This window comes from Oncorhynchus gorbuscha, unplaced genomic scaffold (genome assembly GCF_021184085.1).
Source record: "Oncorhynchus gorbuscha isolate QuinsamMale2020 ecotype Even-year unplaced genomic scaffold, OgorEven_v1.0 Un_scaffold_615, whole genome shotgun sequence".
In the NCBI taxonomy this organism is placed as follows: Eukaryota; Metazoa; Chordata; class Actinopteri; order Salmoniformes; family Salmonidae; genus Oncorhynchus; species Oncorhynchus gorbuscha.
In genome coordinates this window covers 115,055-240,993 of record NW_025745737.1, presented here as the reverse complement: position 1 = coordinate 240,993, position 125,939 = coordinate 115,055, and the positions used below count along the sequence as shown (strand labels likewise).

Below are 125,939 nucleotides of genomic sequence, written 5' to 3'. Positions count from 1 at the left end.
TAACCTCCTAGGTATCCCCATTAGAGAGGGGTGGAGGGGTAGATACAGCCGTAACCTCCTAGGTATCCCCATTAGAGAGGGGTGGAGGGGTAGATACAGCCGTAACCTCCTAGGTATCCCCATTAGAGAGGGGGTGGAGGGTAGATACAGTCATATCCTCCTAGGTATCCCCATTAGAGAGGGGGTGGAGGGGTAGATACAGCCGTAACCTCCTAGGTATCCCCCATTAGGAGAGGGGGTGGAGGGGTAGATACAGCCGTAACACTCCCTAGGTATCCCCATTAGAGAGGGGGTGGAGGGGGTGGAGGGAGTGACAGCCAATACAGTCGTAACCTCCTAGGTATCCCCATTAGAGATGGAGGGTAGATACAGCCGTAACCTCCTCAGGTATCCCCATTAGAGATGGAGGGGGTAGATACCTCCTCCCAGGTATCCCATTAGAGATGGAGGGTAGATCCAGCCGTGGCCTCCTAGGTATCCCCATTAGAGATGGGAGGGAAGGGATACAGCCGTAACCTCCTAGGTGTCCCCATTAGAGATGGAGGGTAGATACAGCCGTAACCTCCTAGGTATCCCCATTAGAGATGGAGGGTGGATACAGCCGTAACCTCCTAGGTATCCCCATTAGAGATGGAGGGTAGACACAGCCATAACCTCCTAGGTATCCCCATTAGAGATGGAGGGGCAGATACAGCCGTAACCTCCTAGGTATCCCTATTAGAGATGGAGGTAGACAACAGCCGTAACCTCCTAGGTATCCCCCATTAGAGGGGTGGAGGGGTGATACAGCCATAACTCCTAGGTATCCCCATTAGAGACGGAGGTGGAGATGTAGATACAGCCATAACCTCCAGGTATTTCCATTAGAGAGGGTGGAGGGGTAGATACAGCCATAACCTCCTAGGTATCCCCATTAGAGAGGGTAGAGGGGTAGATACAGCAATAACCTCCCAGGCATCCCTATAGAGGGTGGAGAGGGGCAGATGGCAGCCATAACCTCCAGGTATCCCCATTAGACAGGGGTGGAGGGGTAGATACAGCCATAACCTCTAGTATCCCCATTAGAGAGGGGGTGAGGGTAGATACAGCCATAACCTCCCTAGGTATCCCCATTAGAGAGGTGGAGGGGCAGATACAGCCATAACCTCCCACAGGTATCCCCATTAGAGAGGGGGCGGAGGTAGATACAGCCATAACCTCTAGGTATCCCCATTAGAGAGGCAGAGGGGTAGATGCAGCCATAACCTCTAGGTATCCCCATTAGAGAGGGGGGTAGAGGAAGATACAGCCACAACTCTAGGTATCCCCATTAGAGGGGTGGAGGGTAGATACACAAATGTGTACAGCGCCTCACTTCACCACATCTTTCCCAAACATGACTTTTCTGGACCCCTCCTTCAATGATTTTTCAGCTTTTCTCCTTATTGAATTAAACTCTGACATTGTCCATTTTGGATCAATGTGAACTCTTTTTCTGTCCTTTTTACAAAGTGTTAGCTTACACGCACAATCACCTATCTGGAAAAAGTCCAGTTTGGGCTAGCTGAGGCGTATACACTAATGCCATGCTTGAAAATAATGACAGAAACACATCCATGTAGCATATAGATATCAATAGTAAAAACGATACATTTGTGATTTCTTCTCAGTGTTTTGTTTGCTCTTTAGTCAACCCGAATTTGACACCCACCTGCCTTCATCTCACAATATTTTATATTTTAAACCCAACGTCAAGGATATAACCATTTTAATAACTCACGCTAATAACCATATGTTGTCCCTTTCTAATTCCATGCACACCGCTCAGAGGAGCCGGTGCTGAATTCAACGAGAGTGGAACGTGAAACAAAGTACCCAGGAGTGAAGTTGGTCAAAACATTCGTGCAAATGGAGAGGCAGCAACAGAGAGAGAATGAAGACAGAGTGAGCTAAAATTGAATCATTTATGAGCTCCAGTTTTCTCTGTGTATCTGACCGCTAGACCACTTCCAGTTTCTTCATGTATCTGACCGCTGCATCACTCTCCAAGCCATGGCGACCGTCAGACCACTTCTCCAAAGCCTTCTATGATCTGACCGCCAGACCACTTCTCTGGAGTTTCTCTGGTGTATCTGACCGTCAGACCACTTCTCCAGTTTCTTTCTATGTATCTGACCGCCAGACCACTCTCCAGTTTCTCTATGTATTCGGACCAGCCAGACCACCCTCCAGTTTCTTCGGCGTATCTGACCGCTGACCACTTCCGCTTATGTATCTGATTTCGCAGACCACTTCTCCAGTTTCTCTAAGTATTGACCGCTGCATCACTTCCAGTTTCTCTATGTATCTGACCGTCAGACCACTCTCCAGTTTCTCTATGCATCTGACCGCTGACCACTCTTTCTCAGTATCTGACCGTCCAGACCACTCTCGGATTTCTCTATGCATCTGACCCGTCAGACCACTCCCAGTTTCTCTATGTATCTGACCGTCAGACCACTCTCCAGTTTCTATGCATGACCACTCTCCAGTTTCTCCTATGTATCTGACCGTCAGACCACTCTCCAGTTTCTCTATGTATCTGACCGTGCATCACCACCTCCAGTTTCTCTGTATCTGACCGCCAGACCACTCTCCACTCTATGCATCAGTTTCTTTCTCTATGTATCTGACCGTCAGACCACTCTCCAGTTTCTCTATGTATCTGACCGCTCAGACCACTTCCAGTTTCTCTATGTATATGACCGTCAGACCACTCTCCAGTTTCTCTATGTATCTGACCGTCAGACCACTCTGTAAATCTGACCGTCAGTTTTTCTCTATGTATCTGACCGTCCAGACCACTTCTCCAGTTTCTCTATGTATCTGACCGTCAGACCACTCTCCAGTTTCTCTATGTATCTGACCGCAGACCACTCTCCAGTTTCTCTATGTATCTGACCGTCAGACCACTCCAGTTTCCAGTTTCTCTCCAGTTTCTATGTATATGACCGTTTCTCTAGACCAGACCACTCTCCAGTTTCTCTATGTATCTGACCGTCAGACCACTCTCCAGTTTCTCTATGTATCTGACCGTCAGACCACTCTCCAGTTTCTCTATGTATCTGACCGTCAGACCACTCTCAGTTTCTCTATGTATCTGATCAGACCACTCTCAGTTTCTCTACTGACGTCAGACCACTCTCCAGTTTCTCTATGTATCTGACCGTCAGACCACTCTCCAGTTTCTCTATGTATCTGACCGTCAGACCACTCTCCAGTTTCTCTATGTATCTGACCGTCAGACCACTCTCCAGTTTCTCTATGTATCTGACCGTCAGACCACTCTCCAGTTTCTCTATGTATCTGACCGTCAGACCACTCTCCAGTTTCTCTATGTATCTGACCGTCAGACCACTCTCCAGTTTCTCTATGTATCTGACCGTCAGACCACTCTCCAGTTTCTCTATGTATCTGACCGTCAGACCACTCTCCAGTTTCTCTATGTATCTGACCGTCAGACCACTCTCCAGTTTCTCTATGTATCTGACCGTCAGACCACTCTCCAGTTTCTCTATGTATCTGACCGTCAGACCACTCTGACCACTCTCCAGTTTCTCTATGTATCTGACCGTCAGACCACTCTCCAGTTTCTCTATGTATCTGACCGTCAGACCACTCTCCAGTTTCTCTATGTATCTGACCGTCAGACCACTCTCCAGTTTCTCTATGTATCTGACCGTCAGACCACTCTCCAGTTTCTCTATGTATCTGACCGTCAGACCACTCTCCAGTTTCTCTATGTATCTGACCGTCAGACCACTCTCCAGTTTCTCTATGTATCTGACCGTCAGACCACTCTCCAGTTTCTCTATGTATCTGACCGTCAGACCACTCTCCAGTTTATGTATCTGACCATCAGACCACTCTCAGTTTCTCTATGTATCTGACCGTCAGACCACTCTCCAGTTTCTCTATGTATCTGACCGTGAATGACGTAGTGTTCATTCCCTCAGGTAGATGATCAACTCAGCCCCTTGCTGCCAGCCGACACAGAGCATAACCACGTTACAATAACATTTGATTTGATCATGTTCATCCTGCTAATAGGGCCTTCAGAAAACATTTATACCTTGACTTATTTCACAGTTTGTTGTGTTACAGCCTGAATTCAACATGGATTCAATTCATCTCACCCAATACCCCAGAATGACAAAGTGAAAACATGTTTTTGGAAATTTTTGCAAATTCATTCAAAATTAAATACAGAAATCCATATTTACATAAGCATTTTACACCCTTGAGTCAATACTTGGAGAAGCACCTTTGGCAGAGATTACATTGACTGAGTAAATCTCAGAGCTTTCCACTCCTGGATTGTGCAATATTTGCCCATTTTGTCAAATTAGTTGTTGATCATCGCTAGACTGCCATTTTTCAAGTCTTGCCATAGCTCGGCTACTCAAGAACATCCATGGTCTTCTTGGTAAGCAACTCCAGTGTAGATCTGGCCTTGCATTTTAGGTTGTTTTCCTGCTGACAGGTGAATTAAATCTCCCAGTGTCTGGTAGAAAGCAGACTACCAGTTTTTCAGTGCTTAGCTCAATTCCATTTATTTTTTATCCTGTAAACCTACAGGTCCTTACAAAGCATAACCATAACGTGATGCAGCCACAACTATGCATGAAATTATGGAAAGTGGTACTCCATGATGTGTTGTATTTGCGCCAAACAAAACACCACAGGACAAAAGTGAATTGCGTCAGTTTTTTGCAGTTTTACTTAGCTTGTTGCAGACAGGATGCATGTTTTGTAATATATTTTTATTCTGTACAGGCTTCCTTTTCACTCCCATGTAGGTTAGTAGTGTGGAGTAACTACAACGTTGTTGATCCATCCTCAGTTCTATCACAGCCATTAAACTAACTGTTTTAAAGTCACCATTGGTCTAAGTGAAATCCCTGAGCGGTTTCCTTCCTCTTCGGCAACTGACTAAGGAAGGACGCCTGTATCTTGTAGTGACTGGGGGTATTGATACACTAGCCAAAGTGTAATTAATAACTTCACTTAAAGAGACATTCAATATATTTTTTTCCTGTTTTACCCATCTACCAATAGGTGCCCTTCTTTGTGAGGCATTGGAAATCCTCGCTGGTCTTTTTTGTTGAATCTGTGTTGAAATTTACTGCTCAACTGAGGGACCTTGCAGATAATTGTGTGTGGGGGTACAGAGATGAGGTAGTCATTCAAAAATTATGTTAAATACTATTATTGCCAACTGAGTGAGTCCATACTTGTTAAGTATGACTTGTTCAGCACATTTTTACTCCTGAACCTATTTAGGCCATAACGAAAGGGTTGAATACTTATTGACACGAGGCATTTCATTATTTATGAATTCAACGATACGCCATCCCATCTGGTTTGCCCTAGTGGGACTATCATTTGATTTTCAACAGGACACGACCCAACACACAACCAGGCTGTGTAAGGGCTATTTTACCAAGAAGAAGAGTGCTGCATCAGATGACCTGGCCTCCACAATCACCTGACTTCAACCCAATTGAGATGGTTTATGATGAGTTGGAGCGCAGATTGAAGGAAAAGCAGCCAACAAGTGCTCAGCATATGTGGGAACTCCTTCAACACATTTGGAAAAGCACTCCTCCTGGTTGAGAAAATGCCAATATTGTGCAATGTTGTCATCAAGGGAAAGGGTGGCTACTTTGAAGAATCTCAAATTATAAAATACATTGTTTAACACTTTTTTGGTTACTAAATGATTCAATGTGTTATGTCATAGTAAAATAATAATGAAGACATCAAAGCTATGTAGAAAATTGTAAAACTAATGAATAACCCTGGAATGAGTAGGTGTCCAAACTTTGAACTGGTACTTTAACTATTTGGACCCTTTACTATGAGACTCGCAATACAGCTCAGGTGCATCCTGTTTCATTGATCATCCTTGAGATGTTTCTCCAACCTGGAGTCCACCTGTGGTAAATTCAATTGATTGGACATGATTTGGAAAAGCACACAGCTGTCTATATAAGGTCCAACAGTTGGCAGTGCATGTCAGAGCAAAATCCAAGTCATGAGGTTGAAGGAATTGTCCGTAGAGCGCAGTGACCGGATTGTGTCGAGGCACAAATCCGGGGGAATGCTACCAAAAAAAAGTCTGCAGCGTTGAAGGTCCCGAAGAACAGTGGCCTCCATCATTCTGAAATGGAAGAAGTTTGGAAACACCAAGACTCGTCCTAGAGCTGGCCTCCCAGCCAAACTGCACAATCGGGGGAGAATGGCCTTGGTCAGGGAGGTGACCAAGAACCCGATGGTCACTCTGACAGAGCACCAGAGGTCCTCTGTGGAGATGTGAGAACCTTCCAGAAGGACGACCATCTCTGCAGCACTCCACCAAACATGTCTTTATAGTAGTGGCCAGACACAAGACACAAGCCACTCAATAGAAAGGCATGACCGCCCGCTAGGAGTTGGCCAAAAGGCACCTAAAGGACAGACCATGAGAAACAAGATTCTCTGGTCTGATGAAAGCAAGATGGAACTCTTTGGCCTGAATGCCAAGCATCACATCTGGAGGAAACCTGGCACTATCCTTACGGTGAAGCATGGTGGTGGCAGAATTATGCCGTGGGGATGTTTTTCAGCCGCAGGGAGACATGTCAGAATCGAGGGAAAGATGAACGACGCAAAGTACAGAGATCCTTGATGAAAACCTGCTCCAGAGCGCTCAGGACCTCAGACTGGGGCAAAGGTTCACCTTCCAACTGGACAACAACCCTAAGCACACAGCCAAGACAACGCAGGAGTGGCTTCGGGACAAGTTTCAATGTCCTTGAGTGGCCCAGCCAGAACCCGGACTTGAACCTGATTGAACATCTCTGGAGATAGCTGAAAATAGCTGTGCAGCGACGCACCCCATCCAATCTGACAGAGCTTGATAGAATCTGCAGAGAAGAATGGGAGACTCTCTCCAAATACAGGTGTGCCAAGCTTGTAGAGTCATACCCAATAAGACTCGAGGCTGAAATTGCTGACGAAAATACTTCAACAAAGTACTGAGAAAAAGGGTATGATAAGTTATGTAAATTTGATATTTCCTTTAGTTTTTTTACTAAAGAAACAGTGTCATTATGGGTTATTGTGCGTAAATTGATGAAGGGGAAAACTACTCCATTTTAGAACAAGACTGTAACTTAACAAAATGTGGAAAAAGTCAAGGGGTCTGAATACTTTCCGAATGCACTGAATGTGGGGTCCTTCCTTAACACTCCTCCCTGTTCAACTACCTAATCTGACTACCAAAATAGCTCCAAGCTCAACGTGGTTTAATCACGGTCTACTGGAGCTGTGCTGGGTGAGTAATGCCTTTTTCTGCTTGTCGCTTTGAAACTCCTCTTTTGGAAGTTCGGCACGTAGCGTCAGCTGGCATAGTGACGGGAGCTTCAAAGGGACCCTGGGAGACTGTTTGTCTAACACAACGGATGAGTGTCAGGAAACACTTAAAGAAAAGCATGCGGTTTGTGCGTCATGCGCACGTTGGTCTCCTGCAGACATTAAGGAATAAATCATTAGACTCATCGTGGCCAACAATCTTAATGTGTTTGATAGATTTCCTGGGAGGGAAAAGAGCCTTTGGTTACTCCGTCGGGTTGGACAGTCTTAGACATACCAGTCAAAAGTTGTTGAAACTCAAAGCCGATCAGGAGTCATTCAAACACAAGGGCCACAAAATACAAATAGTGATTCTTGGGAACAGAGTGTAGTGTGGTTACTTGCATTGTCCTGTCATTAACAAAGCCAGGCACCACTGACTTAACTGAATGGTGATGAATAACAGAGCAAGATGTCCATCGTCAACAAAGGCAGAGCTTAAAACTGTCCTTAACGCTATTCCGAACTGTCACTCCAACTGTGTCGATTAACATGTCGACAGTCGGCACGGAAATCGGGATAATCAAAATCCCACCTTCATGTCAACAGTCAAAGCGAGGAGGGGTAAGGGGAGAAGAAAATGCTTCTGTGTTTCCAATGGCCTTGAGTCAGACACACGTCTTCTTTGATGTGCTGCTGCCTCTCATACAGTGGGAATGAATGCATTACTTAGCTCACTGAACATTGAATGGGAGGGAAACACACAGAGGAGTCAGGGGAGTAGCAAATCATTATGCGCAATCGCAGTCCAAACAGTCTCTGGCTTCTCCTCGGCTGCAGAGAGAGAGTCCATCGCAGTCCAAACAGTCTCTGGCTTCCTCCTGCAGAGAGAGAGTTATGACCATCGCAGTCCAAACAGAGAGAGAGAGAGAGTTATGACCATCGCAGTCCAAACAGTCTCTGGCTTCTCCTCGGCTGCAGAGAGAGAGAGAGAGAGTTATGGCCATCGCAGTCCAAACAGTCTCTGGCTTCTCCTCGGCTGCAGAGAGAGAGAGAGTTATGACCATCGCAGTCCAAACAGTCTCTGGCTTCTCCTCGGCTGCAGAGAGAGAGAGAGTTATGACCATCGCAGTCCAAACAGTCTCTGGCTTCTCCTCGGCTGCAGAGAGAGAGAGTTATGACCATCGCAGTCCAAACAGTCTCTGGCTTCTCCTCGGCTGCAGAGAGAGAGAGTTATGACCATCGCAGTCCAAACAGTCTCTGGCTTCTCCTCGGCTGCAGAGAGAGAGAGAGTTATGACCATCGCAGTCCAAACAGTCTCTGCTTCTCCTCGGCTGCAGAGAGAGAGAGAGTTATGACCATCGCAGTCCAAACAGTCTCTGGCTTCTCCTCGGCTGCAGAGAGAGAGAGTTATGACCATCGCAGTCCAAACAGTCTCTGGCTTCTCCTCGGCTGCAGAGAGAGAGAGTTATGACCATCGCAGTCCAAACAGTCTCTGGCTTCTCCTCGGCTGCAGAGAGAGAGAGAGTTATGACCATCGCAGTCCAAACAGTCTCTTCTCCTCGGCTTCTCCTCGTCTCTGCTGCAGAGAGAGAGAGTTATGACCATCGCAGTCCAAACAGTCTCTGGCTTCTCCTCGGCTGCAGAGAGAGAGAGTTATGACCATCGCAGTCCAAACAGTCTCTGGCTTCTCCTCGGCTGCAGAGAGAGAGAGAGTTAAACAGTGGCCATCGCTGCAGTCCAAAACAGTCTCTGGCTTCTCCTCGGCTGCAGAGAGAGAGAGAGTTATGACCATGCAGAGTCTCTGGCTTCTCCTCGGCTGCAGAGAGAGAGTTATGACCATCGCAGTCCAAACAGTCTCTGGCTTCTCCTCGGCTGCAGAGAGGAGTTATGACCATCGCAGTCCAAACAGTCTCTGGCTTCTCCTCGGCTGCAGAGAGAGAGTTATGACCATCGCAGTCCAAACAGTCTCTGGCTTCTCCTCGGCTGCAGAGAGAGAGAGTTATGACCATCGCAGTCCAAACAGTCTCTGGCTTCTCCTCGGCTGCAGAGAGAGAGAGTTATGACCATCGCAGTCCAAACAGTCTCTGGCTTCTCCTCGGCTGCAGAGAGAGAGAGAGATCGATGACCATCCATCGCAGTCCAAACAGTCTCTGGCTTCTCCTCGGCTGCAGAGAGAGAGAGTTATGACCATCGCAGTCCAAACAAACAGTCTCTGGCAGAGAGAGAGAGTTCTCCAGTCCAAACAGGCTGCAGAGAGAGAGAGAGAGTTATGACCATCGCAGTCCAAACAGTCTCTGGCTTCTCCTCGGCTGCAGAGAGAGAGAGTTATGGCCATCGCAGTCCAAACAGTCTCTGGCTTCTCCTCGGCTGCAGAGAGAGAGAGTTATGACCATCGCAGTCCAAACAGTCTCTGGCTTCTCCTCGGCTGCAAACAGTCTCTGGCTTCTCCTCGGCTGCAGAGAGAGAGTTATGACCATCGCAGTCCAAACAGTCTCTGGCTTCTCCTCGGCTGCAGAGAGAGAGAGTTATGCAGTCCAAACAGTCTCTGGCTTCTCCTCGGCTGCAGTCCAAACAGTCTCTGGCTTCTCCTCGGCTGCAGAGAGAGAGAGATCGAGTTATGGCCATCGCAGTCCAAACAGTCTCTGGCTTCTTCTCCTGCAGGCTGCAGAGTCCAAGAGTCTCTGGCTTCTCCTCGGCTGCAGAGAGAGAGAGAGTTATGACCATCGCAGTCCAAACAGTCTCTGGCTTCTCCTCGGCTGCAGAGAGAGAGTTATGACCATCGCAGTCCAAACAGTCTCTGGCTTCTCCTCGGCTGCAGAGAGAGAGAGTTATGACCATCGCAGTCCAAACAGTCTCTGGCTTCTCCTCGGCTGCAGAGAGAGAGAGTTATGACCATCGCAGTCCAAACAGTCTCTGGCTTCTCCTCGGCTGCAGAGAGAGAGAGTTATGACCATCGCAGTCCAAACAGTCTCTGGCTTCTCCTCGGCTGCAGAGAGAGAGAGAGTTATGACCATCGCAGTCCAAACAGTCTCTGGCTTCTCCTCGGCTGCAGAGAGAGAGAGAGTTATGGCCATCGCAGTCCAAACAGTCTCTGGCTTCTCCTCGGCTGCAGAGAGAGAGAGTTATGACCATCGCAGTCCAAACAGTCTCTGGCTTCTCCTCGGCTGCAGAGAGAGAGAGTTATGACCATCGCAGTCCAAACAGTCTCTGGCTTCTCCTCGGCTGCAGAGAGAGAGAGTTATGACCATCGCAGTCCAAACAGTCTCTGGCTTCTCCTCGGCTGCAGAGAGAGAGAGTTAAACAGTCTCTGAGAGAGAGAGAGAGAGTTATGACCATCGCAGTCCAAACAGTCTCTGGCTTCTCCTCGGCTGCAGAGAGAGTTATGAGCAGTCCAAACAGTGAGAGAGAGAGAGTTATGACCATCGCAGTCCAAACAGTCTCTGGCTTCTCTCGGCTGCAGAGAGAGAGAGAGTTATGACCATCGCAGTCCAAACAGTCTCTGGCTTCTCCTCGGCTGCAGAGAGAGAGTTATGACCATCGCAGTCCAAACAGTCTCTGGCTTCTCCTCGGCTGCAGAGAGAGAGAGTCATGACCATCGCAGTCCAAACAGTCTCTGGCTTCTCCTCGGCTGCAGTGTTGGAGTCTCTGGGTTCTCCTCGGCTGCAGAGAGAGTTATGACCATCGCAGTCCAAACAGTCTCTGGCTTCTCCTCGGCTGCAGAGAGAGAGTTGACCATCGCAGTCCAAACAGTCTCTGGCTTCTCCTCGGCTGCAGAGAGAGTCTTCATCCGCCGACAGTCAATTATAGGTTTCATTACTTTGAAATGGAAAATTGGCCTCGCATGTAGAACTATCACAAAATCAAAATGGCTCCATCGAATTAATTTGTTTAACGGCTGAGACACACAGGGGTTCAGTCAATTTGGTTATTTTCATCGTAACAATGGAGAGACAAGTGTTCTCAAACAAATGAGAATATTTAAAATTGCACGTCATGACACCATCTTCAAACGCTTATGGACTGTTGGAGTGTTGGAGTGTTGGAGTGTTGGACTGTTGGACTGTTGGACTGTTGGACTGTTGGACTGTTGGACTGTTGGAGTGTTGGAGTGTTGGAGTGTTGGAGTGTTGGAGTGTTGGAGTGTTGGAGTGTTGGAGTGTTGCCTGATAATCTTGTGTAGGCTGTTTTCAAGTTGACAAACTGGACAGGCCTATTTGCTATCTGCATCTAAAGCTGTATAAAGTCCATCTTAACCTTTCAGTACAATAACATTGGTAGTGAAGGATCACTAGTGTTTGATAGGCACACTTGTTGTAACCAGCAGTTTGTTTCAGGGTTGCCCCCTAAGTCCCGGTGCAGGTTCAGCAGACATAATGCTGTCAGTCAGGTTGCTGTGGCAACTTGCCCTCTGACCACATCCACGATTTTAACAGTGACAATAAGACAGTCCAGCACGTAAATACAGAACAGGCGTTGTTTTAAGATGTCACTTACCACCTACAAGACTGTGGAGCTCTATGTTAAATGAATGGGTCACATGCATCTCTTATGACACAACATGCATTGAATTAGCATGAATACATTAGCAGTGTTGAAATGCCCATGTTTTACCTTCGTGTTCCAGAGTGGTGATAGCAGACATTCAGCGTTGTTTTTCAGACTACATAATGTGTGCAGATTCAAATTAAGTCTGAGCAGGTGAACCAAAATGCAGAGCACGCCTGCGCCACCACAGACAAGCAGCACGCCTGCGCCACCACAGACAAGCAGCACGCCTGCGCCACCACAGGCAAGCAGCACGCCTGCGCCACCACAGGCAAGCAGCACGCCTGCGCCACCACAGGCAAGCAGCACGCCTGCGCCACCACAGGCAAGCAGCACGCCTGCGCCACCACAGGCAAGCAGCACGCCTGCGCCACCACAGGCAAGCACACGCGGGCAGGCAGGCACACGCGGGCAGGCAGGCACACGCGGGCAGGCAGGCGCACACGCGGGCAGGCAGGCGCACACGCGGGCAGGCAGGCGCACACGCGGGCAGGCAGGCACACACGCGGGCAGGCAGGCACACACGCAGGCAGGCAGGCACACACGCAGGCAGGCAGGCACACACGCAGGCAGGCAGGCACACACGCAGGCAGGCAGGCACGCAGGCAGGCAGGCAGGCACGCACGCAGGCAGGCAGGCAGGCACACACGCAGGCAGGCAGGCAGGCACACACGCAGGCAGGCAGGCAGGCAGGCACAGGCACACACGCAGGCAGGCAGGCAGGCAGGCAGGCACACACGCAGGCAGGCAGGCAGGCACACACGCAGGCAGGCAGGCAGGCAGGCACACGCAGGCAGGCAGGCAGGCAGGCACACACACGCAGGCAGGCACACACGCAGGCAGGCACAGGCAGGCAGGCAGGCAGGCAGGCACACGCAGGCAGGCACACACGCAGGCAGGCAGCAGGCAGGCAGGCACACGCAGGCAGGCAGGCAGGCACACACGCAGGCAGGCAGGCACACACAGCAGGCAGGCAGGCACAGGCAGTCAGGCAGGCACACGAGTCAGGCAGTCAGGCAGGCACACACACAGTCAGGCAGTCAGGCAGGCACACACAGAGTCAGGCAGTCAGGCAGGCACACACACAGTCAGGCAGTCAGGCAGGCACACACACAGTCAGGCAGTCAGGCAGGCACACACACAGTCAGGCAGTCAGGCAGGCACACACACAGTCAGGCAGTCAGGCAGGCACACACACAGTCAGGCACACACACGGTCAGGCAGTCAGGCAGGCACACACAGTCAGGCAGGCACACACAGAGTCAGGCACACACACAGGCAGTGTAATTGTGCCTGGTGTCTGGACAGCAGAGATACAGCAGTAACTCAGTCAGCCACTCCACAGGGCCAGAGGACCCAATCAGTCAGTGGATGGGAAGAAAATAGAGGCTGTCATGTCCATCCTGAATAAATCCAGTCCTGAAACTTCCTCCCATCTCTTCCTTCTTCCCTGTCCGTCTGTCTCTCGCCGGGTCCTACTCCTACCGCCGCCGGGTCCTACTCTACCGCCGCCGGGTCCTACTCTACCGCCGCCGGGTCCTACTCTACCGCCGGGTCCTACTCTACCGCCGCCGGTCCTACTCTACCGCCGCCGGGTCCTACTCTACCGCCGCCGGGTCCTACTCTACCGCCGCCGGGTCCTACTCTACCGCCGCCGGGTCCTACTCTACCGCCGCCGGGTCCTACTCTACCGCCGCCGGGTCCTACTCTACCGCCGCCGGGTCCTACTCTACCGCCGCCGGGTCCTACTCTACCGCCGCCGGGTCCTACTCTACCGCCGCCGGGTCCTACTCTGAATTCATATCTAACACTAACTCTGGTACACTAGCTCATCGGTGTCAGAGGAGAATTGGTGTAATATAAGGTTGATGTGACCCTGAACTGGTTTCCAGGTCGGAGCCATTTGTCATGACGACGACCTCGGCATCAGTCCAACCAATCAGCGGCAGCACGTGGGCAATCATTAAAGCTACAATGTGGAACTTTTCGGCGATACGATTCACATAGAAATGTGAGTTATAGATCTTTCATTCCCGTTGAAAGCAAGTCTAAGAAGCGGTAGATGTGTTCTGTGTGTGCTATTTCTATGCTTCCCGTTCTGAAGTTTCGTTTTTTGCATCTTTTACATTCGGTTTTGTACACCAGGTTCAAACAGCTGAAAATACAATATATATTTGGTTATGAAAAATATACTTCACAGCGGTTTAGATGGTACAATGACTACACAATGAATGCTCGTTTATTAACAAACTGAAAGTAGCCAAACTACTAGAACTTTAGCAACCAGGAAATGGAGTGATTTCTGCATAGAGCATCTTTAAGGAGGAGTGTGGGATTTCAGTGGTGGTTCATATTCTGAATCCTTAGTGACTTGATAACAACTAGAGGAAAACGGAATAGAGGACACGGCTGGTGCGTTTCACTGGGGGCTGCAGTAGTGATGGGGACGATTCACCACTGTTTGTTTATTGTGTTTGATGACAGTCTCTGTGGAACTGTGAAATGGGGCTGTGTGAGGCAGCTACGATGTGTTGCTCCCAAATTGAGTGAGTGAGTGAGTGAGTGAGTGAGTGAGTGAGTGAGTGAGTGGTGAGTGAGTGAGTGAGTGAGTGAGTGAGTGAGTGAGTGAGTGAGTGAGTGAGTGAGTGAGTGAGTGAGAGAGTGAGAGAGTGAGAGAGTGAGAGAGTGAGTGAGAGAGTGAGAGAGTGAGAGAGTGAGAGAGAGAGGAAAAGCTGATTGATTGAGAGGGAGGGATGTAGACAGCTCAGGGAATAGCTCAGACCCCTCCGAGATGGCAGGTCACTGGTATGAGAGTAGAGGGAGATATGTGTGTGTATAATTGCCTGTCCTAGTTGAACACTAAAGAAGCTTCCAGCAATACAAGTATTACCTTCGTTGGCCACCATTTTGGAAGTGCCACCCCCCAGGGACAGACAAGGGATTCAAAGAAATACCTGCACAAGACCCCCCTAAATCATTACATTTTTTCCTAAATCTATTCAAATCTGCGAGCTCACTAAATGTGTAATAAATGACAGAAATGACAGTCCTGTTTTTATACCTTCCAGCTTCTACTCCTGTAGGGGGTGGCAACCATCTGTAGCAACCATCTGTAGGGGTGGCAACCATCTGTAGGGGTGGCAACCATCTGTAGGGGTGGCCATCTGTAGGGGTGGCAACCATCTGTAGGGGGTGGCAACCATCTGTAGGGGTGGTAACCATCTGTAGGGGGTGGTAACCATCTGTAGGGGGTGGTAACCATCTGTAGGGGGTGGTAACCATCTGTAGGGGGTGGTAACCATCTGTAGGGGGTGGTAACCATCTGTAGGGGTATGGTAACCATCTGTAACCATCTGTACATCTGTACCATCTGTAGGGGGTGGTAACCATCTGTACTGTCCATCTTTGGTAACCATCTCTAAGGCAGAGAGGATGTTGAACAACACTGACAAGTGGCTCTGACTGTCCCTTTGAATCTCATGTAACTAACTAAGAGTGATCATTCCATTTTCTGGGACGACCAAGAAGGGGTAGAAAAAAATACAAATAAATCGACAAGAGAGGGAAGGTGGACCGGGACAGAGAGATTAGGTCTCCTTTCGGGGTTCCCCCGTTGTTCTGTGGTGGGGTGCGGCTGAGCGGCTCACCTAAAGCCGTCTCAAGGGGATGAGTTCAAAGAGAGTCTGGCATTGTGGCGGAGAGCAGGGAGGATGTGTGGGAGCGGACTAGGCAGGGCGAGAAGGGATTCTCATTACTGCAGTCTCGCACCCCGCCTTATTGCCTCTCCCTCCTCCCCTCGCCCTCCCTCCTGTAGGCGGAATACATGACGCTGCCTAGCCAAGGGACGCTATAATCCACCCCCATCTGTGTGTGTGGCTACGACACACACACACACACACACACACACACACACACACACACACACACACACACACACACACACACACACACACACACGAGAACAGGGGCGGCAGACAGCCTAGTGGTTAGAGCTTTGGGCCAGTAACCGAAAGGTTGCTGTATCGAATCCCCGAGCTGACAAGGTAAAAATCTGTTGTTCTGCCCCTGAACAAGGCAGTTAACCCACTGTACCGGCCATCAATGTAAATAAGAATTTGTTCTAAACTGACATGCCTAGTTTAATAAAGGTTACATTGTTTAAATTTTGGGAAAACAAAAGAAGGATGGTGGAGGAGAGGGATGGGAATGATGAAAGCTAGAATGGTGTGTGGGGTAGAGTGAGAGACAGAATGGTGTGTGGGGTAGAGTGAGAGACAGAATGGTGTGAGGGGACAGAATGGTGTGAGAGTGAGAGACAGAATGGTGTGAGGGGTAGAGTGAGAGACAGAATGGTGTGAGGGGTAGAGTGAGAGAGAATGGTGTGAGGGGTAGAGTGAGAATGGTGTGAGGGGTAGAGTGAGAGACAGAATGGTGTGAGGGGTAGAGTGAGAGACAGAATGGTGTGAGGGGTAGAGTGAGAGACAGAATGGTGTGAGGGGTAGAGTGAGAGAGAATGGTGTGAGGGGTAGAGTGAGAGACACTGCTGCTACTCTGTTAATTATCCATGAACAGTCACTTCAATAATTCTACCTACATGCACATATTACCTCAATTACCTCGACTAACCGGTGCCCCCACACATCGACTCTGTACTGGTACCCCCTGTTTATAGCCTCGCTATTGCTATTTTACTACTGCTCTTTCATTATTTGTTCTTAAAACTATTGTTGGTTAAGGGCTTGAAGTAAGCATTTCCCAGTGAGGTCTACACCTGTTGCAGTCGGAGCTTGTGACAAACAACATTTAATTTGATTTAATAGAGTCATCTCTCTCTACTCTCCATGCAGCTTTCCACACAGACCTTCCACCTTCCGTCACTCAAGGAGAGCATTTGTTGTTCCTCTACCAGGAGACACTTGAGTTCAGTCTGCATGGTCAATGCAGCACATGCAACAATGATGAAAACAATGCTGTTTTCACTTTGCTTCTTAATATAAATCCACTAGCGTTCTGTAATGACACTATTAGTTTGTTTCTTACATCTGCAAACAGCTAGTTTGTCTTTTCTTAGAAAGTTGGGCCTAAAGTTGGGCATTTATTAATGTACTGAGTCAGTATAATTTTCTATACAGCCTGATAATACCAGTGATGCATAGACCTAAATCAGCATGTTGTTTGTGCAATAGTATCTTCTAAATAAAAGAGGAATACGTTAGCTACATGAAGCAGCTAAGAGAAAACATTCAATGTAGCCCTCTAGTTAACATTTATCAACACTTTGGTTCCTACCCGGTGACAATAACTCCTCCCTGGCATTTTTCATTTTCATGTCAAACCACACTAGTTAAAGTGCCCACTATTATATTTTAACTATAGAATTAGAATAATCATTCCATTTCCATGATTCCAACAGTTCACCCAAGTGTTTAGCTCTAAATTGCAAGTCAAATCGCAATTGCGACATTTGGTTAAAAATAATGTCTAGTCTGCCCATATCGTGCAGCCCTACATGGCAGTGTAGATGTTGTGTCAAATGAGTGCAGGAAATGCAGAAATGCATGATAATACTGAAAATGATTTTGGGTTGAGTTGAACAATATAAAACAATCAGAATGGACAAAGAGTCATTGAAATCACTTGCCACCCTAGTGTCGCTCACTACTCAAAGCAAATGTACAACTTTTATTATTCAAAAACAAAAGTCAAATACCGTCCTTTTTTAAAAATACAGTGATCTATTTTGGCCATATCGCCCAGCCCTAAACTAGAGCGGGAGAGATGAGAGAGGAAAGACAGACAGAACAGACAGGAGGGGGGTGGGGTATTGAAGCAAAGACTTCTCTAGAGAGGGATCAGGGAATGACATGCCTTCCTCCCATCAATCACTGATATTACTCCCTGCATTTGTCAGCGTGCTATGCCCGCTATCGCCATTACATCTCAGAGGTCGCACCCACGGCCCCATTTCCAGGCCGTTCTCCACTGTAATGGCTTGCTCCCGCCACATCGCAATTAACCTTTCTATTGCCAACCTGACAGCCAGCTGGAGACTGATCATTGGGCGATGTGGGCAGGATGTGTGTCTGCATGCAAGCCAAAAATGTGGATGCAACCAAGATTACAGATAATAACGATGAGTGAGAACGTTAGACGCACAAATATCATGCCCCACAAAAATGCTAACCTCCCCTGTTATTGTAATGGTGAGAGGGTAGCATGTCTTGGGGGTATGATGGTAAAATGTCTAACCTCCCCTGTTATTGTAATGGTGAGAGGGTAGCATGTCTTGGGGGTATGATGTAAAATGCTAACCTCCCCTGTTATTGTAATGGTGAGAGGGTAGCATGTCTTGGGGGTATGATGTAAAATGCTAACCTCCCCTGTTATTGTAATGGTGAGAGGGTAGCATGTCTTGGGGGTATGATATAAAATGCTAACCTCCCCTGTTATTGTAATGGTGAGAGGGTAGCATGTCTTGGGGGTATGATATAAAATGCTAACCTCCCCTGTTATTGTAATGGTGAGAGGGTAGCATGTCTTGGGGGTATGATATAAAATGCTAACCTCCCCTGTTATTGTAATGGTGAGAGGGTAGCATGTCTTGGGGGTATGATATAAAATGCTAACCTCCCCTGTTATTGTAATGGTGAGAGGGTAGCATGTCTTGGGGTGAGAGGGTATGATATAAAATGCTAACCTCCCCTGTTATTGTAATGGTGAGAGGGTAGCATGTCTTGGGGGTATGATATAAAATGCTAACCTCCCCTGTTATTGTAATGGTGAGAGGGTAGCATGTCTTGGGGGTATGATATAAAATGCTAACCTCCCCTGTTATTGTAATGGTGAGAGGGTAGCATGTCTTGGGGGTATGATGTAAAATGCTAACCTCCCTGTTATTGTAATGGTGAGAGGGTAGCATGTCTTGGGGGTATGATGTAAAATGCTAACCTCCCCTGTTATTGTAATGGTGAGAGGGTAGCATGTCTTGGGGTATGATGTAAAATGCTAACCTCCCCTGTTATTGTAATGGTGAGAGGGTAGCATGTCTTGGGGTATGATATAAAATGCTAACCTCCCCTGTTATTGTAATGGTGAGAGGGTAGCATGTCTTGGGGGTATGATATAAAATGCTAACCTCCCCTGTTATTGTAATGGTGAGAGGGTAGCATGTCTTGGGGGTATGATATAAAATGCTAACCTCCCTGTTATTGTAATGGTGAGAGGGTAGCATGTCTTGGGGGTATGATATAAAATGCTAACCTCCCCTGTTATTGTAATGGTGAGAGGGTAGCATGTCTTGGGGGTATGATATAAAATGCTAACCTCCCCTGTTATTGTAATGGTGAGAGGGTAGCATGTCTTGGGGTATGATATAAAATGCTAACCTCCCCTGTTATTGTAATGGTGAGAGGGTAGCATGTCTTGGGGGTATGATATAAAATGCTAACCTCCCCTGTTATTGTAATGGTGAGAGGGTAGCATGTCTTGGGGTATGATATAAAATGCTAACCTCCCCTGTTATTGTAATGGTGAGAGGGTAGCATGTCTTGGGGGTATGATATAAAATGCTAACCTCCCTGTTATTGTAATGGTGAGAGGGTAGCATGTCTTGGGGTATGATATAAAATGCTAACCTCCCCTGTTATTGTAATGGTGAGAGGGTAGCATGTCTTGGGGGTATGATATAAAATGCTAACCTCCCCTGTTATTGTAATGGTGAGAGGGTAGCATGTCTTGGGGTATGATATAAAATGCTAACCTCCCTGTTATTGTAATGGTGAGAGGGTAGCATGTCTTGGGGGTATGATATAAAATGCTAACCTCCCCTGTTATTGTAATGGTGAGAGGGTAGCATGTCTTGGGGGCCATGATATAAAATGCTAACCTCCCTGTTATTGTAATGGTGAGAGGGTAGCATGTCTTGGGGCTAACCTCCCTGTTATGTATGGTGATAAAATGTCTAATATAAAATGCCTCCCTGTTATTGTAATGGTGAGAGGGTAGCATGTCTTGGGGTATGATATAAAATGCTAACCTCCCTGTTATTGTAATGGTGATGAGGGTAGCATGTCTTGGAGGGTAAGTATATTTGTGCGTCCATCTTTCTCGCTCATCATTATTCACGATTCATTCAGGATTATCCGTAATCATGGTAGTATCCACATTAATGTTTACAATTTTAAAAATGACAATACATTATTTACAATTCATTTCTACTGGGCACCAAATCATCTGAAACAACCAAAACCAGCAAATGATCCAACAGGTGTGGAGTCACAAGCTGGATGTCGTCACTGCATGATATGAATATGGGGCCAAATACAACATTTTTACTACTTTAATACACATAAGTGAATTTGTCCCAATACTTTTAGACTCCCTATAAATGTGGGGACTGTGTACAAAATGTTGGAAAGTGTCCTCTCTAAACAGTTCACCTGACATGGATGGAAAAACTGTCAAATTAAAGCTGACAGTCTGCACTTGAACTTCATAGCCATTGATTTTAATTCCAAAGTTCTGGATTATAGAGTCCAAAATGCCTCATCTGTGCTAATAATTACAGCAGGCACTGTATGTGGGATAAGTAGAGATGTAGCCCAGCTCTATGCCCCTGTAAGGACAAGTAGGAGATGTAGCCCAGCTCTATGCCTCTGTAAGGACAAGTAGAGATGTAGCCCAGCTCTATGCCTCTGTAAGGACAAGTAGAGATGTAGCCCAGCTCTATGCCTCTGTAAGGACAAGTAGGAGATGTAGCCCAGCTCTATGCCTCTGTAAGGACAAGTAGGAGATGTAGCCCAGCTCTATGCCTCTGTAAGGACAAGTAGGAGATGTAGCCCAGCTCTATGCCTCTGTAAGGACAAGTAGGAGATGTAGCCCAGCTCTATGCCTCTGTAAGGACAAGTAGGAGATGTAGCCCAGCTCTATGCCTCTGTAAGGACAAGTAGGAGATGTAGCCCAGCTCTATGCCTCTGTAAGGACAAGTAGGAGATGTAGCCCAGCTCTATGCCTCTGTAAGGACAAGTAGAGATGTAGCCCAGCTCTATGCCTCTGTAAGGACAAGTGGAGATGTAGCCCAGCTCTATGCCTCTGTAAGGACAAGTAGGAGATGTAGCCCAGCTCTATGCCTCTGTAAGGACAAGTAGGAGATTTAAAAACAAACTGTAAGGACAAGTACCCAGCTCTATGCCTCAGTAAGAACAAGTAGGAAATGTAGCTCAGCTCTATGCCTCTGTAAGGACAAGTAGGAGATGTATCTCAGCTCTATGCCTCTGCAAGGACAAGTAGCAAATGTAGCCCAGCTCTATGCAAGGACAAGTAGAAGATGTAGCCCAGCTCTATGCCTCTAAGAAACAAGCAGGAGGTGTAGCCCAGGTCTATGCCTCTGTAAAAATGAATTTAAATCCCATAACAGTTGACCCGGGTGAATCTCATTGACTCTGTGGTTGTATCGTTTTATAGCAGGACCTGATCCTAGGCCCTTTCCCTCAGAGTGCTGCTGTCTACATAAAACATGTACTGACCACACTGACACAGATTGATGGATGGCTGTACAGAGTCATACTCTACCAGATACCATGAAGCCACACACACACACACACACACACACACACACACACACACACACACACACACACACACACACACACACACACACACACACACACACACACACACACACACACACACACACACACACACACACACACACACACACACACACACACGCTCTCTTGAGGTTGATTATTTTGATGCGGCAGTGTGACCTGATAGGTCAGGAGATTTCCCATGATGATAGTGTCTGGTCAGTCCATGTGATCGAGTGGAGTGGGGGATAGCTGTGGACACACACACACACTCCCGCGGGCTGCAAACAATGTCAAGTCATCTGACGCCATCGTTTATTCAGTGTCCCATCGCAACACAGTGTTAACATTGAAAGGCCTAAAGACAATGACATATCATGTCAAGAACGTGTCATTGGATTACAGCGGCAATTCTATAGGCTAAAACCATCACGGAATGAATGCTTTCAGGGAGCCTCTTTTCAGCAGTATAGATTAGAAAGCAACCTTTGACCGACACTAGGTAGACCAGACACTAGGTAAAACAGTCTTCACTGTGATAAAAACAGTCTTCACTGTGATAAAAACAGTCTTCACTGTGATAAAAACAGTCTTCACTGTGATAAAAACAGTCTTCACTGTGATAAAAACAGTCTTCACTGTGATAAAAACAGTCTTCACTGTGATAAAAACAGTCTTCACTGTGATAAAAACAGTCTTCACTGTGATAAAAACAGTCTTCACTGTGATAAAAACAGTCTTCACTGATAAAAACAGTCTTCACTGTGATAAAAACAGTCTTCACTGTGATAAAACAGTGATAAAAACAGTCTTCACTGTGATAAAAACAGTCTTCACTGAAATGTTCCACATGGAATGATGGGTAATGTAGTACAGTGGTTCAATCTTTTTCGGTTACTGTAGCACCAACTGAATTCTGCTCTGCCTAGATTACCCCCTGTGGATAGGCCAGGTACATCCAGGGGTCCTAGTAGCCCCTGAGGCTAAACCAGGCACCCCCAGGGGTCCTAGTAGCCCCTGAGGCTAAACCAGGCACCCCCAGGGGTCCTAGTAGCCCCTGAGGCTAAACCAGGCACCCCCAGGTGTCCTAGTAGCCCCTGTGGATAGGCCAGGTACACCCCAAGCGCCCTAGTACCCCCTGTGGATTGGACAGGTAGCCCCTGTGGATAGGGCAGGTAACCCCAGGGGTCCTAGTAGCCCCTTTCGATTGGACAGGTAGCCCCTGTGGATAGGACCGGTAACCCCAGGGGTCCAAGTACCCCCTGTGGATTGGACAGGTAGCCCCTGTGGATTGGACCGGTACCCCCAGGGGTCCTAGTACCCCCTGTAGATGGCCAGGCAGCCCTGGTTGGGAAACACTGCTGTAGTAGACACGTTTTTCTACCGTCCAATGGTCGTCCGCTCTCCTCAACGAAGTCGAGCTCATTAGCTCCAAAGGTTATGATAACACATGCAGTCAGAGATCGACCGTGAGAGTGACTTCACACCCACACCTGAGAAGGCTACTCTGGCAGAGTCGAAGATGAAGGCCCTCTGCAGTCGTCCACACCCCCCTCTCCAACATAACAGGGCTGAGGGAGAACATAATTGCATTCCTGCGCTCCTCCGCCTGCAAATTGAATTTCGGGGCAAGACCCAGCTCAAACACCTAATAATCCCTGCTGCTCTGCTCGGCTCTCTCACCTAAATGAAACAAGGTCACATTGTACAGCCCTGCAGCTTGCAGAGCCCACAGCGACGTCACAACCAGACCCCCCCTCATGTTTGAGACAGTGCAGCAACATATATTGAAAATATACTGAAAATAAGCACCAATACCACAGTTGGACAACAGAGTTTCACAACAGAGGCCTTTTCTCAGTGCTGTGTTCTTAGGACCGGTAATGTGGTCAGCCTGGATCAATTAGTGCACACTTTTAATTTACACTGTATGCCTGTCCCTCTTCTCTTTCCTCTTCTTCAATCTCTTCCTCACTCATTACATACATAATTTATTGCTGCCTTTCAACTCCCTCTCTCCCTCCTCGGTCTTACCCAGAGAATGACATAGAACCCAGTATGATATGTTCTGTGTATGGGTCCTACCTGCCACGGTGAGGCGGGCGGTGCGGCTGGCGATGGTTCCCAGGCTGTCGATGGTGGCCACACACTGGTACGTGCCCTCGTCGGGCTTGTTGTGCTTGGAGTGCACCACGCTAGAGATGAGCAGCGAGCCGTCGGGCAGAACACGCCGCCGCCCGTCGTCTGGCGCCAGGCTCAGGAAGGTTCCATCCTTCTTCCACTCCACACGGGCCTGGGGCGCAGTGGGCTCCGAGGCAGGGTCCCCGCTGTGTGCTGAGCAGTTGAGCAGTGCTGGGGCACCTCTCACAGCCAGTGTGTCCCACGGCTCCACCGAGAACCAGAAGGGGCTGAAGGGCCGCGCCGCCGTGCCTGGAGAGGAAGAGGGGTTGAAGTTAGTTCGCTGTAATTAAATAATGGCAGTACGTTCTTGTTGACTTGAACAGCCTTTGCAGGAAGCAAAACGATATGGGCCCTAGAACAGTAACTCATGTATTTTCATTTAGATTCAGGCTGTGACCTCTGTTCACCTGCTATTCCACTTCAATCAATCACTAAGTCACATTTCAAAACCACCAACGACTCACACAAAACACAATTACTGACTCATACATTCTATATTCATAACTAAAGCTTAAAACAGACGGTACAAAACAGATCTGAACACAAACTAATCAATGTCAAATTCAGTACAACATGTCTTCCTGCTAGTTCACGACAACCCACAGCCAAAACCAGCCCACAAGAATTCACTGGCAAGAGGCAAGGCAGAGACTAATCTTATCCCGTTCCCAAGTCCCCTCCCTACACAAGTGCTTTAATGAGAAGGGAAAGGAAGGTGTTGGAAGGCTTTCTTCCAGCCATTTATCCCTGCGTAATGGTAAACCTCACTGACAACAATTGCTCTGCATTTGCCCTCATAAATAATTCAGACATTCACCCTGAGTCACACAGTGGTATTGTTTAGATAAATACCCACAATTATCAGTTCTGCAGGGGTGAGAAACAGAATAATTAAAGGATTCTGAAACCAGTTTTAACGCAACGAACAGCATTAAAATAAGTGGATGCATGTTGAATGTAGTTTAAATTCTGCCGTTATGTTCCAAGGAGGTGACATCTCAGGAGATGAGGAACGGAGGGAGAGTTACCAGGTCTGTGGCATGACCACAGCATCAGTTCTGACATTTATCTTCTGGGGGTCATTTATCTATCTCAGTTGCACCGTCGCGTTCCCATGGAGAAGTTATACATGCTATTCATTAGGCAATATGGCCACTGCACTGCAGCCAGGTAACCCTAAACTAAAACAAATCGTTTCTTCTGTTGACTTGAGTTTATTTTTACAGGGACAGTGCACATTAAATCAACGTTTCAGTAAAAAAGTGACTGTTTTAGCCAGCCGGATCATTTTCAACAGCAAGTCCCTGGGCAGGTTATTAAAAACTATTACAATAACAGCACAGACAAACAATGTCCAGTGAGGGCCTCCCGAGTGGCGCTGGAGTCTGAGGCACTCCAACGTAGTGCTAGCTGTGTCACTACAGATCCTGGTTCGATCCCAGGCTGTGTTGCAGCCGGAAGACCCATGAGGTGGCGCACAATTGGCCCAGCGTCGACCTGGGTTTGGGGAGGGTTTGGCCCAGCGTCGCCTGGGTTAGGGGAGGGTTTGGCCCATCGCGCACTAGCAACTCCTGTGGCAGGTCGGACACAATGCACGCTGACACGGTCGCCAGGTGTACAGTGTTTCCTCCAAAACATTGGTATGGCTGGCTACCGGGTTAAGCAGGCATTGTGTCAAGAAGTAGTGCAACTTGGCGGGTCGTGTTTTGGAGGACGCAAGACTAACTACCAATATCAAGTTGGGGAGAAAAAGGGGTAAATCATTTTTAACAATGAGCAGTGGACACATGCAGAGCAACATAGGACAAGCAACACGTAGCACGCAGACAGACCGAGCAACACGTAGACAGACAGACCGAGCAACACGTAGCACGCAGACAGACCGAGCAACATGCAGACAGACCGAGCAACACGTAGCACGCAGACAGACCGAGCAACACGCAGACAGACCGAGCAACACGCAGACAGACCGAGCAACACGTAGCACGCAGACAGACCGAGCAACACGCAGACAGACCGAGCAACACGCAGACAGACCGAGCAACACGTAGCACGCAGACAGACCGAGCAACACGCAGACAGACCGAGCAACACGTAGACAGACCTTAGCAACACGCAGACAGACCTTAGCAACACGCAGACAGACCTTAGCAACACGCAGACAGACCTTAGCAACACGTAGCACGCAGACAGACCTTAGCAACACATAGCACGCAGACAGACCTTAGCAACACATAGCACGCAGACAGACCTTAGCAACACGTAGCACGCAGACAGACCTTAGCAACACGTAGCACGCAGACAGACCTTAGCAACACGTAGCACGCAGACAGACCTTAGCAACACGTAGCACGCAGACAGACCGAGCAACACGTAGCACGCAGACAGACCTTAGCAACTCGTAGCACGCAGACAGACCGAGCAACAGGTAGCACGCAGACAGACCTTAGCAACTCGTAGCACGCAGACAGACCGAGCAACAGGTAGCACGCAGACAGACCTTAGCAACTCGTAGCACGCAGACAGACCTTAGCAACTCGTAGCACGCAGACAGACCGAGCAACAGGTAGCACGCAGACAGACCGAGCAACAGGTAGCACGCAGACAGACCGAGCAACAGGTAGCACGCAGACAGACCGAGCAACACGTAGCACGCAGACAGACCGAGCAACACGTAGCACGCAGACAGACCAAGCAACACGTAGCTCACAGAGCAACATAGGACAAGCAACACAAAGAGCAATTTCCACACCTCACAAGCTACAGACAACAGATAAGATGAGACTGGCTCAGTCTTTCCCTCTTGCTCTCTCTTTTCCATTTATTCTAAGTGTTAAGACAGAATCTCTTCGCTTAGAAAGACCATTGGGGAGAAACTATGGAAAGCAAAATAGTAAACTTCCTGAAAGGAGCTACACATGTTCCGTCATAACATATATATGGAGACAGTGGTCTTAAAAGCTCCTTAAACTGTAGCAAGAGGTTGATCACACCACATCAATAGATCTAACGGACCTGTGTGTCTATAATGGGCAGGCCTGTGACTGTGGCACAACAGCAGGCTGTGTATTTATATGTAGGCTTGTGAGACAGATGGAGAGAGACCTGTGTGGAGCTACTGCATTGGGACTTGTCCTCTCCAGCAGGCCTCGAGCACCATCACACGCTTAATCATCTCCGTCTTCAGCTGCTGTTGGAACAGTTGGGGAAGCTGGGCTCTGGGGGTCCAAATCACACCGTTTGAGACAAAATGACCGCCTTTAGCAGTTTAGGAGCAGTGGAAGAGAGAGGCTCTGCCGAGGCTTATTCTAAGGGCGATGGTGTCAAATTGGCTGACCATATGCTTTAAAGCACAGACACACAACATCCCTAGTCAGCAGAGCAAAGTGACTGGAGTGGGGCTGGACCACAAGCTGCCTCTTTTCTTTGACACACTCAATCCATCAGAAAATAGCCCACCCAATTTACTTACCTCATCCCCATACTGTTTTTATTTATTTACTTTTCTGCTCTTTTGCACACCAGTATCTCTCCCTGCACATGACCATCTGATCATTTATCACTCCAGTGTTAATCTGCAAAATTGTAATTATCCACCTACCTCCTCATGCGTTTTGCACACAATGTATATAGCCTTTTTTCCCACTGTGTTATTGACTTGTTTACTCCATGTGTAACTCTGTGTTGTCTGTTCACACTGCTATGCTTTATCTTGGCCAGGTCGCAGTTGTAAATGAGAACTTGTTCTCAACTAGCCACCTGGTTAACTAAAGGTGAAATAAATAAAATAAATAAAAATCCAGGGTCATTCATCTCGTGGCCAACGCTCTGCTGATGCAGAGGCTTGAGCAATACAGCAGCCACAAACATCATCACTGCTCTGTGGCCAGCTCGCTACACAACAGCGCCCTGCTCTGTGGCCAGCTCGCTACACAACAGCGCCCTGCTCTGTGGCCAGCTCGCTACACAACAGCGCCCTGCTCTGTGGCCAGCTCGCTACACAACAGCGCCCTGCTCTGTGGCCAGCTCGCTACACAACAGCGCCCTGCTCTGTGGCCAGCTCGCTACACAACAGCGCCCTGCTCTGTGGCCAGCTCGCTACACAACAGCGCCCTGCTCTGTGGCCAGCTCGCTACACAACAGCGCCCTGCTCTGTGGCCAGCTCGCTACACAACAGCGCCCTGCTCTGTGGCCAGCTCGCTACACAACAGCGCCCTGCTCTGTGGCCAGCTCGCTACACAACAGCGCCCTGCTCTGTGGCCAGCTCGCTACACAACAGCGCCCTGCTCTGTGGCCAGCTCGCTACACAACAGCGCCCTGCTCTGTGGCCAGCTCGCTACACAACAGCGCCCTGCTCTGTGGCCAGCTCGCTACACAATATCAAATCAAATGTATTTATATAGCCCTTCTTACATCAGCTGATATCTCAATGTGCTGTACAGAAACCTTGTGTAAAACACCAAACAGCAAGCAATGCAGGTGTAGAAGCCCGGTAACGGCCAAAACCTAGGAAGAAACCAGGCTATGAGGGGTGGCCAGTCCTCTTCTGGCTGTACCAGGTGGAGATTATAACAGAACATGGCCAAGATGTTCAAATGTTCATAAATGACCAGCATGGTCAAATAATAATAATCACAGTACTTGTCGAGGGTGCAACAGGTCAGCACCTCAGGAGTAAATGTCAGTTGGCTTTTCGTTGCCGATCATTGAGAGTATCTCTACCGTTCCTGCTGTCTCTAGAGAGTTGAAAACAGCAGGTCTGGCAGTGGTGGGTGGAGAGCGGTGGATGCGCCCTGCTCTGTGGCTAGCCTGGCAGCGGTGGATGGAGAGCGGTGGATGAGCCCTGCTCTGTGGTTAGCCTGGCAGCGGTGGATGGAGAGCGGTGGATGGAGAGCGGTGGATGAGCCCTGCTCTGTGGCTAGCCTGGCAGCGGTGGATGGAGAGCAGTGGATGGAGAGCGGTGGATGGAGAGCGGTGGATGTGCCCTGCTCTGTGGCTAGCCTGGCAGCGGTGGATGGAGAGCGGTGGATGGAGAGCGGTGGGTGGAGAGCGGTGGATGTGCCCTGCTCTGTGGCTAGCCTGGCAGCGGTGGATGGAGAGCGGTGGATGAGCCCTGCTCTGTGGTTAGCCTGGCAGCGGTGGATGGAGAGCGGTGGATGAGCCCTGCTCTGTGGTTAGCCTGGCAGCGGTGGATGGAGAGCGGTGGATGAGCCCTGCTCTGTGGCTAGCCTCGCAGAGGTGGATGGAGAGCGGTGGATGGAGAGCGGTGGATGGAGAGCGGTGGATGGAGAGCGGTGGATGGAGAGCGGTGGATGGAGAGCGGTGGATGGAGAGCGGTGGATGGAGAGCGGTGGATGGAGAGCGGTGGATGGAGAGCGGTGGATGTGCCCTGCTCTGTGGCTAGCCTGGCAGCGGTGAATGGAGAGCGGTGGATGGAGAGCGGTGGATGTGCCCTGCTCTGTGGCTAGCCTGGCAGCGGTGAATGGAGATAGGTGGATGGAGAGCGGTGGATGGAGAGCGGTGGATGCGCCCTGCTCTGTGGCTAGCCTGGCAGTGGTGGATGGACGTGTAGGCCTATCAGTGGATCACGTGGCTGGCTTGAAGAGAGGTAAGTCCAGGTGATGAAAATAGTCTTCATAGTAGCATCTGCACCAAGATGATATTTGCAGGGCAGCTTATCACAGAGTGTGAAGACACTGAGCGCTTCACTATAAACAAAATACATAAACCAGGTTTGGAAACATCATAGGAATTCCATCAGCCCCCCATTATAAACACCCCCCCAGTATAAACATCATGAATCTTCTTATATCTCCTGTTGGTTTACAACGTGTGTATGTTCAGTGCTATTACCACAGTGCTCAGGGTGAACAACATTTTACAACTGTCTACAGTACACCCTTACTGAGACCCATAGGGATTACAACACAGCACAAAGCCATGAGACGGGAATAGACTTGAGCCGTAAGCATTTTTTCAAACAACTTTTAAAATCCTATTTACAGTGCAGCCAGAATTTCAGTGTTTTTTGGTTATCATTAAAGGTTAATGAGCAAATGTTTGAGAAACAACATTACAAATCCAAACACAGCAGATAAAAGATGAAACCAGGCCAATTCTAATCTCCCAATGAATAGCAGAGTAGACAACAGCAGTTTCACATTTTGAAAGTGCAACAAATACGGAGTGGATGAATGTTTTAGTGATAATATAGACACCTTATTTGTCCAACAAAACCCGGGAGGCCGTGCAGTCTACAGCCAGAGGACAGAGTGGTTAAGAAGCAGCTGGATGTAGGAGAGGGGAGGACGACCCTGTGGGGTTAAGGAGAGAAAGAAGAGACTGGAGGACATGATCATCTCAGCCAGAGGACAGTGGTTCAGAAGCAGCTGGATGTAGGAGAGGGGAGGACGACCCTGTGGGGTTAAGGAGAGAAAGAAGAAGAGACTGGAGGACATGATCATCTCAGCCAGAGGACAGAGTGGTTCAGAAGCAGCTGGATGTAGGAGAGGGGAGGACGACCCTGTGGGGTTAAGGAGAGAAAGAAGAGACTGGAGGACATGATCATCTCAGCCAGAGGACAGAGTGGTTCAGAAGCAGCTGGATGTAGGAGAGGGGAGGACGACCCTGTGGGGTTAAGGAGAGAAAGAAGAAGAGACTGGAGGACATGATCATCTCAGCCAGAGGACAGAGTGGTTCAGAAGCAGCTGGATGTAGGAGAGGGGAGGACGACCCTGTGGGGTTAAGGAGAGAAAGAAGAAGAGACTGGAGGACATGATCATCTCAGCCAGAGGACAGAGTGGTTCAGAAGCAGCTGGATGTAGGAGAGGGGAGGACGACCCTGTGGGGTTAAGGAGAGAAAGAAGAAGAGACTGGAGGACAGGATCATCTCAGCCAGGAAGAGAGCTCTACCAACAACGAGGCAAACAAACTACATTTGAAACTACACAAAAAGGCACCTCTACCATCAAAACTTCTACAAGAGAAAAGTCTGAATCTTTGACAACCGGAGGCAAACTTAACTTTGGCTTTCATAACTGCATCCCAAAGGAATACCTGGGAAAAGAAGAGTTGCACACACTACTGAACTTGTTGTTGCCAAAAAGATGCAACACTTTCCTCATGTTTGAGTTGCAAACAAAGTCAGAGAATGTGTTTCTTCCAGTGAAGAGAGTTGTTATTTTAATCCACAGATATCAAGATATCTGCAGGGCCACAGACTATTCCTCCATTGTTTACTTGAGAACACAGAGAGAAGCTAGTGAACAACAAACGTATACACTCTTCCAATGCCTATGGACTACAACCAATCGTTATGCCAGGGCTTCATTGGGCCCTGAAATCGTTCTGTGCTGAAATAGTTTCATTTCACACAGCTGTGGAGTTACAGGTGTTATGGGCAGAGATGGGAGGTGTCAGAAGGAAACCGTATTACAGGCAGCAAGGTTTAATCTATTCTGCCCTGCGTTGTGGGGCCCACCGTTCGTCTTGAAAACATGGACTGTCTGCAGCCCTGGACAAGCCGGGAGCAGAGGGGAGAAAATGAGGTTGTCTGCTTGATAAGTATGGGCTGTTACCTCGGTCCCGCCGCTTCCCAAATCCACTTTACTCAGCAGTCAGAAAGGGTTTGGGATTGGAAGCGCGGCTTACGGCAGTGTCCTGATAGGAACCCCTTTCTCCCCGAGCCGGGTGAATGGGAGAGGAGTGGATTCACACCGATGGATGTGCTACATCACTAGGCCCGTGTGCCGATGCTGAAAAATGTTTGAATGCTGCTGTTTGAGAAATGCTTTCAGGGACATTACAAGGCTGGGAAGGTGTGTGTGTGTGTGTGTGTGTGTGTGTGTGTGTGTGTGTGTGTGTGTGTGTGTGTGTGTGTGTGTGTGTGTGTGTGTGTGTGTGTGTGTGTGTGTGTGTGTGTGTGTGTGTGTGTGTGTGTGTGTGTGGTGTTCACAGGATAATATTTGCTTATAAGTGCACTTCTCACTCAGAGTAGTGTTTAGGTTGGGCTTTTACAAGGTAACTGAAGGACCTTGATGGCACAGTCACGTCAGTTAAAAAGTGACACACTAATCAGCTCAAGGATGAGGAATCTACGTCGAGGCTATTTAACATGGAGGAGATGTGCTCATATCAACGGTGGGCTTATTCGCATCAAACAGCATCAATGCCTGGTTTAATCATGAAAAATGGAATATAATATAATATAATAATAATAATATATGCCATTTAGCAGACGCTTTTATCCAAAGCGACTTACAGTCATGTGTGCATACATTCTACGTATGGGTGGTCCCGGGGATCGAACCCACTACCCTGGCGTTACAAGAGCCATGCTCTACCAACTGAGCTACAGAAGAACCACATATAGGCCTCTGATAAATTCTTGACAGAACAGATAACGTTTCATACTTAGCAGCTACCAAGGTGAACCTCTCAAAGTCATGTTGAAATCCAGAGAGAAAACCAGAGGGTCTCTAACCCACCACACAAAGACCCCCTGACCCCCCCAGCAGGAAGCCTCCTTCCCCCACCCCTCCAACTGCTGGAGATATATTGAACAGACCACTAACAGCAACATCCTTGAGCCTGAACAGACCGTTCCCTTTCATACTTCAACTACTTACCTGCTCATTGTTACAACACTGTAAATAGCCAATAATATAACATTTGAAATGTCTACACTCAAAAGTTTTAAAAGAATATAATGTTAATTAATGTTTCCCTTTTACAATTCCCTTTTGTTCATGGTCTATTCCATTTTCTTGGGAAATGTAAACATATATTTACGAATAAAGCCCTTTGAATTGAATTTCCTGAGAGACAGAGGGCGAGAGACAGAGGGCGAGAGACAGAGGGCGAGAGACAGAGGGCGAGAGACAGAGGGCGAGAGACAGAGGGCGAGAGACAGAGGGCGAGAGACAGAGGGCGAGAGACAGAGGGCGAGAGACAGAGGGCGAGAGACAGAGGGCGAGAGACAGAGGGCGAGAGACAGAGGGCGAGAGACAGAGGGCGAGAGACAGAGGGCGAGGACAGAGGGCGAGAGACAGAGGGCGAGAGACAGAGGGCGAGAGACAGAGGGCGAGAGACAGAGGCGAGAGACAGAGGGCGAGAGACAGAGGCGAGAGACAGAGGGCGAGAGACAGAGGGCGAGAGACAGAGGGCGAGAGACAGAGGGCGAGAGACAGAGGGCGAGAGACAGAGGGCGAGAGACAGAGGGCGAGAGACAGAGGGCGAGAGACAGAGGGCGAGAGACAGAGGGCGAGAGACAGAGGGCGAGAGACAGAGGGCGAGAGAGGAGAGAAAGAGTTCTCATCTTCCCTAAAGAACCTCCCCGTCTCAGTTTTGGAAGGATTTCCCATCGGAGCAATTTTGTAATAAAAAATTAATTAATAACACAGTATTTGTACAAATAAAGTAGAAGTCTAGTTCAATGGCCTGGTATACTGTACAGATCGTTGGTACGAGGTTTGAAAATTGTCACACTGCCCTTTGTTAGCATCTAATATCCACCCCATGGTATTGCTTTATTGAGTCAGCACAATGACCTTCAGCTAAATTAACACGCTCCAAGAAAATATCCTTACTAACAGTAAGGACTGGTGAATATAGGAGTATAGATGTGAAATATGCCTGATAATAAGAAGGAGAGAAGTCTGCTGCTACAGATAAACAGAAGTCAGTTTCTTCTTTCTCGTTTCTTTCGACATCTCTACACCTTCCTCCCTCTTCTCTCTTTGTCCCTCCGCCCACTGTGTCAGTCTCTTTAGTCAGGCTGGAAATGCCTCTCTCGCTCCCTCTCTCTCTCCCTCTCCCCCTTTCATGTCTGGCCACCTCCCTCTTCACAGACTCCCCTTCATCTCTCCATCCCACTCTTTTTCAAGCCCATCTGTCACCAGGAAACACATTGGGAAATAACAGTGATCTGGAGACCAAACCTATGGGGGGGGGGGGGGGGGGGGGGGGGGGGGTTGTCTTTCCAGCAGGAGGGTAGTGGTACAGCTGATAGCTCCTCAGACTGAATTGGCTGTCCATTGAAATCAAAATGTCTGTTTCAAAAATTAAAAAATGTTCTCTATGAGCGAACAAACGCTTAGAAGTGTGACTATATAGGGTAGTTGGTAGTTGAGTAGCTGTCATATAAATAGACAACAGACCTGTTCTCTATAAAGCCTGTGGTGCAGATGACTAACAGACGATTAACAACAGCCTGACGTTCACCTGGATTCACTGACTGACTAGAAAGAAGTTCTGTCAATAAAAGATGACTGAAAAAAACACGTTTTATTACAAGGGTAGAGCTGTAGCTGTGATGGAGAAAATGAGAGAAGTCTCATGAAAAAAATATTTAAAACCTGCCATATTAGATTACCCCCCAACTCACTGGACACAAAACAGCCACACACCTCAAGTGTGTGAAGAATTCCCCTCTCCCCAACAGTGTGATTACTACCTCAGGGTTTAGAGCTTGAGGTAGTCACCTCATACAAGTACTTGGGAGTATGACAGTACACTGTCCTTCTCTCAGCACATATCCAAGCTGCAGGCTAAAGTTAAATCTATACTTGGTTTCCTCTTATCGAAATCGCTCCTCTTTCACCCCAGCGGCCAAACTAATCCTGATTCAGATGACCACCTACCCATGCTAGATTACGGAGACGTAATTTATAGATCGGTAGGTAAGGGTGCTCTGGAGCGGCTAGATGTTCTTTACCATTCGGCCATCAGATTTGCCACCAATGCTCCTTATAGGACACATCACTGCACTCTATACTCCTCTGTAAACTGGTCATCTCTGTGTACCGGTTGCAAAACCCACTGATTGATGCTTATTTATAAAACCCTCACTCCCCCCTATCTGAGATATCTACTACAGCCCTCATCCTCTACATATAACACCCGTTCTACCAGCCACATTCTGTTAAAGGTCCCTAAAGCACACACATTCCTGGGTCGCTCCTCTTCAGTTCACTGCAGCTAGCGACTGGAACGAGCTGAAAAAAAAACCTCAAACGGGATCTGTTAATTCAAAGACTCAATCATGGACACTCTTACTGACGGTTGTGGCTGCATCACCTGATGTATTGTTGTCTCTACCTTCTTGCCCTTTGTGCTGTTGTCTGTGCCCAATCATGTTTCTACCATGTTTTGTCCTGCTACCATGTTGTGCTGCTGGCCTGCTGCCATGTTGTGTTGCTATCATGCTGTGTTGTCGTCTTAGGTCTCTTTATCGTAGTGTTGCCTCTTGTCGTGATGTGTGTTTTGTCCTATATTTATGTATTTTTAATCTCAGCCCCTGTCCCCGCAGGAGACCTTTTGGTAGGCTGTCATCTAAATAAGAGTTTGTTCTTAACTGACTTGCCTAGTTAAATAGATATATATTTGTATGTAAGTCTTCCACACAAAGATACTCCCACTGTGTAAGTTATTTGCCATCAGCAAAATGATAAAATTCCCTAAATACAAGAAAAGGGACAGAAATGGAATTGATCTCCACTGTTGCCGTACGGGAGGCTCTTTCCTGTCCTCCAGCGTTTCTCAAGGAGCTATAATGTGCCCACTTTACTTTCCTTCCCTGTGAACCCTCTGACAGGAACAATGCCAGGCCTGCCTGGGTTTGGTACTGGGGATGTGACCCGTTGACCGTTGGATCCAGCTGGATGTTCTGATAGCTGTTGAGGGGTGGGGGAGACCAAGCAATAAAAAGGCTGGACAGAATGGTTGGTATGCCCGGCCACACCAGCTTTACTGCCTTGGTTGGCACCGGCTCAGCTGGCAGATTGAAAGGAAGGATCCAATTCTCGCGGCGCTCTGTCATCCTCCTTACAGGCAAAAAGAGGCGAACCACCGGACTCTGGCGGTTAGAAAACACAGCTGGTTCGCTTTCTGGCCTTGGGTCACAGTGACTACATCAGCTGTGCAGGGAAAAAACTTTTACAGGAAGATTTTAATCCAACCAGAGAGAACACTAAGAGACAAAAATTGGGACATGGCTCAGTAAACTAGTGTCTTTAACAGTGCTACAATTGGGTCCACTATACGGTATTTAATCAACATATTATACTGTTTCAAGACTAGTTTGATGATGAATAAACAAATCTTTTCATTTGCAGTTTTTAGCCTGTGGTGTTGTAAATCCCAGTATACAAGTCCAATTTATCTGGGGAGCAGCAGGGATGACAACAAGCATGTGGCCACGCCGCGGGCCTCTGCCGGGCTAGGGCGGGCCTCTGCCGGGCTAGGGCGGGCCTCTGCCGGGCTAGGGCGGGCCTCTGCCGGGCTAGGGCGGGCCTCTGCCGGGCTAGGGCGGGCCTCTGCCGGGCTAGGGCGGGCCTCTGCCGGGCGGGCCTCTGGGGCGGGCCTCCTAGGGCGGGCCTCGGCCGGGCCTCCTAGGGCGGGCCTCGGCCGGGCTAGGGCGGGCCTCGGCCGGGCCTCCTAGGCGGGCCTCGGCCGGGCCTCCTAGGGCGGGCCTCCTAGGGCGGGCCTCCTAGGGCGGGCCTCCTAGGGCGGGCCTCCTAGGGCGGGCCTCCTAGGGCGGGCCTCCTAGGGCGGGCCTCCTAGGGCGGGCCTCCTAGGGCGGGCCTCCTAGGGCGGGCCTCGGCGGGCCTCCTAGGCGGGCCTCCTAGGGCGGGCCTCCTAGGGCTAGGGCGGGCCTCCTAGGGCTAGGGCTGGCCTCCTAGGGCTAGGGCTAGGGCGGGCCTCGGCCGGGCTAGGGCTAGGGCAGGCCTCGGCCGGGCTAGGGCTAGCGCCGCGGGCCTCGGCCGGGCTAGGGCGCGCCGGGCGGGCCTCGGCCGGGCTAGGGCGCGCCCTCGGCCGGGCTAGGGCGGGCGCCGGGCTAGCGGGCCTCGGCCGGGCTAGTGTCTGGGCGGGTGTGGGGAGAGTGAAAATAAGTGTGGTATGGTGGAGAAAGCGAAAGGAGAGAGAGAGACTGCTGTTGGCAGGATTAGGTAAATCTGCCTCTCCCAGATAGCAAATCCCTGTGGTATCCTGTTCATTTCAAAAAGGCTCGTCCCACTGACTGAAACACTTCTCACCTCCACTGGACAAGCTAATTAACCACCCTGAATAAGCCTCATTCTTCCTCTGGTTCCTCAGCCATCACAGTGGGCTCACTACGAAATGCTGAAGGACAGGTTAGTGACAACCATGAGCCTCAAACAGAGCAGGGGTACTTTTGATTGAACAAGGCCCGGTATGTAAGAGTCTGACAACCCTTCCAACAGAAAGACTATAAAAACAACTACTTTAATGTTACTGCTACAGCCCTGACCTCTGACTCAAGAGTACTATGGACGCAATTATCTGCTAGTTTTTAGTTGTTTTTTTATGTAAAAGGAGGACTGTGGGACAAGCTGTCAGACACGACAGAACAGGGCACTTTTAACCAGCCCCAGACAACACCATCAGGCAAAGGTATCATTACATCTTCAACAAATGCAAGACGGACACGGTGGAATTCATTGTTTCCCTGCCTTTTGTGACAGTGAAGTGCCATCCAAAGAAATCCATTGTGAGACAGAGACCAAGAGACAAACGAAAGCCCAGACGGTGCACAATTAAATTTGCCCCAAGGTGGCCCCGCGTGAAAGAACCAACTGGATGAATAAATAAAGGGTATCCTTCAGGGCTGGGAGGAGCAGACTCAGTGGGGGGGTGAGGGGGTGTGGAGGGTAGTGGCCTGTCTGAATCACAGGCCTATCACTGCAGGCCTGCTCAGCGTGACTACCTTCAGATCTGCCCTCTCCATTCATTAACCTGTCAGCTGGACGGGCCAATCGACAGCTCTGATCTGTTTTATTCTCCCCAGGTTACCGTCTGGGTCGGCAGAGCTTCTACAGACCTTTTGGTTCAAACCCCAATAACAGACACCTCAGACGAGAACCAACCGGATTGGCCTAAACAATGCAGTTTAGTCGTCACTTGCAAACAAACAAATATCCAATGTAGGATACTCCTGAACATGGGTACAAATGTTGATCATTTTGCCATTAAGGTGCAAAACAGAAATTATGTGTTGGCAGATGGGGCTCATTTCCATAGAGATTTGGGAAATATGTAGCTTTCCTGGAATAAATCATAAAAATAGCTTTTCTCAGATATTGTGATTTCCTTTTAGTGAACTTGGTGATTCATAGGACTTGAGAAAAGCATAAAATATGTGCTGGGCATCGAGAGGCCAGGAAGAGGGATCCACATACTGGGACAGAGTTTCTCCTCTCCCCCAGAACAACCATACATGACAAAGGAAAGAACATTTATCTTTACTTTTTTATCTCAATACCAAGGAACATTATGTGCCTGTTATGAGATATCCTATGAATGATTTAATTAAACACAATATTGCATTCTCTTCACCCCTGCTCTTTCACAATCCTACACACAAAGAGGAAACATCTATACGGTCCAGTATGCCTTGCAAAGTCAACCACCAGACAATTTGTCCGCATTAGGATTTCAAAGACTGGGTTTCCGCCAATGGTTCCTCTGTGCTGTAGTTTGGTAGGTTCTGGCAAGTCCTCTGAATGTTCAGGAAAGATTTAACCATAATACTCAGGAATGGAAGTGGTGGCCAGCTGCAGCATTGGTGTGAACAGCCAGACCACTCCTACTGTTTCCTGTAGTAACTCACCCTGCTCAACCCAACCACTCCTACTGTTTCCTGTAGTAACTCACCCTGCTCAACCCAAACACTCCTACTGTTTCCTGTAGTAACTCACCCTGCTCAACCCAAACACTCCTACTGTTTCCTGTAGTAACTCACCCTGCTCAACCCAAACACTCCTACTGTTTCCTGTAGTAACTCACCCTGCTCAACCCAACCACTTCTACTGTTTCCTGCTCAACCCAACCACTCCTACTGTTTCCTGCTCAACCCAAACACTCCTACTGTTTCCTGTAGTAACTCACCCTGCTCAACCCAACCACTCCTCTACTGTTTCCTGTAGTAACTCACCCTGCTCAACCCAAACACTCTTACTGTTTCCTGTAGTAACTCACCCTGCTCAACCCAAACACTCCTACTGTTTCCTGTAGTAACTCACCCTGCTCAACCCAAACACTCCTACTGTTTCCTGTAGTAACTCACCCTGCTCAACCCAAACACTCCTACTGTTTCCTGTAGTAACTCACCCTGCTCAACCCAAACACTCCTACTGTTTCCTGTAGTAACTCACCCTGCTCAACCCAACCACTCCTACTGTTTCCTGCTCAACCCAACCACTCCTACTGTTTCCTGCTCAACCCAAACACTCCTACTGTTTCCTGTAGTAACTCACCCTGCACAACCCAACCACTCCTACTGTTTCCTGTAGTAACTCACCCTGCTCAACCCAACCACTCCTACTGTTTCCTGTAGTAACTCACCCTGCTCAACCCAACCACTCCTACTGTTTCCTGTAGTAACTCACCCTGCTCAACCCAACCACTCCTACTGTTTCCTGTAGTAACTCACCCTGCTCAACCCAACCACTCCTACTGTTTCCTGTAGTAACTCACCCTGCTCAACCCAACCACTCCTACTGTTTCCTGCTCAACCCAACCACTCCTACTGTTTCCTGTAGTACTCACCCTGCACAACCCAAACACTCCTACTGTTTCCTGTAGTAACTCACCCTGCTCAACCCAACCACTCCTACTGTTTCCTGTAGTAACTCACCCTGCTCAACCCAAACACTCCTACTGTTTCCTGTAGTAACTCACCCTGCTCAACCCAACCACTCCTACTGTTTCCTGCTCAACCCAACTACTCCTACTGTTTCCTGCTCAACCCAAACACTCCTACTGTTTCCTGCTCAACCCAAACACTCCTACTGTTTCCTGCTCAACCCAAACACTCTTACTGTTTCCTGTAGTAACTCACCCTGCACAACCCAACCACTCCTACTGTTTCCTGCTCAACCCAAACACTCCTACTGTTTCCTGCTCAACCCAAACACTCCTACTGTTTCCTGTAGTAACTCACCCTGCACAACCCAAACACTCCTACTGTTTCCTGTAGTAACTCACCCTGCTCAACCCAAACACTCCTACTGTTTCCTGTAGTAACTCACCCTGCTCAACCCAAACACTCCTACTGTTTCCTGCTCAACCCAACCACTCCTACTGTTTCCTGCTCAACCCAAACACTCCTACTGTTTCCTGCTCAACCCAAACTCCTACTGTTTCCTGTAGTAACTCACCCTGCACAACCCAACCACTCCTACTGTTTCCTGTCAGTAACTCACCCTACTGTTTCTCAACCCAAACACTCCTACTGTTTCCTGTAGTAACTCACCCTGCTCAACCCAACCACTCCTACTGTTTCCTGTAGTAACTCACCCTGCTCAACCCAACCACTCCTACTGTTTCCTGTAGTAACTCACCCTGCTCAACCCAACCACTCCTACTGTTTCCTGTAGTAACTCACCCTGCTCAACCCAACCACTCCTACTGTTTCCTGTCAACCCAACTCACCCTGCTCAACCCAAACACTCCTACTGTTTCCTGTAGTAACTCACCCTGCTCAACCCAGCCACTCCTACTGTTTCCTGTAGTAACTCACCCTTCTCAACCCAACCACTCCTACTGTTTCCTGCAGTAGCTCACCCTGCTCAACCCAACCACTCCTACTGTTTCCTGCAGTAGCTCACCCTGCTCAACCCAACCACTCCTACTGTTTCCTGTAGTAACTCACCCTGCTCAACCCAACCACTCCTACTGTTTCCTGTAGTAACTCACCCTGCTCAACCCAACCACTCCTACTGTTTCCTGCTCAACCCAAACACTCCTACTGTTTCCTGCTCAACCCAAACACTCCTACTGTTTCCTGTAGTAACTCACCCTGCACAACCCAACCACTCCTACTGTTTCCTGTAGTAACTCACCCTGCTCAACCCAGCCACTCCTACTGTTTCCTGTAGTAACTCACTCTGCTCAACCCAACCACTCCTACTGTTTCCTGTAGTAACTCACCCTGCTCAACCCAACCACTCCTACTGTTTCCTGTAGTAACTCACCCTGCTCAACCCAACCACTCCTACTGTTTCCTGTAGTAACTCACCCTGCTCAACCCAACCACTCCTACTGTTTCCTGCTCAACCCAACTCCTACCCTGCTCAACCCAAACACTCCTACTGTTTCCTGTAGTAACTCACCCTTCTCAACCCAACCACTCCTACTGTTTCCTGCAGTAGCTCACCCTGCTCAACCCAACCACTCCTACTGTTTCCTGCAGTAGCTCACCCTGCTCAACCCAACCACTCCTAATGGTTCCTGTAGTAACTCACCCTGCTCAACCCAACCACTCCTACTGGTTCCTGTAGTAACTCACCCTGCTCAACCCAACCACTCCTCTACTGGTTCCTGTAGTAACTCACCCTGCTCAACCCAACCACTCCTACTGTTTCCTGTAGTAAAACTCACCCTGCTCAACCCAACCACTCCTACTGTTTCCTGCAGTAACTCACCCTGCTCAACCCAACCACTCCTACTGTTTCCTGCAGTAACTCACCCTGCTCAATAGAGCGGACCTGTGTAGTCTAGTCTTCCCAGTAATCCTTGGCAAAAACTAAAATTATGCCAATTATCCACCCAGACACAAAATCTATCCCAATTCCACTCAGTGTTAATATACACCGTGTACAAAGTCTAGTAATTTTAACAAATAAAGAAGAATTTTGTTTCTGAATCACAAGAGTCCATTTAAGTCGTTAACGTTTGTTTTAAATACTAATGCCTTATTGAATTTACAATGTCGAAACGGTTTCATTGTCAAAATACAGTGACAAACGCAACTAGATGAGATTGACCTTTTTGAATTTACAATGTCGAAACGGTTTCATTGTTAAAATACAGTGACAAACACAACTAGATGAGATTGATTAATGTTGCATGAAAAGAGTAATGAACTGGAATCAACTTTTCTTCAATAAAGTCTAGAAATATTTCTCTATGCTACACAGCCCTTTCATGTCACCAACAACAAACACCTTCATAATCTCTCACTTGCAACTGAACTCTAAATACAAGATACAAGAAAAACTCTTCCTCCATGATCACACCCACCCATCTCCAACTCACTTCAAAGGAACACATCCTTTGAGAAGAGGTACAGAACCTTCACCATTTCATGTCACCCCTAAAAAAAAGAGAAGGTTGCTTTCTCCTCGTCTTACAAAGTAACACAGGACGTGGGAAGGGTTATGAGTCCTAGGTGGCGCGGCGGTCAAAAGCACCGCAGTGCTGAGGCACCACTATAGCCTGGGGTTCGATCCCAGGCTGTCACAACCGACCGGGAGCCCCATAGGATGGCACACAATTGGCCCACTACTGATAAGAAGTAGTCTGCTAGGCGGGTCATGTTTCGGAGGACTCATGACTCGACCTTTGCCCCTCCCGAGCCCATTGAGGAGTTGCAGAGATGAGCGAAGGGACCTACTTCTGGGAGGTAACTGGGGGTTTTAGGCTCCATCTTTTAGTCTGTTTTGTTCTTCTCAGAGTGAAGTATTCGATGCTTCAAAGCCTGGGTGCGAGTGAACAGCCCTGTTAACGGCCGATGATAAAAGAGCTGCCGGTGTCTGCATGTTCTTGACGATTTGGAGGGAAACCTTTTAATACTGGAGCACAAAACAGATCAAAGGCTTCCACTAGCAGTGGGGGAACTATTACTAATTTACTTGAAACCGGATGCTTACCAAATAACTTAAAATAACCAGGCCGTTTCACGGGGGGGGGGAGCCAGGGAGAGCGTTCTATAAGGAAGCTACAGTAATACAGGCATTCTATAAGGACGCTACAGTAATACAGGCGTTCTATAAGGACGCTACAGTAATACAGGCATTCTATAAGGAAGTTACAGTAATACAGGCATTCTATAAGGAAGTTACAGTAATACAGGCGTTCTATAAGGACGCTACAGTAATACAGGCGTTCTATAAGGACGCTACAGTAAGACAGGCGTTCTATAAGGACGCTACAGTAAGACAGGCGTTCTATAAGGACGCTACAGTAAGACAGGTGTTCTATAAGGACGCTACAGTAATACAGGCACTATAAGGACGTTAATACAGGCGTTCTATAAGGACGCTACAGTAATACAGGCTTCTATAAGGAAGCTACAGTAATACAGGCGTTCTATAAGGACGCTACAGTAAGACAGGCGTTCTATAAGGACGCTACAGTAAGACAGGCGTTCTATAAGGACGCTACAGTAAGACAGGCGTTCTATAAGGACGCTACAGTAAGACAGGCGTTCTATAAGGAAGCTACAGTAATACAGGCGTTCTATAAGGACGCTACAGTAATACAGGCATTCTATAAGGAAGTTACAGTAATACAGGCGTTCTATAAGGAAGTTACAGTAATACAGGCGTTCTATAAGGACGCTACAGTAATACAGGCGTTCTATAAGGAAGTTACAGTAATACAGGCGTTCTATAAGGAAGTTACAGTAATACAGGCGTTCTATAAAGACGCTACAGTAAGACAGGCGTTCTATAAGGACGCTACAGTAAGACAGGCGTTCTATAAGGACGCTACAGTAAGACAGGCGTTCTATAAGGACGCTACAGTAAGACAGGCGTTCTATAAGGACGCTACAGTAATACAGGCATTCTATATGGACGCTACAGTAATACAGGCGTTCTATAAGGAAGCTACAGTAATACAGGCATTCTATAAGGAAGCTACAGTAATACAGGCATTCTATAAGGACGCTACAGTAATACAGGCGTTCTATATGGACGCTACAGTAATACGGGCGTTCTATATAAGGACGCTACAGTAATACAGGCGCTCTATAAGGACGCTACAGTAATACAGGCGCTCTATATAAGTACGTACAGTAATACAGGCGCTCTATAAGGACGCTACAGTAATACAGGCGCTCTATAAAGTACGCTACAGTAATACAGGCGTCTATATGGACGCTACAGTAATACAGGCGCTCTATATAAGTACGCTACAGTAATACAGGCGCTCTATAAGGACGCTACAGTAATACAGGCGCTCTATAAGGACGCTACAGTAATACAGGCATTCTATAAGGAAGCTACAGTAATACAGGCGTTCTATAAGGACGCTACAGTAATACAGGCGTTCTATATGGACGCTACAGTAATACAGGCGTTCTATATAAGGACGCTACAGTAATACAGGCGCTCTATAAGGACGCTACAGTAATACAGGCGCTCTATATAAGTACGCTACAGTAATACAGGCGCTCTATAAGGACGCTACAGTAATACAGGCGCTCTATATAAGTACGCTACAGTAATACAGGCGCTCTATATGTACGCTACAGTAATACAGGCGCTCTATATAAGTACGCTACAGTAATACAGGCGCTCTATAAGGACGCTACAGTAATACAGGCGCTCTATAAGGACGCTACAGTAATACAGGCGTTCTATAAGGAAGCTACAGTAATACAGGCGTTCTATATAAGGAAGCTACAGTAATACAGGTTCTATATAAGGAAGCTACAGTAATGCAGGTGTTCTATATAAGGAAGCTACAGTAATGCAGGTGTTCTATATAAGAAAGCTACAGTAATAAAGGTTCTATATAAGGAAGCTACAGTAATAAAAGGGGACAGGTGGGGTTGTAGAGGTTAAAGGGATACTTCAGGATTTGGCAAAAAAAAATCTACTTCCCCAGAGTCAAATTAAAACTTGTGAATACATTTTTATGTCATTGCATGCAGTTTGACGGAAGATGCTACTTAACGCTAAAGCAATTGCTAACTAGCGTTAGCACAATAACTGGTAGTCTATGGTTAACGCTAGTTAGCATTGGCTAACAAAACTACCTCCAACTTCCTTCATACTGGACACAAAGACAGAGACATGGTATCCAGAAGTTCATCTGACTCTGGGGGTGTAGATAAATGAACAAAATCCCGGAGGTATCCTTTAAGTACTTGCACCAGGCCCATAGTGGAGTTGCAACACGTAGAGGCCAGTAGCGTAGCAACACGTAGAGGCCAGTACGTTGCATTTCCTCTCATACTTTGCCCCCAAAAAACAACTGCGCAGACCAGAGCTATTCACAAACACTTGGGAAGACTCAATGGTGGCTTGTGCCCTTTTCCAGTACCCTTGTGTAGATGTGGAGAGAGGGTTGAGTGTGTGTGTAAAAGTCAGGCTAGGATGCAGAGATAAGGGCACCCGACTCGGAGCAGATCGCCGCGTCATTAGCAGGAGTTATTTGTACTGATCATATCTCACTCTGAGGCTGAAAGCCGGGCTCCCTGTTCCACTGAGATGCACTGGAATGACATTCTCTCTCCGGGTCCGGCATTTAACCCCCCAACCCCCCTCTCCTCAGTCAATCCCCCACCCCCTCTCCTCAGTCAATCCCCCCCCCCCCTCTCCTCAGTCAATCCCCCACCCCCTCTCCTCAGTCAATCCCCCACCCCCCACTTCTCTGTTCCCCATTACACCTCTCTGTTTGACCCTTTGTTCTCTAGCAACCAGACTTTTCTTTTGTTTCTTTAGCACTATGCCGCTGAGCCTTCAGGAGCCTCATATGGTGGAGGTGTGTGTGTGTGTGTGTGTGTGTGTGTGTGTGTGTGTGTGTGTGTGTGTGTGTGTGTGTGTGTGTGTGTGTGTGTGTGTGTGTGTGTGTGTGTGTGTGTGTGTGTGTGTGTGTGTGTGTGTGTGTGTGTGTGTGTGTGTGTGTGTGTGTGTGTGTGTGTGTGTGTGTGTGTGTGTGTGTATATGGCACATTATTAGCAATATTCACAAGGTCTCCTTCCCTATCCACACAAATGCAATCTTTGTCGTAGAGACTGGGTATGAAACAAATATGCGCATGTGACCAGTTGTTGATTACCTATCCCACAATGCAGTGTGAGCAGGTCTTCCCTTTAAAGGGAGGTTGAATGCTCATCACTGCCTGGCCTTATCTGTGCTCTCCCTCCTGTCTGCCAGTGAGACACGGAGCTCGGAGGGCTTTTGTTGATGCTCATGTGGATCGTATCGCCGGTAAAAGGAGCAGACATGTGGCAACGCTCTGCAGTCAGGAAGAGAGGCCCTCAGGAGCATCAGACTGGCCTACAGAGCAGCAACACCTGTGTGTGAGAGAGAGAGTGCACAAGTGCCTGTGCGTGCGTAAGAGTGCGAAAGTGTGTGTGTGTGTGTGTGTGTGTGTGTGTGTGTGTGTGTGTGTGTGTGTGTGTGTGTGTGTGTGTGTGTGTGTGTGTGTGTGTGTGTGTGTGTGTGTGTGTGTGTGTGTGTGTGTGTGTGTGTGTGTGTGTGTGTGTGTGTGTGTGTGTGTGTGTCTCTCACAGCAGAAGAAAAACAATGTCTCATTTGTTTACACAGAGAATTACAGCTACATGCCCTTTATCAGTCTGGGAGAGATAAGAGCTGAGAAACGGAGACTCCTAAACCTAGCAGCCAGAAAGGCAACAGGCAAGTCTTTTAGCTTCTGTTTCTGTCCTTGTATGCGTGTGTAGTGTGTGCACAACGTGTCTGTGTCCAGAGATTGAGGGATTTGCACCACGAGAGGAGACTCTAGCACTCTTTCCCCTATACCATCTCTCCTACACTATCTCTCTCTGTGCTTCTCACAACAAAAACACAGGAAGTGGAATCAGGGGCACTTGACACAGACGTGTCCTCCGGCAGATTGGATCAGAGAGGACAGAAATTCCACCTTATCTGCAGGCCGAGGTGTGTAAACAGTTTGACCCAGCTGTGTGTGTGTGTGTGTGTGTGTGTGTGTGTGTGTGTGTGTGTGTGTGTGTGTGTGTGTGTGTGTGTGTGTGTGTGTGTGTGTGTGTGTGTGTGTGTGTGTGTGTGTGTGTGTGTGTGTGTGTGTGTGTGTGTTTGTGTGTGTGTGTGTGTGTGTGTGTGTGTTTACAGTGCAAGCCATCTGCTAGCTGATTAATCTATATCCTGCTGCAGCATGTAACATTTGACTCAAATACCTCAGTTTAAATGTCATAACCACTGACAGGCTATGAGGCGTTGTATCATTATCAGCTCATCTCCAGTGTCAGATCTCTCTCCTGGAATACAGGGAGCTGGATCCTAAACCTCAGCAAAGCAGCCAGAAAGGCCCAGATAATATATCCAATCATATCAATAAGAGATGAGGGTTCTGTATTTAATAGGCTACATACAGCCTGTGTGAGATACAGGTCCTCCATTATTTACTGACAGCTACTGGATAGGGGCCTTGCTGTTCTGCTGAGGCAATACTTTTTCAGCCATGTTGCAACAGTCTCCAGAAACAACAGGATGTAATGGATGGTTTTTACTTAAAGCCTGATGGGTTTATGATTCAAAAATACTGTCTGAACGGAGCTACTTTCCACTCCTCACTAAACAGATGGTCAAAGATAAATATCCTACCTACCAGGAATTCACCAACTGCTTAAAAATAAATAAATGCCTTTAAAAATGGACTGTGCGCACTGGCAAACTGGGCATTACCAGATCCTTCTAGTTACAGAAAAGCCCGTTAGCACAGTGCCTATAGCCCCTCTTGGATAAGCAGTGTGTGTGAGAAAGCATGCAAGGCAGTGAGGAAGTGTCAGAGTGGCCAGTGGCTGATGAGCGGTAATGATTTGTGTGCAGTGCAGTCCTTCCCCTAAGGAGCACCGCTCCCTGCATTCCCCCTTAGCCCAGAGCCCAAACCAGAAGGGCGCTCTGGCCCTGAACCCACCTAATCCCCTACACAAGCCTATTTATACACCCTGTTCATATGCGTGTGTGTGCTTTCACAGGGCTGCAGCAGCACTCATGAATGTATAAATACACAAGTGGCTGCAGTCCACAATCTGCAGAGAGAGAGAGAGGGAGAGTGAGTGGACAAGAAGGACAAAGCGGGAGAGAGAGCAGGACAAAGCGGGAGAGACAAAGCGGGAGAGAGAGCAGGACAAAGCGGGAGAGACAAAGCGGGAGAGAGAGCAGGACAAAGCGGGAGAGACAAAGCGGGAGAGAGAGCAGGACAAAGCGGGAGAGACAAAGCGGGAGAGAGAGCAGGACAAAGCGGGAGAGACAAAGCGGGAGAGAGAGCAGGACAAAGCGGGAGAGACAAAGCGGGAGAGAGAGCAGGACAAAGCGGGAGAGACAAAGCGGGAGAGAGAGCAGGACAAAGCGGGAGAGACAAAGCGGGAGAGGCAAAGCGGGAGAGTGAGTGGACGCTAGAGAAAAAGAGGACAACGCGGGAGAGAGGACAAGGCGGGAGAGTGAAAGCGGGAGAGAGGACAAGGCGGAGAGAGAGGACAAGGCGGGGAGAGAGGACAAGGCGGGAGAGAGGACAACGCGGGAGAGAGGACAACAACGCGGGAGAGAGGACAACGGGAGAGAGGACAACGGCGGGAGAGAGGACAAGGCGGGAGAGAGGACAAGGACAACGGGGAGAGAGGACAAGGCGGGAGAGAGGACAAGGCGGGAGAGAGGACAAGGCGGGAGAGAGGACAAGGCGGGAGAGAGGACAAGGCGGGAGAGAGGACAAGGCGGGAGAGAGGACAAGGCGGGAGAGAGGACAAGGCGGGAGAGAGGACAAGGCGGGAGAGAGGACAAGGCGGGAGAGAGGACAAGGCGGGAGAGAGGACAAGGCGGGAGAGAGGACAAGGCGGGAGAGAGGACAAGGCGGGAGAGAGGACAAGGCGGGAGAGAGGACAACGCGGGAGAGAGGACAACGCGGGAGAGAGGACAACGCGGGAGAGAGGACACCGCGGGAGAGAGGACAACGCGGGAGAGAGGACAACGCGGGAGAGAGGACAACCAACATCACTTCAAATTCAAAACCATTTCCCTGACCAACCCTTCACCTACTGACCAGAGCACGCAGAGACATCAGAAGCCCTTGGAAAACTAAAAAACTATTAGCAGCCACAAACAGTTTTTATATTTAAAAAGGACTCTCAACTGGAGAGCTTCTCGCCTGGCCTCGCTCTCCACTCCATCACGTCGGAGTGATGCTTTAATTATTCACGCTGGCCTTGCAGGCTGCAGGTTAGCCGCTAGCGAGGGGAGAGATGTAAGCATGAGGCTGTAGCCGGCGGTGAGCGGTCGTGGAGGTGTTTCCATGCTCTGGTGGAGTACGCCTGTCGTCAGGCGTGATAACATGGTCGGCATGAATGACACAGAGAACAAGTTGAAGTTACATGGACCTAACACACACACACACACACACACACACACACACACACACACACACACACACACACACACACACACACACACACACACACACACACACACACACACACACACACACACACAAAGGCTGGACCTACAGGCTCCATCAGGCTGAAGTCAAATGTCAGTGTTCTTCTGGTGGTCTGAGAATCAAGAGTCAATCCAGAGTGGTGGCAGGTGGACTCTACAGAATAATGATCTCTTACCAGTCAATGACAATAACCGGTTTCCATCGGTTTGGTTTAGCTACCTTTGTATCTTTATGTTATCTACATGGAAGGACGGCAAGAGAAGCAGGTAATGTCCCTCCTGGACTCTCTCTCCTGACCTCCCAAACCTCTAACAGGCTTAGCTTCAGTAGTGTCTCCTAATAAAAAGCAGGAGGGGAGGGAGGTGGGGGGGGTTTCAATGAAAGAGCTCGTCACAAAGCATTTTTACCAAACTATATCCATATTAACAGTGAGAGACACTATATTCACCTTGATAGAATAGGACTAAGTTGAGAAAGTCGGTAAAAGTTGCTGTATTTTGCCTCTGAGACGGTTCACAGTCTCTGCACAATGACAGAAAAAGAGAGCCTCTTAATATTGATCTATCCCATTAGTGGAAATATGTCTCTGAGGGAACAAAGGGAGTGTTCTCTGTGTGGCTGGCAGGCAGACTATGTGAGGCGCTTAAAGAAATGAGTGAGCGCCAGGGCAACGGGAGAAGAGATATGAATGGCTTCATTTGACTCTGACAGGGCTCTGACTCCAGAGTCTGTCTTTGATGGGAGGAATTCAGGGGGAACTTTTTTCAGAGTGTTCAGTTTCGGCGCGGAAGAGTGAAAACTTTGACAGAGCAATTTGGTGGTTCTTTTCCCCCCTCCATTTGGTTTCCTGTCATGAGCTCCGACGGCCACAAAGGGGCTAATGGAAAGTAGAGCTGTCTGACAGAGATTATGGTAATGGCTGCTGGTGAGAACAAGATTACACACACACACACACACACACACACACACTGGATTTCTACTCTTTTCAACTCCCCAGTCCCCCGACTCGGTGTCAACGTAAAGCGTCGAAAAGTCTTGTTTTCAAATGCCTGGAGTCTACAGTAATTAGCTTCAACGCTAAAATGTACAAGACAACAGCCCTGAAGCGCTGCGTCTACCGGTGGTATCTGTGCATCGTCACTGCACAGTACTGGCTTGATAAACGCTGAGGAATATGTCCATTAGCTCTGAGAGGCTTTGTTATGACAGGACCAGAGCTCTGTTCTCTCCTGCTCAATCCCAGCTCTCACAAGGTTTTTGTGGTGTTGAAAGGTGGGGGGCGGTAATAGGTGTCGGCTCGTTTGAGATGCAGACGCTACACTGTAATCCTCCTAAATCATATGAACGGGACCCATCCTGGCCGGCCAGGGCCGTCTGACCGTACACGGGCACGATATAGGCAATATGCTCCGGCAGTCTGCTCCGGCAGTCTGCTCCGGCAGTCTGCTCCGGCAGTCTGCTCCGGCAGTCTGCTCCGGCAGTCTGCTCCGGCAGTCTGCTCCGAGTCCGCTGGAGAACGGTATGAAGCAACAAAACGTCTTACCTCGTAACGTTTCAACGACAGATGACAAAGGATTGAAACCTTTGGACTAAACAGTTCAATTTGACAACAGAAATATTTGACTTCAAGATTGCATGTTGAAATTGGTTTCAATTTCCATTCAAGTTATGAGGTAAGAAGACATGTCACATCTGTCCCTCCTGTATACATTTACATTTAAGTCATTTAGCAGACGCTCTTATCCAGAGCGACTTACAAATTGGTGCATTCACCTTATGACATCCAGTGGAACAGTCACTTTACAATAGTGCATCTAAATCTTAAGGGGGGTGAGAGGGATTACTTATCCTATCCTAGGTATTCCTTAAAGAGGTGGGGTTTCAGGTGTCTCCGGAAGGTGGTGATTGACTCCGCTGTCCTGGCGTCGTTAGGGAGTATGAACCAGTGACTCTGCATCATCCACACTAGTGAACACTGGTCTATAGGAGGCCAGGACAGGTGAAAGGAATAGATTAATGGTAGTTCAGGTGAGTTGCTTTCATCCGTCCAGGCATTTGTGGATCAGTGGGTCACAGAGAATGATTAGGAAATGAGAGCATGTGGACACTCCCTAGGGGGGTTAGCCAATGATATCAATGGACTCGGGCCAATATGGCACTTCCTGAAGGTCCCCTGATTCTAGGAAGCCCATAGGACACCTTAAACAACATTTGGCATCTTCTACATCCTTGTTTGTCTTTCATTGATTATTCACAGTGACAAGCATTTCAAATGATTTCATCCCATTTTTTCCAGGAGTGAATTACCACTACAAAAATGTTTCATCAAGTCTTGTGGGGAACAAATGAGTAGGCTCAGCGGGTAAATATCATTTCCCCTGATGACATTACACACCTGCTTTGGGGCTGTAACCATGAAGACAAAAGCTTAAAACATCTAGCTGCATATTAGGATTGATTTTCTACAGTTGATTATGCATGATATATCTGAGTAAGAACCTCCACTCTACAAGGTCGACCTAATTGGTCATCAGTGTTGCCAGGCAAGGCTAACCCTCCCTGTCAGTATTAGACACTGACTAGGCTAAACAGTGTTAATCCTGTCATCGCTCCTGCATCTCTCCTCTATCACTAAGACGTGCCGAGCTCTACCACCCCTCCAGCATCTCCCCTCTATCACTAAGGCGTGCAGAGCTCTACCACCCCTCCAGCATCTCTCCTCTATCACTAAGACGTGCCGAGCTCTACCACCCCTCCAGCATCTCTCCTCTATCACTAAGGCGTGCAGAGCTCTACCACCGGTCCAGCATCTCTCCTCTATCACTAAGGCATGCAGAGCTCTACCACCCCTCCAGCATCTCTCCTCTATCACTAAGACGTGCCGAGCTCTACCACCCCTCCAGCATCTCTCTATCACTAAGGCGTGCAGAGCTCTACCACCGGTCCAGCATCTCTCCTCTATCACTAAGGCATGCAGAGCTCTACCACCCCTCCAGCATCTCTCCTCTATCACTAAGACGTGCCGAGCTCTACCACCCCTCCAGCATCTCTCCTCTATCACTAAGGCGTGCAGAGCTCTACCACCCCTCCTGCATCTCTCTATCACTAAGGCGTGCAGAGCTCTACCACCGGTCCAGCATCTCTCCTCTATCACTAAGGCATGCAGAGCTCTACCACCCCTCCAGCATCTCTTCTCTATCACTAAGACGTGCAGAGCTCTACCACCCCTCCAGCATCTCTCCTCTATCACTAAGGCATGCAGAGCTCTACCACCCCTCCAGCATCTCTCCTCTATCACTAAGGCGTGCAGAGCTCTACCACCCCTCCAGCATCTCTTCTCTATCACTAAGGCGTGCAGAGCTCTAAGACCCCTCCAGCATCTCTCCTCTATCACTAAGGCATGCAGAGCTCTACCACCCCTCCAGCATCTCTCCTCTATCACTAAGACGTGCAGAGCTCTAACATTCTATCACTAAGGCTTTATGCTTTGCTCAAATCTCTCCTCTATCACATCAGATACAAGCACTACCACCCCTCCAGCATCTCTCCTCTATCACTAAGGCATGCAGAGCTCTACCACCGGTCCAGCATCTCTCCTCTATCACTAAGGCATGCAGACCACCACCCCTCCAGCATCTCATATCACTAAGACGTGCAGAGCTCTAACATTCTATGGCTTTATGTTTTCTCAAACTCTCGCACACATCAGATACAAGCACACCGATCTGCACACACACACAGACATGCAACCATACCCATGTCCCCATCTTTCACATTCAGACCACACACACACACACACCTTCAAAAGCAGCTCTCCAAATCTTTCTTCTGGCAGCATTACCCATCATGGAACGTTTAAACTAGAACTGTCCTGTCTGCACCATTAACTAACCACCTAAACTAGCATGTTAGAAGAGCGTGTTGGTGTTAGTGTTGATTGTATTTGTATTTGTTTGGGAGGAGGGGCTGCTTTGGCATTGTTGTAGGAATCCAATAGCAGGCGTTTCCATGGCGACCCTCTGGCAGTGACAGGCTCTTCACAGTAACCAGAGAGCAAAGACCACAAGAGACCCCCTCCCCCCTCCCCTCCATGCCTCAGGCAGGTTTAGTTTAGGTAGGAAGAATTTAGAGACCCCATTTTATATCCCAGTCTCCATCGCTCTCTTGGTTTGAAATTTGCCTCCAACACAATGACCCAAACAAAGGCTGGAGCTTGTTGATTGACAGGCAGGCCTGGCCCTGCCTATGAGGGGGTCGGAGAGAGAGGGGGGTGGGGGAAACAGAGGGGGAGATCCTGCCTGTTTGAGATCGCCATAACTACCATGCGCTCATGCGTACGCGCACACAGAACCCCCCCGGCATAACACAGGTGGGTATTGTCTGTGGTGAGGGGCTCAGCTGGCACCCGGCCAACTCCCCTCAGTCACCGGGGCTAGTCCTGCCTCTGCTCTGCCACACAACACAAAGCCTGCTCCAAACCTGCTCTTTAACCGTTTCCTGCCTGTTTGCACTTGCCAGAGATGAGTAGAGCAGTCGATGATATGGCTACGGTATTTCCTGACTTCTCTAAAAATCAACCACCTTTTTCCTCAACTTAGATGAGTCAAACAAAGAAATCCACAGAGTCAATGAGAGGAAAGACAAAAAAAGGTACAGAAACAAGAGGAAGGTTGAAAAATGCAATTGATTAATTACCAGAGCCAAGGAGCTCAAAATGCCACGTGTGGAGATGATTGACGGCGGGGGCCATTGATTAGCTGTCAAACCGAGGCGTAAAAGTGGTCGGTCCATCATTTCCAATCAAATCAACACAAATCAATGTCAGTTGTTAATGTGGCTAACAGAAAGTGTCTAGCGTGTTGGTGCAACAAGCTGCCCTGCATTTACATGCACAGAAATAGATTTATTTTTACAACTGTTAAAAGTAGCCTCTTCCTCTGCTGGTTTCTGTTGTTTCAGGGAGAAGGAGTGAGACTAGAAGATGGAAAATAGGTTGTTTTTTACAACTGTTACAAGTAGGCTCTTCCTCTGCTGGTTTCTGTTGTTTCAGGGAGAAGGAGTGAGACTAGAAGATGGAAAATAGGTTGTTTTTTACAACTGTTACAAGTAGGCTCTTCCTCTGCTGGTTTCTGTTGTTTCAGGGAGAAGGAGTGAGACTAGAAGATGGAAAATACTTCTCTACCCTCCAAAAGAAAAAGGAGGGGTGGAAAACTCTTGAAGGCACAAGTTTGTTTCCCCTGCTAGTTTAATTACAGGCCTCGTCAGACAGATCTTGATCCAAGAGTTAGAAATTGGAGGGAGGTGGTTTGAAGGGAGAGTCTGCCCCCTCTTTCCCAGTCTCGTAGCGGGTGCTTTCAAACATGCAGCACACTAACAAGACACACACACACTAACAAGACACACACACACACACAGGAAAAACACACGAATGCATAGACAGTAAAGCAAATACATTGAGACAATGTCTCGTATGCACACACACTTCTGATGTTGTTTCAGTGCCTAGCATCAAGGGTGGTTTGGTTGATCTTTAGACAACTGTCAGCCTCCCACAGTCTCTCCACTGAGCTCATCTCAACTGAGACGGACCAAAAACACAGCTCCGATACTTCCCTGGTTGGGAACACACACACACAGTCAGAAGAACTGCTTAAAACAGTAAGATACTTCCCTGGTTGGGAACACACACAGTCAGAAGAACTGCTTGAAACAGTAAGATACTTCCCTGGTTGGGAACACACACACAGTCAGAAGAACTGCTTTAAACAGTAAGATACTTCCCTGGTTGGGAACACACACACACAGTCAGAAGAACTGCTTAAAACAGTAAGATACTTCCCTGGTTGGGAACACACACAGTCAGAAGAACTGCTTGAAACAGTAAGATACTTCCCTGGTTGGGAACACACACAGTCAGAAGAACTGCTTGAAACAGTAAGATACTTCCCTGGTTGGGAACACACACAGTCAAAAGAACTGCTTGAAACAGTAAGATACTTCCCTGGTTGGGAACACACACACACACACACACACACACACACAGTCAGAAGAACTGCTTGAAACAGTAAGATACTTCCCTGGTTGGGAACACACACAGTCAGAAGAACTGCTTGAAACAGTAAGATACTTCCCTGGTTGGGAACACACACACACAGTCAGAACAACTGCTTAAAACAGTAAGATACTTCCCTGGTTGGGAACACACACACACAGTCAGAAGAACTGCTTAAAACAGTAAGATACTTCCCTGGTTGGGAACACACACAGTCAGAAGAACTGCTTGAAACAGTAAGATACTTCCCTGGTTGGGAACACACACACAGTCAGAAGAACTGCTTTAAACAGTAAGATACTTCCCTGGTTGGGAACACACACACACAGTCAGAAGAACTGCTTAAAACAGTAAGATACTTCCCTGGTTGGGAACACACACAGTCAGAAGAACTGCTTGAAACAGTAAGATACTTCCCTGGTTGGGAAGACACACAGTCAGAAGAACTGCTTGAAACAGTAAGATACTTCCCTGGTTGGGAACACACACACACAGTCAGAAGAACTGCTTAAAACAGTAATATACTTCCCTGGTTGGGAACACACACACAGTCTGAAGAAATGCATGAAACAGTCTTTACTGACCTAATTGTCTAATAATGTATTAATTTTTTTATTTAAAAAAAAGAGTAGCTTAAATCATGAGGTTAAACTGCCTCAGACTATACAAATCCCCCGAATTCAACAAACAAAAATCACCTCAACCCATTTTCACCCGAAACGGTCCTGCCTCGTGTTGCAACACACAAAAATCACCTCAACCCATCTTCACCCGAAACAGTCCTGCCTCGTGTTGCAACACACAAAAATCACCTCAACCCATCTTCACCCGAAACGGTCCTGCCTCGTGTTGCAACACACAAAAATCACCTCAACCCATCTTCACCAGAAACAGTCCTGCCTCGTGTTGCTCAGAGCCATATAAAAACACTGACATGAGAGATGACAGATCAGGAGGACCACTGAATCAAATCCAAATCAAATCAAATCTATCGATAGCCCTTCGTACATCAGCTGATATCTCAAAGTGCTGTACAGAAACTCAGCCTAAAAACCCAAACAGCAAGCAATGCAGGTGTAGAAGCACTGTGGCTAGGAAAAACTCCCTAGAAAGGCCAAAACGTCGGAAGAAACCTAGAGGAACCAGGCTATGAGGGGTGTTCAGTCCTCTTCTGGCTGTGCCGGGTGGAGATTATAACAGAACATGGCCACTGAAGCGCCTTGTGGGATGGTCCTCTGTAATGTGGCCCCTCGCCATAGAGGGACAGGCCATGGAGCTGCAGAGTGGAGGATGATGAATAAACAGCTGGGAGTTTGGAGATGTCTTCATCCCTTTCAGTGTCACTGGACCCAGCCACGCCTGGGGTCTCTTTGCTCTGGCAGCACCACTGGGGGGTAGTTACAAGGACGTCGCGGTCTGTCTGCAGGTCACACACCAGGGGTATTACGTAGCTAGACCCGGCTGGTTCTCTGGGTCAAGCAGCAGGCCCTGAAGCTCCAAGCTGACAGCTTCTCTTTGCTGTATAGTGAATTATGGCTGACAGGTCTCAAGCAGGCCCCTCTTGACCTATCAGAGGGCTGTTCAATCTAAAACCATGTCCTGGGGTTTGAGGTGAAGAATCTCTCAACCCATTAGCATTAGCTGGCCTAGCATGCTGACAAAATATGCAGTTTCATTAAAAACGACCAGTATTTCAATCTTCTCATTTTGTCAGTTGGGATAATTAAGAGAACACCGCAATCTCCCATCCAGGGATTGAGGTATGTTTTCCGAGCCATATCTTGCGCCGGCTCCACGCTGTCCTAATCATAGCCACGTTCCCACTAGAGAAAGCATGTAATGGACGTCTAGTCAGATTCTGGCTAGAGATAAACTAGAATACATTTGCATCTATTTGCCTAACACAGCCGTTGCAGATATCAATAAACATAAATATCACTGTGTGTGGTACATTATTAAAAGCATATTCAAAACAGGAGACATGAATGATACAACACAGTGGAAAGATGGTTGTGTCTGCCTTGGGGCAGTGTTCTCTCTGCATTCCGCTCTCCTCATCCCTCGATCACATTTATTGGCGGGAAACATGTTGATGTTGCCAAAGCTAGTCAACTGGATAAACAAATTACTCAGAAGTTCCAAAAGAATAAAGACATTTCAAGTGCCATATTATGTCCATATACAGTGTTGTAACCATGTGCAAATAGTTCAAGTACAAAAGAGAAAATAAACATGAATATGAGTTGTATTTTCCGTGGTTGACCCTCTCTCTGGCTCGGTGAGAACCCACAACTTCCAGCCATAATCCTTCCTGTGAACAACCTTCTTGTCTGCTGCCAGTGTTGCAAGTCAACAACCTGCCATGTTCTCCTGATCCACCAGACACACCGGCATGATGGCTTAACTAGTCTTCCTTCTGCCCTTTCTCCCTTGAGATAGTTTTACATCCCACAATACTACAAGATAAACTATCTACTAGGCTAACAGTCTAAGACCGGGGTTCCCACAATTTTGGGCTGTGCCTCCTCCCGGCTCCTCGGCACAACTGGTGGTGCAAAAATCCCGTTTTGGCATGAAGCATGACACCCGACACCCTGTGTTGCTCCCCACCGTGAATTCTGTTTGTCTGCTGGGTTTTGTAGTAAATCTATGCCGACCCTCCCCCCCCACACACTCCTTTTCAGTCCCCTCCTCCTGTGGCTTGGCGTCCAGTAAGCCTCACACGCCTATATTTGCATCTCATTAGAGCGGACAAGGCTGTGTGTGTGTACGTGGGGGGGGGGGGGATAAAGGATGGCGTTGATTGTTGAGAGTCTGATACCAGAGCAGGGACTAACCAGAGGTGTTGAAGGCAACGTCTCGCTACTCTGTCCAAGACCTCCACTCTAAATGAAGTTGTGTTCTTACCAGCTAGGGTGTGTCCTCACGGTCGGAGGCTTTGAATGATCCCTTTCAACATAGGCACAGACACAGAGCTTGCAGGCAGCAAATGCACACACACACACACACACACACACACACACACACACACACACACACTGTGTAATACCAAATAAAGGTACATCCACATCCAATATTCTCACCATATTGGAGCTTTTTGCTAATAAGGAAGCAGGACCGTGAAACAATGAAACGTGTTGCATCGGCTCATAAGCCTTACAGGGTCCACGTTGTCCACACGCTCTAACTCCCCAAGGGTGTTTACCTTCAATCAAGGAAGTGACATTGGACACTGTCCAGACACTCAAGGTTAGTGGAAACGACAGGGGGGGTGGTAGTGTGAATGAGGACTGCACCCTCTACCCAGGAAGCAGGAACACCATGGTAGCGGGCACTGAGCCCTGATGTGAGCCACATGGGAGCCATCCTGGCATGGACACGCTGCATCGCTGTGACACAGCACACAATGGAAGCCGGCAGCCAGGCAGCACAGGCGGTAATCCCCCCCAGAACACAGGCCTCTCTTCTGCCTCCCTTTCATAGGGAGAGGAAAAAGGGATGCACGCGGTGTTACTCAATATCCAACCTGACAACCACGGCAAATCACTGTGACCGAGTCAACGGCTCAGGAAGTAATATTTGTTTGCTTATTGGACGAGGGAGAGTGGGAACAAGAGAAAAATAGGGGGAATAAAAGGGGAGGGAGACTGCATAAAAGAAAGAAGGTGGGAAAAGGTGGAGATAACAGGACAGGAAGTGAAGGAAGTAAAGGGGAGGGAGACTGCATAAAGGAAGAAGGTGGGGAAAAGGGGGAGATAACAGGACAGGAAGTGAAGGAAGTAAAGGGGGAGGGAGACTGCATAAAGGAAGAAGGTGGGGAAAAGGGGGAGATAACAGGACAGGAAGTGAAGGAAGTAAAGGGGGAGGGAGACTGCATAAAGGAAGAAGGTGGGGAAAAGGGGGAGATAACAGGACAGGAAGTGAAGGAAGTAAAGGGGGAGGGAGACTGCATAAAGGAAGAAGGTGGGGAAAAGGGGGAGATAACAGGACAGGAAGTGAAGGAAGTAAAGGGGGAGGGAGACTGCATAAAGAAAAGAAGGTGGGGAAAAGGTGGAGATAACAGGACAGGAAGTGAAGGAAGTAAAGGGGGAGGGAGACTGCATAAAGGAAGAAGGTGGGGAAAAGGGGGAGATAACAGGACAGGAAGTGAAGGAAGTAAAGGGGGAGGGAGACTGCATAAAGGAAGAAGGTGGGGGAAAAGGTGGAGATAAGAGGACAGGAAGTGAAGGAAGTAAAGGGGAAGGAGTATGAGAGAGATAATTTAAACATGTCAAAAGGAGAGTAGACTGGATCCACTGTGAGCTACCTGGAGGCCTGGGATTCTGTTAGTAATACAATCTCTCCATGAGTAGATAGCGGTGACCTGAAGATGTGCAGAGAGAGGTAGACAGCCCCTGTTGAGTACAGTCAATACAGACAGACAGACAGACAGTTACCTGAGACAGTGAGCCCCAGTTGAGCACAGACAGACAGTTACCTGAGACAGTGAGCCCCAGTTGAGCACAGACAGACAGTTACCTGAGACAGTGAGCCCCAGTTGAGCACACACAGACAGTTACCTGAGACAGTGAGCCCCAGTTGAGCACAGACAGACAGTTACCTGAGACAGTGAGCCCCAGTTGAGCACACACAGACAGTTACCTGAGACAGTGAGCCCCAGTTGAGCACAGACAGACAGTTACCTGAGACAGTGAGCCCCAGTTGAGCACAGACAGACAGACAGACAGACAGTTACCTGAGACAGTGAGGCTGGGGATGGAGCTAGGGGAGAGGGGTACAACATGGAATGGGGGAGGGAGGGAGTGTGGGGGTACTTTGAGGCATGGGTCCTGGGATTTCATCGCCACTACACCATGGGGGGCGGCACACAGCCTGTAGCCTGGGAGGGAGGGAACGAACGAACCTGTAGCCTAGGGAGGGAGGGAGGGAACGAACGAACCTGTAGCCTAGGGAGGGAGGGAGGGAGGGAGGGAGGGAGGGAGGGAGGGAGGGGAGGGAGGGAGGGAGGGAGGGAGGGAGGGAGGGAGGGAGGGAGGGAGGGAGGGAGGGAGGGAGGGAGGGAGGGAGGGAGGGAACCTGTAGCCTAGGGAGGGAGGGAGGGAACCACTGGGAGGGAACCTGTAGCCTAGGGAGGGAGGGAGGGAACGAGGGAGGGAACCTGTAGCCTAGGGAGGGAGGGAGGGAACGAGGGAGGGAACCTGTAGCCTAGGGAGGGAACGAGGGAACGAGGGAACGAACCTGTAGCCTAGGGAGGGAACGAGGGAACGAACCTGTAGCCTAGGGAGGGAACGAGGGAACGAACCTGTAGCCTAGGGAGGGAACGAGGGAACGAACCTGTAGCCTAGGGAGGGAACGAGGGAACAACCTGTAGCCTAGGGAGGGAGGGAGGGACGAACCTGTAGCCTAGGGAGGGAGGGAGGAACTGAACCTGTAGCCTAGGGAGGGAGGGAGGGAACAGAACCTGTAGCCTAGGGAGGGAGGGAGGGAGGGAGGGAGGGAGGGAGGGACCTGGGAGGGAGGGAGGGAGGGAGGGAGGGAGGGAGGGACAGTTAGGGAGGGAGGGAGCCCCAGGGAGGGAGAGGAACAACCTGTAGCCTAGGGAGGGAGGGAGGGAACAGAACCTGTAGCCTAGGGAGGGAGGGAGGGAGGGAGGGAGGGAGGGAGGGAGGGAGGGAGGGAGGGAGGGAGCCCCAGGGGAGGGGGAGGGAGGGAGGGAGGGAGGGAGGGAGGGAGGGAGGGAGGGAGGGAGGGAGGGAGGGAGGGAGGGAGGAGGGAACGAACCTGTAGCCTAGGGAGGGAGGGAGGGAGGGAGGAACAACCTGTAGCCTAGGGAGGGAGGGAGGGAGGGAGGGAGGGAGGGAGGGAGGGAGGGAGGGAGGGAGGGAGGGAGGGAGGGAGGGAGGGAGGGAGGAGGGAGGGAGGGAGGGAGGGAGGGAGGGAGGGAACGAACCTGTAGCCTAGGGAGGGAGGGAGGGAGGGAGGGAACCTGTAGCCTAGGGAGGGAGGGAGGGAGGGAACGAACCTGTAGCCTAGGGAGGGAGGGAGGGAGGAACGAACCTGTAGCCTAGGGAGGGAGGGAGGGAGGGAACGAACCTGTAGCCTAGGGAGGGAGGGAGGGAGGGAGGGAACGAACCTGTAGCCTAGGGAGGGAGGGAAACGAACCTGTAGCCTAGGGAGGGAGGGAACGAACCTGTAGCCTAGGGAGGAGGGAGGGAACGAACCTGTAGCCTAGGGAGGGAGGGAACGGTAGCCTAGGGAGGGAGGGAACGAACCTGTAGCCTAGGGAGGGAGGGAGGGAACCTGGCCTAGGGAGGGAGGGAACGAACCTGTAGCCTAGGGAGGGAGGGAACGAACCTGTAGCCTAGGGAGGGAGGGAACGAGGCCTAGGGAGGGAGGAACGAACCTGTAGCCTAGGGAGGGAGGGAGGAACCTGTAGCCTAGGGAGGGAGGGAACGAACCTGTAGCCTAGGGAGGGAGGGAGGGAGGGAGGGAACGAACCTGTAGCCTAGGGAGGGAGGGAACGAACCTGGCCTAGGGAGGGAGGGAACGAACCTGTAGCCTAGGGAGGGAGGGAACGGCCTAGGGAGGGAGGGAACGAACCTGTAGCCTAGGGAGGGAGGGAGGGAGGGAGGGAACGAACCTGTAGCCTAGGGAGGGAGGGAGGGAACGGCCTAGGGAGGGAGGGAGGGAAACGAACCTGTAGCCTAGGGAGGGAGGGAGGGAGGGAGGGAACGAACCTGTAGCCTAGGGAGGGAGGGAGGGAGGGAGGGAGGGAGGGAGGGAGGGAGGGAGGGAGGGAGGGAGGGAGGGAGGGAGGGAGGGAGGGAGGGAGGGAGGGAGGGAGGGAGGGAGGGAGGGAGGGAGGGAGGGAACGAACCTGTAGCCTAGGGAGGGAGGGAGGGAGGGAGGGAGGGAGGGAGGTAGCCTAGGGAGGGAGGGAGGGAGGGAGGGAGGGAGGGGGAGGGAGGGGGAGGGAGGGAGGGAGGGAGGGAGGGAGGGGAGGGAGGGAGGGAGGGAGGGAGGGAGGGAGGGAGGGAGGGAGGGAACGAACCTGTAGCCTAGGGAGGGAGGGAGGGAGGGAGGGAGGGAACGAACCTGTAGCCTAGGGAGGGAGGGAGGGAGGGAGGAGGAACGAACCTGTAGCCTAGGGAGGGAGGGAGGGAGGGAGGGAGGGAACGAACCTGTAGCCTAGGGAGGGAGGGAGGGAGGGAGGGAGGGAGGGAACGAACCTGTAGCCTAGGGAGGGAGGGAGGGAGGGAGGGAGGGAGGGAGGAACGAACCTGTAGCCTAGGGAGGGAGGGAGGGAGGGAGGGAGGGAGGGAACGAACCTGTAGCCTAGGGAGGGAGGGAGGGAGGGAGGGAGGGAGGGAAGGAACCTGTAGCCTAGGGAGGGAGGGAGGGAGGGAGGGGGAGGGAGGGAACGAACCTGTAGCCTAGGGAGGGAGGGAGGGAGGGAGGGAGGGAAAACCTGTAGCCTAGGGAGGGAGGGAGGGAGGGAGGGAGGGAGGGAACGAACCTGTAGCCTAGGGAGGGAGGGAGGGAGGGAGGGAGGGAACGAACCTGTAGCCTAGGGAGGGAGGGAGGGAGGGAGGGAGGGAACGAACCTGTAGCCTAGGGAGGGAGGGAGGGAGGGAGGGAACGAACCTGTAGCCTAGGGAGGGAGGGAGGGAGGGAACGAACCTGTAGCCTAGGGAGGGAGGGAGGGAGGGAACGAACCTGTAGCCTAGGGAGGGAGGGAGGGAGGGAACGAACCTGTAGCCTAGGGAGGGAGGGAGGGAGGGAACGAACCTGTAGCCTAGGGAGGGAGGGAGGGAGGGAACGAACCTGTAGCCTAGGGAGGGAGGGAGGGAGGGAACGAACCTGTAGCCTAGGGAGGGAGGGAGGGAGGGAACGAACCTGTAGCCTAGGGAGGGAGGGAGGGAACGAACCTGTAGCCTAGGGAGGGAGGGAGGGAACGAACCTGTAGCCTAGGGAGGGAGGGAGGGAACGAACCTGTAGCCTAGGGAGGGAGGGAGGGAACGAACCTGTAGCCTAGGGAGGGAGGGAGGGAACGAACCTGTAGCCTAGGGAGGGAGAGAGGGAACGAACCTGTAGCCTAGGGAGGGAGGGAGGTGGAATGAAAAAATGGACATGGTAATAGAGAGCATCCCTCCATCATCCAGTATCCTGGAGTTCCTTTGTCTCTTTCCCTCCAGCGGGCCTGTCCATCTGTGGCTGCCCTGGGGGGGGGGGGACTTGCTAAAGTACACAGAGGCCAATGTCAGCACCGGGAGGAAAATCCCTTTACAAGGGTGTCAAGATGTAGCCTACACATTGATGGTAGTTCTAATAACAACGATGACCAAAGGCCTAATCGTTTCCAGCGGAATGGGAGTGATTTCACAGGGCATAATGGCTGTAAACAGGGAAGGGGGGTGGAATGGGAGTGATTTCACAGGGCATAATGGCTGTAAACAGGGAAGGGGGTGGGGGTGGGGGAGCAAGCAGCCAATCAATAAAAACGGATTGACGTGAACACAGATTGCGGAGATGGAGGATTGGGCTCCTGCTCTTAGCTGTCCCGTGTTATGGCACCCCGTTACACACTCAATTAACCGCTTTCATTAACGAGCCAACGTGTCTAGTTTAGAATCAATTTGGCCCCTCTCTCGGTGCCATTTCCAGCCAAATAAAACCAGCCATAAAAGCTGACACTAATCACGCAAAATATAAATGTTGCCCATTATGTGTACATTTCATGGTCTACGTCAAGCCATTAAATTCCTACAACGTTTCCTTGCCTTTACAGTCCAAGGGTAGAAACTGACAAAAACCCAGAGTAGATCATTGTCAACAAAAGAAAAACAGTGCATCTTTCTTCAAGAATAGAAAAGGGAGACTTGAAAGTTGAGAAAGAAAGAAGGGGAGAGAGAAAGCGAGCCAAAACCATTCAGAATGCAGATGGTCTCTATGAGATCAAATCTTGAACAAACCTGTCACCTATCCATTTGGTTATTAAGAACCGTACAGTAAGCTTTTCAAAATGCTGCAGGCTAATACAATAAACCCTGATTTGCAGTGTGGCATTACACAACCCAATTGTGCCCCGGCTCAATCCGTTCAAGCCATATTACCTTGTTCAGGGCTTGGAACAATCCTGTTTGAGGATTAAGAGGCGGCTGTGGAAAAGTGGTAATCTGGCCTACAGGAACCAACCCAGCTGGAGGGGGAGTGCAGGAGATACCTTTTCCCCTCTGACCATGTGCCATGAGAGAAGCAAATAAAAACACTAACCCAAGGAAGGTTCAGTTTGTGGCGCATTTGGGGCCCATGTTCGGTACGACACCAAAGGGGCCCCTGTCCGGTACGACACCAGTGCTTGTTTTAACTGGTGCTGCATGCAAGTTAGCCTTGCTGACCCGCCAGGACTCGCTTCACTCGAATAGTAACAAGGTCACCTCGATAGCACCGTAGCCAACATTATATATCTATCCGTCGGGGGTTAGAGATGCTCCTAGACCCCTCTCTACCCCCTCTCCAACACGCCATTCGAACACGACCACCTCTCCACCATAATCAGTCAACAGCAGTAGTTCTTGTGGGATATAAAAAGTATATAAAAAGTAGAGTTCAACATTTCTTTAAAGGGAATTCTTAACCACATGTGAGCCTCCTCTGGTTTGTACCGACAGGGGGGCCTCCTCTGGTTTGTACCGACAGGGGGGCCTCCTCTGGTTTGTACCGACAGGGGGGCCTCCTCTGGTTTGTACCGACAGGGGGGCCTCCTCTGGTTTGTACCGACAGGGGGGCCTCCTCTGGTTTGTACCGACAGGGGGGCCTCCTCTGGTTTGTACCGACAGGGGGGCCTCCTCTGGTTTGTACCGACAGGGGGGCCTCCTCTGGTTTGTACCGACAGGGGGGCCTCCTCTGGTTTGTACCGACAGGGGGGCCTCCTCTGGTTTGTACCGACAGGGGGGCCTCCTCTGGTTTGTACCGACAGGGGGGCCTCCTCTGGTTTGTACCGACAGGGGGGCCTCCTCTGGTTTGTACCGACAGGGGGGCCTCCTCTGGTTTGTACCGACAGGGGGGCCTCCTCTGGTTTGTACCGACAGGGGGGCCTCCTCTGGTTTGTACCGACAGGGGGCCTCCTCTGGTTTGTACCTCCTCTGGTTTGTACCGACAGGGGGCCTCCTCTGGTTTGTACCGACAGGGGGCCTCCTCTGGTTTGTACCGACAGGGGGCCTCCTCTGGTCAAGGCGGTGGCCTGCTCCTGTAGGTGGTTTGTACCGACAGGGGGGCCTCCTCTGGTTTGTACTGACGGCGCTTACGAGCCTGCTGCTACCTACCACCGCTCAGTCAGACTGCTCTAGCAAATCAGACTTAATTATAACATAATAACACAGAAATACGAGCCTTTGGTCATTAATATGGTCAAATCCGTAAACTATAATTTCAAAAACAAAACGTTTATTCTTTCAGTGAAATACAGAACCATTCCATATTTTATCTAACAGGTGGCATCCATAAGTCTAAATATTCCTGTTACATTGCACAACCTTCAACGTTATGTCATAATGACGTAAAATTCTGGCAAATTAGTTAGCAACGAGCCAGGCGGCCCAAACTGCATATACCCCAACTCTGCGTGCAATTAACGCAAGAGAAGTTGCACAATTTCACCTGGTTAATATTGCCTGCTAACCTGGATTTCTTTTAGCTAAATATGCAGGTTTAAAAATATATACTTTGATTTTAAGAAAGGCATTGATGTTTATGGTTATGGAACACATTGGTGCAACGATCATGCTTTTTTTCGCATATGCGCTTTTGTTAAGTCATCCCCCGTTTGGCGAAGCTGGTCTTCACACAGTTCGCAACGAGCTAGGCGGCCCAAACTGCTGCATATATCCTGACACTGTTGCACAGAACGTAAGAGAAGTGACAAGATCTCCCTAATTAAAATAAATGCATGTTAGCAGGCAATATTAACTAAATATGCAGGTTTAAAAATATATACTTGTGTACTGATTTTAAGAAAGGCGTTGATGTTTATGATTGGGTACACATTGGTGCAACAAGTGCTTTATCGCGAATGTGCTTGTTAAATAACTGTTTGGCGAAGTAGGCTGTGATTCAATGACAGGCAATTAACAGGCACCGCATCTATTATATGCAACGCAAGACAAGCTAGTAATATCATCAACCATGTGTAATTAACTAGTGATTATGATTGATTGTTTTTTATAAGATACGTTTAATGCTAGCTAGCACCTTACCTTGGCTCCTTGCTGCACTCGCATAACAGGTAGTCAGCCTGCCACGCAGTCTCCTGGTGGAGTGCAATGTAATCGGCCATGATCGGTGTCCAAAAATGCCGATTCCCGATTGTTATGAAAACTTGAAATTGACCCTAATTAAATCTGCCATTCTGATTAATCGGTAGACCTCTAATTTGTAGAGCACATAGCTGGGCCGAGCCTCTCGCAGGCATACCCCATATACCTGAACCACTTCACGGTCGTTTCATCCACACATTCTGACATGAACAACAACCCAGACAGTCATCAATACATCATGGAGGATCCCTTTGGAACCTTTTAGAGCCACTGATGACCACTCACCATCAGACCCGTCATGTTAAATCATCAACTATACCAGCAGTATGGGAGAAAGGGGGGAATTCACTGATGACCACTCACCATCAGACCAGTCATGTTAAATCATCAACTATACCAGCAGTATGGGAGAAAGGGGGGAATTCACTGATGACCACTCACCATCAGACCCGTCATGTTAAATCATCAACTATACCAGCACCATCAGCAGCGTGGGAGAAAGGGGGGGATTCACTGATGACCACTCACCATCAGACCCGTCATGTTAAATCATCAACTATACCAGCACCATCAGCAGCGTGGGAGAAAGGGGGGGATTCACTGATGACCACTCACCATCAGACCAGTCATGTTAAATCATCAACTATACCAGCAGTATGGGAGAAAGGGGGGAATTCACTGATGACCACTCACCATCAGACCAGTCATGTTAAATCATCAACTAAACCAGCAGTATGGGAGAAAGGGGGGAATTCACTGATGACCACTCACCATCAGACCCGTCATGTTAAATCATCAACTATACCAGCAGTATGGGAGAAAGGGGGGAATTCACTGATGACCACTCACCATCAGACCAGTCATGTTAAATCATCAACTAAACCAGCAGTATGGGAGAAAGGGGGGAATTCACTGATGACCACTCACCATCAGACCAGTCATGTTAAATCATCAACTATACCAGCACCATCAGCAGCGTGGGAGAAAGGGGGGGATTCACTGTGGACATGAGGGAAAGTAACAACCAGGGGGAAGGGGGGGGGGAGAAGAAACTTGGAGTGGGAAGGCCCTTGAAATAGTTACTTGGCTAGTATGGTGAAGATCAAGGCTTCCATGTGGAGGACAGTGGAGGTGTGATTGTGTGTGGTGAAGGGGAGAAAGTTAGGGGGCTGTATCAGACAGACTGACATGGGTCCGAGCCTCATCCACAGCTCACCCTTGTAGCCTCGGCTCCCCTCTCGTATCACAGATGGCCCTCCCTCCTCCCCCAACACTGAATTCCTAAACAGAGGCAGCCAGCGCCACGGGATGAATTATTTATCACAGACCCTTTTGCATGTCAGCAGCTCCACTGGATGAAATGATATTTATGGAGCCCCTTGGGCAAGGGTGGGGAGGACAGAGGGGGGAGAGGAGAGAGGACAGGGAAGAAGAGGTGAGGGAGTACATTTAAAGACAGGGGAAGGGAGGTGGGCAACAAGGGATAGGAAGGGAGGCACGTCAGGGAACGTACCCAAGGTGAGCGGCAGCTGGCTTCAGAGAGCGAAGCAAGGTGACAGTGGGTTGAGGGAAGAAGGGAGGGATGGAGAGAGAAGTGACAGGAGGGTAATAAACACACAGGAAACACAAGAAGTGTCATTAATCAGTGGAGGGAAACAGTGAGGAGACGACAGGCCATCTCGCTGAGATATTATGCATGTGAGGATACTTCCTCCTAACACAGGGATGCTGGTGAGGTGTGGGATACTTCCCCCTAACACAGGGATGCTGGTGAGGTGTAGGATACTTCCCCCTAACACAGGGATGCTGGTGAGGTGTGGGATACTTCCCCCTAACACAGGGATGCTGGTGAGGTGTGGGATACTTCCCCCTAACACAGGGATGCTGGTGAGGTGTAGGATACTTCCTCCTAACACAGGGATGCTGGTGAGGTGTGGGATACTTCCCCCTAACACAGGGATGCTGGTGAGGTGTGGGATACTTCCCCCTAACACAGGGATGCTGGTGAGGTGTGGGATACTTCCCCCTAACACAGGGATGCTGGTGAGGTGTGGGATACTTCCCCTAACACAGGGATGCTGGTGAGGTGTAGGATACTTCCTCCTAACACAGGGATGCTGGTGAGGTGTGGGATACTTCCCCTAACACAGGGACGCCGGTGAGGTGTAGGATACTTCCCCTAACACAGGGACGCCGGTGAGGTGTGGGATACTTCCCCCTAACACAGGGACGCCGGTGAGGTGTAGGATACTTCCCCCTAACACAGGGATGCTGGTGAGGTGTGGGATACTTCCCCCTAACACAGGGACGCCGGTGAGGTGTAGGATACTTCCCCCTAACACAGGGATGCTGGTGAGGTGTGGGATACTTCCCCCTAACACAGGGACGCTGGTGAGGTGTAGGATACTTCCCCCTAACAGCATACCCATAACATGATGCTTCCAACACAATACTTGTAAATACAGAGGATCAACAGCAATGTATTCACCTCATATACTGTAACTGGCCTGTCTGACAATGTGGAAAGGAGGCTGGTGTTCAAATCTACTCCAAATCAACAAGGCTGTTCAGTAATACTGCAAGACAATATGGCCAAGGCGAAGTCACTGGCCTACTCCAAATCAACAAGGCTGTTCAGTAATACTGCAAGACAATATGGCCAAGGTGAAGTCACTGGCCTACTCCAAATCAACAAGGCTGTTCAGTAATACTGCAAGACAATATGGCCAAGGTGAAGTCACTGGCCTACTCCAAATCAACAAGGCTGTTCAGTAATACTGCAAGACAATATGGCCAAGGTGAAGTCACTGGCCTACTCCAAATCAACAAGGCTGTTCAGTAATACTGCAAGACAATATGGCCAAGGCGAAGTCACTGGCCTACTCCAAATCAACAAGGCTGTTCAGTAATACTGCAAGACAATATGGCCAAGGTGAAGTCACTGGCCTACTCCAAATCAACAAGGCTGTTCAGTAATACTGCAAGACAATATGGCCAAGGTGAAGTCACTGGCCTACTCCAAATCAACAAGGCTGTTCAGTAATACTGCAAGACAATATGGCCACGGTGAAGTCACTGGCCTAAAAACCTACGGGTTTGGGTCCAATTCAATACAACGGAGTGAAACTCTATTTTCAATTATTGTGGTGGCAGTAGCATGTCATGGGTATGCTTGTCATTGGCAGAGAGTGCTAAGTTTAAGGAAAAACCCACCTGTCTTTTGAAAACCTAACCCTGGGATAAAATTATATTTTTCAGTGAAACAATTTACACACCAGAATGGCTTTCCAAGGGCTTTCCAAGTTATCCTGAGTAGTTGCTAACCTCCGAACTTTCATTATTCCCGATTCACTCAGGATTATCTGTAACCATGGTAGCATCCACATTAATGTATAAGTGTTTAGAAACCTATTCCAATTTATAGTAAGTATGACTCCAAAATGACAGTACATTATTTACCATTTATTTCCACCCCCCCTCCATTTGGTCCTCAGAACAGCCTCAATTCATCAGGGCATTGACTCTACAAGGTGTCGAAAGCTTTCCACAGGGATACCGGCCCATGTTGACTCCAATGCTTCCCACAGTTGTGTCAAGTTGGCTGGATGTCCTTTGGGTGGTGGACCATTCTTGATAAACACGGGAAACTGTTGAGTGTGAAAAACCCAGCAGCTTAGCAGTTCTTGACACAAACCGATGCACCTGGTACCTACTACCATACCCCGTTCAAAGGTACTTGAATATTTTGTCTTACCTAGTCACCCTCAAATGGCACACATACACAATGTCTAAATTGTCTCATGGCTTAAAAATCCTTCGTTAACCCGTCTCCTACCATTAATCTACACTGAATGAAGTGGATTTAAGTGACATCAATAAAGGGCTCACAGCTTTCACCTGGATTCACCTGGTCAGTCTGTTATGAAAGAGTTCATAATGCTTTGTATAGTCAGTGTAAATGTGATAGTGATTTATAACAAACGATCGGGTGTGAGCGTCAGCCATTAGATGAGTGCTAAAAAACTTTGAAAATATATTTTAGGGAATTTTGCCATGCCAATAATTGGTTTCTCTCTCGACTCCGAGTGAGATGCATAAATATCTTGGAGAGAGAGACGCACTTGGAATTAAACTGGAGTGGAGTTTCTCAAGGCACGCTAGAGCTTGGCGGGCAATGACCACTGTGGTCAGAGAGAAGAAAACAGATAAACAGCACATAGGCCTAGCAGAGTCAATGGCTCAACAGGAAACGAGCTGGCTTCACATTTCACTCGCGCACCACTGGCCCCCGTGTAGCCAAAGAGCATGGCAGAGCATGGCAGAGCATGGCAGAGCATGGCAGAGCATGAGGGATTCAGGGGGTAAAACAATACACCAGACATATATGCATACCTCCTCAGTCTCTCTGCCTTCATGGAGTCTAGGCTACATCTCCAGGCCTTCATGGAGTCTAGGCTACATCTCCAGGCCTTCATGGAGTCTAGGCTACATCTCCAGGCCTTCATGGAGTCTAGGCTACATCTCCAGGCCTTCGTGGAGTCTAGGCTACATCTCCAGGCCTTCGTGGAGTCTAGGCTACATCTCCAGGCCTTCGTGGAGTCTAGGCTACATCTCCAGGCCTTCGTGGAGTCTAGGCTACATCTCCAGGCCTTCGTGGAGTCTAGGCTACATCTCCAGGCCTTCGTGGAGTCTAGGCTACATCTCCAGGCCTTCGTGGAGTCTAGGCTACATCTCCAGGCCTTCGTGGAGTCTAGGCTACATCTCCAGGCCTTCGTGGAGTCTAGGCTACATCTCCAGGCCTTCGTGGAGTCTAGGCTACATCTCCAGGCCTTCGTGGAGTCTAGGCTACATCTCCAGGCCTTCGTCTAGGCTGGCCTTCGTCTAGGCTACATCTCCAGGCCTTCGTGGAGTCTAGGCTACATCTCCAGGCCTTCATGGAGTCTAGGCTACATCTCCAGGCCTTCATGGAGCCTAGGCTACATCTCCAGCCAGGCAGCCAACAGAGGCACAGAGATTTTCAAATATATATTTATTATATTTTATTTAACCAGGTAGGCCAGTTGAGAACAAGTTCTCATTTTCAAATGCAACCTGGCCAAGATAAAGCAAAGCAATGTGACAAAAACAACAGTTTCACATGGGATAAACAAACGCACAGTCAATAACACAATAGACAAATCTATGAACAGTGTGTGTGCAAATGTAGGGAGGTACGGCAGTAAATAGGCCATAGGGGCAAAATAATTACAATTTAGCATTAACACTGGATTGATAGATGTGCAGATGATGCACAAGTAGAGATAATGGGGTGCAAAAGAGCTAAATAAATAAATAACAATATGGGGATGAGGTAGTTGGGTGGGCTATTTACAGATGGGCTGTGTACAGGTACAGTGATCGATAAGCTGCTCTGACAGCTGATGCTTAAAGTTAGAAAGGGAGATATGAGTCTCCAGCTTCAGTGATTTTTGCAATTCGTTCCAGTCATTGGAAGCAGAGAACTGGAAGGAAAGGCGGCCAAAGGAGGTGTTGGCTTTGGGGATGACCAGTGAAATATACCTGCTGGAGTATGTGCTATGGGTGGGTGTTGCTATGGTGACCAGTGAGCTGAGATAAGACTGAGCTTTACCTAGCAGACTTATAGATGACCTGGAGCCAGTGGGTTTGGCGATGAATATGTAGCAAGTGCCATGAGATGAGCCGAGCAGACCGTGCACACGCCAGGAGTGATAGTTCACATGAACGCACAGGGGATTTACCCGTGTCATTAGAATGCAAATAGATGTCGGAGGCTGGGTGGGGAGATGGAGAGTTGACGCATGTGTACTACAGTGGTGGCGCGACGCCACATTGTTACGGCTGTGGGATGATGGGATCCTGTTAATGACCACATTAATTGAAGGCCTGATGCCGCAGGGAGCTGATAGGAGGCTGCCGGTCATTGGTTTCTCGGTGAATGAACACAGGGTTTAGTGTGGCCATAGAAGTAGAATGACTAGATATGACTTCTGTTTTTATCACATCAGGAAACACTGAGCAGATTGTCCACAGCCTTTGATTGACTGAAGAGAGGTTGAGGAGGGGAAAAAGGAGAGTACACCTGTCGATTGGATATGCTCCCACACGGGGAAAGGAGGACATCGCACAGACAACAGGAAGTATCTGCCGGGATAACTGGAAATCGCCATAACATGCATCATTATCTCATGTCTTGTAGCTATCCATCTATGCAGGAGGCGTTCCCCAATAGATTCATTCAGTTGCACCCTCGTGTGAATAATGAGTTGTTGCTGTATCGTTAATGTGTGGTGAAGGGAAGGCGTCCAAATGCCTTTCAAAACAACAGGAAGTAAACAACAACACAGTCAACAAATGTCCGTTGCGTCCGGGAGACCACCTACAGATGTGGAGCATCAACATCAACCCCTTCAATCTGTAAACATGTCCACCTGTGATAAGAGTAGCTGGTGAGCCAAAATGCTGCGGATGTGACTATCTGTCCTCACCACAGAGAAGCAGAGCACAGGGAATGCAGAGCACAGGGAATGCAGAGCACAGGGAATGCAGAGCACGCTTGTAACAGTATTGTTCCTGGTTAGTCGAGCTGGCAGAGCCTGGATACTGCCGGTTCCTGTGTCTGTGTGGCACTGATTGCAGTGTGTGTGTGTGTGTGTGTGTGTGTGTTGGGGGGTGGCACTGTCTGGCTGAGGAGAAGGTAGAGGGGGGAGGGTAGGCTGCGATTGCCGGGCTAGTCTACCGGCACTTCAAAGCCTTCGCTATGACTGACTGAAATCCCCCCGGGGGAGCAGACCTCAGATTTGATTACAAACCCAATAATGTCTGTCTCATATGTACTATGTGGCTGCCGTTCATAACTTGATTAGTGCAGTGATTATGTGAGAGCAGTCAGATATACACACGCGTGTGTGTGTGTGTGTGTGTGTGTGTGTGTGTGTGTGTGTGTGTGTGTGTGTGTGTGTGTGTGTGTGTGTGTGTGTGTGTGTGTGTGTGTGTGTGTGTGTGTGTGTGTGTGTGTGTGTGTGTGTGTGGAAGGGGTACAGCTTACTAAACTATTCCTGTCCATCACTGTGTCCTTGAATAACACAAGTGTGTTACATGGGGAGGAATGGCTATGCAAATGAGGCAGAATATTCCGGACTCAGGGTCTAGACATTTACCGTAAATCACATTCAGATCCATCACCCTTCCTGTTTTTCAACATCTCACTCCAGCCCTCCCAGACACGATCCTGGTTAACTGATAGGGATTTTCTGGAAACAATTTCATCCGACACAAAACATAACCCCTTTCTCAAACACATCGACCACATCTTTTGTCCAGACGATGTTCGGGTCTCGCAAGTGTGAGTACAAGGTCCATTTTCCAGAGGCCGTTGATTTGGAGCCAGTGGAATAGTCATTAATTAAGAGGGAATGGGCTGTTAATGGCCGTCTACACTGGCCCCGGTCTCCATCCGAGGGTGTCGCCATGGCGACCTGTGGCTCGGCAGGAAGTGGACGAGGCGTAATGATTGGGCCTGCCCCTTCTACTCTCTGTGACACTTCACTAGGCATAGTGCTTATTAATGGACAGATCTTGGCTTCCCTGATCCCATCAAACAATGCCTCCTTTACTAACACACGTCCACAGGGGGACAGAGTGAATTACAGGGGATAACAGGTTCGGGGATTTTAAAGTAGAAAGGAGAACATGTAAATAACACATTCCTGTGTTCCTCGTCAAAAATATATGTTTGTCTCTTAGCAACGACTGTTTTCAGTAAAATCACTGTATTTGTGATCATAGCAACTTAATTCCTCACTGGACGCATAACACACAACCTGCTGCCACCAGTCACAACATGAAACACGGAAGGAGGGTGTCCGGCCTGTCAAACATTGACTAAGGCTTCAGGGGGAACATTTCCTCTCCTTATCTCATCTTTAAAAACAAATATGATCGAGAGGTTCAGCTGCCTCAGTAAAGCCGGTATCCCATGACAACATGGAGCATATGGCACGCAACAAATCCAATATGAATGTAAATGAACAGCAAATTAAAAATACAACATCTGACAACAACAAAAAAGCCATGCGAGTTCCCAGTAGCACAGTGGTGACGCGTGTTTCATTTACAGGAGTCTGAGCAAATCAACAAGAAGGTGGAACATAAAAACAACATTTGGAGCAAGCCTTGGGAGAGTGAAGGTAACGGATATGTTGTGGATATGTTTAGCCTGATCCGATAGTTGCTAACTAACTAGCAAGCTAACGCCCATTTGAAAGTCTCTGTTCTCTACTTAACGGTTAGCTAGCTTAGAATGAGGCTAGTTGATGTGAGCTACAAGCTACATGTATTTTCCCTCTGAAGGAGGTGTTGTCAATGGCCAGATGAGATGTGCAAGTTTAAACATCTTCAATGTCAATGGCTACACGTTTACTGCACTCCAGTTTCCTGCCAACCACTTAATAGACAACCTTCTATGTGTAACACTGCTTGATTTCCTTGGTCAATAGGCCTAGATGTTCTCTAATGGTTATGGAGGATAAAACAACATCTACTGAGCTGTTAGTGTGTTTCTTCTTCACAGATAAATGATAACCCTTCTATTTACACACCTCAATGTCAAGCAGGCTGGACCCTCCCATCTCCAGCTCAATAGCATTTTATTCATGTTAATGAGGCCCAGGGATCAATGGGACGACAGGAAGACAGATCTCAGGGAGAGAGGAGAGAAACGGGGGGGAGGGAGGGAGGATGGTCTCCAGAGGCCAGGCTAACACAGACTGATAGCTTGTAGGAACTAAGACCCAACTTAAGGCCCACCCCTAGAACTGCTCATTCAACAAACGCTAAATTAATATATGGGCTGTATAGTCCTATTCAGACAGATTCGTAGGTGCACTAAATGTGTACAGTCACACAATGACCCACAAATACACACACAGTATGCACAATCACTCAAATCTAGTCTGCAGTGCAGTTACACTGCAGTCTAGGCTTCAGTCAACAAAAGGTCAACAATATTTCATTTCCAAATGAGGAGCTTTAGCTGGGTGCAAATAGGACTTGGCCCTTCCATCATACCACACAGGCAATGTGCAGGAGCTGCCCTTTGTGTGCCATCTCTCTGTGAGAAAGTGGGACGATTGGCAAAAGACAAAGAAGCATAATCTTGGGAGTGGACCTCTTAAAAACAGTTGTGTGGCTGTGTCACCTTTTAGACAGAGGATTCTACTTAAGCCTATAGGGATCGAGCCCTGATGTAAAGTAGTAGCCACTTCCTCTCTGTGGAGGACATGTCAACAAGAGGTGTCAACCCACCACCTCACAGCATTACCGTTAGAAATTATAACAGTTAAGAATAGTTAAACAGAGCAATATAACCCTTCTGGCAGTGTTTCCCCTATCCATGGCCTGCGTGGGTATTGTAAACATGACCTCATCATGTCACTGGGAGTTACTGTTGACTTTCAACCCATAGATTCTTAATCGTCCTCTCTGGTTGGCTGGGACAGGGGATCCAGCAGAGCCCAGTTTCTCCCGTTAAGCGACAGGCTCGTCTCACACGGCCTCCATATTGGAGGAAATAGGCCTCCTGCCACTGAGGCGCTTAATATGCACCGTGACCAGGTGACTGGGAGTCCGCGGTGCTGTGGAAAAACAACCGCTTCTGTCCAAACCCTGACCAGTACTATCAGATAAAGCACAGTTTCTGTCCAAAACCCTGACCAGTACTATCAGATAAAGCACAGTTTCTGTCCAAAACCCTGACCAGCATGGATTATTGAATCATAGTTTTACACTTTAGACATGACATGTAAACTTACATTTTAGTTAACTGTAATTCCATTAGTTGTGCTTCAACATCAGTTCTAAGTCTTGGTTACAATAGCTCATATTTTTCTTTAAGAGATTGTCAGTTGGATATGCTCTCTGTAAGGGTTTGAAAATCTTACCTATATTATAAACATCCTTTTCTGACTCAAAATCAATACCTTCAAGGTTGCTCTGATGTCCAGAAGCATTGCTTTCAATTACATAACTAATGTGGTGATAAACTGGCAAATGTTCTGATGAAGGGCGGCAGGTAGCCTAGCGGTTAAGAGGTTGGGCCAGTAACCGAGCTGATTAGGTGAAATATCTGTCAATGTGCCCTTGAGCAAGGCACTTAACCATAATTGTTCCTGCAAGTCGCTCTGGATAAGACTGTCTGCTAAATGACTAAAATATAAAAATGAAGATCTGATGACCAAAAGCTGAGTCTAATAAATTGAAATTGTGTCGACTACTTTTCACTTAAGATAAACTGTCAAATAAAAAACCATCAATAAAGATGGCTTCCATCTCCAGACAGGAAGCAGACCATCAGTACCATGCCAATATGGAGAAGACTAAAGATCAGTCCACACAGACAGGTAACTCCCAGAGACATGTGTAGAGCCCTGTGTCTTCTTAAACATCATCCTCTTTGTCATGCATAAATGATAACTGCAGTGCTGACATGTCATGATGATTAATATCATTACTGTACATATCACAATGAGAAACTGTTTAAAACGCTAACATTTACATAAATGTACTGTACACGTACTCAGCTTTTTATTTTACTAGGCAAGTCAGTTAAAAACTAATTCTTATTTACAATGGAATACAAACCAGGGTCTGTAGTGACGCCTCTAGCACTGAGATGCAGTGGTGCCTTAGACCGTTGAACCAGGGTCTGTAGTGACGCCTCTAGCACTGAGATGTAGTGGTGCCTTAGACCGTTGAACCAGGGTCTGTAGTGACGCCTCTAGCACTGAGATGCAGTGGTGCCTTAGACGGCTGAACCAGGGTCTGTAGTGACGCCTCTAGCACTGAGATGTAGTGGTGCCTTAGACCGTTGAACCAGGGTCTGTAGTGACGCCTCTAGCACTGAGATGCAGTGGTGCCTTAGACCGTTGAACCAGGGTCTGTAGTGACGCCTCTAGCACTGAGATGCAGTGGTGCCTTAGACCGTTGAACCAGGGTCTGTAGTGACGCCTCTAGCACTGAGATGCAGTGGTGCCTTAGACCGTTGAACCAGGGTCTGTAGTGACGCCTCTAGCTAGCACTGAGATGCAGTGGTGCCTTAGACCGTTGAACCAGGGTCTGTAGTGACGCCTCTAGCACTGAGATGCAGTGGTGCCTTAGACCGTTGAACCAGGGTCTGTAGTGACGCCTCTAGCACTGAGATGCAGTGGTGCCTTAGACCGTTGAACCAGGGTCTGTAGTGACGCCTCTAGCACTGAGATGCAGTGGTGCCTTAGACCGTTGAACCAGGGTCTGTAGTGACGCCTCTAGCACTGAGATGCAGTGGTGCCTTAGACCGTTGAACCAGGGTCTGTAGTGAGCCCCTAGCACTGATCCTTTGGGGCCAAACTGAACCAGGGCCTGTGATGAGTGCAGTCGACACTCAATGCACCTCATCCATTAGTAAGTAAAAGCAAGACCGCCCTGAAAACTAAAATGTGTAGCACGCCTTTAATTGTATTCCCAGGCAGACATTGGTGCTCACTGCTGTCTGAAGCCAGGCTGTGTGGCCCTGTCTGTGTAATGTAGAAACACCTGCCATGTCTGCTGGCGAGGACACTCACAGCTGAAATGCAGGGGGAAGGGCAGGTATGGGGGGCCCTTGGAGGGCTGTGGTGGGGGAGGGGTGGACAGAGACGGCTGTATCCATTATTAATGGCTGTATGGGGAAAGAGATCTAATGTGGTTTCAAGGTGGTAGCGTGCGTAATAGCCAGGGTCTGTCCCCGCCCCTCATCTCCCCCTCTGTCTGCCATGTTATTTCTAGTAGAAATCTTAATCATGTTGCGACAGACTTGGTGCGAGGAGTTTGAGGTGACAGTTTATCAGGTGGCATCTGTTTTATACAAACCAGAGGTAAGAGGTGTAGCATCTCACAAGAAGGCAGATGCTGAAGTTAGATTTTTAAACAGTCTCCATAAAATGATCCACAGTATTCTACAAACTCAAACACAATCCTCTGACAGTTACCTCTGGTCTGTAATAGGAGGTCATCATAAAGGTCCTTCAACATTGTCGCAGCCGACATGTTCATTACCACTACAGTTTCATTCATGTTCCAACAAATGTGGGCGATAATAAACACAATCAGTGTATGAATACAGTGGAGGTGATTCGTTTCCAGGGTGAATTCCTCCTTTTCTACCATCCGTAGGTTGGGACCTGCTTTTCACAGGATCTACGTGATAAAGGACAAACCACTGAGAACCAGAGTCAATGGAAACGGATTTGAAATATAGAACATTAGAATTTCATTCAGTGGGGACAACTGGGGAACTCAATGAACCATGACTAAGCAACATCATATGGAAAAATAAATCATAAATCACGGTATAGATACCTACAACATATGGCTGGTTCTTTAGCTTTGGAAAAAGCCCTTGGAGCTTCCCAGAGACTTGAGGTGGGGCAAAAATATTGCCACCGTAGATAATCTAATACAATTATTCAAACTGAGGTGTTGGTGGACAGAGTGATGAAGCAATATCAAACACACTCTTGATAAATGGAAACCAGGAAACTAGGGGTGCCAGGACAGAAGAGGAGGTAGAGGGGAGTAGGGGGCATGCCAGGACAGAAGAGGAGGTAGGGGGAGTAGGGGGTGCTCAGGAAGAAGAGGAGATGGGGGAGTAGGGGGTGGGTGCCAGGACAGAAGAATGGTAGGGGGAGTATTCTACCAGGACAGAAGACAAGGTAGGGGGAGTGGGGTGGGTGCCAGGACTGAAGAGGAGGTAGGGGGAGTAGGGGTGGTGCCAGGACAGAAGAGGAGGTGGGGGAATGTTGGGTGCCAGGACAGAAGAGGTGGTTCAAATCAGGGGTGGGTGCCAGGACAGAAGAGGAGGTAGGGGGGAAAGTCAGTGTAGTGTGCCAGGACAGAAGAGGGGGCAGGGGGAATGTGCCAGGACAGAAGAGGAGGTAGGGGGAGTAGGGGGTGGGTGTGCCAGGACAGAAGAGGAGGTGGGGGAGTAGGGGGTGGGTGCCAGGACAGAAGAGGAGGTTTGGGGGAGTATGGGTGCCAGGACAGAAGAGGTGGTGGGGGAGTAGGGGGTGGGTGTGCAAGGACAGAAGATGACTAAGTAGGGGGTGGGTGCCAACAGAAGAGGAGGTAAATAGGGGTGGGTGCCAGGACAGAAGAGGTAGGGGGAGTAGGGGGTTCTGTGCAAGGACAGAAGAGGAGGTAGGGGGAGTATGGGTGCCAGGACAGAAGAGGAGGTCTAATGGGTGCCATTCAGAAGAGGTGTAGGGGGACAGAGGATGTGCAAGGACAGAAGAGGAGGTAGGGGGAGTAGGGGGTGGGTGCCAGGACAGAAGAGGAGGTAGGGGGAGTAGGGGGTGAGTGTGCCAGGACAGAAGAGGAGGTAGGGGGAGTAGGGGTGGGCCAGGACAGAAGAGGAGGTAGGGGGAGTAGGGGGTGGGTGCCAGGACAGAAGAGGAGGTAGGGGGAGTAGGGGGTGGGTGCCAGGACAGAAGAGGAGGTAGGGGGAGTAGGGGTGGGGGTGCCAGGACAGAAGAGGAGGTAGGGGGAGTAGGGGGTGGGTGCCAGGACAGAAGAGGTGGTAGGGGGAGTAGGGGGTGGGGTGCCAGGACAGAAGAGGAGGTAGGGGGAGTAGGGGGTCATAAAGTGCCAGGACAGAAGAGGAGGTAGGGGGAGTAGGGGGTGAGTGTGCCAGGACAGAAGAGGAGGTAGGGGGAGTAGGGGGTGGGGTGCCAGGACAGAAGAGGAGGTAGGGGGAGTAGGGGGTGGGTGCCAGGACAGAAGAGGTGGTAGGGGGAGTAGGGGTGGGTGTGCAAGGACAGAAGAGGAGGTAGGGGGAGTAGGGGTGGGTGTGCAAGGACAGAAGAGGAGGTAGGGGGAGTAGGGGGTGGGTGCCAGGACAGAAGAGGAGGTAGGGGGAGTAGGGGGTGGGGGTGCCAGGACAGAAGAGGAGGTAGGGGGAGTAGGGGGTGGGTGCCAGGACAGAAGAGGAGGTAGGGGGAGTAGGGGGTGGGTGCCAGGACAGAAGAGGAGGTAGGGGGAGTAGGGGGTGGGTGCCAGGACAGAAGAGGAGGTAGGGGGAGTAGGGGTGGGTGCCAGGACAGAAGAGGAGGTAGGGGGAGTAGGGGGTGGGGGTGCCAGGACAGAAGAGGAGGTAGGGGGAGTAGGGGTGGGGGTGCCAGGACAGAAGAGGAGGTAGGGGGAGTAGGGGGTGGGGGTGCCAGGACAGAAGAGGAGGTAGGGGGAGTAGGGGGTGGGTGCCAGGACAGAAGAGGAGGTAGGGGGAGTAGGGGGTGGGTGTGCCAGGACAGAAGAGGAGGTAGGGGAGTAGGGGGTGGGGGTGCCAGGACAGAAGAGGAGGTAGGGGGAGTAGGGGGTGGGGTGCCAGGACAGAAGAGGAGGTAGGGGGAGTAGGGGTGGGTGTGCCAGGACAGAAGAGGAGGTAGGGGGAGTAGGGGGTGGGTGCCAGGACAGAAGAGGAGGTAGGGGGAGTAGGGGGTGGGTGCCAGGACAGAAGAGGAGGTAGGGGGAGTAGGGGTGGGTGCCAGGACAGAAGAGGAGGTAGGGGGTGGGTGCCAGTAGGGGGTGGGTGCCAGGACAGAAGAGGAGGTAGGGGGAGTAGGGGGTGGGTGCCAGGACAGAAGAGGAGGTAGGGGGAGTAGGGGGTGGGTGCCAGGACAGAAGAGGAGGTAGGGGGAGTAGGGGGTGGGTGCCAGGACAGAAGAGGAGGTAGGGGGAGTAGGGGGTGGGTGCCAGGACAGAAGAGGAGGTAGGGGGAGTAGGGGTGGGTGCCAGGACAGAAGAGGAGGTAGGGGGAGTAGGGGTGGGTGCCAGGACAGAAGAGGAGGTAGGGGGAGTAGGGGTGGGGGTGCCAGGACAGAAGAGGAGGTAGGGGGAGTAGGGGGTGGGTGCCAGGACAGAAGAGGAGGTAGGGGGGACAGAAGAGGAGGTAGGGGGAGTAGGGGGTGGGTGCCAGGACAGAAGAGGAGGTAGGGGGAGTAGGGGGTGGGTGCCAGGACAGAAGAGGAGGTAGGGGGAGTAGGGGGTGGGTGCCAGGACAGAAGAGGAGGTAGGGGGAGTAGGGGGTGGGTGCCAGGACAGAAGAGGAGGTAGGGGGAGTAGGGGTGGGTGCCAGGACAGAAGAGGAGGTAGGGGGAGTAGGGGGTGGGTGCCAGGACAGAAGAGGAGGTAGGGGGAGTAGGGGGTGGGTGCCAGGACAGAAGAGGAGGTAGGGGGAGTAGGGGATGGGTGCCAGGACAGAAGAGGAGGTAGGGGGAGTAGGGGGTGGGTGCCAGGACAGAAGAGGAGGTAGGGGGAGTAGGGGGTGGGTGCCAGGACAGAAGAGGAGGTAGGGGGAGTAGGGGGTGCCAGGACAGAAGAGGAGGTAGGGGGCGAGGTTGTTATTGATTGTGCCGACTGCATTCTATGGATAGTTGGGGGGAGGGGGGGGGGGATGTGAAGCATGGAGGCTGGTTTCACCCTGAGGGCAGTAGATAAAGCTATGTGCCCCCTGAGAACACACCAACAAGCCTCAAATGAGCTGCCCATTGGTCACGCTGAATATTCCACACACACACACACACACACACACACACACACCAACTCCTGGCCCCCAACCTGTTCATATAAATACACAATGCAACAATTATCAGGGCCAGATTGAAATTCAAATAGGAGCCCTGACGCCACAGGGGTGGACAGAGATGTTGAGGCTCACAAGGGCCCTATAAAAACAGATGCTAAATCACTTAACTACGCTTAAATGAAGTGCCTGCCTGGGATTCTACTGGGACGATTCGGAGACGTAAACAGACACGGCAGCATTTTGGTTGAACATTGCCTCCAGGTTTGAGGTGTATCGCTAGAGAAAACCCGAGAAACAAAATACAAGATGGCCCATCCACATCCACTTCCCCTCCATCCACCCAAACAGGTAATTGGAAGGCAGTCATAATCTCATTTCCACCATTATTAAGGCAGAAAAACCTAATGGGAAGAAATGCATGGCTGGACCCTGCGATTCCATTAGGATGGGTTTACCTTGAGTAATTCACTTACAGATGTTGATGAAGCTCCACTTTGAAGGAATATGGAGCTGTTACGGGACACAGGATCAATTGATGGAAAACAGGACGTGTGCCTGAAGTGACAGACGATGCAGAGTACATTTCCTTTGAGAGGGGATTTGCCTTGAATTTATAGTTTTATCTTTCCTCATTTCCTCTTCATATGCTAGTAAATCCCAGGTTAAGGGGGCATTTGGGACAAAGAGAGAATAGACAAAAGCAGGAGAGATTGAACTGCTGGACTTAATCTGGAAAATCCTCAATAGAAATCTGCTTACTGCTAGTTTAAGCTGGGCAGGGCTAAATATCAATTAGACTTAGCCCACATGTGTGCCAGATATCCTCTGATCCATCACCTCAGGATGCAAATAGAATCACAATTTCCAAATTGTTCCAGGAGTTAGCATTTATCTAGTTAGCATTGACTGCTAGCAAATGCATTAGGAGGTTAAAGTAACCTACAATGATGCCTGGCTTTTAAAAAGTAAATCCCAAACATTTCAATCGGATCAAGATGCAGTCAAAAAACAACCTCAAACTAAAACTCAAGCTCTAAAATGCTTCAGCGGTGACATTTGAGGTAACCAACTACTACAGGGAGTCTAAAATACCCGAGGGAAGAAGTCGGCCAGCAGTGCAGTTAGCCAAGGCAAACAGGCTGGTCCTGAGGAATGAAGTCGGCCAGCAGTGCAGTTAGCCAAGGCAAACAGGCTGGTCCTGAGGAATGAAGTCGGCCAGCAGTGCGGTTAGCCAAGGCAAACAGGCTGGTCCTGAGGAATGAAGTCGGCCAGCAGTGCGGTTAGCCAAGGCAAACAGGCTGGTCCTGAGGAATGAAGTCGGCCAGCAGTGCGGTTAGCCAAGGCAAACAGGCTGGTCCTGAGGAATGAAGTCGGCCAGCAGTGCGGTTAGCCAAGGCAAACAGGCTGGTCCTGAGGAATGAAGTCGGCCAGCAGTGCGGTTAGCCAAGGCAAACAGGCTGGTCCTGAGGAATGAAGTCGGCCAGCAGTGCGGTTAGCCAAGGCAAACAGGCTGGTCCTGAGGAATGAAGTCGGCCAGCAGTGCGGTTAGCCAAGGCAAACAGGCTGGTCCTGAGGAATGAAGTCGGCCAGCAGTGCGGTTAGCCAAGGCAAACAGGCTGGTCCTGAGGAATGAAGTCGGCCAGCAGTGCGGTTAGCCAAGGCAAACAGGCTGGTCCTGAGGAATGAAGTCGGCCAGCAGTGCGGTTAGCCAAGGCAAACAGGCTGGTCCTGAGGAATGAAGTCGGCCAGCAGTGCGGTTAGCCAAGGCAAACAGGCTGGTCCTGAGGAATGAAGTCGGCCCCACACAGTTCATACCTGAACTCAGGTGACGTGATGTTTTTGCATGCGTTGTGTTTGAATCTAAAGCATGGCCTTCCTCATTTTTATAGTACTCTAGATACACATGTAAAACTTTGGTCAGTAGACTAGAATTACTACCTCCAAAAAAGAATTGCTCTTTTAAAATGTAATAAACTTTATCTTATTAAGAGCACCCTTTGTTTTTCTTACCTTGCGGTTATTTGCCAAGGCAAACAGGCTTTGGTCCTGAGCAGAATGAAGCGTTCCATTTTGACCTCGGCCATTTTGACCTTACCTTCTCCCATCCCAGTTCAGTCACACAATGAGCATCCTGAGTGCGAGAACAGTTAATTTCCTGCCTTTTTTATGACAAGAGCTAAGCCAATTTACAGTGGATAAATAGGCAAGGCAAAGGGGAGATGCTGGTCCTACTCAGTAGGGGGAGATGTGAGGCCCTGGCTATGAATGTGAGGCCCTGGCTACTCAGTAGGGGGAGATGTGAGGCCCTGGCTACTCAGTAGGGGAGATGCCCTGGCTTAGGGGAGATGCCAGGCCCTGTTCAGTAGGGGAGATGTGAGGCCCTGGCAAGTAGGGGGAGATGTGAGGCTGGTACTCAGTAGGGGAGATGTGAGGCCCCTACAGTAGGGGAGATGTGAGGCCCTTACTCAGTAGGGGAGATGTGAGGCCCTGGCTCCTAGGGGAGATGTGAGGCCCTGGAAGTAGGGGAGATGTGAGGCCCTTACTCAGTTGGAGGCCTGAACTCAGTAGGGGAGATGTGAGGCCCTGGCTACTCAGTTGTTTGAGCAGTAGGGGAGATGTGAGGCCCTGGCTTTCTCAGTAGGGGAGATGTGAGGCCCTGGCTACTCAGTAGGGGAGATGTGAGGCCCTTACTCATTTTTAGGCCCTAGTACTCTAGAGATAGGCCCATTAGGGGAGATGTGAGGCCCTTTGGCTACTCAGTAGGGGAGATGTGAGGCCCTGGCTAGTTTGGACCCTGGCTACTCAGATGTGAGGCCCTGGCTACTCAGTAGGGGAGATTGAGGCCCTGGCTTTAGGGGAGATGTGAGGCCCTGGACCTTGAGCAGAGTTCCCTTTGTAGGGGAGATGTCCCTTACCTTGAGCCCTGTTCCAGTTGGACCTTCAGTAGGGGAGATGTGAGGCCCTGGCTACTCAGTTGTGAGGCCCTGGCTACTCAGTAGGGGGAGATGTGAGGCCCTGGTTCCATTTGGGGGAGATGTGAGGCCCTGGCTTGAGCAGCGGGGGAGATTCCATTTGGACCTTGATGCCTGCTACTCCATTTGGCTACCAGTGAGCAGCCCTGGCTACTTAGGGGGAGATGTGAGGCCCTGGCTACTCAGTGGAGATTGAGCAGGGGAGATGTTGGCCATTTGGGGGAGATGTGAGGCCCTGGCTACTCAGTTGGGGAGATGTGAGGCCCTGGCTATTGAGTGAGCCCTGGCTACTCAGTAGGGGAGATGTGAGGCCCTGGCTACTCAGTAGGGGAGATGTGAGGCCCTGGCTACTCAGTAGGGGAGATGTGAGGCCCTGGCTACTCAGTAGGGGAGATGTGAGGCCCTGGCTACTCAGTAGGGGAGATGTGAGGCCCTGGCTACTCAGTAGGGGAGATGTGAGGCCCTGGCTACTCAGTAGGGGAGATGAGGCCCTGGCTACTCAGTAGGGGAGATGTGAGGCCCTGGCTACTCAGTAGGGGAGATGTGAGGCCCTGGCTACTCAGTAGGGGAGATGTGAGGCCCTGGCTAGTAGGGGAGATGTTGGCTACCATTTGAGGCCCTGGCTACTCAGTAGGGGAGATGTGAGGCCCTGGCTACCCAGTAGGGGAGATGTGAGGCCCTGGCTACTCAGTAGGGGAGATGTGAGGCCCTGGCTACTCAGTAGGGGAGATGTGAGGCCCTGGCTACTCAGTAGGGGAGATGTGAGGCCCTGGCTACTCAGTAGGGGAGATGTGAGGCCCTGGCTACTCAGTAGGGGAGATGTGAGGCCCTGGCTACTCAGTAGGGGGAGATGTGAGGCCCTGGCTACTCAGTAGGGGAGATGTGAGGCCCTGGCTACTCAGTAGGGGAGATGTGAGGCCCTGGCTACTCAGTAGGGGAGATGTGAGGCCCTGGCTACTCAGTAGGGGAGATGTGAGGCCCTGGCTACTCAGTAGGGGAGATGTGAGGCCCTGGCTACTCAGTAGGGGAGATGTGAGGCCCTGGCTACTCAGTAGGGGAGATGTGAGGCCCTGGCTACTCAGTAGGGGAGATGTGAGGCCCTGGCTACTCAGTAGGGGAGATGTGAGGCCCTGGCTACTCAGTAGGGGAGATGATGGCTGAGGCCCTGGCTACTCAGTAGGGGAGATGTGAGGCCCTGGCTACTCAGTAGGGGAGATGTGAGGCCCTGGCTACTCAGTAGGGGGAGATGTGTAGGGGAGATGCCCTGGCTGGCAGTAGGGGAGATAGGCCCTCAGTAGGGGGAGATGTGAGGCCCTGGCTACTCAGTAGGGGAGATGTGAGGCCCTGGCTACTCAGTAGGGGAGATGTGAGGCCCTGGCTACTCAGTAGGGGAGATGTGAGGCCCTGGCTACTCAGTAGGGGAGATGTGAGGCCCTGGCTACTCAGTAGGGGGAGATGTGAGGCCCTGGCTACTCAGTAGGGGGAGATGTGAGGCCCTGGCTACTCAGTAGGGGGAGATGTGAGGCCCTGGCTACCTAATGGCTTTCTGCATTTGACAGGATTGTTTCCTTCAGGGATTTGTATCAATACAGACCGCTGCGACGCTGACCAAAAACACACCGGCTTTCATTAAGTAACATTGAATAAGCTGAAGAATCCCCCCCGTCTAGTAAAAATGAATCGCTGTTTGAATGATGAGAGTTATGAATGTAAATGGATGCTTGGTGGAGCTTGGACAGAATTGAAAACCCCCCCCCAAAAAAAGACAGTCACATACTTTCAAACAGAGTAAAACCTTACCCTGTAGACCTTTCCATCCCCATCTCACAGGGTCCTCCATACAACTTATGAGGTGTAAGATTTCTCCACAGGGTAGTCCCGCTCCCAAACATGGAGACTCCAGGCTACTAGTATGGCAGATTTCTCCACAGACATCCTGAAACTAGCTTGGAGAGTATAGCTTCCCCTCAGACCCTTCACCAGGGGATGAGCTAGGAGAGGATCGCTTCCCCTCAGACCCTTCACCGGGGATGAGCTAGGAGAGGATCGCTTCCCCTCAGACCCTTCACCGGGGATGAGCTTTGTCCCCTCAGACCCTTCACCAGGGGATGAGCTAGGAGAGGATCAGACCCTTCACCAGGGGATGAGCTAGGAGAGGATCGCTGACCCTTCACCAGGGAAGCTAGAAGAGGATCGCTTCCCCTCAGACCCTTCACCAGGGATGAGCTAGGAGAGGATCGCTTCCCCTCAGACCCTTCACCAGGGATGAGCTAGGAGAGGATCGCTTCCCCTCAGACCCTTCACCAGGGATGAGCTAGGAGAGGATCGCTTCCCCTCAGACCCTTCACCAGGGATGAGCTAGGTGAGGATCGCTTCCCCTCAGACTCTTCACCAGGGATGAGCTAGGAGAGGATCGCTTCCCCTCAGACCCTTCACCAGGGATGAGCTAGGAGAGGATCGCTTCCCCTCAGACCCTTCACCAGGGATGAGCTAGGAGGGGAAAGGTTCTTATTTTCCCTTTTTCTCCCACACAGACTTCAGAGAGAAAGCGTGTGAGTGAGTGTGAGGGGAGAGAGGCAGAGGCAGCCAGGCAATTCCTTTCTCATTAGAAATTAATTACCACGGTAGCCAGCGTGTGGGCCGGAGTACAGGCGCTAGGCATCCCAGGCAATACCTCACGGGGAGCACTTGAACCTGTGACCCGCCCCTCTGTGGTGGTTGGGGGATGCCAGGGGCGTGTGACATAGCCCTGGCCTACAGACACTGCCCCGCCAGGCTGGGAATGCAGTGGCACCGTTGGGGTGTGGGAGCAGGCTTAGGGAGAGTACAGGAGTAGAGATTGGGTCCATTGATTTAATGCTGAACAGGGTAAGGAGTTCCTACAGAGCTTCCTCATTAAGACCCGAGACTCTTCTATAATAAATAGCACCCAGCTAGCTAGCGCTAGCTAATAAAACCTCTAACCATTGTAACCCAGCGTAAGAAGTGCTCCTTTGACAGAGGTGTGTGTGTGTGTGTGTGTGTGTGTGTGTGTGTGTGTGTGTGTGTGTGTGTGTGTGTGTGTGTGTGTGTGTGTGTGTGTGTGTGTGTGTGTGTGTGTGTGTGTGTGTGTGTGTGTGTGTGTGTTGTGTGTGTGTGTAACTTGCGAACATATGTACAGCAGGTGTCCTGGAAGGTTGATCAACATGCTTACACACTCAGGACTAATTTAGACCACTCTAGTAAATGGAGTATGAAAACAGCCCTAAAGCAGAAACTATTTAGCTTCCATCCATCCAATAATCCATCTGTGGTTTAGTACAAACCTGAACAAGCCAGGGCCATCAAACAAAGTTCAATGTGATTCAGTGGTCAAATGAAAGTGATTGGAGAAAGGCATGAGGGAATTGGCACACAGACACAGTCACCAGTCAGTGTGACAGTCTGGTACTACCGCCTTGTCCTTCCATGATCATAAGGAATAGTCTCCTTTACAGGACATCTCTGATACCTCTGCCAACAGTGGCCTACTTCAGGAATCTCACAAAGCCCTGCTTTGAAAATAAAAAGTAGAGCCAACAAATAATGAAATATTTGACCACTAATTCAGCATTTCATTTACGGACTGCATTAATATATTAACAATGCAGGCTTTGCCTCGGGAGCTCTCGTAAAGGTAATTACCACCGTGTGGCACTAATGCTCTTCCTCCTACCTTCATGATAGGACACCTTATGGTTACATGGTAAGAGCTGGCCTGATCCTCCACCAACTGCCCCCCCATTACCCCAAACTTCCACCCCTCCTCCAATCCAAACCTGTCCCCATGGTCTCATGACATCTGTCTCTCAGGTCCCAGTCAGTGTTGGAATGCCACTGCCATTCTGCAGGTGCTCCTGCTGAGCTCTCTCCATCTCCATTTTGTAACTGTGCTGCCTCCTGTCACTAACTGACCTGTCATGTGGATGGGGGAAGAGGCTGGGGTCAGAAGTCAGGCTTAAGGGGCGGCAGGTAGCCTAGTGAGCGTTGGGCCAGTAACCGAAAGGTTGCTGGATCGAATCCCAGAGCTGACAAGGTAAAAATCTGTCATTCTGCCCCCGAACAAGTCAGTTAACCCACTCTTCCCCGGTAGGGCGTCATTGTAAATAAGAACTTGTTCTTAACTGACTTACCTAGTTAAATAAAGGTTTTAAAAAAGAAATTGAACATTGAGGGAGTCGGAGGGAGCCGATGCAGCTGATTTCCATCACTCTGAAACAACCTCACCTCTGCAGGCCTTCCCTCCTCCCTGTTTTGCTCTCCTCCTCCTCCCTTTAAACAGCAGAGGAAGGTCACATCTGTATTTAGATAGAGGAAACAGAGATAATATACATATTTTTGCAACTGTGAAATCAGTGCTGTTGAGTTCATGTCGGTGTATTGGTATATTTGTATGGCTTTCAAGAAAATGGAAAATATTTAGACTTCTCAGACTAAATAGTACAGGCCTTTGAGAAAGGAGACTGGTCCTCATTCAGACAACTAGGGTGGCGTCTTCACTTTCCCATCACTCCTTGAGCTCCAGCGCATGGCCCCCTGGGAAGTGTAGTACTTTCATGCAGGCTCGAGGCCACCTCAAAGAAAATGCCTTTGAAAACCTCAACATTCCTGTCCCCGAGGGGGCCTCTCACTGTATACAAAAGTCAGTAGAGACTGGTCTCCATACTCCATTAAGAACTCAGCGTTTTCTATTACGGCAATACACCGAGTCAGCACCTCAGCCAAAGCTGTACATTTTATGCACAAGTTAATGTCTTGAGCTCGAAATCAACCATTTCTATAATAAAGAGGTGCAACTGCCCATTTCTAAAGAGGAAGTAAAAAGCTAAATAACCTGCTGTGAGTGGGGTTCAGACAGACCTATTCAGCTCTGATAACATCGGGCCCAGGCAAGAGTCACTAAAGACGAGCAATTCTCTTACATCATAACAGCTCATTAAATATGTTCAGACTGTCATTTGGCCATTTCTGCCACCATTTGTTAGAGCTCAACGTTGACGAGAAACAGGCTAGTGAAAGGTCACTGCAGCCAGTGGTGCCACGTGCCCAAGGGGAGCTCCAGGAGACAACATCCATCCTTGTCCGGATTTACCCACAGAAACACAAGTTAAAATAAACAACCAGGAGGAGTTGCAGGGTCACCATGGTAGCAAATGAAATCACAACCAAATCCGGGAGGATCAGGGAGACGTGATGGAGATTTAAAGGGACAGTGTACCAAAGCTGACAACGTAGACACTGGATTTGGCTGCATCAGCATCTGTAACTCGACTAGTCACATAACCAAAAGCAACTCGTAAGACCAGTGCTTCCCAACCTGACCGCCAGTGGTCCGCGGGGGTACTGCAGGTGGGCCCGCAAATTAAATTGTTTTACATTTTTCCTTCTCTACTAAAAATAACAGCTGGGAGTATTATAAGCAATTTAACATTGTGAAAAGCAATGTAAAATGTTTATAAATAATTTTACATTCATTGCTAAAATTAACCAAATTTGACAGCCAAGATATAACGTTAAAACTTCTTATGGCTGGGGGCAGTATTGAGTAGCTTGGATGAATAAGGTGCCCAGAGAAACTGCCTGCTCCTCAGTCCCAGTTGCTAATATATGCATATTATTAGTAGATTTGGATAGAAAACACTGAAGTTTCTAAAAATGTTTGAATGATGTCTGGGAGTATAACAAAACTCATATGGCAGGCAGAAACCCTGAGAAAAAAAACAAACAGGAAGTGGGAAATCTGAGGCTGGTTGATTTTCAACTCAGCACCTATTGAAGATAGGGAGTGCAAGATGACCAAGCTTCCACTAGATGTCAACAGTCTTTAGAAACTTGTTTGATGCTTCTACTGTGAAGGGGGGCTGAAAGAGAGGAATGAGTCAGAGGTCTGCCAGCAGCCACGAGCTGGTCACGCGCATTCACATGAGAGGTAGCTCTCGTTCCTTTGCTTTTCTGAAGACAAAGGAATTCTCCGGGTTGGAACATTATTGAAGTTATGTTAAAAACATCTGAAAGATTGATTCTATACATCGTTTGACATGTTTCTACGGACTGTAACGGAACTTTTTTGACATTGTCTGCAACTAGTGAACACGCTTCGTGAGTTTTGATTTGTTTACCAAACGCCCTAACAAAAGTCGCTATTTGGCCATAAATGATGGACATTATCAAACAAATCAAACATTAATTGTGGAACTGGAATTCCTGGGAGTGCATTCTGATGAAGATCAAAGGTAAGTGAATATTTATCATGTTATTTCTGATTTCTGTTGACTGCACAATATGGCGGATATCTTTTTGGCTTGTTGGGTCACTGAGCGCTGTACTCAGATTATTGCATGGTTTGCTTTTTCCATAAAGCTTCTTTGAAATCTGAGACAGCGGTTGCATTAAGGAGAAGTTTATCTATATTTCCTTGTATAACACTTGTATTATCATCAACATTTATAATGAGTATTTCTGTAAATTGATGTGACTATCTGCAAAATCACAGAATATTTTTGGAACTACTGAACATAACGCGCCAATGTGTACTGAGATTTTTTTTATATAAATATGAACTTTATCGAACAAAACATACATTATTGTGTAACATGAAGTCCTATGAGTGTCATCTGATGAAGAACATCAAAGGTTAGTGATTAATTCGATCTCTATTTCTGATTTCTGTGACTCCACTCTTTGGAAAAATGGCTGTGTTTTTCTGTGATATGGCTCTGACCTAACATAATCCTTTGTGGTGCTTTTGCTGTAAAGCCTTTTTGAAAATCGGACACTGTGGTGGGATTAACAACAATATTACCTTTAAAATGGTATAAGATACTTGTATGTTTGAGGAATTTTAATTATGAGATTTGTTGAATTTGGCGCCCTGCACTTTCACTGGCTGTTGTCATATCAACCCTGTTAACGGGATCTCAGCCCTAAGAAGTTTAAAACAACAGACTGCACGAATGGTGGTCCTCAAGAGCCTGACAGTGATTTGTTGGTCCCCGGAACAGAAAAGGTTGGGAACCACTGGTCTAGAACTCCACCTCTATAACTGATGTAGTGTGTTCTGGAAGTCCTTTGGGAGCAGATGAACTTTAGTTCCAAAATAATACTTAGAATTACACTGCCAAGGCAGTTGACATTTCTGGCACCTACATACTTTCTTGCAAAAGTTCAAATAGTTCTACACCCACTTGAGACAAAATGGGTGGCAGTTGAGATGAAATTGTACTACAAAGACTTAACTACTTTACTTGTAAAACAATAAAATAAACTTCTGAAGGAAACCATTGCTAGTTCAAAAGGAATGGTTCGGGACCTGCTCGCCAAAATCCCAGAGACTCATTAACAATTTAAAAGACTAGAATTAGACATGAAAGAGAGAGGAATTCTCTCAGGTAGTTTATCTGAGAGAGTCAAGAGTTTCTGACCTCTGGAGTGGGATCCACCTCCGCATTTGACAAGTCGCTACGTTGAGGCTCAAACTTCCATGTCTGTGGCTCTTGTAAACTATTTACCGACACACACACACACACACACACACACACACACACACACACACACTTTCACACACACACTTTCACACACACACTTTCACACACACACACACACACACACACAGCTCTTTAAGAAGTTTGAAAGCAACATGCAAAAACCACACAACTACCAATCTCTCTCATTTGTCATTCACAGCTGCCTGCAAATCTATAATTTTGTCTCTGCCTAAAAGAGGCTTCTCCTATTTAAAAAAAACTGGTAGAATCAAAGCTTGCCTTTCCCTCCTTTCTGAGGGAGCTATTCTGTTAGTTGACAGTCTTCTAGGGAATTATACCAGATAAATCTCTGCTGATGGCTGTGTGTCAAAAGCTAAACTAATTTCTATGCCCACCCTTCTGCTAGACCAGGTAAACTAATCGGTTTTTTAATGCCATGCAACTCTCTGATAAAACAGCTGTTCATCGGAGAACGGGTGGCATGCATACACATACCCATAACCACACACCTCTTCATATCTGAAGCTGCCAAAAGCCATAGGCTGGGCACAAGACGATGACAGGGAGTTTATTTAAGCAGCCCTCCCAATCCTCCCTCTATGACTGACTGACCCCACACCCCTCCAGCGTAAGAAGTGTCCCTTTGACTGGGGGGGGGGGGGGGGGGGGCAGAGAGTGTGGGGTGGATTTCAGTCATTCACACTATGTTGAGCCGAGCACCACTGGGTATGACTGGTGTATCAAGAGCAGAGACGAAGACGGATATTTCAGAGAAAACAATAAGAGTTCATTTGGTCAGCGAACTAGGTCGCTGTGGGGCTGCCCTTGTATTGTTTAGACACAGAGAAGCCAGCAAACCCATTAAAATAATTCTGGGTCAGTGTTAACTAGGCTGGTCAAATTGGAGGATGCCCATGCCAATTAAACATCAATGAAGGAGCAAGCTTGATCGTGTTCAAGTGGTCTAATTATTAGTGATTCATTCATTTTGATGCATGTACCTTTTATGACCTCACTTCCCAAAACCCATTCAGGCTAATTCTTCATAACCTGGATGGCATCCAACAATCAGTGGAGGATAAATTCACGTGTGCGTGCTGTGGGCGGAAAACTCCAGAAGGTATAGTGGAATCAAATGAAGGTTATTAATCATAGTTTCCAGTAGAATATTACAGTCATTCTTAATGTAGAGGCTTGATGCCAAGAATGATATTTACAACCTTAAAAAAAAGGTATTAAAAGTTCTCCAGAGTTACAATTGATAAAAGTGTTCAAGTAATGAAACAATTGCCAGGGAGACATTTGTCATTGTCGTGTTAACCCTTAATCTTCCTTTGGTGTTCCTTTTACTGTAAAACAGAGAACATAACTGGATTGTAACCATCAAAAAGGTCTACGGTAGCCCTTCAGAAGAGAGCTGTTTGTGTAGAGAGAGAACCGTACATATGCTTTAAAAGCATCCAGACAAAGCAGCATCACACCTCACCATGTTTTTGGAACCACGACTCAACAAAAAGATGGACTCCAGAGTTCATTGTTCATCTTCTAAAGAGAATAGATCTTTGAAACTTCGAGGTTCCAGGCCTCCTCCTGCACTTGCAGAGTAGAACTCCATGAACAATCCCCCCCTTTTCCTCATTGTGGAAGAGGGCTCTAAATGGGCTCTGTGTAAAACAGGGCCTAGTTTCTCGTTAGGCCGAGCCTCGCTGACTAGCACAGCTTGCATGTGTCATAATCCTCTGCAGCTGCCACCGTTGGCAGGGGACACCACGACAGGAGCTCAGGCAGAACCCAAAAGTTTGAGGAAATTTGGGGGGAAACTGTCCTCACAGTCCTGCAGAGTTTGCAGAAAGATGCCTTTGGAACAGCCCACAAAGCTTATGAAGTTTGGCATGAACACAGAGTACAGAGGGACCAAAAAAAAAATCTTGTTGCTAACCGTGGCCACTGCTCGTATCTCATTTTAATGTGTATAACCTCCATTTCCTGCAGTCATTTTGCCGTTGTCCAGTGTGCTTTGTTTACCAAATGGGCCATTGGGATGCATGGCTCCCGTGTATCTTTATAAACAATGAATGAAATGACAGCATCCATCACGACTGTGGCTACAGTCTTGCATCACACCTAGATTACAGAATGTGAATGAATGGGCTACAAAGGCTAATGCTTGTTATTCCAATAACTTCACTCGATATGTACTATGGTGCTAATGCATGCCCTTCTGACAGCAGAGCGGGTGGACTGAGTTCTCTCCTGAATCCATCAGACACTGCACCAATATAATCCATAAGCATTTCAATTTCACCCTTAAAGCCTGTGTTTTCAATAGCCAGCCACTGACACTATCCCACATACCTCTGATCCAAAAGCCATAGAAAGATCCACAATTACAGCCACTAGAGAGAATGGTACATTTTAAGCCAGGCTACGCTGAACCTTAATGCACAGTAACTGATAACAACACAGACATGTCATGTCCTGTCCTCTTAGAGACCATTAGCTACAATAGCAACACAGAGGACATAATGTTCTAGCAAGCTTGCCCTGGAGTAATTAGGGCTAAAGTTAGCATTTGGAGCTAAAAGCGATAGCTTGCTCCAAAAGCCTTTGAAGGATTTTGAAAGGCCAACCAGAATCGGAGGAACAACAGGCCTTGGAAAGAAGGGAATAAGTTGGCAACCTAGTAGGCAGTGGATGATGGAGAACGATGCACTAGCCATGTTTCACTGTGTGCTGTGCCACGGTAGAACGAGACCACAGCTCAGGCAGAGAAACCCTTTCATCTCAGCAGGGGTATAGCAAAGCCATGTCAATGATCTGGTCTGGGCCTGGGAGCAGGGAGAAGTCTGGCTTCTCTCCACACACAACAGCCTTCTCCCTCTGTCTCCGACCGACCGGCAAGCCTCACTGCTCATCACCCTAATCAAAAGAGATGACAAGCACTTTGTTGAGCAACACGGAACATTCAGAGTAGAAACAATGCCTTCTGAAGGGGGTTGATTTTGTAGTTTGGCTCTCTTGGAAGAGGGAGAGGGAGGTCAATGCGGACAGACAAAATTGTTGTCTGATCGCCTAGGTTACACGGAGCAGGCCTACTCGGTTACACGGAGCAGGCCTACTCGGTTACACGGAGCAGGCCTACTCGGTTACACGGAGCAGGCCTACTCGGTTACACGGAGCAGGCCTACTCGGTTACACGGAGCAGGCCTACTCGGTTACACGGAGCAGGCCTACTCGGTTACACGGAGCAGGCCTACTCGGTTACACGGAGCAGGCCTACTCGGTTACACGGAGCAGGCCTACTAGGTTACACGGAGCAGGCCTACTAGGTTACATGGAGCAGGCCTACTAGGTTACATGCTTGGGAGATATACTGTTTACCAGGGTATTTCGAAATACCGACGGAATGATTTTCAATAGCGTCAAGATCAAGCTTCTTGGTTACAGCAGAGACATTCAATCCCCTCCTGGATCAAGATCCCTGTTGCGTAAATTATTTTGCGCTTCTATATATACACACACAACAACAAAAAATGACATGCACATTCAGTAATACCGTATACCCCGGTATGGCACAGAAAAGGTATGAACATCTGGGTACCGCTGAACCCTACTAGGTTACATCAGTACAGTCCACAGGCATTCAAGAGCAAGTCGACTGAAGTGATGGAACAATGTAGGTTCCAAGGTATGTACTTTCTCTGTGGCGGTGTTGATGGGGGGGGGGGCTCTGCCATGTCTGCAGTCTGTTCACATTTCTGTGGGGTAGCTTTCAAAGCATACACACAAATGTCATTCACACAGAACAATGACTGCTGGCAAAAATGATCTTCTATTATTGTAAATCTTGCTTATATGCAACCATTGTTTACAAATACACCCAGTACCAAGAGGGAGTGTCTTACGGACTGTCTGTGGGCTGTGCTGGGTAATGAATGGGTGTTGTGTTTCTAGGAGTAACCCATCGATGAATCTGAGCCTTTGCTGGCACGTCCCACAGTGAATTAAATGGGGAGGAAATACATGGTGCAACCATGGCTGCCCCCAAACTATTTATTCATTTTGTTGATGGAGGAAACCATCAACATAGTGACAAAAGCATAGCAATCAGAGAACTATGATAAGCATCCAATCAGACAGTTGGTTGTGTGTAATGTCATCCAATCAGAGAACTATGATAAGCATCCAATCAGAGAACTATGATAAGCATCCAATCAGAGAACTATGATAAGCATCCAATCAGAGAACTATGATAAGCATCCAATCAGAGAACTATGATAAGCATCCAATCAGAGAACTATGATAAGCATCCAATCAGACAGTTGGTTGTGTGTAATGTCATCCAATCAGAGAACTATGATAAGCATCCAATCTGACAGTTGGTTGTGTGTAATGTCATCCAATCAGAGAACTATGATAAGCATCCAATCAGAGAACTATGATAAGCATCCAATCAGAGAACTATGATAAGCATCCAATCAGAGAACTATGATAAGCATCCAATCAGAGAACTATGATAAGCATCCAATCAGAGAACTATGATAAGCATCCAATCAGACAGTTGGTTGTGTGTAATGTCATCCAATCAGAGAACTATGATAAGCATCCAATCAGAGAACTATGATAAGCATCCAATCAGAGAACTATGATAAGCATCCAATCTGACAGTTGGTTGTGTGTAATGTCATCCAATCAGAGAACTATGATAAGCATCCAATCTGACAGTTGGTTGTGTGTAATGTCATCCAATCAGAGAACTATGATAAGCATCCAATCAGAGAACTATGATAAGCATCCAATCTGACAGTTGGTTGTGTGTAATGTCATCCAATCAGAGAACTATGATAAGCATCCAATCAGAGAACTATGATAAGCATCCAATCAGAGAACTATGATAAGCATCCAATCTGACAGTTGGTTGTGTGTAATGTCATCCAATCAGAGAACTATGATAAGCATCCAATCAGACAGTTGGTTGTGTGTAATGTCATCCAATCAGAATGCAATTATCACAATCAAGATTCAATTTAGGTTTTGTTTACAACATCTAATTTGCACATTAGGCAGTTAGCAAAAAAAGGGCTAATAGTCTATTTAATACAAAAGCCACTTGAAAGCAAAGCAGGCAGGCACAGCTGGTGGTTATATATTTACCCTGCCTTCAGAAAAATAATAATAATAATAAATGCCATTTAGCAGACGCTTTTATCCAAAGCGACTTACAGTCATGTGTGCATACATTCTACGTATGGGTGGTCCCGGGGATCGAACCCACTACCCTGGCGTTACAAGCGCCATGCTCTACCAACTGAGCTACAGAAGGACCACAGATACCATTGCAGATGAAATGCCTTTATCAAGGCATATTGATCTTTCTAGCTTTCTGACAATTACAAATACTGCTGCAGTAGTTATCGTAAATTACCACAATAACCCCTGGATGCCATTTCGCCAGAAGGTTATGTTGACAACAACATACTGAAAATGATCACTGCAAAAAAGTTGACTTCATTGCTAATGTAGCAATTAGCACAGCTAGTACACAGTCATGTTGAGTATTTGAATCCATCTACTGATCTTTCCGTTCAACTCCACTGAAGAGGAGACTGAGCGGCGCCACGCCCCTCCCCCCTCCAACCCAACCCCGGCCATAGGACATTATCAGTATCTCCTAATGAGGGAGGGTGTCATTAGCCGACCAGATGAATCAAACACTTGCCAAAGCCTGCAATTATCTGATTCTCAGTGGAAAGAGGTCATTAGGACTTTATGAGCAATTATAGCCCACAAAAAAATGATCCATAAACTGCGTGTAATATAGGAAAGACAGCAGGTGAGGGAGGTCTCTATTGAAATCAATGCCAGTATGACAAGATGATATATAGGAAAGACAGCAGGTGAGGGAGGTCTCTATTGAAATCAATGCCAGTATGACAAGATGATATATAGGAAAGACAGCAGGTGAGGGAGGTCTCTATTGAAATCAATGCCAGTATGACAAGATGATATATAGGAAAGACAGCAGGTGAGGGAGGTCTCTATTGAAATCAATGCTAGTGTGACAAGATGATATATAGGAAAGACAGCAGGTGAGGGAGGTCTCTATTGAAATCGATGCCAGTGTGACAAGATGATATATAGGAAAGACAGCAGGTGAGGGAGGTCTCTATTGAAATCAATGCCAGTATGACAAGATGATATATAGGAAAGACAGCAGGTGAGGGAGGTCTCTATTGAAATCAATGCCAGTATGACAAGATGATATATAGGAAAGACAGCAGGTGAGGGAGGTCTCTATTGAAATCAATGCCAGTATGACAAGATGATATATAGGAAAGACAGCAGGTGAGGGAGGTCTCTATTGAAATCAATGCCAGTATGACAAGATGATATATAGGAAAGACAGCAGGTGAGGGAGGTCTCTATTGAAATCAATGCTAGTATGACAAGATGATATATAGGAAAGACAGCAGGTGAGGGAGGTCTCTATTGAAATCAATGCCAGTATGACAAGATGATATATAGGAAAGACAGCAGGTGAGGGAGGTCTCTATTGAAATCAATGCCAGTATGACAAGATGATATATAGGAAAGACAGCAGGTGAGGGAGGTCTCTATTGAAATCGATGCCAGTGTGACAAGATGATATATAGGAAAGACAGCAGGTGAGGGAGGTCTCTATTGAAATCGATGCCAGTGTGACAAGATGATATATAGGAAAGACAGCAGGTGAGGGAGGTCTCTATTGAAATCGATGCCAGTGTGACAAGATGATATATAGGAAAGACAGCAGGTGAGGGAGGTCTCTATTGAAATCAATGCCAGTGTGACAAGATGATATATAGGAAAGAAAGCAGGTGAGGGGGTCTCTATTGAAATCGATGCCAGTGTGACAAGATGATATATAGGAAAGACAGCAGGTGAGGGAGGTCTCTATTGAAATCAATGCCAGTGTGACAAGATGATATATAGGAAAGACAGCAGGTGAGGGAGGTCTCTATTGAAATCAATGCCAGTGTGACAAGATGATATATAGGAAAGAAAGCAGGTGAGGGGGTCTCTATTGAAATCAATGCCAGTATGACAAGATGATATATAGGAAAGACAGCAGGTGAGGGAGGTCTCTATTGAAATCAATGCCAGTATGACAAGATGATATATAGGAAAGACAGCAGGTGAGGGAGGTCTCTATTGAAATCAATGCCAGTATGACAAGATGATATATAGGAAAGACAGCAGGTGAGGGAGGTCTCTATTGAAATCAATGCCAGTATGACAAGATGATATATAGGAAAGACAGCAGGTGAGGGAGGTCTCTATTGAAATCGATGCCAGTGTGACAAGATGATATATAGGAAAGACAGCAGGTGAGGGAGGTCTCTATTGAAATCAATGCCAGTGTGACAAGATGATATATAGGAAAGACAGCAGGTGAGGGGGTCTCTATTGAAATCAATGCCAGTATGACAAGATGATATATAGGAAAGACAGCAGGTGAGGGAGGTCTCTATTGAAATCGATGCCAGTGTGACAAGATGATATATAGGAAAGACAGCAGGTGAGGGAGGTCTCTATTGAAATCAATGCCAGTGTGACAAGATGATATATAGGAAAGACAGCAGGTGAGGGGGTCTCTATTGAAATCAATGCCAGTATGACAAGATGATATATAGGAAAGACAGCAGGTGAGGGAGGTCTCTATTGAAATCAATGCCAGTATGACAAGATGATATATAGGAAAGACAGCAGGTGAGGGAGGTCTCTATTGAAATCAATGCCAGTATGACAAGATGATATATAGGAAAGACAGCAGGTGAGGGAGGTCTCTATTGAAATCAATGCCAGTATGACAAGATGATATATAGGAAAGACAGCAGGTGAGGGAGGTCTCTATTGAAATCAATGCCAGTATGACAAGATGATATATAGGAAAGACAGCAGGTGAGGGAGGTCTCTATTGAAATCGATGCCAGTATGACAAGATGATATATAGGAAAGACAGCAGGTGAGGGAGGTCTCTATTGAAATCGATGCCAGTATGACAAGATGATATATAGGAAAGACAGCAGGTGAGGAAGGTCTCTATTGAAATCAATGCTAGTATGACAAGATGATATATAGGAAAGACAGCAGGTGAGGGAGGTCTCTATTGAAATCGATGCTAGTGTGACAAGATGATATATAGGAAAGACAGCAGGTGAGGGAGGTCTCTATTGAAATCGATGCCAGTATGACAAGATGATATATAGGAAAGACAGCAGGTGAGGGAGGTCTCTATTGAAATCGATGCCAGTGTGACAAGATGATATATAGGAAAGACAGCAGGTGAGGGAGGTCTCTATTGAAATCGATGCCAGTGTGACAAGATGATATATAGGAAAGACAGCAGGTGAGGGAGGTCTCTATTGAAATCGATGCCAGTATGACAAGATGATATATAGGAAAGACAGCAGGTGAGGGAGGTCTCTATTGAAATCGATGCCAGTGTGACAAGATGATATATAGGAAAGACAGCAGGTGAGGGAGGTCTCTATTGAAATCATGCCAGTATGACAAGATGATATATAGGAAAGACAGCAGGTGAGGGAGGTCTCTATTGAAATCAATGCCAGTATGACAAGATGATATATAGGAAAGACAGCAGGTGAGGGAGGTCTCTATTGAAATCGATGCCAGTGTGACAAGATGATATATAGGAAAGACAGCAGGTGAGGGGGAGGTCTCTATTGAAATCGATGCCAGTATGACAAGATGATATATAGGAAAGACAGCAGGTGAGGGGGTCTCTATTGAAATCGATGCCAGTGTGACAAGATGATATATAGGAAAGAAAGACAGCAGGTGAGGGAGGTCTCTATTGAAATCGATGCCAGTGTGACAAGATGATATATAGGAAAGAAAGCAGGTGAGGGGGGTCTCTATTGAAATCGATGCCAGTATGACAAGATGATATATAGGAAAGACAGCAGGTGAGGGAGGTCTCTATTGAAATCGATGCCAGTGTGACAAGATGATATATAGGAAAGACAGCAGGTGAGGGAGGTCTCTATTGAAATCGATGCCAGTGTGACAAGATGATATATAGGAAAGAAAGCAGGTGAGGGGGGTCTCTATTGAAATCGATGCCAGTATGACAAGATGATATATAGGAAAGACAGCAGGTGAGGGAGGTCTCTATTGAAATCGATGCCAGTGTGACAAGATGATATATAGGAAAGACAGCAGGTGAGGGAGGTCTCTATTGAAATCGATGCCAGTATGACAAGATGATATATAGGAAAGACAGCAGGTGAGGGAGGTCTCTATTGAAATCGATGCCAGTATGACAAGATGATATATAGGAAAGACAGCAGGTGAGGGAGGTCTCTATTGAAATCGATGCCAGTATGACAAGATGATATATAGGAAAGACAGCAGGTGAGGGGGGTCTCTATGGAAATCGATGCCAGAATGACAAGATGATATATAGGAAAGACAGCAGGTGAGGGGGGTCTCTATTGAAATCGATGCCAGTATGACAAGATGATATATAGGAAAGACAGCAGGTGAGGGAGGTCTCTATTGAAATCGATGCCAGTATGACAAGATGATATATAGGAAAGACAGCAGATGAGGGGGTCTCTATTGAAATCGATGCCAGAATGACAAGATGATATATAGGAAAGACAGCAGGTGAGGAGGTCTCTATTGAAATCGATGCCAGTATGACAAGATGATATATAGGAAAGACAGCAGGTGAGGGAGGTCTCTATTGAAATCGATGCCAGAATGACAAGATGATATATAGGAAAGACAGCAGATGAGGGGGGTCTCTATGGAAATCGATGCCAGAATGACAAGATGATATATAGGAAAGACAGCAGGTGAGGGAGGTCTCTATTGAAATCGATGCCAGTATGACAAGATGATATATAGGAAAGACAGCAGGTGAGGGAGGTCTCTATTGAAATCGATGCCAGAATGACAAGATGATATATAGGAAAGACAGCAGATGAGGGGGGTCTCTATGGAAATCGATGCCAGAATGACAAGATGATATATAGGAAAGACAGCAGGTGAGGGGGGTCTCTATGGAAATCGATGCCAGAATGACAAGATGATATATAGGAAAGACAGCAGGTGGATGGTCTCTATTGAAATCGATGCCAGTGTGACACAACAGTAGGAGTTGGAGGGAAGGCCTCATCCGATCATCTCAAGGGTCATTTGAGCAGCCAAAGTCCATTTCCATTTACCAGCAGGTTTTCTATTTAAACCTTTATTTGAAATGAATCATTAATGTAGTGTAGCAGGCACAGGCATTTCCTTTATACTAAGGGAACAAAAAATATTTTAAAAAACAAAAATCGTACCAAGTGTTGCATCCATTAAATCCTAGTTCACATAAAGACAATGAAATATTAAAATTCACATACTTTTAAACTCCCATGAACACTGGCAAAATAAATGGAGAAAATGTGGTTCTTAGTGGTTTAGCCCTCAGAAGAGTCCTAGGAGTGCCACAGAAAATGGATGTTGTTTGTAAGTCTCTGCTGCAGGCCTGCAGCCGAGGTGGTCTGAGAGGGGATAAAACCCTGGAGAGTGGTTTGTGGGAGCAGAAGGGGGGTTGCCAAATGTTTACACATTTCACCAAGTTATTTGCATTGTCCACGGGGAGACAATTAGCACACAATTCCCTCCCAGCAGGATTATGGAGATAAAATGGAACTTAAATGGATTTTACACTCCTCTGACAGGCAGATTAAAGGAGCTGTTTACAAAGACAAACTTTAAACCACTATGGGGCATAGGACAGCAGCCATGCTGAGGAACTACTCCTATGTGTGGGTGAAGATTGAATTCTTTAGTAGGACAACAAAAAGCAACGCGTATGCCCATTCCCAGAGGCAGCTGGAACGGAATGAAGAAACATTAAATCTCCTTTGAACTAGCACTGCAAATCCACAACTTTGATAAAGACGAGTTCTATCTGCAGACCTACTCGCAAAAGACATGAGACCTCAGAGAAATGTGTTTCGAATAAACAGATATTTTCATAAAGGGGGACCTCACAATTAGTCATTTGATACTCTCTCCCTGTGTGTAGGTCTCAGTCCAATTCCCTGGAATCAATCAGAGCTCCCAAAGGATACTCCCTGCACCCCTTAATCTCCTGGTTTTATTACTTTCCAGACAGAGTCAGGCCAGTTCCACCCTACCCCCATCTCTCCCTTTTGTAGTGATCTCCAGCAAAGCCTGTTTTTCCCCCCCACTCCCCTTCACCGCTGCAGAGTGCTTTTCATGCAGGAGAGCCTCTTACATCAGCCTCCTCACACAAGAGAGCACAACAGCCAGCAGAGGCCTGTCTCTGTGGGAAAAATGTCATACTGACTGTTGTATTGCTCAACTGTTTATTATTTTCCAGTCTTCAACATAGTCGGCAGAGGGCTTGAAAATAAATACATCGCCACATCTCTTACAGGGCTATCAGGGATGTGAATTTGCTAATACAGAACAAGTGATATGCACTCCAACATGTACCCTTTGTTTAATATTCATTACAACTATTCAATGTGTCCCAATCGCTCATAGTCCTTGGAATGTATTGGCTATCAGATTCCCTATTATAAAGCAGGAAACAGGGGGTCAAGATGTTACCTATGTTTATTATTTCATCAACATTCAGTATGACAATGAAAATCACCCAAACTACTAAAGTTGAAGTCACCACAAACATATGTAGCTTTCACGAGACTGAATTAAAATGTCTTATTGCAGTCGCTACTCTACTGTAGCCAAGTAACAAAAAAGGGGGGGTATAAATAGTGTACTTTCCATCCATCAGACAAACGTGTATTGACGCCCAGGTAATGAGATGTCTGGCGGACTGATGATGCTAGCTTATTGCTTGACAGTAAACCCAAATGAGAGTCATTAATTTGTGGTTATAGAGCCGGGTTCTTGCCATCCGTTGCAATTAATTACGTGACTGTAATGGTTTTGCGGAGAGAGAGAGAGAGCAACCTGAACCTGTGCTAATACAATGCAAAGAAATGTCGATTTGAGACAAGACAAATATAAAACAGACATATTTCCATACATGTATTGACCCGAGTTTTTAAATCAGTGCATAATAAATAAATCGGTCAATTATGACCGTAGAAACAAACGTGACGTGGGAAATCCAGATATAATGGCTAATAGGTAAAACAAATAAATACAATAAACACTTGAAATGTCTCGAAAACAACCGCATTTCGTTTGATTTACCACCTGTATGTTCGTGTTGTGGTCTGAAAAGTACTCCTAACAATCAAATGGTTCAAAAGCATTGGCCCCTAGTTGACTGATTCAGCGGACTAATTAGCTTGCGTTGCCTGCAGATGTCTAGAAGCTACAAGTCAATGTTCCATGTCGGCTGCTAGTAGTGCAGGACCTAGTCGCCCGAGCTGTTGTACACACGATACCGAAACACGTTACAATGTAATACCAACACATTATTAAAAGTAGCCAATTGATTAGCGAATGTAACGCTTACCTTTTTCAGCATGTCTTGACACGGTGGTCGCCGGGTAAAGAAAGGTGAGACAGAGGAGAGAGAGGAGCAACCTTGCTCCCCGCTCCGCCATCACTTTTCAAAAATAAATGTTTGCAGGCTTCAAGAACCCCGGAGAAAATCCGTGTTTAAAATCCTCTGCCACCTATTTCCATACACTTCCGAGACAAACGAAGAACATCAATGTTTCATCTATGAAATGTTTAAAAACATCCGGTACCAGCTACTTTTGAAACTGTCCGGATGAAACATGTAGCTGGCTTGTGAGCTCGAAGTATGGAGAGACCGCAGGTTAGACTGTTTTCTCAACTTGGTGGAGGGGTTGAAGGAAAACTGAAGTCAATCCATTGCTTCAGAGCCAATTCGTTCGAAAAAATGGTGGAATCGACGGTCACACACGAATCCAAGCTATTCCAAATGCAATCAAATGCGTAAAACCCGAGAACAATGACAGTTGAAAAGATTGATCAAGGTCCGACTGATCGGAGAAAACGACACCGCAGCCAGCTTCTGCTCGCGAACGGAACGTAATAGCAGCGTGGAAGGGCTGGAATTCTATGTGGGTCCCCGGAAAACAGGGCGTGGAGTCATGCGGAATTCAGGATTGTAGGCTATATGTTGGCGAAATCTAAACTATGGATTGGTGATGGGATCAGTAAGCCACTTACATTTTTACCTGTGAAATCTGCAAATGAATGTAGATTAAACATTACATAGCAAATAAAGAAAATGCATATCCAGCGAGTGACAGCAAGTAGTTTACAAAATGGTGAGATTACCTTTCAATAGAATGTCTTAAATGTCTCCATTCAATGTATTCATCGTTTCATTAACAACATATGTTAGGCTATAAATATGCTTAGATATTATTTAATTGTCAAGTTTTGTTGTAGGCGTTTGTAACATTGCTGAAAATAGTTTTTATTCATAGGCAATGAAAGGCAACTGTAGAATATGAATTGATTCACTCCGAGCTATAGTAGCATACCACCTTGGTGAATGTAATTGTAGTATTTTCATATAGAGACTTTTTTAACTGTATAAAAATCAATATTCCTTCACCCATGTTATGATGCAAAAGAGTTTCCAGGGGATTTTCAACTCCTTGTCCCCAGGCAATGAATCATTTTAGAGAGATAAACCAAGGTTTGTGCACATTCCAAATATTTGCATGGTGAGTTCTTCCTGTTGATAAACAAGACAAACATCTATTGCATACATCATCCTAATTGGCCAAGGCATCTAAATACTGTTGTAGCTCTATTTAATGCTGGCAGATTATTTCACATGTTGGCTGGATCTCAGGTGATCAGAGATTACAATAATCCTGATAATTAACGTATTGTTAGGACAAGATGAAGCTATTTTAGATTGAGTTTAGACAATACGGCAGCAATATAGTAACATCAGTATGATAATATACTAAACTGATCATATAAATATCAGAATGACCTCCGTTCTGCATCTATCTCAATCTATATGAGTATTCTGAGTATAGGACCAGTGGTATTGATAGTGTGACCATGGAATATTAGTTATGAAGCAGGTGAAAATTACTAGGGTTGCTCCTCTGGCCATAGCATCTAACCCATAAGGACTTGGGAAAAATGGTGCCTGAAACCAGTCTGACAGTCCCCACTCACTAATTTGTTCACTCGTGTATTGAGGAGAACCCAAGCACTCAGAAGTATGGAAGAGCTCCATCCACTGGCTCATGCATTCCATAGCATGTGAATAGAGATGCCAGCAGCACTATACCCACCCCATTCACATGACCATGCAAACCCCCTTTAATGCCAGCAGCACTATACCCACCCCCATTCACATGACCATGCAAACCCCCTTTAATGCCAGCAGCACTATACCCACCCCACATGACCATTCACATGACCATGCAAACCCCCTTTAATGCCAGCAGCACTATACCCACCCCCATTCACATGACCTTGCAAACCCCTTTAATGCCAGCAGCACTATACCCACCCCCATTCACACGACCATGCAAACCCCCTTTAATGCCAGCAGAACTATACCCATCCCCCATTCACAAGACCATGCAAACCCCCTTTAATGCCAGCAGCACTATACCCACCCTATTCACATTACGCATCTCCCCCTTTAAAGCTTTGAAATGATTGTATTTTTTTTAAATACAGTTTTGCACTGTATTTGAAGCAGAACTGAAATGCCTTCCGATATACAGTATGCAAATGCACTGTTTTTGTTGTTGTTCTAACATAGAAAAATATGTGTGAAAAGTCATTATCAGGTAGCTGTGTTCTGATATCTGTGACCTGTTAAACAGTGCAGGCTGCTGAGGGCAGGACGGCACATAATAATGGCTGGAACGGCGAAAAAAGGAATGACATCAAACACATTGAAACCAGTGTTTGATGTATTTGATACCATTCCACTGATTCCCCTGCAGCCATTACCACAAGCCCGTCCTCCCAAATTAAGGTGCCACCAACCACCTGTGCTGTTATATCACTAGATTAAATTCATATGTGAATAATCCAATTGCAGTTCTGCCTTGGAGCCATGATACACCTCAAAAGCTATGGCTTTAGAATAAAACTCAGCAACGACTTGCAGAATCAACCCTGTGTAACTGTTGGGAGATGCTACAGTCTCATTTCAAGCCAGGCTTCTCCTGCCCTATGAACCATACAGTGGAATATATTATGGTTCTCCAGGCCAGCTACGAGACGGAGAGAAATGAAGGCGTCTAGACCTATCCCCATGCTCAATTACCCTCAATATGAGATCTATATTCATGACTTAGAGGTGGCGTCGGGTTTGAAATGTCCAACTAGGAAACCAGAGAGATATCAGGAATGGTTTAAAAAGACGGATGAAATAGAAGAAGCAATAGCATTACTATCACATTATTAACATGTCATGTGTTGGCTACTATTCATAAACGATGTGATGACCTTAACATGTGTGTGTTATTAGAACTGTTGCATGTATGATGTAACTGTTGGGTTGAAGGGTTGAAAACACACTGAATAAAGCATACAACTTCACAGTTTAAGAATGGTCTACACAACGATGCCCTGAAAGATGTTTCTGTTCCAGTTTACTGCACCAAGAAGGAAAGCGTTAAAAATCCATTTGCACATGAAGGTTAAGGAGGGGCCACATCAATCCTTCCAGATGCTTGGGTTTGTAAACACCAGCTTGTTGCTTACGGCTCAGGAAGCATTTTTCCACCCAGATTATGAAGAGGTTATACCTAATCTCTGGCATGTAAGGAGATTTCATTAGGCATATGGAAGCACAGGAGGCTATTTGAACCTGTGTTTCTATATGCTATAGGTCTAAGGGAACCGTCATGGGATTATACCACTTGATTAGGCACTATAGATATACAACTATTGATCTTTGGAGGTTGATAAAGGACTGTAATTTGAACCCTTCTGAATCGTTTGGACCATTCTGAACCTTTTTATAGAGTGGACTGTTACAGGAAGCATATTGACTTTGATGACATGGTTGAGTATTATTGTGCTGTGAATTTTGCACTGTCACTGTCTCAAACAAATCTAGGCCAACAACAAGACAGGGGACTTCATGTGGGAATAGCTATCAAAGATAGTACCAATTACTGTGAAGTATCCTCTGGGCTAACCTAAATCACCATTTCATATCGACTACCTACACACAAAGAAAGCTCATTATCCACCAATGGTCTGTTGCAGAGACAACAAAAGTCCATTCTTCAGCCCTAGTTTTTGATATTGGAGAACGCTGAACGCTGGAAGACATAATAAAGACAAAAATAAGGATGTTATTCCAATTCCACATTATTCCAGTTCTAACTTTATCCCGACGGCAGTGAGACTGGTGTGGATTACATGCATTGGCACCAGAATTAATGCGATCCCAGTCGGAATCAGATCCTATTATTCTGAGTCAGATTAGGTGGTGTGGGGGATTAGGGCACCATGAGTCAGATGGATGTGGTCTCTGGCCTGACGGCGGGTGGTAACATGCTCACTTCCTGTAGCGAACGCGCTATTCACTTGCCAGTGAACACAGTGGGACCAGGTTATAAACTCAAAATAGCTTGGTGGCGATGACAAGGACTAGTACATACTTTATGTGGGTGGATGATGAGTGATTTCCCCTCGTATGTGAGTACATTAAGGGATTATGCACAATCAGTCATCCCATTGTCTTAGTGATTTACAGTGGGGGTGATATTAATACCATATCAATTAGCTACAAATGTAAGAGTTCAAGGATTTGTGTGTGTGTGTCTAAGGGGGGGGGGGATTGTGCATTCATGTCTCTGTATGTCTGTCTGTGTTGCGGGGGAGTGTGTGTGTCGGGGGAGGGGGTTGTGCATTCATGTCTCTGTATGTCTGTCTGTGTTGCGTGGGGGAGTGTGTGTGTCTAGGGGGGGGTGCATTCATGTCTCTGTATGTCTGTCTGTGTTGCGTGGGGAGTGTGTGTCGGGGGAGGGGGGTTGTGCATTCATGTCTCTGTATGTCTGTCTGTGTTGCGTGGGGGAGTGTGTGTGTCGGGGGAGGGGGTGTGCATTCATGTCTCTGTATGTCTGTCTGTGTTGCGTGGGGGAGTGTGTGTCGGGGGAGGGGGGTTGTGCATTCATGTCTCTGTATGTCTGTCTGTGTTGCGTGGGGAGTGTGTGTGTCGGGGGAGGGGGGTTGTGCATTCATGTCTCTGTATGTCTGTCTGTGTTGCGTGGGGAGTGTGTGTGTCGGGGGAGGGAGGGTTGTGCATTCATGTCTCTGTATGTCTGTCTGTGTTGCGTGGGGAGTGTGTGTGTCTAGGGGTGGGGGGGGGTTGTGCATTCATGTCTCTGTATGTCTGTCTGTGCTGCGTGGGGGGAGTGTGTGTGTCTAGGGGTGGGGGGGTTGTGCATTCATGTCTCTGTATGTCTGTCTGTGCTGCGTGGGGAGTGTGTGTGTCTAGGGGTGGGGGGGTTGTGCATTCATGTCTCTGTATGTCTGTCTGTGCTGCGTGGGGAGTGTGTGTGTCTAGGGGTGGGGAGGGGGTTGTGCATTCATGTCTCTGTATGTCTGTCTGTGTTGCGTGGGGGAGTGTGTGTGTCGTACGCTTGGACCTGTAAAACAAACAGCTGCTGTGTACCTGGCTTCCCACTCAGGGGTATAGATGGCAGCACATCGCCTCATAGAGCAAACTCACCTGCCAGTGCACAACACATACTTCAGCAGGAACCAGAGTACACCGAGACATCCCATGATACATGTGCTTACGCAGGCATATTTTAAGACCTGGCACACCTCACCTCACACATGTCAGCAGTTTCTCGCTTTCTTACTTCCTTTCTTTCTCCATCTCTCTCTCGTTCTTTTGCTCTCTCTCTTTCACAGCTCTTTTGCAGGTGATAATTATTCTAATTGCTCCTTCTTTGAAGTGCAACGGTCCGTATCAAACAGTGTGCTACTGAAATACTGCAGCATCAAACCTGGGCCAGTGTAAAACCTCATCTCTGGATCCCACAGATGGAGACAGAGCAGAGGACAAGACAGACCTTTAACTGGTACGATCACTCCAATAAGTCAATTCCATTTGGGTTTGGGTCAATTTAGGTAATGATTTGAAATTGAATGTCTGAATTTAAAATTAATGAGGGCCTCCCGAGTGGCACAGTGGTCCACTGTGCCACTATAGTTCCTGGTTAGAGTCCAGGCTCTGTCGCAGCCGGCCGTGACCAGAAGGCCCATGGGGTGGCACACAATTGTCCCAGCATCGTCCGGGTTTGGGGAGGATTTGGCCGGCACTAGTGACTCCTGTGGCGGGCCAGGCACAATGCACGCTGACACAGTCGCCAGGTGTACGGTGTTTCCTCCGACACAACACATTGGTGCAGCTGGCTTCCGGGTTAAACGGGCCTTGTGTCAAGAAGCAGTGCGGCTTGGCTGGGTTGTGTTTTGGAGGATGCACGGCTCTCGACCTTCGCCTCTCCCGAGTCCATACGGGAGTTGCAGCAATGAGACAAGTGTCATGTTTGTCATTTATTGTCATGTCTTGTCCCTGTGCTCCCCATGCTATTCGTTTCCCTCTGCTGGTCTTGTTTGGTTCTATCCCTCTCTCTCCCCCTCCCTCTCTCACTCTCTCGCTCTCTCTTCTCTCTGTCGTTCCGTTCCTGCTCCCAGCTGTTCCTATTCCCCTAATCATCATTTAGTCTTCCCACACCTGTTCCCGATCCTTTCCCCTGATTAGAGTCCCTATTTATTCCTTTGTGATCCGTTCCTGTTCCGTCGGTTCCTTGTATTGTATTCACCATGCCGTGATTGCGTTTCGCCCTGTCCTGTCGTGTTTTTGCCGTGATTGTGTATCACCCTGTCCTGTCGTGTTTTGTGCCTTCATCAGATGCTGCGTGTGAGCAGGTGTCTCAGTCGACTACGGCCTGCGCCTACCCGGCGACCTGCAGTCTGTGGCCGCTTCTCCAGTTGTTTCCCTCTACAAGTCTAGAGGAATTCTGTTATTCCGTTTTGGACTTTAATAAACTCTGTTTCTGTTAAGTCGCTTTTGGGTCCTCTTTTACCTGCATGACAGAAGGAACCGACCAAGGAATGGACCCAGCGACTTCAGACGCTCGTTACACTGCCGTCGAGATCCAAGGAGCCATGCTCGGCAGACACGAGCAGGAATTGTCTGCTGCTCGCCATGCCGTGGAGAACCTGGCCGCTCAGGTTTCCGACCTCTCTGGACAGTTCCAGAGTCTACGTCTCGTGCCACCTGTTACTCCCTGGCCTGCCGAGCCTCCAGAACCCAGGGTTAATAACCCACCTTGCTACTCCGGGCAGCCCACTGAGTGCCGCTCCTTTCTCACGCAGTGTGAGATTGTGTTCTCTCTCCAACCCCACACATACTCTAGAGAGAGAGCTCGGGTTGCTTACGTCATTTCACTCCTTACTGGCCGGGCTCGAGAATGGGGCACAGCTATCTGGGAGGCAAGGGCTGATTGCTCTAACAAATTCCAGAACTTTAAAGAGGAGATGATTCGGGTTTTTGACCGTTCAGTTTTTGGTGGGGAGGCTTCTAGGGCCCTGGCTTCCTTATGCCAAGGTGAACGGTCCATAACGGATTATTCCATTGAGTTTCGCACTCTTGCTGCCTCTAGTGAGTGGAACGAGCCGGCGCTGCTCGCTCGTTTTCTGGAGGGACTCCACGCAGTGGTTAAGGATGAGATTCTCTCCCGGGAGGTTCCTTCAGATGTGGACTCTTGATTGCTCTCGCCATCCGCATAGAACGACGGGTAGATCTTCGTCACCGGGCTCGTGGAAGAGAGCTCGCATCAACGGTGTTTCCCTGCTCCGCATCGCAACCATCTCCCTCCTCTGGCTTTGAGACTGAGCCCATGCAGCTGGGAGGGATTCGCATCTCGAATAAGGAGAGGGAACGGAGGATCACCAACCGCCTGTGCCTCTATTGCGGAGTTGCTGGACATTTTGTTAATTCATGTCCAGTAAGAGGCCAGAGCCCATCAGTAAGCGGAGGGCTACTGGTGAGCGCTACTACTCAGGTCCCTTCATCTAGATCTTGTACTACTATGTCGGTCCATCTACGCTGGACCGGTTCGGGTGCTACATGCAGTGCTTTGATTGACTCTGGGGCTGAGGGTTGTTTCATGGACGAAGCATGGGCTCGGAAACATAACATTCCTTTCAGACCGTTAGACAGGCCTACGCCCATGTTTGCCTTAGATGGTAGTCATCTTCCCAGTATCAAATTTGAGACACTACCTTTAACTCTCACAGTATCTGGTAACCACAGTGAGACTATTTCTTTTTTGATTTTCCGTTCACCGTTTACACCTGTTGTTTTGGGTCACCCCTGGCTTGTATGTCATAATCCTTCTATTAATTGGTCTAGTAATTCTATCCTATCCTGGAACGTTTCTTGTCATGTGAAGTGTTTAATGTCTGCCATCCCTCCCATTTCTTCTGTCCCTACTTCTCAGGAGGAACCTGGCGATTTGACAGGAGTGCCGGAGGAATATCATGATCTGCGCACGGTCTTCAGTCGGTCCCGAGCCAACTCCCTTCCTCCTCACCGGTCGTATGATTGTAGTATTGATCTCCTTCCGGGGACCACTCCTCCTCGAGGTAGACTATACTCTCTGTCGGCTCCCGAACGTAAGGCTCTCAAGGATTATTTGTCTGTGTCTCTTGACGCCGGTACCATAGTGCCTTCTTCTTCTCCGGCCGGGGCGGGGTTTTTTTTTGTTAAGAAAAAGGACGGTACTCTGCGCCCCTGCGTGGATTATCGAGGGCTGAATGACATAACGGTTAAGAATCGTTATCCGCTTCCCCTTATGTCATCAGCCTTCGAGATTCTGCAGGGAGCCAGGTGCTTTACTAAGTTGGACCTTCGTAACGCTTACCATCTCGTGCGCATCAGAGAGGGGGACGAGTGGAAAACGGCGTTTAACACTCCGTTAGGGCATTTTGAGTACCGGGTTCTGCCGTTTGGTCTCGCCAATGCGCCAGCTGTTTTTCAGGCATTAGTTAATGATGTTCTGAGAGACATGCTGAACATCTTTGTTTTTGTCTACCTTGACGATATCCTGATTTTTTCACCGTCACTCGAGATTCATGTTCAGCACGTTCAACGTGTTCTCCAGCGCCTTTAGAGAATTGTCTCTACGTGAAGGCTGAGAAGTGCTCTTTTCATGTCTCCTCCGTTACCTTTCTCGGTTCCGTTATTTCCGCTGAAGGCATTCAGATGGATTCCGCTAAGGTCCAAGCTGTCAGTGAGTGGCCCGTTCCAAGGTCACGTGTCGAGTTGCAGCGCTTTCTAGGTTTCGCTAATTTCTATCGGCGTTTCATTCGTAATTTCGGTCAAGTTGCTGCCCCTCTCACAGCTCTTACTTCTGTCAAGACGTGTTTTAAGTGGTCCGGTTCCGCCCAGGGAGCTTTTGATCTTCTAAAAGAACGTTTTACGTCTGCTCCTATCCTCGTTACTCCTGACGTCACTAGACAATTCATTGTCGAGGTTGACGCTTCAGAGGTAGGCGTGGGAGCCATTCTATCCCAGCGCTTCCAGTCTGACGATAAGGTTCATCCTTGCGCTTATTTTTCTCATCGCCTGTCGCCATCTGAACGCAACTATGATGTGGGTAACCGCGAACTGCTCGCCATCCGCTTAGCCCTAGGCGAATGGCGACAGTGGTTGGAGGGGGCGACCGTTCCTTTGTCGTTTGGACAGACCATAAGAACCTTGAGTACATCCGTTCTGCCAAACGACTTAATGCTCGTCAAGCTCGTTGGGCGTTATTTTCGCTCGTTTCGAGTTTGTGATTTCTTACCGTCCGGGTAGCAAGAACACCAAGCCTGATGCCTTATCCCGTCTTTTTTAGTTCTTCTGTGGCTTCTACTGATCCCGAGGGGATTCTTCCTTATGGGCGTGTTGTCGGGTTGACAGTCTGGGGAATTGAAAGACAAGTTAAGCAAGCACTCACGCACACTGCGTCGCCGCGCGCTTGTCCTAGTAACCTTCTTTTCGTTCCTGTTTCCACTCGTCTGGCTGTTCTTCAGTGGGCTCACTCTGCCAAGTTAGCTGGTTATCCCGGTGTTCGAGGCACTCTTGCTTCTATTCGCCAGCGCTTTTGGTGGCCGACTCAGGAGCGTGACACGCGCCGTTTCGTGGCTGCTTGTTCGGACTGCGCGCAGACTAAGTCAGGTAACTCTCCTCCTGCCGGTCGTCTCAGACCGCTCCCCATTCCTTCTCGACCATGGTCTCACATCGCCCTAGACTTCATTACCGGTCTGCCTTTGTCTGCGGGGAAGACTGTGATTCTTACGGTTGTCGATAGGTTCTCTAAGGCGGCACATTTCATTCCTCTCGCTAAACTTCCTTCCGCTAAGGAGACGGCACAAATCATCATCGAGAATGTGTTCAGAATTCATGGCCTCCCGTTAGACGCCGTTTCAGACAGAGGTCCGCAATTCACGTCACAGTTTTGGAGGGAGTTCTGTCGTTTGATTGGTGCGTCCGTCAGTCTCTCTTCCGGGTTTCATCCCCAGTCTAACGGTCAAGCAGAGAGGGCCAATCAGACGATTGGTCGCATACTACGCAGCCTTTCTTTCAGAAACCCTGCGTCTTGGGCAGAACAGCTCCCCTGGGCAGAATACGCTCACAACTCGCTTCCTTCGTCTGCTACCGGGTTATCTCCGTTTCAGAGTAGTCTGGGTTACCAGCCTCCTCTGTTCTCATCCCAGCTTGCCGAGTCCAGTGTTCCCTCCGCTCAAGCGTTTGTCCAACGTTGTGAGCGCACCTGGAGGAGGGTGAGGTCTGCACTTTGCCGTTACAGGGCACAGACTGTGAGAGCCGCCAATAAACGTAGGATTAAGAGTCCTAGGTATTGTTGCGGCCAGAGAGTGTGGCTTTCCACTCGCAACCTTCCTCTTACGACAGCTTCTCGTAAGTTGACTCCGCGGTTCATTGGTTCGTTCCGTGTCTCCCAGGTCGTCAATCCTGTCGCTGTGCGACTGCTTCTTCCGCGACATCTTCGTCGCGTCCATCCTGTCTTCCATGTCTCCTGTGTCAAGCCCTTTCTTCGCACCCCCGTTCGTCTTCCCTCCCCCCTCCCGTCCTTGTCGAGAGCGCACCTATTTACAAGGTACGTAGGATCATGGACATGCGTTCTCGGGACGGGGTCACCAATACTTAGTGGATTGGGAGGGTTACGGTCCTGAGGAGAGGAGTTGGGTTCCGTCTCGGGACGTGCTGGACCGTTCACTGATTGATGATTTCCTCCGTTGCCGCCAGGATTCCACCTCGAGTGCGCCAGGAGGCGCCGGTGAGTGGGGGGTACTGTCATGTTTTGTCTTATATTGTCTTGTCATTTTGCTTTTCCTTCTGTTCGTTTTCCCCCTGCTGGTCTTTTTAGGTTCGTTTCCCTTTTTCTCTCTCCCTCTCTCTCTCTCTTCTCTCTATCGTTCCGTTCCTGCTCCCAGCTGTTCCTATTCCCCTAATCAATCATTTAGTCTTCCCACACCTGTTCCCTATCTTTTCCCCTGATTAGAGTCCCTATTTCTCCCCTTGTTTTCCGTTTCTGTCCTGTCGGATCCTTGTATATTGTTCACCGTGCTGTGTCTTTGTATCGCCCTGTCGTGCCGTGTTTCCCTCAGATGCTGCGTGGTGAGCAGGTGTCTGAGTCTGCTACGGTCAAGTGCCTTCCCGAGGCAACCTGCAGTTTATTATCGAGTCTCCAGTCAGTTCTCGTGATTACGAGTGGAATTGTTTTTTATGCTTTATTTACCGCTCCGATTTGTCTAGGAGTATTGCTATTTCCTTAAACTGGATTAAAGACTCTGTTTTCGCCAAGTCGCTTTTGGGTCCTCATTCACCTGCATAACAGTGTGGATGGTACTAACGGTAGGAAGTTACAACTCACACTGTTCAACTGCTGTTAGTGTGTGGATGGTACTAACGGTAGGAAGTTACAACTCACACTGTTCACCTGCTGTTAGTGTGTGGATGGTACTAACGGTAGGAAGTTACAACTCACACTGTTCACCTGCTGTTAGTGTGTGGATGGTACTAACGGTAGGAAGTTACAACTCACACTGTTCACCTGCTGTTAGTGTGTGGATGGTACTAATGGTAGGAAGTTACAACTCACACTGTGAAAGGACTGTGAGTGACAGACGAAGGGCAGGTCCAACTGAAATGTCAATGGCTTGAAATAAAAGGAAATTCAATTCATTTGGCTCCCATTAAACCAAACAGTACACAGCCACATGTATCCTTTCACCCTCTAAAATGGAGTAGAACTGCATTTGTATAAGTATAGGTATTTCACTGGCAAGAGAGTAGTTAATCTCTGACTCATTTCCGAAAGATGGCCACTCCCCTGCACTTCAAAGACCGCTGTTACTTCTCTTCTCGGCAATTCTTGAAGGGAAAAAGGACATTTAAAGGTAAGATAAGGGTGAGAGGTGTAATTTGTCAAAAATGACATTTCAAAGAGTTTGAGTGGGAACGATAATGCAGTCTTGAAAGTGTTTGGCCCCTCTCTACCCTCCTTGCCGTGGAACGCTGTGAAGGCAGGCTTCTTTAACATCCCAGCAGGAGGCGAGCTCTTCCACGAGCTATGCTAACAAACCGAGCAGCGTGGGCTTCTGGGCTTAAAAAAAACTGGGCTTCAAAACGAATACTCAGTGCTGTTTACATGTTTCAGCCGCTGGCCTTCTTTGAATTAGCTACTGAAATATGTTTACGGAGACCAGCTGTGTGGGCCTCTGAATTTATTTCTGTAACGAGCAAATATTAGGAGTCTCTCGGGTGTCCGTGTTGATTCAGTGCAGCACTGTTAAAGCACAGTGCAAAATCTGTGAAGCTGTAAAGTTCAAGGGATACAAAGGACAAGTCAACGATTGATAGAAGTCGCTTCTGAGACAGTGACCTCATCATAAGGAATAACTTCAATCCAACTGACACATTCTCTTTGTCCTTTGTCCAGATGAGGTGATTTTGAATTCATGACACAAGCCAGGGCTGAATGGATGGGTTTCTATATAGGTTGTAATTAGTAGCAGTTGATATAAGGTCAAATCACTCAAGGGGTTTTCTGGGGGACACATGGAGCCCTCCAACACTAACAGCCTGATCCGTGTGATGACACGCTCCCCTTCCTCCTGCTCCCGGCCCCGGCAGCACTTGTGGTTAAGGTCTTTCTTCCTGCCAGAGGAGGTTGGCTGTTGTTGTTGGAATCACTACGACCACTTAAAGGGGCACTCTCAATCAACAGTGACTGCATTTCCTTAAAGGGACTCGGTGGGGACAGCGAGGGAATATGAAACGAGAAGTAATATGTATTGGTAAACGCCTGGTGCACCTCTCGGCCTCCGAAACAAATCTACAAGACCCAATCACAACCCATTTCAACCCTGACAAATACAAAACAGATTGTTTGATTCTGATAGGGGAAGAAAATTCTCTACCACATATGCCTCACTCTTATCCAGTCGCCTCTCTTATCTTCCATTCTGAGGCTGAGAGGGTTTTCCTGGCCACAGGGTTGGACTGTAATGTTTTATCCCTGATGGATGATCATACCTTTCCAACGGGGAGCCGGTCAGCGGGATCTCGTCGACTCAATGAGACGAGTCAGAGCACAGCAGAGCAGAGTTGTCCAGACAGACAATGAAATGGAGGCTGACATGTTGCAGTAATGGAGCAGAGAGAGAGGGAGAGAGAGAGAGAGAGAGAGAGAGAGAGAGAGAGAGAGAGAGAGAGAGAGAGAGAGAGAGAGAGAGAGACAGACAGAGACAGAGACAGAGACAGAGAGAGAGAGAGAGAGAGAGAGAGAGAAAGACAGAGACAGAGACAGAGACAGAGACAGAGACAGAGACAGAGAGAGACAGAGAGAGAGAGAGACAGCAGAGACAGAGAGAGACAGAGACAGAGACAGAGACAGAGACAGAGAGAGAGAGAGAGAGAGAGAGAGAGAGAGAGAGAGAGAGAGAGAGAGAGAGAGAGAGAGAGAGAGAGAGAGAGAGAGAGAATAGAACAGAGAGCTCCAGGGACAGGGTTAGGGATAATGACTGGGTTGGTGACAGGGTTAGGGATAGTGACAGGGTTAGGGATAGTGACAGGGTTAGGGATAATGACTGGGTTAGGGATAGGGACAGGGTTAGTGTAATGGATCTCGTGCTCCTCTTCTGAGGAGGAGTAGCCAAAAGGATCGGAGGACCAATGCGCAGCATGTCCATAATGTTTAATCAAGCACAACAGAACACTGGAACAAAACAATAAACGTGAATAAACGAAACAGTCCCTTGTGGTAACACACACTGACATGGAAGACAAACACCCACAACTCAAAAGTGAAACCAGGCTACCAAAGTATGATTCTCAATCAGGACAACGATTGACAGCTGCCTCTGATTGAGAATCATACTAGGCCGAACACAGAAATCCCAAATGATAGAAAAACGAACATCGACAACCCACCCAACTCGCGCCCTGACCATACTGAAACAAAGACATAATAATGACTGGGTTAAGGATAGGGACAGGGTTAGGGATAATGACAGGGTTAGGGATAATGACATGGTTAGGGTTAGGGACAGGGTTAGGGATTGGGACAGGGTTAGGGTTAGGGTTAGGGATTGGGACGGGGTTAGGGTTAGGGTTAGGGATTGAGACAGGGTTAGGGTTAGGGATTGAGACAGGGTTAGGGTTAGGGATTGAGACAGGGTTAGGGTTAGGGTTAGGGATTGAGACAGTGTTAGGGCTAGGGTTAGGGTTAGGGATAGGGACAGGGTCAGGGCTAGGGTTAGGGATTGAGACAGGGTTAGGGTTAGGGATTGAGACAGGGTTTGGGTTAGGGATTGAGACAGGGTTAGGGTTAGGGTTAGGGATTGAGACAGGGTTAGGGTTAGGGTTAGGGATTGAGACAGGGTTTGGGTTAGGGATTGAGACAGGGTTAGGGTTAGGGTTAGGGATTGAGACAGGGTTAGGGTTAGGGTTAGGGATTGAGACAGGGTTAGGGCTAGGGTTGGGGATAGGGACAGGGTTAGGGATGAACTGGATCTCTCAGGTCATATGAATCCTGTAGTCCTTTCTTTTTGTTCATGGTTGTCTGTGTAGCCAGTCAAGAGGTCAATGGCCACCCAGTCCCCCAGTGTGTCCCTATGCTACTGCTGTCCCCCAATACATCCCACTGGCTGATCACCTCCTTCAGTCCCCAGGCCTACATGAACATTATGGGTATCGTTCATATGACTGAACCTCCAGAGGAAGACTGTCCATTACGTCAGTGAGAATATCAACCGTTTAGTCCAACGCTGTGTCCAAACCCTTGAATTAGCCAATGGATCAGTTTAGGAGAACTAAAACCATTCCATATCACACAGAGGTGGAACAACTCAACTCTTTAGCCCCCCTCACAGACGTGGATCATTTAGGCTACACAGCCCAAACAACCTTGCTTTGTTCCCAGCCCCATTCAACATGCTACGGCTGGAGTCACATGTCAGACAGAGAAAGGAAGCATTAATCCCCTGTCGTCCATTACAAGGCATTACTGCTGCTGTGCTGTCTTTTCTCAAAACGTTATTTATTTCCTGCCCTGTAATTCGGTCCGCCTGCATAAGAAGCCGATTTGTTTACCCTGATGTTATATCTTATTATGTTTTGAATATGTCCCCCAGGTAATTACAGCATGTATGCAGAGAGAGTCCCCAAGAGGAATTACTGCATGTAGGCAGAGAGAGACCCCAAGAGGGATTACTGCATGTAGGCAGAGAGAGGCCCCAAAAGGAATTACTGCATGTAGGCAGAGAGAGACCCCAAGAGGATTTACTGCATGTAGGCAGAGAGAGACCCCAAGAGGATTTACTGCATGTATGCAGAGAGAGGCCCCAAAAGGAATTACAGCATGTAGGCAGAGAGAGGCCCCAAGAGGAATTACTGCATGTAGGCAGAGAGAGACCCCAAAAGGAATTACAGCATGTAGGCAGAGAGAGGCCCCAAGAGGAATTACTGCATGTAGGCAGAGAGAGACCCCAAGAGGATTTACTGCATGTAGGCAGAGAGAGGCCCCAAAAGGAATTACAGCATGTAGGCAGAGAGAGGCCCCAAGAGGAATTACTGCATGTAGGCAGAGAGAGGCCCCAAAAGGAATTACAGCATGTATGCAGAGAGAGTCCCCAAGAGGAATTACTGCATGTAGGCAGAGAGAGGCCCCAAAAGGAATTACAGCATGTATGCAGAGAGAGGCCCCAAGAGGAATTACTGCATGTAGGCAGAGAGAGGCCCCAAAAGGAATTACAGCATGTAGGCAGAGAGAGGCCCCAAGAGGAATTACAGCATGTAGGCAGAGAGAGGCCCCAAGAGGAATTACTGCATGTAGGTAGAGAGCGGCCCCAAGAGGAACTACTGCATGTAGGCAGAGAGAGGCCCCAAGAGGACCTACTGCATGTCGGTAGAGAGCGGCCCCAAGAGGAACTACTGCATGTAGGTAGAGAGCGGCCCCAAGAGGAACTATTGCATGTAGGTAGAGAGCGGCCCCAAGAGGAACTACTGCATTTCGGTAGAGAGCGGCCCCAATAGGAACTACTGCATTTCGGTAGAGAGCGGCCCCAAGAGGAACTACTGCATGTAGGTAGAGAGCGGCCCCAAGTGGAACTATTGCATGTAGGTAGAGAGCGGCCCCAAGAGGAACTACTGCATGTAGGTAGAGAGCGGCCCCAATAGGATTTACTGCGTGTAGGCAGAGAGAGGCCCCAAGAGGATTTACTGCGTGTAGGCAGAGAGAGGCACCAAGAGGTTGTGTTCAGCTTCCGCCGTGATAGGTAGTTCCCGCTTGGTTCTTTTTAAGGTTCCCTCTCTTCATTCTACCGGATCCGTCAAGCCTTTGCACGTCACAGTCTTACTCATTTGCATGTACAGTACCTGTGATATTTTAATATACTGTGGGCTTCCAGTCAGAATACCTGAGGTTTGAGTGTATGTAATTGTTTTTAGGTACCCACAAGTTTGCACCTATACTGACTGTCACGTTCTGACCTTTATTTCCTTTGTTTTGTATTTATTTAGTATGGTCAGGGTGTGAGTTGGGTGGGCAGTCTATGTTTGTTTTTCTATGTTTTGGGGTATTTCTATGTTTCAGCCTAATATGGTTCTCAATCAGAGGCAGGTGTCATTAGTTGTCTCTGATTGAGAATCATACTTAGGTAGCCTGGGTTTCACTGTGTGTGTGTGGGTGATTGTTCCTGTCTCTGTGTTTGCACCAGATAGGACTGTTTAGGTTTTCACTTTTCTTGTTTTATATAGTCTGTTCATGTTTAGTCGTCTTTATTAAAAACATGAATAACCACCACGCTGCATTTTGGTCCTCCTCTCTTTCACCAGAAGAAAACCCTTACAGAATCACCCACCACAACAGGACCAAGCGGCGTGGTAACGGGCAACAGCGGCGCAAAGAGGAATGGACATGGGACGATGTATTGGACGGCAAGGGTTGCTACACCTGGGAGGAGATCCTGGCGGGAAAGGATCGCCTTCCATGGGAACAGGTGGAGGCAGCTAGGAGAGCAGAGGCAGCCGGAGAGAGGAGCCGGCGATATGAGGGAACACGGCTGGCAAGGAAGCCCGAGAGGCAGCCCCAAAAATGTATTGGGTGGGGGCACACAGGAAGTGTGGCGAAGCCAGGTAGGAGACCTGCGCCAACTTCCTGTGCTTACCGGGGGGCGAGAGAGACCGGGCAGGCACTGTGTTATGCTGTGAAGCGCATGGTGTACCCAGTGCGGGTGCATAGCCCGGTGCGGTACATTCCAGCTCCACGTATCGGCCGGGCTAGAGTGGGCATCGAGCCAAGTGCCATGAAGCCGGCTCTACGCATCTGGTCTCCAGTGCCGGCTTACATGGCACCAGCCTTACGCACGGTGTCCCCGGTTCGCCTGCATAGCCCAGTGCGGGCTATTCCACTTCGCCGCACTGGCAGGGCGACCGGGACCATTCAACCGGGTAAGGTTGGGCAGGCTTGGTGCTCAAGAGCTCCAGTGCACCTGCACGGTCCGGTCTATCCGTCACCACCTCCACGCACCAGCCCTCCGGTGGCAGCCCCCCGCACCAGGCTGTCTCTCCGGCTCATCCTTACAGAGGCTCCCGCCTCTCCAGCGCTGCCGGAGTCTCCCGCCTCTCCAGCGCTGCCAGAGCCTTCCTCCTCTCCAGCGCTGCCAGAGCCTTCCTCCTCTCCAGCGCAGCCGGAGTCTCCCGCCTGTTCGGCGCCTCCCGCCCCTCAGTCCAGAGGCGCCAGAGCTACTCAGTCCAGCGCTGTCAGAGCCTTCCTCTCCAGCGTTGCCGGAGCTTCCCGTCTGCCCAGTGTTGCCGGAGCTTCCCGTCTGCCCAGCGCCACCTGAGCTACCCGTCTGCCCAGCGCCGCCTGAGCCACCCGTCTGCCCAGCGCCATCTGAGCTTCCCGTCTGTCCAGTGCCATCTGAGCTTCCCGTCTGCCCAGCGCCGCCTGTTCCGCCAGTCTGCCAGGGGCCGCCAGTGCCGCCAGTTTGCCAGGGGCCGCCAGTGCCGCCAGTCTGCCAGGGGCCACCAGTGCCGCCAGTCATCCGGGGGCCTCCAGTGCCACCAGTCAGCCAGGGGCCGCCAGTGCCGCCAGTCAGCCAGGGGCCGCCAGAGCCCCCTCAGCCCAGAGCCGCCAGAGCCCTTCAGCCCAGAGTCGCCAGAGCCCCTCAGCCCAGAGCCGCCAGAGCCCCTCAGTCCAGAGCTTCCGCCCCTCTGTCCAGAGCTTCCGCCCCTCTGTCCCGAGCTGCCCCTCAGTCCAGTGGGGTCATTTAGAGGGGTCGCCATGGTTAGGAGGCCACGGAAGCAGACAATAAGGCGGACTAAGACAATGGTGAAGTGGGGTCCGCGTCCCGCGCCAGAGCCGCCACCGCGGACAGACGCCCACCCAGACCCTCCCCTATAGGTTAAGGTTTTGCGGCCGGAGTCCGCACCTTTGGGGGGGGGGGGGGGGTACTGTCACGTTCTGACCTTTATTTCCTTTGTTTTGTATTTATTTAGTATGGTCAGGGCGTGAGTTGGGTGGGCAGTCTATGTTTGTTTTTCTATGTTTTGGGGTATTTCTATGTTTCGGCCTAGTATGGTTCTCAATCAGAGGCAGGTGTCATTAGTTGTCTCTGATTGAGAATCATACTTAGGTAGCCTGGGTTTCACTGTGTGTGTGTGGGTGATTGTTCCTGTCTCTGTGTTTGCACCAGATAGGACTGTTTAGGTTTTCACTTTTCTTGTTTTATATAGTCTGTTCAGGTATAGTCGTCTTTATTAAAAACATGAATAACCACCACGCTGCATTTTGGTCCGCCTCTCTTTCACCAGAAGAAAACCCTTACACTGACATTAATTGGGGACATGGGCTGGGAACCCTGTGAGGTGAGATGGACGGTGTGTGACGAGACGGTTGGATATGCCAATTGCCAGAATAGCCCCCAAAGTTTTTCAATGGGATCTCTCCATAGGGGGAGCCTGGGCAACCAAAATGTCTGACCTTTTCCAACAGTCTGACTGTGAACAGTTGTAATAAAATGAAGGGAGACATAGACACAATGAACAAACAACTGAGGATGCAATATCAAAAGAAATGGGTGGAGGAGATAAATCATAAACCCAAATTGAGAACCTTTTGTTTGATTAAGGGTGAATTGGTGTGTGAGAGATATATGATGTATAACCTAGCTAAAAGCTGGAGATCGCTATGTGAACAGGTCAGATCAGGGATATTGCCCTGTGTATTGAAACAGTTTGGTATAATGGTGACATGGAAAAGGATAGACTATGTAACTATTGTGACCTTAAAGAAATAGAGAATACATTTTTTTTAATGATCTATTTTCGTTTTTTCCTTATTCTAATTTATTCCAGAAAGCCCACCAGATATACCCTGGAATTATGTGGCTGAGCCATGAGGAGAAATACCCTGGAATTATGTGGCTGAGCCATGAGGAGATATACCCTGGAATTATGTGGCTGAGCCATGAGGAGATATACCCTGGAATTATGTGGCTGAGCCATGAGGAGAAATACCCTGGAATTATGTGGCTGAGCCATGAGGAGAAATACCCTGGAATTATGTGGCTGAGCCATGAGGAGATATACCCTGGAATTATGTGGCTGAGCCATGAGGAGATATACCCTGGAATTATGTGGCTGAGCCATGAGGAGAAATACCCTGGAATTATGTGGCTGAGCCATGAGGAGATATACCCTGGAATTATGTGGCTGAGCCATGAGGAGATATACCCTGGAATTATGTGGTTGAGCCATGAGGAGATATACCCTGGAATTATGTGGCTGAGCCATGAGGAGATATACCCTGGAATTATTGTGGCTGAGCCATGAGAAGATATACCCTGGAATTATGTGGCTGAGCCATGAGGAGAAATACCCTGGAATTATGTGGCTGAGCCATGAGGAGAAATACCCTGGAATTATGTGGCTGAGCCATGAGGAGAAATACCCTGGAATTATGTGGCTGAGCCATGAGGAGAAATACCCTGGAATTATGTGGCTGAGCCATGAGGAGATATACCCTGGAATTATGTGGCTGAGCCATGAGGAGAAATACCCTGGAATTATGTGGCTGAGCCATGAGGAGAAATACCCTGGAATTATGTGGCTGAGCCATGAGGAGAAACTGACTTTTTTTTGTTGTCCTTTGTGTATTTCCATTTGAGGAATCTTTAGATAAAGCCTGGAATAATAAAAAAAGTGTGACTAATTCAATATATACAGTTGAAGTCGGATGTTTACATACACTTATGTCATTAAAATTCATTTTTCAACCACTCCACAAATGTCTTGTTAACAAACTATAGTTTTGGCAAGTCGGTTAGGACATCTACAAGTAATTTTTCCAACAATTGTTTACAGACAGATTGTTTCACTTATAATTCACTGTATCACTGAATTATCCCAGTGAATTATTGTAATGTTTGTTAATGTGTTAATTAATCCCGTAAGGGATGGGTTGCCAACAGGTGATTTGACACGAAAATAAAATGCTATTCATTCATTCATTCAGTCAGAGAAATGTCATAAGGTCATAATGACTACTGTGGTTGGGACTATAGAGCCCTCTATTTTCATAAATATCTGTGGGGATTAATATCTGTTAAAGGTACAAGATGACATTATCACGATCATCAACAGAGTATCAGACAACAGCCAATAGAATTCTAATTCGCCCAGACTGCCCATGCCATGTTTGCTCATGGCAATTGGCTCCTTGCACATTTAAATGCAGTGTGAGTGAAAGTGTGAATGAACTATGACCTTTATGGTTGTGTGCTACCAGCCCATGATTGTAATGTTAGCATCAATAAAGGTGGTACAAAGGATGCCTGAGGTTTCAGTGGGTGACGTATTGTGATGACACGGAGACAGAGGTCAACATATCTGCAGATTTAGGCATTGTGAATCAATTTAAGTCTGTGACGCGCCTCCTCCCACCACATCTAATTGCAATGTACAGATGTAGGATCTTAATTTGATCACTTCTGTTGCTGAGAACATTCCTGCACAGCAGAAAATGCAAATTTGTAATGTATTTTAGGTTTAATAAGGCTTCTAATGTTTGCAATTTCCATTTAAAAT

At 48.4% G+C, this 125,939-nt stretch overlaps 1 protein-coding gene across 1 annotated transcript; it reads right to left on the bottom strand.

The window, feature by feature from the left end:
- Window positions 1–23,377: 23,377 nt before the first annotated feature.
- On the bottom strand, window positions 23,378–105,374 carry LOC124019512 (neogenin-like). Its single transcript, XM_046334866.1, has 3 exons — window positions 104,805–105,374; window positions 23,523–23,918; window positions 23,378–23,382 (listed from the first exon to the last, which is right to left on the bottom strand). Exons 1-3 carry the CDS (start codon window positions 104,893–104,895, stop codon window positions 23,378–23,380), a joined length of 492 nt encoding a protein of 163 aa, XP_046190822.1. The 5' UTR covers window positions 104,896–105,374.
- Between the last annotated feature and the right edge of the window lie 20,565 nt (window positions 105,375–125,939).

Bases quoted from the DNA above. Each gene is read 5' to 3' on its own strand.
- LOC124019512 (XM_046334866.1), bottom strand. From the start codon at position 104,895: ATGGCGGAGCGGGGAGCAAGGTTGCTCCTCTCTCTCCTCTGTCTCACC. The intron at 23,919-104,804 runs GTAAGCGTTACA...CTTCCTCTCCAG, and splicing joins GTCAAGACATGCTGAAAAAG to GCACGGCGGCGCGGCCCTTC.